General features: G+C 40.4%; 3 protein-coding genes across 10 annotated transcripts; 1 reads left to right on the forward strand and 2 right to left on the reverse strand.

The window, feature by feature from the left end:
• Positions 1-5,775: 5,775 nt before the first annotated feature.
• rpp38 (ribonuclease P/MRP 38 subunit) lies at positions 5,776-15,809 on the reverse strand. Of its 2 annotated transcripts, XM_072252026.1 has the most exons (3): positions 15,704-15,800; positions 8,437-8,603; positions 5,776-7,082 (listed from the first exon to the last, which is right to left on the reverse strand). In XM_072252026.1, exon 3 carries the CDS (start codon positions 7,034-7,036, stop codon positions 6,119-6,121), a length of 918 nt encoding a protein of 305 aa, XP_072108127.1. In that variant the 5' UTR covers positions 7,037-7,082; positions 8,437-8,603; positions 15,704-15,800; the 3' UTR covers positions 5,776-6,118. The 2 variants fall into 2 exon arrangements, with proteins under 2 accessions (XP_072108127.1, XP_072108126.1); XM_072252025.1 differs by lacking the exon at positions 8,437-8,603 and having other exon boundaries at positions 15,704-15,809.
• Positions 15,810-22,101: 6,292 nt separating this feature from the next.
• olah (oleoyl-ACP hydrolase) lies at positions 22,102-59,866 on the reverse strand. 5 transcript variants are annotated; one of them, XM_072253744.1, is made up of 7 exons: positions 59,117-59,866; positions 39,744-39,882; positions 33,502-33,601; positions 32,106-32,232; positions 29,976-30,145; positions 28,831-28,913; positions 22,102-28,187 (listed from the first exon to the last, which is right to left on the reverse strand). In XM_072253744.1, exons 1-7 carry the CDS (start codon positions 59,381-59,383, stop codon positions 28,045-28,047), a joined length of 1,029 nt encoding a protein of 342 aa, XP_072109845.1. In that variant the 5' UTR covers positions 59,384-59,866; the 3' UTR covers positions 22,102-28,044. The 5 variants fall into 5 exon arrangements, with proteins under 5 accessions (XP_072109845.1, XP_072109850.1, XP_072109848.1 ...); XM_072253749.1 differs by lacking the exon at positions 59,117-59,866 and adding an exon at positions 54,534-54,624; XM_072253745.1 differs by lacking the exon at positions 32,106-32,232 and adding an exon at positions 54,534-54,665 and having other exon boundaries at positions 22,104-28,187; positions 59,117-59,685.
• Positions 59,867-60,188: 322 nt separating this feature from the next.
• On the forward strand, positions 60,189-117,513 carry crot (carnitine O-octanoyltransferase). Of its 3 annotated transcripts, none has more exons than XM_072253751.1 (18): positions 60,189-60,320; positions 68,202-68,258; positions 70,190-70,328; positions 74,355-74,479; positions 79,933-80,114; positions 80,813-80,937; positions 86,340-86,448; positions 88,330-88,423; positions 94,850-94,975; positions 95,892-95,993; positions 99,495-99,578; positions 101,415-101,522; positions 105,236-105,366; positions 105,971-106,094; positions 110,279-110,357; positions 110,444-110,537; positions 111,572-111,691; positions 112,393-117,513. In XM_072253751.1, the coding sequence occupies exons 3-18, from the start codon at positions 70,214-70,216 to the stop codon at positions 112,511-112,513; spliced, it is 1,839 nt and encodes a 612-aa protein (XP_072109852.1). In that variant the 5' UTR covers positions 60,189-60,320; positions 68,202-68,258; positions 70,190-70,213; the 3' UTR covers positions 112,514-117,513. The 3 variants fall into 3 exon arrangements, with proteins under 3 accessions (XP_072109852.1, XP_072109853.1, XP_072109851.1); XM_072253752.1 differs by lacking the exon at positions 68,202-68,258 and adding an exon at positions 68,820-68,894; XM_072253750.1 differs by lacking the exon at positions 68,202-68,258.
• The last annotated feature ends 1,069 nt before the right edge of the window (positions 117,514-118,582 follow it).

Raw genomic sequence — 118,582 nt, forward strand, 5'->3', positions numbered from 1 at the left:
AGCATTGAGGCCCTGCCCATGGACTCACAGGTTTATCCCGTTTGCGCAGTGACTCGGCCCATGTCCAGAAAGGCTGCTGAAGCGAATGTAGATTTAGCTGAGACGTTTTTACCAGCCTTGTACCAGGAGGGGTTAGAAAGTGAGAAGAAGGGGCGTAGTGAAACTGAAGTTGAGGTAGACTTATCATTAGCAAGAAAGGAATTTATTCAGGGACAGGAACGAGACAAGGAGCTGATGGTTTTGACAGAGACAGCTCTCTCTGAAGCAGAATTAAAAAGGGAGCCAGTGGGCTATTATGTGAAGGAGGGAGTACTAAGGAGGAAATGGAGACCAAGTACCGTGCCCGCAGATGAGGAATGGGGGGTGGTGCACCAGGTGGTAGTGCCGAAAATTTATGGGGATGATATTTTTAACCTGGCCCACAAGGTACCCCTCGGTGGACATTTTGGGGTGAGGAAGACAGTCGATAGAATTATGAAAGAGTTTTACTGGCCGAGCATGAGGGAGGATATTATTGAGTATTGTAGACGTGAGCCCACACAGTTACAGTCTATTGATATGTTAACAGCTTGCCACAATAAGCGAGCAGACCTAGTCGGTGTTATCACGAAAATTAATGAGGCTAGGGTGCCACCTGATAAGGGGAAAACCCATTTTGAAAAGGTAAGTATGGTGCCAACCAGATGGGAGAACTCTATTGTTTTGCCCAACTTTGCTGATGAGTTCTCTCACTTAACCCCCGAACAGAGCGAGCCACTGATAGAGCTAATTAACCGGCACGCAGACGTATGTCCGGATGTCCCGAGGTGATGCAAAGAGCCGGGACATGGTGTTGTTGTCACATCAGGTCAGCCTAGTAAGCAACACCCCTATGGGATGATTAATTCAGTGACAAAAGGGCTAAAGAACGCAGAAGCGTATATTGACGATTTAGTGGTCTGGAGTGACACGTGGGAGGGGCACATTGTGGCAGTAGAGGATCTGTTTAAAACGCTGTTTGAAGCCAGCCTGACACTGAACCTCGCAAAAAGTGAATTCGGCCACACGAAGGTCACCTATATGGGATTTGGGGTAGGACAGGGGCAGCTGGCTCCGATGCAGGCTAAGGTGCGGGCTATCTCTGAAGTCCCCACCCTGACACACAAGAGAGCCCTGAGAAGGTTCTTGGTGATGGTGGGGCACTATCGGAAGTTTTGCAAAAACTTTGCGGATATTACCCTCCCTCTTACTAAGCTCTTGCCAAAGAATGTAAGTTTGTGTGGGACGACCTTTGTTATATTTGTCCGGCACGGAAACCACTGATAATTTACACTGATCACAACCCATTAGTGTTTTTGGCCACTATGAAGGATAAGAACAAAAGGTGGAGAGTTGGTTAGCAGACAGGAAGCAAAGAGTGGGAATAAACGGGACCTTTTCAGAATGGCAGGCGGTGACTAGTGGGGTACCGCAAGGCTCAGTGCTGGGACCCCAGTTGTTTACAATATATATTAATGACTTGGATGAGGGAATTAAATGCAGCATCTCCAAGTTTGCAGATGACATGAAGCTGGGCGGCAGTGTTAGCTGTGAGGAGGATGCTAAGAGGATGCAGGGTGACTTGGATAGGTTGGGTGAGTGGGCAAATTCATGGCAGATGCAATTTAATGTGGATAAATGTGAAGTTATCCACTTTGGTGGCAAAAATAGGAAAACAGATTATTATCTGAATGGTGGCCGATTAGGAAAAGGGGAGGTGCAACGTGACCTGGGTGTCATTATACACCAGTCATTGAAAGTGGGCATGCAGGTACAGCAGGCGGTGAAAAAGGTGAATGGTATGCTGGCATTTATAGCGAGAGGATTTGAGTACAGGAGCAGGGAGGTACTACTGCAGTTGTACAAGGCCTTGGTGAGACCGCACCTGGAGTATTGTGTGCAGTTTTGGTCCCCTAATCTGAAGAAAGACATCCTTGCCATAGAGGGAATACAGAGAAGGTTCACCAGATTGATTCCTGGGATGGCAGGACTTTCATATGAAGAAAGAATGGATGAACTGGGCTTGTACTCGTTGGAATTTAGAAGATTGAGGGGGGATCTGATTGAAACGTATAAGATCCTAAAGGGATTGGACAGGCTAGATGCAGGAAGATTGTTCCCGATGTTGGGGAAGTCCAGAACGAGGGGTCACAGTTTGAGGATAGAGGGGAAGCCTTTTAGGACTGAGATTAGGAAAAACTTCTTCACACAGAGAGTGGTGAATCTGTGGAATTCTCTGCCACAGGAAACAGTTGAGGCCAGTTCATTGGCTATATTTAAGAGGGAGTTAGATATGGCCCTTGTGGCTACGGGGGTCAGGGGGTATGGAGGGAAGGCTGGGGCGGTGTTCTGAGTTGGATGATCAGCCATGATCATAATAAATGGCGGTGCAGGCTCAAAGGGCCGAATGGCCTACTCCTGCACCTATTTTCTATGTTACTAAGTTGGAGCCTGGTCTTAGAGGAATTTGGTGTTAAAATAACACATATAAAAGGAACGGACAATGCGATTGCTGACTGTCTGTCAAGGTGTTGAAAACTTAATAGCTGATGACCCTGTATATTAGTGTGTATCTAATAATGTATTCATGCTCATAATTTTTACCCCGGTAAAAATCCTTTGAAGGATAGGGGTGTGATGAAAAACCAAGTTATCAGAAGATTGATGCTAATGAGAGAGAGATAAGTGAGACAATGGAGAAACATTCAAAATGCTAATAAGAGAGAAGAAAGAGATTTCAGAATATTGACAGACCGGTTGCTTTGAAGCTGAACTGTTTGAAGTTTGATGGACAGGCGATACCCCAGCAGGGGGATAAAAAGAACAGGTTCGCTAAGGCACGACACACACCACGAGATCACGAGATAACGAGACCCTGGAAGAGCGGTGTGCCCCCACAAGTTCGTGGGAGTTGGAGGTCTGGTTCGAGGAAACTGACCATAGACTGATAGGGTGAAAAGGGACGATCGACGGGAACCTGGGGTGTGTGTCCACCCTTGCCTGGATGCCGGGTTCACCGCGGAAGAACGGTCCTATCCGGAACGGAGGGGTCACAGTTGGTGACCACGGAAGACATAAAAGGGTTTGCCTGAAAGCTAACTGCGAAGAACAAAGGTCTGTTTGAATCAAAATTTGCATTCTCTCTCTCTCCAACGGCACAACAGCGATTACTGCGAACTGTACTAAGCTGAACTGAACTCTGCGTCACTTGAGACTGATCATTTTACCCCTAGACTGCGATAGAGCTTGGTTGATTCCTATTAATGCAAACAACAGGAATTCTGCAGATGCTGGAAATTCAAGCAACACACATCAAAGTTGCTGGTGAACGCAGCAGGACCAACTTTGTTAGTCCTGACGAAGGGTCTCGGCCTGAACCGTCGACTGTACCTCTTCCTAGAGATGCTGCCTGGCCTGCTGCGTTCACCAGCAACCTTGATGTGTGTTGCTTGATTCCTATTACCCTAGTTCTGTGTACATGTGTGTTTTATCATTGCTAACCTGTTGCATTTATATCCTTACGATTAGAGTACTGTGTTACTTTATTTCTTTAATAAGTACATAACAGTACTAAAGAAGCAAAGACTGCAGCAAAGTAGATATGAAATCATTTAGTTATATTAATGTTGAAGGGGATATGATAAATGTGAATGTCCCAGAATTTTAAAATGCAAGGATAGCATAACACAATAAAGTTGGCAAGTTTAACCAGGCACGAGGAATTCTGCAGATGCTGGAAATTCAAGCAACACACATCAAATTTGCTGGTGAACGCAGCAGGCCAGGCAGCATCTCTAGGAAGAGGTACAGTTGTCGTTTCGGGACGAGACCCTTCGTCAGGACTAACGAAGTCTCGGCCTGAAACGTCAACTGTACCTCTTCCTAGAGATGCTGCCTGGCCTGCTGCATTCACCAGCAACTTTGATGTGTGAAGTTTAACCAGGGTGCATTTGCAGTTACGTGATTGGAATCAGACAAGGTTTTTTTATATGGGGAAATGTTGGGAGCATAAAATAGAACTCTGACATGTTACCCAGATTAGGTAAAAGTAAAAAAAAAACCAGTGCTGATGACAACTTTAAAAATATCTCTATTTGTGGTTCAGAAACTACTAATATATTCGTCCATGAGACTACAAATTGTGGGTTAGGCATCACTGGGTAGTGTACATACAGGGAGAAGGCAGAGGCCTCATCCTGAATTCACATGCTGTACTGGGGATGACAATACTGGGTGGTGGTTGAGGAAATTAAAACCTTTTAAAAATGTAATTGCTGTAAAATGAATTTTTCCAAGTTAAAATTTCTGAACTTAGTACATGACCAAATGTCATAAAATGTGATATAAAGTTATTACTGGAAGAGAAAGCTACTCTGAATCAAAATGGGTTCACTTAAAAATAAAAGTCAAATGGAGAAAAATATCATTTGCACAAGCAAGTCTGCAGATGCTGGAAATCCAAAATATCATTTGGCTCCAATTTTCTCTCACTGGGATGTTAATGTAACTGAATATACCTGAAAGTAAATACAAGAATTAAAACAGCAACGTAAAGGAGGAACTTGGGTCAGGCAGCATCTGGAAATTGTATAAACAGTTGACGCTTTGGGCTGAGGCTCTTCTTCAGGACTAAGGAAGGGATAAACTACCAGAATAAGGTGGGAGGAGGGGAAGGAGGAAAAGGTAAGTGGTGATAGGTGAAGCCAGATTGGTGGAGGAGGAGGCATGAAGTAAGAAGCTGGGAGGTGATAGGTGGAAAAGGTAAAGGTTGTTGAAGAAAGAATCTTTGAGGATAGGAGAGTAGATCATGGGAGAAAGGGAAGGAGGAGAGACACTGGGGAGGTGATAGACAGGTGAGGATAAGAGTTAAGAGGCCAGAGTGGGGAAATGAAGAGGAGGCAAGGGGAAAACATTACTAGAATTTGGAGAGATTGACATTTTTTGCCATCAGGTTGGAGGCTACCTAGATGGGATAATAGGTGTTGCTCCTCCAACCTGAGATTGGCCTCATCGTAGCAAAAGAGGAGGCTATGTGCCAACATGTCAGAATGGAAATGGGAATTAAAATCCAAAAAGTTGGCCACAGGAAAATTCCACTGTTTGCAAATGGAGCTCAAGTGCTTAACAAAGTAGTCCTTCAATCCATGTCTACGTAAGATCTCACCAATGTAGAGGTGGTGGCATCGAATACAGTAGATGGCCCCAACAGAAGTGTTGCCTCACCTGCAAGGCCAGTTTGGGGCCCTGAATGGAGGTGAAGGAGATGTACCCCTTTTGCCACTGGCAGGGATAAGTGCCAGTAGGGAGAATAGTGGGAAGGGACAAATGGACATGGGAATCATGGGGGGAATGATGACAAGGATCTTACCTTTTCTCACTTGCCTATCACTTACCCTAGTGTCCCCCTCCCTTTCTCCCATTGCCACTCTTCTCTCCTATCGGATTCATTTTTCTCCAGCCCCTTAGCTTACATACTCATCAGGCTTCACCCATCACCTTCTAGCTTGTCCTCCCCCTCCCACACCTTTTTATTCTGACATGTTCCCCCTACCTATCCTGAAGAAGGATCTTGGCTCCACTACGTTCACTGGTTATTTATTCTTTTCCATAGATGCTCTATGACCCACTAAGTTCCTCCAGCATTTTCTGTGTTGCTCTGGATTTCCAGCACCTGCTGGATCTTGTGTTTTTAAAAATTCCACATATGATTTTTTTTCACAACTATATAGATAGGAAATGGAAACAAATACCACTTCATGTGATTAAAATGAAATTGCACAAAATATTTAATTCAGAAAATTACATGTTTGAGAATGTTTTACCAACCTCTTCCCTCTTCTGTTCCTTTATAAATACAATTTTAATTCAATTTTGTCATAGGGTACATAAATAAATCCATGATTTATCCGAAAGCAACAAGCTACAGATGGTGGAAACCTGAACTCCTAAAAAGAAAGGGAAGTCAGTTATGAAACACTTTTCTCTACACAGATCCTGTCTGATCTGAATATTTCCAGCATTTCTTTACCTGCTGTTCACAAACAATAACTGACTTACTGCCGTTGCCTACATTTTCTAGCTCAAGTCCAGCAGTCAATTGTTATTTCTTTTTCTTTTTTGGCTTCCGAATTTTATTTGGATTTGGAATTACTTTCTTTATTTTTAAAGGCAGCAACATCATTCCTGCTTTTTTCTTTGTCGCACTACAGAATTCCAGAGGACTGTCTTTTGATGCAATTTCACAGAATTTACGCTTCTGACTTTGTGGAAATGCAACATCCATTTCTTCGGTCATTGGCATTTCATTGGTCCCTTCAAACTCTGTCTCTAATTCTTCAGCACTCTCAACTTGCTGACTTTCCTGCATCCATGAAATATTTAAAGGTGGCACCTGTGGGCCAATAGCATTAATCATTTCAATAAAAGTTTCTGAATTCTTTTTAAATCCCAGTGCAAGTGTAGATTTTAAGCCCAATAAAGGTGCCACAGTTTCACTCAGTTGGGGAACTTGACAGGCAGGGACTGTTCTACTAACACTTAGCTGAATGAGATGCTGGGTCATAATAGGAGGTTTCACTGACTTGCACACCAGAACCAAACATAATTTGTCCTTCTCTAAGCCTCGAGTTACTTCATTGATTCCAATAGCCAGCTGTTTCCGAAGTTCCACATTAGTCCATCCTTGCTTGGTCTCTGGGCCCCTAATCACTTTATCATCTTCCTTCAAGTCTTCAATCTTCTGGCCTTCTCTGATTCCTTCAACATTCTCTTCCATATTTCTATTTTCTTGATTTTTTGATGTCTTGGTAGCTCTTGGTTTCCTGGGCTTCTGAATTGATTCCTGTTTGTACAGATTAATCTGTTGAAAGGTTTCCTGCAACTTCTTTAAGATGAATTCCATGCTTCCCTGGTTCAAAGGACACCAATCAAAAGCAAAAGGATTGCTGAAAGAAGTCTTAGCCTTTGGAGGTCGTATTTTCCGTACCCCTTTTTGCACTACTTTGGCTGGGGCTTCCATGTTTAGACTGAAGGTAGCTAAGATACAAATCAGAAAACTTGACAACCTGTTTAAAAAAAACAGATTTATTTGAAAAGCAAGCAAACTAGCAAATTACAGCAAAACTTCAAACATCTGCTATCTGACTGTAAGAAATGCCTGTGACCCAGCCCAGCCTTTATCTCACAGAGTGATGTTTACCACACTTGCTTTCCACACACTGGGGTTCAGGTTAGTTACAGTTATATAATCACAGAAATGCTGACCAAGGTGCTGTCCTGAGGTAGTCCCGTGTGTCTGCATTTAGCCCATAAGCCTCCAGACCTTTCCTATCCACATACCTGCCCAAATAAGTCACATGGAATATACTTTCCTTTATTAATCCATGCAATGAATTCAAGAATCAGCTTTTTGAAACCGATTAAGTCACATCAGGAATATTGTATTCTGGTCGCCAATTGAAGGAAGGAGAGGGTGCAGACGAGGCTTACCATGGTGTTGCCTGGATTAGACAGCAGGTGCTATACTGAGAGGTTAGACAAACTTAGGCTGTTTTCTCTGGAGCTGTGGAGGCTGATGGGAGACCAGATAGAAACTTCTTTAAAGAGTTTTTTCTAAGTTTATAAGACTACGAGAGGCATAGATAAAGCAGATAGCCAGTATCTTTTTCCCAGGATTGAGGCATGTATTTAAGACGAAAGGGGGAAAATTCAAAGGAGATGTTGGGGCAAATATTTTTTTTCCACACAGAATGGTGGTTCCCTGAAATGTACTGCCACGGGCAGTGGTGGAGGCGGATACCATAGATCCATTTAAGATCCATTTATGAATATGCAAAAAATGGAGGGATATGGGCCATGAGCAGGCAGAAGGGCTTGCTGTCACTAGCTTAATTAATTCAGCACAACACCAAGAGTCAAAGAGTTTGGTCCTGTGCCATAATGTTTTACGTTCTGTCTTTAAGTGCTTTAATTCCAACACCTCCACCACTTCTTCTGGCACCTTGTTCCATACACCCACCACCTGCAATGTAAAATACTTGCCTCTCAGGTTCCCTTTAATCTTTTCCCCCTCACCTTAAACCTATACCCTCTAGTTTTAGGTGACCCTACCCTGGAAACTGTGCACAATAACTTTATCTATGCCCTTCATGATTTTACCAAACTCTATAAGTCAGACCTCAATCTCCTTTGCAACAGGGAAAACAGTCCCAGTCTATCCAGTATCTCCTCATAACACAATCCCTTCAGCCCAGGCAGCATCTTTGTTATCTTTCCTGCACCTCTGTAGTTTAAAAAACATCTTTCCTACAGGATGGTGAACAGAACCGCACACGATATTCCAGGTACAGTCTCACCAACGCCCTATACAGGTGAAATCAAAGACCAGACAACATTCAGGCTATTAATCTTCATACTTACTGGGCTCCTCTCAACTACACCAGCTGTACACAGTAAATTACATCTGTAAGAACACACATCATCCAGGCCATGCTCTCTTCTCACTGCTGTCATCAGGAAGAAGGTACAGGAGCCTTAAGTCCCACACCATATTTAGGAACAGTTATTACCCTTCAGCCATCAGCCTCCTGAAACAGGATGGATAACTTCACTCTTCTCAACAATTCTACAACCTATGGACACACTTTCAAGGACTCTACTATTCATGTTCTCAGTATTATTTATTATCAATAGTTGTTGAATTAGTTTGTCTTCATTTGCACATTGGTTGAAGTCATTGTATGCAGTTTTTCATTGATTCAATGTCCCTTTGTATCTATTGTGAATGCTGGCAAGAAAATGAATCTCGAGGTAGCGCATGCTGACATAAACATACTTTGATAATCAATTTACTTTGACTTTGAACTTTGAGGCAGCTACCTTCACACCTCCCCACAGATGTTGCAAAGACGTTTGTTTTTATTTCACTTCTTTCTGCAGTCTTCATAATTTGTTTATTATTAATAAACAATTTAATTTGACTTTCATTTAATATTAAACAATCAGTTTATGAGTCCTGTCCTATTTTAGAGTACGCTTCTAAATTAACCAGTTTCCAATCTTTTGATAATAGTACTGCCCTTAATGGGGAAAGATTGGGTAATGCTGATGTTCAAAAGACCCAAGGATGCTTGTTCACAAGTTGCTGGAGGCTAACAGGCAGGTGTAGAAAGGGATTAATAGGTACATGTTATGTTAGTCTACATTACAAAAGGATTTGATACAAGGGCAAGAAGTTTTATTGTATTGCAGAGGACCCAAGTGAGATCACACCTGGAGCATTGTGCACAGTTTAGGTCTCTATGGGTTTGTCATGGGAGAAGACATTGAGTAGATTGGGACTAAATTCCCTGGAGATCAGATGAATAAGAAAAGATCTTATCAAAACATGGAAAATTCTTAACAGGCTAGCTTCAGGGAAAATGGCTGAGGAGTCCGGCATTGGGGCACCATATCAGAATAACAGCCCAGAAGGATGTTTAACACCAAGATAAGAAGAACTACCTTCATCCAGGAAATGGTAAACTTATGACACTCTCCATTGCAGAGGGCTACAGAGGCTCAGAGATTTTCAATCAATATTTAAGATCTGGTTTCTGGGAAATAATGGAATGAAAAGATATGGAAACAGTGCTGGAAAATTATCCATGTTCTTACTAAATGCTGGAGCAGGCTTGAGGAGCCAGATGGCCTACTCCTGGAGAGCAGTCCTGCCCTGGATGCAGCTGGGGCCTGATGAAAAGGTCTCCACCTGAAATGTCCACTGTTTCCCTCCATAGCTGTTGCTTGACCTATTGAACTCCTCCAGTATATGGTGCATATTGCACAAGATTTCCAACATCATCAGAATTTCTTGTCTTCTGCCTATTCCTGTCGCTATGCTTTACTTTCATTCCCCGAGAACATACATTCAAAGATACTGAGCATGTGCTGTGTTTCAAATAGGAGTAAGTGGGTGGTTCCTGGGCTTCCTAAATAGAGTCTAATTTACAGTACTTCCCCACAGTTAATTCCACGTCCTAGTCTCATTCTGATATGTCTATCCACTGCCTCCTCTACTGTCAAGATGAAGCCACACTCAGGTTGGAGGAACAACACCTTATATTCCGTCTGTGTAGCCTCCAACCTGATGGTATGAACATTGACTTCTCTAACTTCCATTAACGCCCCACCTCCCCTTCGTACCCCACTTTATTTATTCCCCCCCTATTTTTTTCTCTCTTTTTCCTCCCTCTGTCCCTCTCACTATAACTTCTTGCCCATCCTCTGGGCTCCCCTCCCCCTTTCTTTCTCCCTGGCTTCCCGTCCCATGATCCTCTCCCTTCTCCAGTCCAGTATCCCTTTTGCCAATCAACTTTCCAGCTCTTGGCTCCATCCCTCCCCCTCCTGTCTTCTCCTATCATTTCGGATCTCCCCCTCCCCCTTTCAAATCTCTATCCCTTCTTTCAGTTGGTCCTGACGAAGGGTCTCGGCCTGAAACGTCGACTGCACCTCTTCCTACAGATGCTGCTTGGCCTGCTACGTTCACCAGCAATTTTGATGTGTGTTGCTTGAATTTCCAGCATCTGCAGAATTCCTGTTGTTATAGCTATTCCCAACTTATTCTCACCTCTTTCAAAAATACACCACTAATTTCAGCTGAAACAATTTCCCCATATGGGTCATTGATTGGAAATAGTTTTTTTCCCCTCTCTCCACATTTGCTGTTTTCCTGACCTACTGAGTGTTTCCAGCGATTTTTATTTTTGTTTTTGCTAGCAGCAATCATTCTTCTAAAGGTGGTGGGGCAGTGGTAATATTAATGAACTCTGAACCAAAGTCAAAGATCCATGTAATACTAGTTCTCATTCTTCCCTCTTATCCCTTCCAATCTACACACAAATAATTGCAAACTTTCTATCTACCACTCTTGCACCATGCCACTGAAATCATTGAAATTTACTCTAATTAAAGTGGTTATTGCCACGATGATGAATCCATGAACACTTCCTCATTATTTTCAAGGCAAACAACAGGAATTCTGCAGATGCTGGAAATTCAAGCAACACACATCAAAGTTGCTGGTGAATGCAGCAGGCCAAGCAGCATCTGTAGGAAGAGGTATAGTCGACGTTTCAGGCCGAGACTCTTCGTCAGGACTAACTGAAGGAAGAGTGAGTAAGGGATTTGAAAGTTGGAGGGGGAGGGGGAGATCCAAAATGATAGGAGAAGACAGGAGGGGGAGGGATGGAGCCAAGAGCTGGACAGGTGATTGGCAAAAGGGGATACAAGAGGATCATGGGACAGGAGGTCCGGGAAGAAAGACAAGGGGGGGGGGGGACCCAGAGGATGGGCAAGAGGTATATTCAGAGGGACAGTGGGAGAAAAAGGAGAGTGAGAGAAAGAATGTGTGCATAAAAATAAGTAACAGATGGGGTACGAGGGGGAGGTGGGGCCGAGCGGAAGTTAGAGAAGTCGATGTTCATGCCATCAGGTTGGAGGCTACCCAGACGGAATATAAGGTGTTGTTCCTCCAACCTGAGTTTGGCTTCATCTTTACAGTAGAGGAGGCCGTGGATAGACATGTCAGAATGGGAATGGGATGTGGAATTAAAATGTGTGGCCACTGGGAGATCCTGCTTTCTCTGGTGGACAGAGCGTAGATGTTCAGCAAAGCGGTCTCCCAGTCTGCGTCGGGTCTCGCCAATATATAAAAGGCCACATTGGGAGCACCGGACGCAGTATATCACCCCAGTTGACTCACAAGTGAAGTGTTGCCTCACCTGGAAGGACTGTTTGGGGCCCTGAATGGTGGTAAGGGAGGAAGTGTAAGGGCACGTGTAGCACTTGTTCCGCTTACACGGATAAGTGCCAGGAGGGAGATCAGTGGGGAGGGATGGGGGGGACCAATGGACAAGGGAGTTGTGTAGGGAGCGATCCCTGCAGAATGCAGAGAGACGGTGGGAGGGAAAGATGTGCTTAGTGGTGGGATCCCGTTGGAGGTGGCGGAAGTTAGGGAGAATAATATGTTGGACCCGGAGGCTGGTGGGGTGGTAGGTGAGGACCAGGGGAACCCTATTCCTAGTGGGGTGGCGGGAGGATGGAGTGAGAGCAGATGTACGTGAAATGGGGGAGATGCGTTTAAGAGCAGAGTTGATAGTGAAGGAAGGGAAGCCCCTTTCTTTAAAAAATGAAGACATCTCCCTCGTCCTAGAATGAAAAGCCTCATCCTGACAGCAGATGCGGCGGAGGCGGAGGAATTGCGAGAAGGGGATGGCGTTTTTGCAAGAGACAGGGTGAGAAGAGGAATAGTCCAGATAGCTGTGAGAGTCAGTAGGCTTATAGTAGACATCAGTGGATAAGCTGTCTCCAGAGACAGAGACAGAAAGATCTAGAAAGGGGAGGGAGGTGTCGAAAATGGACCAGGTAAACTTGAGGGCAGGGTGAAAATTGGAGGCAAAGTTAATAAAGTCAACGAGTTCTGCATGCATGCAGGAAGCAGCGCCAATGCAGTCGTCGATGTAGCGAAGGAAAAGTGGGGGACAGATACCAGAATAGGCACGGAACATAGATTGTTCCACAAACCCAACAAAAAGGCAGGCATAGCTAGGACCCATTCGGGTGCCCATAGCTACACCTTTAGTTTGGAGGAAGTGGGAGGAGCCAAAGGAGAAATTATTAAGAGTAAGGACTAATTCCGCTAGACGGAGCAGAGTGGTGGTAGAGGGGAACTGATTAGGTCTGGAATCCAAAAAGAAGCGTAGAGCTTTGAGACCTTCCTGAGGACTGAGCGTTCTGCCTCCGACAGTTGAAGGTCGGAGGGGATGGTAAAGACCCGGCACGGATGAGAGCTGGGATCAGAGGGGGGAGGGGGGAGGCTGGGGGTGTCAATGGAGAGGGGAGGGTTGGGGTGAGAGGAAGATGGAGCCTCCGAGGGCCCAGGAGTTGCCCAGGTCCTCAGTAAGGGCCTCACCTTGGTCCCCCTTCGCCCACACCTCAGCGAGTTCCGTGTTCGCCATGATGCGGAACTTTTCTTCCGCCGTCTCCGTCTCCGAGCCTACTTCTTCGGCAAGGACTCTTCCACCCCCACCGATGACCCCTTCTCCCATCTTCAACCCTCCTCTTCTTCATGGACACCCCGCTCTGGTCTTCTGCCTGCTCTGGATCACTTTATCGCTAACTGCCGACGGGACATCAACCGTCTCGACTTTACCGCACCTTGTCCCCATTCCAACCCCACTCCTTCAGAACGCTCTGCTCTCCACTCCCTCTGCACTAATCCTAACCTTATTATTAAACCCGCCGATAAGGGGGGGTGCTGTTGTAGTCTGGCGTACTGACCTCTACCTTGCCGAGGCACAGCGACAACTCGCGGATACCTCCTCTTATTTACCCCTCGATCGTGACCCCACTAAGGAGCACCAGGCCATTGTCTCCCACACCATCACCGACTTTATCCGCTCAGGGGATCTCCCATCCACTGCTACCAACCTTAGAGATCCCATACCCCGCACTTCCCGTTTCTACCTCCTACCCAAGATCCACAAACCTGCCTGTCCTGGCAGACCTATTGTCTCAGCTTGCTCCTGCCCCACCAAACTCATTTCTGCATACCTCGACACTGTTTTATCACCCCTTGTTCAATCCCTTCCGACCTATGTTCCTGACACTTCTCACGCTCTTAAACTTTTCGATGATTTTAAGTTCCCTGGCCCCCACCGCTTTATTTTCACCATGGATGTCCAGCCCTTATATACTTCCATCCCCCAGCAGGAAGGTCTCAAAGCTCTACGCTTCTTTTTGGATTCCAGACCTAATCAGTTCCCCTCTACCACCACTCTGCTCCGTCTAGCGGAATTAGTCCTTACTCTTAATAATTTCTCCTTTGGCTCCTCCCACTTCCTTCAAACTAAAGGTGTAGCTATGGGCACCTGTATGGGTCCTAGCTATGCCTGCCTTTTTGTTGGGTTTGTGGAACAATCTATGTTCCGTGCCTATTCTGGTATCTGTCCCCCACTTTTCCTTCGCTACATCGACGACTGCATTGGCGCTGCTTCCTGCACGCATGCAGAACTCGTTGACTTTATTAACTTTGCCTCCAATTTTCACCCTGCCCTCAAGTTTACCTGGTCCATTTTCGACACCTCCCTCCCCTTTCTAGATCTTTCTGTCTCTGTCTCTGGAGACAGCTTATCCACTGACTCTCACAGCTATCTGGACTATTCCTCTCCTCACCCTGTCTCTTGCAAAAACGCCATCCCCTTCTCGCAATTCCTCCGTCTCCGCCGCATCTGCTGTCAGGATGAGGCTTTTCATTCTAGGACGAGGGAGATGTCTTCATTTTTTAAAGAAAGGGGCTTCCCTTCCTCCACTATCAACTCTGCTCTTAAACGCATCTCCCCCATTTCACGTACATCTGCTCTTATCCGGGTCCAACATATTATTCTCCGTAACTTCCGCCACCTCCAACGGGATCCCACCACTAAGCACATCTTTCCCTCCCCCCCCCCCTGCATTCTGCAGGGATCGCTCCCTACACAACTCCCTTGTCCATTGGTCCCCCCCATCCCTCCCCACTGATCTCCCTCCTGGCACTTATCCGTGTAAGCGGAACAAGTGCTACGCATGCCCTTACACTTCCTCCCTTACCACCATTCAGGGCCCCAAACAGTCCTTCCAGGTGAGGCAACACTTCACTTGTGAGTCGACTGGGGTGATATACTGCGTCCGGTGCTCCCGATGTGGCCTTTTATATATTGGCGAGACCCGACGCAGACTGGGAGACCGCTTTGCTGAACATCTACGCTCTGTCCGCCAGAGAAAGCAGGATCTCCCAGTGGCCACACATTTTAATTCCACATCCCATTCCAATTCTGACATGTCCATCCACGGCCTCCTCTACTGTAAAGATGAAGCCACGCTCAGGTTGGAGGAACAACACCTTATATTCCGTCTGGGTAGCCTCCAACCTGATGGCATGAACATCGACTTCTCTAACTTCCACTAGGCCCCACCTCCCCCTCGTATCCCATCTGTTACTTATTTTTATGCACACATTCTTTCTCTCACTCTCCTTTTTCTCCCTCTGTCCCTGTGAATATACCTCTTGCCCATCCTCTGGGTCCCCACCCCCTCCTTGTCTTTCTTCCCGGACCTCCTGTCCCATGATCCTCTCGTATCCCCTTTTGCCAATCACCTGTCCAGCTCTTGGCTCCATCCCTCCCCCTCCTGTCTTCTCCTATCATTTTGGATCTCCCCCTCCCCCTCCAACTTTCAAATCCCTTCCTCACTCTTCCTTCAGTTAGTCCTGACGAAGGGTCTCGGCCTGAAATGTCGATTATACCTCTTCCTACAGATGCTGCCTGGCCTGCTGCGTTCACCAGCAACTTTGATGTGTGTTCCTCATTATTTTGCTTTTTTGCACTAATTTTATCTATTGTTTAATATATATTTCTTATTGTAATTTAGTTTTTTAATTACGCATTACAATATAATGTGCTACCGCAAAACAGAATTTCACAACATATGCCAGAAATATTAATTCTGATTCTAAAGTAACTTTTTCGAAAAGCAGGTTAGGTTCTCTACAGATATTAAACGCTTCAATAGGGCACATTTTGCTTTCAGGTTAGTTTAATGCCAATTTTACATACTGTGGCCCTAAAAGCTCCAGGGAGCCTGTGCAGTTGCTTGAACAGAGACGACTCACCCACAGCGAGGAACAAAATCACGAGAAACGCCCGGACCTCGGCGTATCCAAGGCCTCACAACATCGCAGCAGTTCCCAACCACGTTACACCACGCACGCTGCGTAGGACGATTGACTTAACGTCACACCACGCACACTGCGCGAGCCGATTAACGTAACGTCACACCACGCACGGTGCGCGAGTCGAATAGTCCTAGGTGGTTTCGAAGCAGAGCGTGTTGGTAACGACGCATGCGCAGTTAGAGATGTCAATGTAGCATGCAGTCGTGCACTCTCAAGGCTTTTTGCCCGGTTTCCTGGCAATCGTTAACAAACCACACTGGTGAAGGGGATGTGGGAAGAATCAAAGGTAAAATACGTATAGGCATTGAAAAAGGCTCTTACATTAAATATGTTGGGATATATCCTGGCCCCTTCCAAGAAAAATGCTGATGCTGGAAACACCCAGGTCAGACAGCACCTGGGAAAAGAAATGAACAGTGAATGAAAATATTATTTTAAAAACTGCAGCTGCTGTAAATCTGAAAAACATTACCGTTAAATGTTAACTGTTTAGCCTTTTACAGATGCTGCCTGACCCCTCATTACAGATGTTTCTGCTCTTTATATTTTTGCATCCATTCCACATCACTTGTTACTGTATTTTGATGACTGTTTCAATGAAGTTTCTTTGGTTCATACAAACTGTATTTTGACTGCCAATTTTCACTTTGTTTCGCCTGATTCCAATTTCACTCTTCCTTTTGTTTTTGTTTTTTGCTTCTTCTGTTTCTGGGGATAAGTGTTGATCGTCAGCGAGAAGGATATGTTATCATCAATCCACACATATTGTGGTCTTCTGGTTAGGAAGTCGAGGATCCAATTGCAGAGGGAGATACAGAGGCCCAGGTTCTGCACATTCCTTTAGACAATTCCCATACAAACGTTGGAAATGCAATAATTGTCCTTTTACCTTTTTCCTTCCCACCAAAGATTCATCCAGGTAAAGCAGCAGTCTATTTCTTCCAATCTAATGTGGTGCATATGATGGTCATAATGTGGTCTACTCTGCACTGGATAAATCAAGTACATATTTGAGACAGCCTGGCACAACATCTCTATTGAAACAAAAAGATGTTCAGACCATGAACCAATGCAAAACAGTTTAGTTCTCCATCCTACTCCCATTCTGACTTCTCAGACTTTGGTCAATATTGTTCCAATGAGAAATGGCACATTCTCTTAGTCTAGTCATGTTCCATACTTAAGGATTCAACAATTTCAGACATTCACTGTTTTTCGTCTGTATAAAGTCTAGCCAGTTCTGTTGCATTGTATTCTGTGTATTCAGGAAGCTTCCATTGAATTGGAAGGTCCCAAATACAGTATAATTGCTTTATTCAAAAGGGGAGACAGAAAGTGTCTCCCCTATAAGGCACTATAAGCTGGAAAAACACAACACATGAAATCAGGAACACTTTGACAGAAATATCAAAATTTATAAAAAAAAATGTTATTTGCTTATCATATAGTGTCTACGTTACAAATTTAACCAATGTCTGACCAAGGAATTTGCCATTTTAGTATAGTATTAGTTAACTATACAGTTAAACAGAAATTGAAAGCAACAACTATTAGGTATGTTAAGGCATATTACTTTTAATTCACACACCTGAAATGACCCAAACTTCCAGCACTTCTATGTTTGATCAGCCCATATCCAGTGGTTGGGCTCATCCTTCACCCTTTGTTTGGGCTCCAGCTGTTTGTGCAGTCCATGTCTTTGACTACATCATTTGTCGTTGAATCTCAACTATTTTGGTTCAGCCTGTTCAAATTTTCCTTTTAATCCCTTCTATCTTGTAATTTTACTTACTATCTTTAATAACTTCATGCTCTTGTTGTGATTTATTTCAATGAAGGATAAATATTTTTGGTTAAAATATTAATTAATCAGATGTTCCATTTATTTTATTTTGTATTTGGCAATCCTGATTTTCCTTTGATTTCTTTATAATTTTTCATTTATAAATTGAAAATTATAAACTGAATCTATAGAATATATAAGTAGGAAATGAAAATAACAGAAAATATGTAGCTCGGGTAGTTGATGGTTGGGTTGAGGTTTTGTCTGATCTTGGCAATCCATTGGCAATCCATTTGCAAACGTACGAGGAGACATCATGAAAGATATAAGTAGGTTTAGATAAGATAGCAGTTCAGTCAATGAGCAGGAAAAGTATATTGTTGTGTATTATTAAGTGTTTTCTACAATATCTGATGTGAGTCTTGCATGATATTTTTTTGGCTGCCTAATACACAATTTCAGGGAAAAGTGGAGAGTATCCTGCAGAGGGATTATCAAGCAAACATGGCCCAAGTTGTTACCAAGTCAGAGAACAAAATGTGTGTTTTTAACCAAAGTAAACTCTATACATAATAAAAGAATTTACAAGAATAGTCCGTGCAACACCACCTCATTCTTACATTCTTAAACAATGTCTTCAATTGCATTTCTTTAAACTAGTATCACTGTTGCCACTTTTGTGGCTCCCTGGGGTGGTGCATTACCACAATAATTGAAGGGCTTCCTCACCCAACACACCCCCTCCCTGTCAAGTAGTGGAAAAACTCAATACTGTGGTTCTTCCCCATCAAGCCCTTGTGGTGGCTGCACCAAGCTTCAGTGCATCCTTCAGCATGTACTCCTGGAGCCTGGAATGTGACAGTCAGTAGCATTCCTCAATGGACATCTCAATTGGCTGACAAACTAACAAGATTTGGGCAGAGCAAATCATCACTGAGTTGATGATTTTCTGGCAGTACTTGATGTTTGTCTCTTTACATGGACCTAGGAACAGCTTGTAAATCAGAGATTCCTCTGTTATACAGCTGCTTGGGATGAACTGTGACACAGGCCCTTCCATCTTTCTCCACCCCCTTTGCAAATCCAGTCAGTAATGAAGGCAACAGCTGATTCATCCCCACTATCGTCCTCTTGGGGATGGCATGTCGTGAATGTGATGTTCTGGGCACGCAGGAAGCAGTCAAGGCAGAAGTTGGTGAATGTGGGATGAGGCATTGTGCCAGATGGTATGGACAGTCTACTCAAGGAAACACCCCACTGTGTCCTTCAACTCATTCTCCTGCAGTTTCTGTAGGATGTTCCATGCTGACCATTGTCTGATGGACTTGAGGTCAAAGGCATTGGTCTGGAAGAACTTTTTCACGGAGGACAGGCACCGTGGCACGTCCAGCTGCCTGGGACATTACACAGCAATGGGGCCAGAGCCATCCTTCTCAACACCAGGGACAGATAGAACTTGGTCATATACCCACGTACTTAGGTTCCACACATAGCCTGCTTCAGCCACAAGCGAAGGTGGTCATCTTGGTAAGGGTGACATTGGACGTGTGTTGAGAAACCTCAGTATTAACTCCAGTGTCTTAAATAAAAAGCCCCTGCTCTCTGATTGTAAGACTACCATTTGAGCTCTCCATTAAATTGATAGTAGCAGTTAAAATATATACACGTGGCCTCCATTTTCCGAACGTTCGCTTTACAACAGCTCGCTGTTACGAAAGACCTACATTAGTTACCTGTTTTTGCTAACTGAAGAGTGTTTTCGCTTTTGCGAAAAAAGGCAGCGCACGCCCCGAGCAGCCAAGCTCCTCCCCCAGAACTGCATTCTAGCCGCCATAACTTAAACACATGACTGTGAGCATCTGTGCTTTAGCTTGATTTATTTTGAGCACCCATTAGCAAGATGAGTTCTAAGGTATTGGAAAAGCCGAAGAGACCTCGTAAGGGTGTTACGCTTAGCGTAAAACTGGACATAATTAAGCGTTTTGATTGTGGTCAACAAAGTAAGGACATTGTTCATGCGTTGAACTTGCCTGCATCCACCATTCGCACTATTTACATGCAGAGAGAAAGAACCTTGAAAGCTGCCGATGTTACTGTTGGCGCAAACACTAGGAATTCTGCAGATGCTGGAAATTCAAGCAACACACATCAAAGTTGCTGGTGAACGCAGCAGGCCAGGCAGCATCTCTAGGAAGAGGTACAGTCCACGTTTTGGGCCGAGACCCTTCGTCAGGACTAACTGAAAGAAGAGCTAGTAAGAGATTTGAAAGTGGGAGGAGGAGGGGGAAATCCAAAATGATAGGAGAAGACAGGAGGGGCAGGGATGGAGCCAAGAGCTGGGTTAGGATTAGTGTGGAGGGAGTGGAGAGCAGAGTGTTCCCATTCCAACCTTACTCCTTCCGAACACCGTGGGCCTGATTTATATTTCAACATAGCTCTACGCCGTAGTGAGCATGCGTTGTGTCTGCATCACTCTGCAATTCACCGCCAAAATGCTAGTTGGCGGTGGAGTTTCTATGCCACTGTGTTGAGATTCTTCGTGAGAGACACGGACGAGGAAATGCATTTCAAATATTTTCGGATGTCGGCAGGTAGATTTGACGATGTGGTTCATCGTCTCCAACCATTTATTTCGCATCAGTGTACAGACATGGCGGAGAAAAGCAACTGGAAATGCGTAGGAGGAAATGTGATGCTAGCAAGCGGAACAATCAGTTGTTGTGGTCTGCATCACTGCGACACGTGAGTTACTTTTTTGGGGAGGTGCACATCACCCTACAGCGTAGATTTAACGCATAAGTATAAATCAGGCTTTACTCGGTGTTATGGGAGCAAGAACATACGGGCTGCTACGAAACCTGTTAACCCCTGAAAAGCCAGCTGACAAAGCGTTCGAGCAAATAGTAGACCCTCTCCAACAGCATTGAAACCCCAAACCAGTGGTCATTGCTGAAAGATTTAAATTTCACAAACGGAATCAGAGTAAAAATGAAAGCATTTCTGAATATTGTGCTGAGTTGCGCAAATTATCAGAACATTGTCAATTTGGAGCTGGTCTACTTGCTGCATTGAGGGACAGGTTAGTGTGTGGCTTGCACTGTGAAACCACTCAGAAGAACCTCCTGTGTGAAAAAGACCTTACATTAGAGAAGGCGCTGAACATTGCAATATCATTGGAAATATCAGCACAGGGTGCTTCAGAGATACAACATAATTCTCTGGAATATGGTACAAATAAAATGTCACTGAACAGAAATGAAGGAAAGAAATATTACCGTTTTAGGAACATGTCACATGACCCTGAGGACTGTTGGTTTAAAGACAAAGAATGCAGAAACTGTGGCAAACAGGGCCACATTGGCAGAATATGCAAAGCTAGTAAACAGCAGAAAAAGGACAAAATACAGAGAAACAAGAAACCCCAGAAAGGAAAATACAACAATGTACACAAAATGAAAGAAAGCAGTTCTGATGAAAATGACTCAAAAGTAAATTGTCTTGTCTGCAACTTCACAGTGTGACAGAGACAGATGATTGAAGAGTAATATGGATAACTCTACAAGTGGCAGGTGTGAGACTGAAAATGGAGTTGGATACAGTCTCAGCTTTAACAGTGATCTCTGTACATGACTACAAACGACTGTTTTCTCGCATAACTCTGAAATGAACTGAACTACTGCTAAAGACTTACACAGGACAGACTGCACCCCAAAGGTAAAATTAAAGTGACAGTGACCTACAGAGACAAAACACTGCGGCTGAACCTCTGTGTACTGAAAAATAGAGGACCACCGTTGCTGGGACGTGAATGGCTCCGAAAAATCCAGTTGGATTGGCACTAGTTGTGTCAGCAAAGGAAGGCAGCAAGGCTACATTTGAGAGACTGTCACAAATACTTGCTGACTCTGAGGAAGTGTTCATGAAAGGAATAGGAACACTTCAGGGCATGAAGGCAAAGATTGAGATTGAGGAAAATGCACGTCCAAAATTTCACAAAGCCAGACCAATGCCATATGCAATCCGTCCTACAGTAGAGGCAGAGCTGAAAAATCTGGAGCAGACTGGGGTCCTGTCAAAGGTGGATTGGAGTGAATGGCCCACGCCTATTCCAGTGATGAAGAAAATCTCCAGCACAAAACCAGGAAAACCAAGCAAGGTGCACATATGTGGAGACTTTAAAGTGACTGTTAACTTATTTCTCTGCACAGTACAGTATCCTCTACTTCGTATTGAGGACATCTTTGCTTCCCTGTCAAGAGGGAAACATTTCACAAAAATTGATTTGGCCCAGGCTTATCTCCAAATGGAAATCGATGAAGCATCCAAGAAATACCTGACAATAAATACATACAAAGGACTTTACCGGTACATCATGTTGGTGTTTGGGATAGCATCAGCTCCTGTAATCTGGCAAAGGGCAATGGACCAGGTTCTGCAGGGGATTCCAGGGACTCAGTGTTACCTGGATGACATCATTGTCACTGGCAAAGATGATGACAGACACCTTTTTTTTTGTAATTTATTTTTTTATTGAAGTTCATCATCAAACAAACCTTTCCATAAGATGTATTTCAGATGTACATATATATCATATAGTCATATTTGTCACAAATCTCCACATAATATTTATCTAAGGTATACACTCGTAGAGAGGAAAGAAAGAACGATCAAAAGAAGTAAGCTATGTACAAAGTAGGGAGTGATCTTTTTTTTACAACATATTCATTGACTTGTGAGAATAAAATCAGGCCTCTGAGGTGTTATGTAGTTAAACCATTTTCCCAGTGTGAATCAAATTGTTCCAACTTATGATTAACAGATGCTGTTATCTTCTCCATTTTGTAAATGTCCATTGCATTCCATCCATACGTTTAAAGTTGGGCTCTCCTGTGATAACCATTTCCTGGTAAGGGTTTTTTTTTAACCAGCCACCAGCAGTATATTCATTAAATATTTATCTCTTTTCAACCATTCTGGAGGTATGTACCCAAAATATATGGTCTTACTCTCTAAGGGTATTTCACATTTAAAGATGCCTTGTAGGGCATTGTGTATCCCACTCCAATAGTCTTTGGTAATGGGCCATTCCCAGAAAATATGATAATGGTTTGTATTTTGATTTCCACAATTTCTGCAGCAGACAGGGAGGTTACCATCTTAATAGAATTTCTGAGAGGGTGTAATAAAATATCTTATCAAGTTTTTCTACTCGAACTCCTTCCATTTCTGTGAACTGGTACACTTCCCATTGATACCTCCATATTATTGTCCATTCTTCCTCAGATATTATTATCCCTCCTTCCTTCTCCCATTTTGTTTTAATGTATGAAGTCGAATGTGTTTTAAGATTTGACAAACCCTTATACACGCTTGAAATGATTCTACTACTGTTGCCTGAATTATATGCTTTTCTAAATAGCTTTATCAGACATGTACTTGCCTTGGTTGCATTTTTAACCCTCCTATTAACATACTATTGCATCTGTAAATACCGATAAAAGTCTTGTTTTTCTAATAAGTGTTTCTCTTTGAGTATTTCAAAACTGAGCAGTGTTCCTTCTTTCATTATATTGCAAATAGCTGTTATTCGTTTAGCTGTCCAGTCCTTAAATCTAGCATCCAGTCTGTTCGGCGTAAAATCAGAGTCATATGCACACCATTTAAGAATTGCAATGTCTCTCTCTAGTTTATATTCTTTTACAATAGTTTTCCATATTTTAAGAGTCCATTTCACCCATGGGTTATCAATAGTATTTATGTAACTTTATAGATTGTTATCAGCCAAAATTGCCTGTATGGGGATGGAAAGTATCCTGTCCTCAATGTTTTTCCATTGAGCGTCATATGATGGATTTCACCAGCATATCACAGTTCTCAACTGTGCTGCAAAATAGTAATCGCTAAGAGAAGGTAGGCCCCATTCCCCCCCTTTTGGCGAACACCTTTCTAACCTTCAACAAGTGCTCACCAGGTTACGAGAATATGGGCTCCGAGCTAATCGACAGAAATGTGAGTTTTTCAAAAAGAAAATCTCATACTGTGGGCATGTGATCAACAAGGATAGCTTACACATGTCTCAAGACAAGATAGAAGCAGTGCTTAAGGCACCACCACCTGAAAATGTGTCTCAGCTGAGAACATATTTTGGACTAGTGAACTGTTACCGCAAGTTCTTGCCTACCCTATCCACAGTTCTACACCCTCTAAATGCACTATTACAGACAGGGACACAATGGAAGTGGACTGAGAGCTGTGAGAAAGCGTTTCAAGAAACTAAAGGACTCATAACTTCAGAAGGGATGCTCACACACTTTGACTCCTCCTTACCAATCTGGCTGGCTTGTGATGCCTCACCCCATGCGATAGGAGCTGTGTTATTGCACAAGTTTCTGGATGGCTCCGAAAGACCAATAGCCTTTGCCTCAAGAACACTAACTTCAGCTGAATGCAACTACGCACAGATTGACAGAGAGGCCCTAATCCTTGTGTGGGGAGTCAAGAAATTCAGTCACTACCTCTATGATCAAAAGTTTACCCTGTTGACTGACCATCAGCCTCTCGTGTTAATCTTCAACCCAAGAAAAGGCATTGCAGTGATGACAGGTCATAACGAGGTAGACTGAGAAGTCGAAAGTCCATCTCATTGTAGTAAGGAACTATTCAATAGGCTTCCAACAGTTTGAGGAGAATTGGTACGTCAGCACAGACATTAGAACATTTCTTCAGCTGTATTATGGAGAGTATTCTAACTGGTTGCAACACTGTCTGGTATGAAGGGGCCACAGCACAGGCTCAGAAAAAGCTGCAGAAGTTGGTAACTCAGCCAGCTCCATCATGGGCACTAGCCTGTCTAGCATCCAGGACATGCCCTTTTCTTATTGCTACCGTCAAGAGTGTGGTACTGGAGCCGGAAGACACACACTTAAGTGTTTCATTTTCTTCCCCTATGCCACCAGATTTCTGAATGGACAATGAACCCATGAACACTATCTCAGTATTTTTTGTGCTGCCTATTTAATTTATATGTATACTTATTGTAATTTATAGTTTTTATTATTATTGCAATGTACTACTACCGCAAAACAACAGATTCCATGACATAATCCAGTGATAAAAAACCTGGTCCTAAATCTGAATGTAATTTAACCTCCTGTATTTAACATAACTTTTATTTGCTTTTTCTCTTATTTAAAATAAAGTGATTCTTATACAATCCAGATGCAAATTATCTGCTTATGCATTCATGTACTTCAGTAAGTTTAAAACCCGATTAATGTTCATTGAAAAAAATATTTACATTTGAAATGACACTTGTCAAAATACAAAGGACATCTCAATTCATTATAAAATATATGATTACGTTAGATGAGGGGTTCCCAACCTTTTTTATGCCATGAACCAATACCATTAAGGAAGGGGCCCAAGGACTCCAGGTTCAGAACCCCTGCTTTAGACACTCTTGTGCCTAGTGTCACTTCATGGATAATCATAGATGAGTGTGTAGCCACAAACTCACTCAAGAGTTTTCCCCAACCAGAAGCCTTGGATCCACAATCTGCTGAGGGCCAGATCAAAGGGATTCAAGTCTGTCGACCAAGAAAGCTATAGAGGGTGCAGGTACAATCTCCGGAAAGCCATCTCACAGCTGAAGTGGCACTTTGGGTCAAAACTTAAACCAATGAAGGATGCTTGATAGCTGTGGTAGGGCTTGAATGCTATCACCTCTTACAAAGTGAAATCAAGCAATATAGATGACAAAAGGGCTTTGCTCACAGATGAGCTCAATGCCTTTTATGCTTACTTTGACTATCAAAATATTGAGGTACCATCACAAAGTCCCACAGCCCCGAATGACCTTATGATTTCAGTCTCTGGAAGCTGACATGAAAGCATCCTTCAGGAGGGTGAACCCACAGAAAGCATCCAGCCAAGATGAGATACCTGGCCGAAAGCTAAAGACCTGTCTTGATCAACTGCCTGGAGTGTTCACTGAGATTTTTAACCTTTCACTTTGACAGTCTGAGGTACCTACCTTCTTCAAACAGATTTCAATTAAATCGATACCTAAGAACGTGGTAACCTGCATCAAAGACTATCCAGTAGTACTTAACATCCACGGTGATGAAGTGTTTTGAGAGGCTGGTGATGAAACACATCAACTCTTGCCTGAGAAGTGACTTTAATCCATTCCAATTTGTTTACTGGCACAACAGTTCCACAAAAGATGCAATTTCATTGACTCTTCACTCAACCCTAGAACTTTTGGACAGAAAAGGTGCACACATTGGGGTGCTCTTTATTGAATACATCTTGGCATTCAAAACTGTCATACCCTCAACACTAATCAATAAGCTTCAATATCTTGGCCTCAACATCTCCTTGTGCAATTGGATCATCAATTTCCTCACTTGCAGACCACAGTCAGTTCAGATTGGAAACACCTCCTCTACAAGATCCCACAGCACAAGTGCACCACAAAGCCGTGTGCTTAGCCTCCTGCTCTACTTGCTTTACACTTATGACTGTGTGGCTAAGCACAGCTCCAATGCCATATTTAAGTTTGCTGACAACACCACTATCGTAGGATGAATCAAAGGTGGTGACGAATCAGCATATAGGGGGGAGATTGAAAATCTGGCTGAGTGGTGCTACAACAGCAATCTTTTACGCAATGTCAGCAAGACCAGGAGCTGATTACTGACTTCAGGAGGAGGAAACCTGGGGTCCATGAGCCAGTCCTCATCAAGTGATCAGTGGTGGAGCGGGTCAGCAACTTTGAATTCTTCGGTGTTATCACTTCAAAGGATTTGTTCTGGGCCTAGCACACAAGTACAATTATGAAGAAAGCATCACAGTACCTCTACTTGCTTAGAAGTTTGCAAAGATTTGGCACGGCGTTTAAAATTCTGACAAATTTCTATAGATGTGTAATGGAGAGTATATTGACTGGCTGCATCACAGCCTGGTACGGAAACACAAATGTCCTTGAATAGAAAATTCCACAAAAAGAAGTTGATACGGTCCAGTCCATCACGAGTAAAGCCCCCTCCACCATTGAGCATATCTACATGCAGCATTATCATAGGAAACTAGCATCTATCATTCCGAATCTCCACCACCCAGGCCTTGCTCTCTTCTTGTTGCTGCCATCAGGAAGAAGGTATGGGAGCTGGTGAACTCACACCACCATGTTCAGGAAGATTTACTACTGCTCAACCATCAGACTCTTGACCAAAAGGGATAACTTCATTCATTTTCACCTGCACCATCACTGAACTTTTCTCACAGTTACAGACTTGCTTTCAAGAACTCTTCATCTTACGTTCTCAATACTTATCACTTTATTTATTTATTTATTATTTCGTATTTGCAGTTTGTTGTCTTCTGCACATTGCCTGTCTGCATTGTTGGACGTGGTCTTTCATTCATTATATTACGGTTATTGGATATACTGAGTATGTCTGCAAGAAAATGAATCTCAGAGTTGTATTTGGTGAACATCTGTACTTTGATAATAAATTTACTTTGAACATACAATCAAGCTATGTATATAAGGTATCTTATGTATTTATATTTAATGTGTTTTTTTATTATTGTGTTCTTATCTTAACTGTGTTTCTTTCGTGCAGCATCCGATCTGGAGTAACAATTATTTAATTCTCCTTTACACTTGTATACCGGAAATGGCATAATACATTTTTAAATCTTGAATTGTGAATCTTTATTTTTGTTGTAAACCAAACTGGTAGTAGTTTATAAATATATTACATTTTAAATGAAAATGTTTAATCTTTGTTGCAAACATGAACAAAGACATTACAAAAGCTTGCAGTGAAAATGCATGACACAAAGCAGCAGAATGGAATGAGTAAAAAAGGTCATCCCTGAAATTTCTGACGGGCAAAATTTGAAGGCAGAATGCAAATCTGGCAGTTTCTACCAAACATATCTTGTAAATTGTAATATGGAATTTGTCTTTAGCTTATGCTTCCAAAAAAACCCATTATAGTATATTTGGGAACATACCTACCATATTGAAAATTCTGACCTGCTTACAACTTAAATGTTGTTTGTGGTAAAAGAGCAAAGGAGGGATTTTTTTTGCCGGTAATGAAAATTCACATCCGGCCTAATTTGACACCCATGGAACAGGTTCCACAAGTGGAAACACTAAATCTTTGTTACTCCTTTTACTATATAACATAAATTACTAATGACCAAACTGCAATTATTTTATGCTGTTTGTGTTTAGATATACTGACTATTTACAATTTTAAAAGCATGGCACTTGGTTAAAACATTGTCAGTTTAACAATTAATAAGTTTCATATTTCAAAATGCCTTCTAATTATTTTAATGTGTCGTATTTCAGATTCTTTAAAAAATATTAAGAAAAATCATGGCATTAATGAAACATTCAAGTTCTAATTAAAAGCTTGTCCACTCTTGGACAATGTGGTGATTGTGAGGTTCGCACACCAAAACTGAAACACTTTTAAAGGTAGTCCACCTCTGCAGTTTCTAAGTGTTTTGTGATGTGGTCTATTAAAAACTTTTCATTATCCGGCTCCTTGAGGTAAAAATGGCCTCCAGAAAGCTTTATGATGGTAAATTCTCCCCTTGTTAAGTCTTTCCATGCTGTGGGGTTTAAACAAAATATAATTATAATCCTCTGCAAATGTTTAATTGCAACCACAAAGTATACTTAATTACCAATTTTTTTTACCAAACACTTTCCTAAATATTTCTCAGGAAGAAAAGGTACAGATTTACTTGATATAACCTCTGCATGTTTGATCCTTAAACTGTCCCTTTAATCTCTTGGAGTAGATTTGGGTTGGATGGGAAACATTTGTTTTTTTAAAATGTCGAACGTAATTCAGACCCTTCTCCTCTGTTTTTAACCATGACTGAGGCCCAATTGTTATTCACTCTCATTTGCATCCTCTCATCCTTCCACGAAAAATGGAGGCCTTTATTACTAACTCCCCAGAAAGGGATTGAGTTCTGAAAATATATAAATTTATTTACAAATTGAAATAAGCGGACTGACAGTCAGTGGTCTATGCCTACCAAGTTGGGGGGGGTGGTGGTGATGGAGAAATGGTATGGATGCAGGTGATGTTCCCTTAATCTGCCTTTCAATGGTGGGCAGGTGGGGACCATCTTATTTGACCAACGCTGGACAAACCAGCCATCTTGATCTGAGAAGCAAACAAAAAACTATTATGTGATTGTTAATTTATGCCTATCCTGGAACACTGACAAAAATCAGTCTCACCCTCAAGGTCATGTGGTACATCCTGTTTTCCATCAAAGCTGCTGATAGAACAGGAGAAAAGCTTCATCTGTGGTTTTTCATATCTGCAACAGAAATATCATTCAAAATTCATCAACTCCACAATACACAATAACATGCATTTTGTGGTAATCTGTCCATGTTTTCAAAAAAATAAGCAATTAAATGTATTTTGTGTTGTGTAATTAAATACTACTTTGCAAATATATATCATAATTATAATAAAATAGCCAAGGATGATTCAAATTTCACAAACAGATAATAGTATTCTCCTGTATTAGTAAAGCACACCAGAAGTGTTAACATTTTATTTTGCTCTTAAACAGGAAGTTATTCACTCTATTTTTACTTCTTCTTTATACCTAATATGGTAAAGGCACCAAGCAATGGAATCATGGAGACTTCACTGACTGCATCCAGAAAGTGCACAAGGATAGTTTGCTCTGGTCAGCTATTGAGCTCTTCTTCAAAAAAAAATGATCAGTCTCAATTCAGTGTTTCTTTGAGGATAAAATTAAGTTTAAGAATGGGCCAAATGGAAATCAGACAAAAGCCTTCATCTCTGTTGTCCAGAGGATAAATTGTGTCCTCATATAGATCTACAGACAAAATAAGTTAGAGGCCAGTACCTGAAATTTTAAAAGCAAATGGAAAATTTGATAAGAAAACCAGCTGAGTCTTTATTTTCTATTGTTTGTGTAAAGGACCACAATAGCTTTTTGTACAATGCAATAATTCCATTGTTTTGCAAAAAACATATCTTTTGTTACAAATGGTTTTGTTATAAATAAGTCCATTCAGCAGTTTTATAAATCGATACTCATTTGTATAAATATGTTAACAATGAATCTTTCCTTAGATGTACGTGGACTGAGCACAATGACAGTGGTCAACAACTTTAAAGACTCTTATTCTGTGGTTTTAAATTTTGACTTTTTGTAGAGTACCAATGAACTGTACATCCAACTATATTCATTCTTGTACACAAGACAATTTACAAAACTAACAATAGAGCCATGCAACCATCGTAAAAAAAATTGCTATTATATCTTATATATACCTCCTTTTACAACATGATTTATGTTTATTTTCTTTTCCTGATCACACTATACATTCTGTAGGTTTACCTAATTAATTCCAAAAGTCTAAGATCTGCTTTTAAAACTGGAACAAACAGTTGCAGAATGTCTTTATTTGTAAGAATTTCAGATGGGGTACCACCGATGGACGTCATCCATTTCAAGAATTCATCATCTGGGAGCTCTGACTTCTTCTGGCCAGAGGATCGAGCTGCAGACTAAATTATTGTGAAAGGTGAAATAATTATTCAGTGTCATCTTAAACAGATAAACTTTATTTAAAAAAAAATCCCAATAAAACCAGACAAATCACTGCAAATCTATTTGTATGTTTTGCATTTCTAATTGTCATTAAGATGAGGGATCAGTGTTACAGTGTCAACTTTAATCACCAAACCTTGAATTTTTCTTATCAGTCATTATGTGTAAATAACATGCCAGTGCAAAATTAAAAAGAGTTTTGTTCACTTGTGTTATCACAAACATCATGACTGAGATGCTACATAAATGCACATAAATTAAGACTCTTCCATCACCAGTGAGACAATCATTCAATCAAGCTTGCTTCCAAAGATAACTGCTAACTTGATGTGTAATAGTCCCCTAATTACTTGGTCCACATGCAAGGCAAAATTAACACCCAACTTCTAAATATATATTTCCATCTCACATATAATCTTATTTCACATACTAACTGAAAAGTTTGAAGGAACTGTTAAAACAAAATCTTTATATCTGTTTGTTTGTGCTCTTCTCGGTTTACCAATGACACGATGAGCTTTTTTCATTAAGGTAATATAAAACAAGTATACAGAGTCTAGACCGAACTTAATTGTCACAACCAAAATCTTTTGGTCTTCAGAAAATAGAAAGAGACAGAAACATCAAGCAGTTGCTAATCTCTTGCCAGGTTGGTAAGCTAAATATGCTCTCATAATTTAAGAACATTGACCTGCAACATCATTACAGTGCCAAAGAAATTCAGCTGCCATGCGTTGGTCATGCATGCTTGGTTTACAGGATTATTTTTCACAGCTACTATTACAGTTGTAATTGTTCATGAAATATGGAACAATAAGCAGAAAGCATGCTGTCCACACAACTGTTCTGCCCATGGCCGCAAGAAACAGCAAAGAGTTGTGGCCACGGCTCAGCACTTCCCAGAAACCAGCCACCCAACACGGACTCTGTTTATATTCCTCACTGCCTCAGTAAAACAGCCAGCATAATCAAAGACCCCACCCACCTAAGACATTCTCTCTCCTTCCCTATTCTGTTGGGCTGAAGATACAAAAGCCTGAAAGCACATAACATAATACCATAACACCAGGCTCAAGGACAACTTCTACCCCACTGTTATTTATAAGACTGCTGAATGGTTTCCTAGGACGATAAAATGGATTCTTGGCCTCACAATCTGCTTCGTTTAGGATCTTGCACCTTATTGTTTACCTGCACTGCACTTCCTCTGTAGCTGTTTCACTGTACCTTTGTGCATTTGACAATAATAAACCAATATGTAAGGAGGCAATCCATTAAGATGGCTGTAATCTGTCATGCACATTATCTTGTGAACAGCTGATTTCAACATCACACTGTTCCTTCAGGAACTGCCAGGATATATAGAAGTGGCCAACAGATGGGGTATATGAAGCTCTAACCACTGCCACATTAAAAGGAGAAGCTGTAGAAAAGGCAGGAGTATGTGAAGGGCCAGCCAGAGGTCTCTCAAAGCAGCGTCATCTCTTTTTTTTTTATGCCCAATCTTTGCTCATTGTCTTGATATAAAACTTTGATTTTGAAATATTTTTAAAAACAAGGATTCCAAAACACTTGTTTCCTCCAGGGATGCAAAAGACTGCAGTACTGGAAGCTAGAGCAACATACTGAAAGTTTTTGGAACTCAGTAGGTCAGGCAGCATATATGGAGGGAAATTGACAGTCAAAGTTTGGGGTCAAGACCCTTCATTAGACAGTCCAGATGAAGGGTATCAAACCAAAATGTCGACTGTCCATTTTCCTCTGCAGATGCTGTCTGACCCACTGAGTCCCATCAGCTTTTTGTGTGTTGTTTTTCCTTCTGGTTCTTGGGTATGTACAATGTAACAGTTCACAGTAGCTTTAATAAGGAGAAATTAGTTCTATGAAGAAAGCTGATATGAGCTGACCCAATAATACCTTTAAACACAGCTGGCAGATAATGAACTGATGGAGTGACAGATGCATCATGTATATAACAGGAGGAGCAAACACATGTGGAAATGAAAGAGATCCAGTTTGCTGGCTGCAAGTCAGTTCAGGAGCTCTATCAAAAATAAAAGTATTACTATTCTTAATATGCTAAGCTTGCTGTCAAATTTGATGGCTCAAAAAAGAACTTACTTTAATATTGGAGCCATTCATGAACTCAGAATGTACCATACACTTCAAAGCTACTTTAATAATGTATAATGTCTATAATATTTGATTTGTGTGTGATAAGGACCACATAAATAATGACTATGACAGTTCATTTTTGTTCCCAAATATCTGCCCAAGATTCAAATGTAATCTTGTTTAAAAGTATCCTGTGAAAGAAATCATCTATGTCTGTCAGTATTACCTCTTTATTCCACCAAAACATCAGAATGGATTTTGTGCTCTGAACACACAGCCTTCTAACTTGTATACAGATAATAACACTGAAGATAGTTTATTCAGCCAGGAGGTAATATGTGCAACTAGATGTCCAAGTTGCATTTCATAAAGGTGTAAATACACATTCATGCTGGGAAACTCTACACAGATGCACCTTTACTGCAAACCTATTTTTATCTTTGACAATCTGTGCCTCAAACTACAGCACTCCTGTTTTCTCTAAATTCACCATGTTTGTGAATCAAATTGAAGCAACCTACTAACACATTGAATATGTTGAGAAATGTCAAAGAAAGAAGCTTGGATCTCAGAGAACTGATGGGTTTGTCATCAGATTGATGGCACATTCATAACATCCACTCATCTGTTACTTAGCAGATAAACTTAAGCAGCCACTTTCACTGCAGATCCTTCTACAGAGATAACAGAAGTTGGACCTTCCACTTCAAATGGTAAGCACTGAAATTCCACTAAGTTTGTAATTACTACCTGTCCCCATTCCTCTCTTTGTTCATTTACCATTCTGGTTGCCCTCTTATCCTTCCTCTTCTCACCTGCCCATCACGTTGCTCTTGTTCCCTTCCTGTTCACTTCCTTCCTCTCCTATTAGGTTTCTTCCTCTTCAGTCTTTTACCTCTTCCACTCATCTCTTCCCAGTTCCCTACTTCACCCCCCCCCCCAACCCTACCCACCCACCTTCCCCGTCACCTGGTCTTACCCATCACCTGGAGGCTTGCAGTCCTTTCCCTCCCTCAACCTTCTTATTCTGGTTTCTTTCCCCTTGCAGTTAGATTTGCAGAAAGTTATACAGATCTATTCCAAGATACAAAAATAAGTCTGCAGATCAAATTGCTCTTCCACCCAATTCATAATTTAGGTAATAAACAGCATGCATACTGACAAAAAGAGGTTAAAGGTTGCAATTGTTTTTACTTACATGTGGTGCTGAAGCACCAGATACAAATAGATGGACAGGCTCCAAACTGTGCTTTCGTTTAATGTACTCCGCTGTAGCAAAACTGAGGTATGCCCCAAGACTGTCGAGGAAAACACATGGTTTGAGCCATTTGAGTTTTGGCCCAGATTTTAAATCAAGGATGAACACAATGAAATACTACTATGTCCTCAGTATTCATTGATTGACTGGCAAACAGAGTGTTAAGAGGTAAAGTGCGAGCTTATGCACTTTAATAAATCAAAAGGCAGATTATCTAAATTAAGAGAAAGTGAAAGTGAATTAACTACAAGAGATTTAGATGTTTTAGTACATGAATCAAGGCACTGAAAAGGCAAACTGCATTTTGCCTTTCAATGCAAAGGGAACAGAATTTAAAAATTGGGAGGTTTTGTTGCTGACCCAAGAGAAACTCACTTGCTAGAATCTAGTGTAAAAGTGTAAACGGGAGATTAGTGTGCAAACTTAAAGCACATGGTATTGGGGGTAAGGTATTGATGTGGATGGAGAATTGGTTAGCAGACAGGAAGCAAAGAGTGGGAATAAACGGGACCTTTTCAGAATGGCAGGCGGTGACTAGTGGGGTACCGCAAGGCTCAGTGCTGGGACCCCAGTTGTTTACAATATATATTAATGACTTGGATGAGGGAATTAAATGCAGCATCTCCAAGTTTGCGGATGAGACGAAGCTGGGTGGCAGTGTTAGCTGTGAGGAGGATGCTAAGAGGATGCAGAGTGACTTGGATAGGTTGGGTGAGTGGGCAAATTCATAGCAGATGCAGTTTAATGTGGATAAATGTGAAGTTATCCACTTTGGTAGCAAAAATAGGAAAACAGATTATTATCTGAATGGTGGCCGATTAGGAAAAGGGGAGGTGCAACGAGACCTGGGTGTCATTATACACCAGTCATTGAAAGTGGGCATGCAGGTACAGCAGGTGGTGAAAAAGGCGAATGGTATGCTGGCATGTATATCGAGAGGATTTGAGTACAGGAGTAGGGAGGTACTACTGCAGTTGTACAAGGCCTTGGTGAGACCACACCTGGAGTATTGTGTGCAGTTTTGGTCCCCTAATCTGAGGAAAGACGTCCTTGCCATAGAGGGAGTACAAAGAAGGTTCACCAGATTGATTCCTGGGATGGCAGGACTTTCATATGAAGAAAGACTGGATGAACTGGGCTTGTACTCGTTGGAATTTAGAAGATTGAGGGGGGATCTGATTGAAACGTATAAAATCCTAAAGGGATTGGACAGGCTAGATGCAGGAAAATTGTTCCCGATGTTGGGGAAGTCCAGAACGAGGGGTCACAGTTTGAGGATAAAGGGGAAGCCTTTTAGGACCGAGATTAGGAAAAACTTCTTCACTCAGAGAGTGATGAATCTGTGGAATTCTCTGCCACAGGAAACAGTTGAGGCCAGTTCATTGGCTATATTTAAGAGGGAGTTAGATATGGCCCTTGTGGCTATGGGGATCAGGGGGTATGGAGGGAAGGCTGGGGCGGGGTTCTGAGTTGGATGATCAGCCAAGATCATAATAAATGGCGGTGCAGGCTCGAAGGGCCGAATGGCCTACTCCTGCACCTATTTTCTATGTTTCTAAACTGTTGGAGGAATTCCAGAGTGACACATACAAAATGCGGGAGGAACTCAGTGTGTCAAGCAGCATCTATGGAAGCAAGGGGATGGTTGATGTTTTGGGTCATCAGGACAAGAAGATTTGTTGCATTTATGCATGGTATTTATGATGCTTCACTTGGAATATGCTGTATTCAGTACCCTGACACAAAAAAAAAGACACAGTAACATTGCAGGCAGTACAAAGAGATTTACCAGACTAATTCCTGGGATGAGAGAGCTGCTCTACCAAGAGAGACTAACTAATCTGGGCCTATATTTCTTCAGATTCAGAAGAATAAGTGATGACTTTAGTCAAATGTAAGTTCCTAAGGGGGCTTGACAGACCAGTTATTGGGATGTTTTCACCAGTAACAATACAGTTTCAAACAAGGGGACATAACTACATGGTAAAAGGTCAATCATTTAAAGCTGAGGTACACAGAAATTTACTTTTGTAGAGGGTGGTAAATCTCTGCATTGCGGTGTGATGGGACATAGATTATTATTAGTATTTAGAGTGAAAGTAGATGAATAGTTGATAGATTGATTAATAGAGAGCTATGGCAAAATGGCACAAAAGAGACCTCAAGGGCCTGATAGCCTTTTACTCATACTTCCTTGAGTAATACAACCCATTGGCATAGTTACTTATATTTGGTAGTGTAAGCATTTTCTGGACACCCTACATGTACTGTACATTTTGTTTACTCCTGTTCCAACTATTATAAGTTAGCATTTACTGATCAAGCATATTGTCTACAGTTTAACAAGAAAACTACGAAAAAGGTAATTTAAAAAAAAATTGTGGGTCATTTTCAAGTAAACCCTTGAGATATTGATCTTTCCATACACATTTAGAAGAACACTGCAGCACAATACCCTTTGGCCCACAATGTTTTGCCGACCTTTTATCCTATTCTAAGATCAATCAACTTTCCACCCTAAAAGCCGTCCATTTTTCTATCATCCGTGGCTAAGAGTCTCTGAAATGTCCCTAATGTCCTTCTTGCTGAAATTGTTGTCCATCACCTGGGTAGCATGAATTTTACTCACTAGTTTAAACCCGAATCATTGTCCAGAGTATACTATATACAGACACAGGCAGCTTCATTACCTGTAAAGCTGAAGACAGAATTGAACACAGTAGAAAAATAACATCATGCTGAAGCAACTGAACATGTATGGACTCGGGACACTGCATGAGGAATTCCTGTAGCAATGTCTTAGGAAAAACTGAGATGACTGACCTGCAAGAACAACAACTATTTTTCATGGTTGAAACTCAAACTTGACATCAAGGATAGTTATTCTCTCTTCAGCTCTGGAATTTGCTTCTTTTCCCCATGTATGGAACAAGGCAATAATGATGTTGAGAGCAAAGCCATCCTGGCAGAACTGAGCATCGGTCAGCAAGTTACACAGTCAAAGTTGAGTGTATTGTTAAATGCATAGCTGTGATGAACCCAGTTACAGGTGACTTCTGTTTAAAAGGACTATTCAGCCTCTTCAATCCAGACTGGAATTTTCATACTTAACCTAGACAGAGTTAAGTCAGGCAATTTTCTATTTTCTTCAAGTAAATGCAAATACTGTGCTATACAATAATATATCTAGAGGCAAGTGAGTAAAGGGGGAATTATACTTGTAAAAATAATATATTGGAGAAATTAACTTGTATTTCTCAAGTTGCAATATGTTGCTTAAAATTCAATTAGCTCTGAATGCTTTGGCCATACCAATCACTACTAGGGCCACAAATTAATGGACTAAACAAAAGCATCTGAGTATATCATAGATAAGGGTGAAAGGTGAAATATTTAAGGGGAACATGAGGGGAAACTTCTTCATTCAGAGGGTGGTGAGAGTGTGGAACCACCTGCCAGCACAAGTGGTGGACGCAGGTTTGATTTCAACTTTTAAGAGAAATTTGGTTAGGTACATGGATGGGAGAGGTATGAAGGGCTTATGGTCCAGGTGTAGGTCAATGGGACTAGGCAGATTAATGGTTCGGCATGGACTAGATGGGCCGAAGGTCTTGTCTTACTGTAGAGTTATAAAACACTACAGCATAGAAACATGTCTTCAATGTATTTATTAGACTGCATTAACTATGTAGAATTATCTTCACAGGGATGAAATTATAAAACCGGAGGGGGCTTGCACATCTCTCCAAGCCACTAGAGTTATCTGACACATCATGATGTCTGCGCTCCATGTGCACATTGGGGAAATGATAACTGATATGTCTGCAATGACAACATCTTCAAGTTTTATTCTGGAAAGAAACTAGTGACAATCAACATTACTGCAATCATAAAGTGTTTCATTTCTTCCTAACTAAAACGAACACCAGGACATAAGACAAAGGAGGAGGAGGATACTCAGCCCTCAAGCTTGCCCCATCATTCAGTTACATCGTGACAGATCTAGGTCAATGTCATTTTCCTGCCCTCCCCATATATTACTGCACTCCTTTAATGCTCAGTTATTTATCACTTTCAGTTTTGAATAAAATCAACGGCCAAGCCTCCATAATCCTCTAGGGCAGAGAATTCCAAAGATTTGACAATCTGAGTTAAGAAATTTCTCATTTTTGAATGGTCCACTGTGGTTCCTAGTTCTTGACTCCTCCTCACATCTACCCTGAAAAGCCTTCTAATAATTTTGTCTGTTTTCAAAGAAGCCACCTCTCATTCTTCTGAAATCTAAATATAGGCCCAGCTGATTTAGTATGTCCTATTATAACAGATCACAATCCACCAACCAGGAACAATTCTGGTGAATCTTTGCTGTACTCTCTGGATGGCCTTTATATCCTTCCTCAGCAAAGTGTACAAAGCTCCAGCAGAGGTCTCAACAAGGTCTTACATAATTGTAACAACTTATGTACTTAAATCCTCTTGCAATAAAAGCCAATGTACCATCTACCATCCTAATAATCTGTAGCACTTGCCTCATTAGCATCCCCTTTCATAATGGATCATCCAGATTGCTAATGCCTTTTGCCAGGGCAAATGATGTAATTGTTTTCTACAATGATGTATGGAAGAAAAGGGCCCTATATTCAAGTGTTCATAAAATAATGTAAGTTTCTTTTTCAAAATGCATTGAAAACCATTATTAGGTTTCACATGATAAAACCATTAAGAATTGTTGATGTTTACCTCCACCCATTAATGTCAGAGAATCTTATCTGCTTGTCAGTCCTATTCAGTCCCTTCTCCTCACTTCTTTTTCTTGCAGGAAGTTTTAAAGTTATCAATCTCCCTTCATCTCCCTGGACCACACTTCCATCTCCAGCAACATCCACTCCTATTCCCATGCAATGGTAGGAAGTGGAATCTCTGCCCTTCTACCTCACCCCTTCCTGCTACCGAGGAATCCAAACACTACTTCCAAGTGAAGCAGTGGTTCATTTGGATTCTTCTAGTTTACTGTTCTGTAGTCAATGTTCACAACTTGGTTTCCCTACAACGGAGAATCCAGATGCACGTGTGTGGCCGCTGTGCACAATACCTCCACTCAGTCTGCAGAAAGATTCTAAACTTATGAATGTTTGTCATTTTAATGCTCCCCCGCACTCCTACCTCTTTCCTCTCTTCTTTGGCTTCCTTTATTCTTCTAATGAAATCCAAAAGAAGATCAAGGACCAGTAGCTCATCTTACTGCTTAGCATATTACTCCCTTCAAGACTTAACAGCTAGTTAAGCAATTTCCAATAACCAGACTTTCCAGCTTGTATCGGAACTGATTGGTTCTGATAAACAGTCATTAACCTGCTTCTCTCTTTCCTTCCCCTTGCACCCTACCTCCCTCATCCATTTCCCACCAAAGTAATTTTCCTATCACCCTCCTACCTGGTTCCTCACCACCTTTTACTAATTCCGTCTAGCACAACTGTCTTCTTGAAACAAAACAACAGCTAAGTTATTTGATGTCACTTTCAAGAAATTCATTTGTTGTCTGGCCTACTGAGAATTTCCAGCAGTCTGTTTTTGATTCAGATTTCCAGCCACTGCAGATCCTTGCCTTCAGATAATTGTAATTTGCATTATACCACCCTCATTGTACAGCCAATCCATTGAGAACATTTCCTTTCTACAACACAGAGCTAGCTTTAAGAAATAATCACACAACATAAATTTTTTTGAGCACCTCCACCTATCTTTCTTAACTACTTTGCATCTTCCCCAGTTTCCTCTTTCCACCTCTCCATTTCTCTTTCTCTCTTTTTAACCTCATCTACCTGCAACCATGTTCTTTTCCCTAACTTCCTACTTGATACCTATAATCGCTTCCTTTGAATTACTTGTTCTAAAACTGTTAATTTTTTTTGCCACATTAGTGTAAATAAGCTGAAAGAAAATAACTTCTAAAACTGACATTTCATCATATGCCGTGCACCTGTTAAACAAGAAATAACATTGAAGTTAATACCAATCGCATTTATCAGTTACTAAAGCTGATACTGCAATGAGTGAAGTCTAATTGATAACACATTAACATTTTAAAATTGCTTTATAAGCCATTTAACGAAAAACTATTTTTGATGGAAATGGCCTTCTTATTTATAGCCAAGCATGCTAAATTGATTTATCTTTCATACCTGTGACCAAAAAATGCAAAAGGCTTCTCCTTAAGACTAGGCAGTAAGATGGTGGCAATTTCATCAATGAGCTGCTGAATGTTCTGCATAAAAGGTTCCTTAGAACGAGTTTCTCTTCCAGGAAGACGTATAGAATAAACTGAAATTTAAAACATTATTCTGGGCATTAATTTAAACTATTATACTATAAAGGGAGATCCAATTTACAATAAAGTCTGTGCATTTTATATTGATAAGGGGTTGTGGAAGAGCTGAAACAGGGACATAGTGGTAAGCTTCAACACTGATATTCTTGCTACTTTAACAACTGAATTGGAGAAGGATATAATGGTAGAAAGTCTTAGGGCAAATTTTCAGTCACTGTTGTGATGGATATTACACAATCACATGAAAGATCCTTCATTAGAACCTACAGGTTCCACATACTGAAAAACCAAGTATTTCTATTACCACAGATGCTACCTGATCTGCCAAGAGTTTATAGCATTTTCTACCTTATTTAAGACATACAGCATTTTTTTAAGTGATCATTTACCATGAAAACAATATTTTTTGTCATGTTAGACCATGACATAGGAGCAGAAACAAGCCATTTCAGCCTGTTGAGTGTGCTCCACCATTCCATCATGGCTGATCTATTTTTCTCTTAACCCCATTCTTCTGCCTTCTCCCCATAACTTTTCACACCTTCACTAGGCAAGAACCAATCAACCTCCGCCTTAAATACACCCAATGACCTGGCCTCCACAGCCAACTGTGGCAACAAATTCCACAGGTTCACCCTGTCTGGCAAAATAAATTCTTCCTCATCTCTGTTTTAAATGGACACCCTCTAAGGCTGTACACTCTCGTCCTTAACTCCTCCATCACAGGAAACATCCTCTCCATATACACTCAACCTAGGCCTTTCAACATTCAACAGGGTTCAATGAGATTCCCCACCATTTTTCTAAATCCAGCGAGTAAAGGCCCAGAGCCATCAATCACTCCTCATATGATAACCCTTTCATTCCCTGAATTATTCTCATCAACCTCCTCTGAACCCTCTCCAGTGTCAGCACATCCTTTCTTAAGGACCCAAAACTGTTCACGATACTCCAAGTGAGGTCTCACCACTGCCTTATAAAGCCTCAGCGTTACATCCTTGGTTTTATATTCTCAAAATGAATGCTAATATTTCATTTGCCTTTGTTACCACTGACTCAACCTGCAAATTAACCTTTAGGGAATTCTATACGAAGACTCTCAAGTCCCTTTGCACCTCAGATTTTTGAATTTTCTGCCCGTTAAGAAAATAGTCCAAGCTTTTATTCCTTCTACCAAAGTGCATGACTGTATACTTCGCGACACCGTATTCCATCTGAAACTTCTTTGCCTGTTCTCCTAAACTGTCCAAGTCCTGCTGCAGCCTCCCTGCTTCCTCAACACTGCCTGCCCCCTCAACACTACCTGCCCCCTCCATGTATCTTCACATCATCCAAAAATTTGGCCACAAAACCATCAATTCCATCATCCAAATCATTGGCATACAACATAAGAAGTAGTGGTACCAACACGGACCCCTGTGGAACACCACTGGTCACTGGCAGCCAAACAAAAATGGTACCATTTATACCCACTCTTTGCCCCCTGCCAATCACTCAATGCTCTATCCATGCTAGTTTCTTTCCTGTAATAGCATAGGCTCTTACCTTGCTAAGTAGCCTCATATGCAGCACCTTGTCAAAATCCTTCTGAAAATCCAAGTACACATCATCCACAGGTTCTCCATTGTCAGTCAAGAATTTTACTGCAGGAAAACCTGCTCACTTTGAGCACATGCCTCCAAATACCCTGAAACCTCTTTCTTAACAGTCAACTTCAACAACTTCCCAACTACTAAGGTGAGGCTAACTGGTCTATAATTTCCTTTCTTTGGCCTCCCTCCCGTCTTGAAGCATGAAGTGATATTTGTAATTTTCAAGACTTTCAGAACAATACCAGAATCTATTGATTCTTGAAAGATCATTACTAATGGCTTCAGTTGCCTCTTTCAGAACCCTGAGGTGTCTTTGGTCCAAATGACTTATCTACCTCAGGGTCTTTCAGTTTCCCAAGCATCTTCTCTCTAGTAATAGCATCTACACACACTTCTATCCCCTGATATGCTCAAACTTCCGGCATACTGCTAGTGTCTTCCACAGTGAAGACTGACACAAAATCCTTATTCAGTTTGCCCGCCATTTCCTTGTCCTCTATTTCTATCTCTGCAGTGTCATTTTCCAGTGATCTGATATTTACTCTCACCTCTCTTTTACTACTTATATCCCTGAAAAAACTTTTTGTATCCTCTTTGATATCATTTGGTAACTTAACTTCATATTTCATCATAAAAAGCAGTCCCAGCACGCAACCCTGCGAAACACCACTGGTCATCGGCAGCCAATCAGAAAAGGCACCTTTAATTCTCACTCTTTGCCCCCAGCCAATCAACCAATGCCCTATCCATGCTAGTTTCTTTCCTGTAATACCATGGGCTCTTGTTAAGCAGCTTCATGTACTACACCTTGTAAAGGCTTTCTGAAATCCAAGTACACAACATTCACCGATTCTCTCGTCTATCCTGCTGGTTTTTTCCTCAAACAATTCTAACAGATTTGCCAGGCAAGATTTCCCCTTAAGAAACTATGCTGACTTTTGGCCCAGTTTATCATGTGATAGAGGTATTTAAAATTATGAGGAGGATAGATAGAATTGACGTGGATAGGCTTTTTCCATTGAGAGTAGGGGAGATTCAAGCAAGAGGACATGAGTTGAGAGTTAAAGGGCAAAAGATTAGGGGTAACATGAGGGAGAACTTCTTTACTCAGAGGGTGGTAGCTGTGTGGAACGGGCTTCCAGCAGAAGTGGTTGAGTCAGGTTCGATGTTGTCATTTAAAGTTAAATTAGACAGCTATATGGACAGGAAAAGAATGGAGGGTTATGGGCTGAGTGCAGGTCAGTGGGACTAGGTGAGAGTAAGAGTTCAGCATGGACTAGAAGGGCCGAGATGGCCTGTTTCCATGCTGTAATTGTTATATGGTTATATGTGCCTCCAAGTATCCAAGCACCTCCTACATTTCAGTATCCTCTTTGATATCGCTGGCTAGCTTACCTTCACATTTCATCTTTTCCTCTCCTTATGGCCTTTTACTTGCCTTCTGTTGGTTTTTAAAAGTTTCCCAATCCTTTAACCTCCCACTAAGTTTTGAGCTATTATATGCCCTCTTATTGGCTTTCATGTTTGCCTTGACTTCCCTTGTCAGCCTCAGATGCATCATTCTGCCTTTGGAATACTTCTTTGTGCTTATCCTTCTAAGTTGCTTCCAGAAATCAGAGCCATTGCTGCTCTGTGGTCATTCCTGTTGGTGACCCCTTCCAATCAAATTTGGACAGCTGAACATGTTGCAACAGATTCGGTTGTCTTGTTATCCTGATATTGTAAACTCCAATGTTTATTAATCGTGTTCCTTTAAGTTTCTTGTTTAAGATTGGCAGTGGCCTTGGATTGACCAGATTATTGACAGCTGTTTGAATTTCAAGTTTCCAGCATCTGCAATATTTTGCTTTTGTAATTATATTTACAAATGGATTCCACATAGGAACGGAATTGGTAAACTACAATTGTCTTAAGTTTCCTCCTGTGCTAAGAGTAGATAAAAGTTTGCACAAGTTCAAGTTTCTTAATGCTAGCAAATGTCCCAAGTCCAGAAGTATTTGTCTATGGATATTGATTAAAGACAGATATGAGTACAGCTTCAAGACTTTACGTTCATGGTCATAGTCATAATTTATTGATCCCGGGGGAAATAGGTTTTCGTTACAGTTGCACCATAAATAATAAATAGTAATAGAACCATAAATAGTTAAATAGCCTAAAATAGAATAGAACCATAAATAGTTCAAATAGCCTAATAACATTAAATTTATAAAGTGGTATCAGAGTACTAGCAGGACTAACCGACTAAAAGGGTAATTACGTGACAGACCCTACGGTGTAGCAGCTCTGACTTCATACTGTCCTAAATGCACAGGATTACTCCTACTCTAGCATGAATCACTACCTTCAAATGTTTGAAGAAAATTATATAATTAAATGTAAGAGTTAACTGCTGAAAATATTATATTCAGCAATTGTCATGTCCTTTTTTATATACACATGGATATGTATAGGCATATAGAAATAGATGCAAACTATTTAAGAGCAGGGAGGTTATGTTGCAACTGTATAGGGTACTGGTGAGGCCACACCTGGAGTACTGTGTGTAGTTCTGGTCTTAGAAACATAGAAAACCTGCAACACAATACAGGCCCTTCGGCCCACAATGCTGTGCCAAATATGTACTTACTTTAGAAATTACCTAGGGTAATAGCCCTCTATTTTTCTAACCTCCATGTACCTATCCAGGAGTCTCTTAAAAGACCCCATTGTATCTGCCTCTACCACCGTTGCCAGCAGCCCACTCCACACTCTCTCCACTCTCTGTGTAAAAAACTTTCCCCTGACATCTCCTCTGTACCTACTTCCAAGCACCTTAAAACTGTGTCCTCTCGTGTTAGCCATTTCAGCACTGGGAAAAAGCCTCTTACTATCCACACGATCAATGCCTCTCATCATCTTATACACCTCTATCAGGTCACCTCTCATCCTCTGTCGCTCCAAGGAGAAAAGGCCGAGTTCACTCAACCTATTCTCATAAGGCATGCTCCCCAATCCAGGCAACATCCTTGTATATCTCCTCTGCACACTTTCTATAGTTTCCACATCCTTCCTGTAGTGAGGCGACCGGAACTGAGCGCAGTACTCCAAGTGGAGTCTGACCAGGATCCAAAATAGCTATAACATTACCTCTCGGCTCTTGAACTCAATCCCACAGATGATGAAGGCCAATGCACCGTATGCCTTCTTAACCACAGAGTCAACCTGTGTAGCAGCTTTCAGTGTCCTATGGACTTGGAGCCCAAAATCGCTCTGATCCTCACTCGGACCCCAAGATCCCTCTTCTTACTTGAGGAATGATATACTGGCTTTGGAGGCGGTGCAGAGGAGGTTCACCAGGTTGATTCCAGTGATGAGGGTGTTAAGACTATGAGGTGAGATTGAGTTGCCTGGGACTGTACTCGCTGGAATTCAGAAGAATGAGAGGAGATCTTATAGAAACATACAAAATTATGAAATGGATAGATAAGAAAGAGCCAGAAAAGTTGTTTCCATTGGTAGGTAAGACTAGAACTATGGGACATAGCCTCAAGATTTGGGGGAGTAGATTTAGGACAGAGATGGGGAGGAACTGCTTCTTCCAGAGAGGGGTGAATCTGTGGAATTCTCTTCCCTGTGAAGCAGTGGAGGCTACCTCAGTAAATATATTTAAGACAAGGTTGGATATCAAATGGAACTTGTCTTACTGCTGGAGGGTGAAACTAAGCCGAAATACTTATCTAACAGCTAAGTTTTGCATTCTTAACGCAAGATAGTTTTGTATGGAAGCTATACTCTTCTCCAATATTTAACTTCAAATCCTTGGCTCTGAATTTAGACTTTGTGGATCATTATAAGAATGGGAAATATTTTGTAAATTTCCTTTCCTATATTGCACTATTGTTTTTTCTACGCCGTCCGTCTTTCCAATATGGCACTTAGCTGCTTATGATGTTAATTGGCACCGGAAAGGCTCAGGTCTCTGGACACCATAGGTCCCAATGTTCCGTGTTCTTGATTCTAAAAACCTTAGAAGCGAGTGATCACAATATAATCAAATCCACCCTGAATTTTGAGAAGGAGAAGCTAAAGTCAGGTGTATCAGTATTACAGAGGAGTAAAGGGGATTACAGAGGCATAACAGAGGAAACTGACCAAAATTGATTGGAACAGAACACTGGCAGGGATGATGATGGAACAGCAATTGCTGAAATTTCTGGAAGCAATTCAGAAGGTACAGGATAAATACATCCCAAAGAGGAAGAAGTATTCTAAAAGTAAGATGACATAACCGTGGCGAACAAGAGAAGTCAAAGAAAACATGAAAGCCAATGAGAGGCTCTGTAATAGAGCAAAAATGAGTGGGAAGTATTGAAATACCAACCGAAGGCAACTAAAAAGTCATTAAGAAGGTAAAGATGGAATACGAAAGTAAGCTAGCCCTATTAAAGCAGATACCAGAAGTTTCTTCTGATACAAAAAGTGTGAAAGAGACATGAGAATGTATATCGGAACACTGGACAACAATGCTGGAGAGGTAGTAATGGTGGATAATGAAATGGCAGACAAAAGGAATTAGTATTTTTCATCAATCTTCGCTGTCGAAGACACTAGTAGTATGGTAGAAGTTCCAGGCGTCGGGGGTCATGAAGTGAAACATGGAAAACCTACAGCACAATACAGGCCCTTCGGCCCACAGTGTTATGCTGAACATGTACTTACTTTAGAAATTATCTAGGGTTACCCATAGCCCTCTATTTTTCTGAGCTCCATGTACCTATCCAAAAGTCTCTTAAAAGACCCTATTGTATTTGCCTCTACCACTGTCGCTGGCAGCCCATTTCACGCACTCACCACTCTCTGTGTAAAAAACCTACCCCTGACACCTCCTCTGAACCTACTTGCCCTCTTGTGTTAGCCATTTCAGCCCTGGGAAAAAACCTCTGAATATACACACAATCAATGCCTCTCATCATCTTATACATCTCTGTCAAGTCACCTCTCATCCACCATTGCTCCAAGGAGAAAAGGCCAAGTTCACCCAACCTATTCTTATAAGGCATGCTCCCCAATCCAGGCAACATCTTTGTAAAACTCCTCTGCACCCTTTCTATAGTTTCCACATCCTTCTTGTGGTGAGGTGACCAGAACTGAGCACAGTACTCCAAATGGGGTCTGATCAGGGTCCTATATAGCTGTAACATTACGTCTCGGCTCTTGAACTCAGTCCCATTGTTGATGAAGGCCAATACACCGTATGCCTTCTTAACTCCACGGTCAACCTGCACAGGAAGAGTGTGAAGTTACCACTACTAAGGTGAAGCTCTTGAGAAACTGCAAAGTCTGAAGGTAGATTAGTCACCTGGACCAGATGGTGTACATGCCAGGGTTCTGAAAGATGTGGCTGAAGAGATTGTGAATGCACTAATAAAGATCTTTCAATAATCACTATATTCTGGAAGACTGGAAAATTGCAAACGTCACTCCACTCTTCAAGAAGGGAGAGGGGCAGAGGAAAGGAAACTATAGGCCAGTTACTCTGGCCTCAGTGGTTGGGAAGATGTTGTAGTCAATCGTTAAGGATGTGGTTTCGGGGTACTTGGTGGCATGGCCAAAGTCAGCATAGTTTCCTCAAGGGAAAATCTTGCCTGACAAATCTGTTGGAATTCTTTGGAGAAATAGCAAGCAGGATGCACAAAGGAAAATTGGTGAAGTTGTGTACTTAAATTTTCAGTAGGCCTTTGATAAGGTGCCACATGAGGCTGCTTAATAAGCCATGGTGTTACAGGAAAGATTCTAGATGGATAAAGCAGTGACAGACTGGCAGGAGGCAAAGAGTGGGAATAAAGGGAGCCTTTTCTGGTTGTCTGCCAGTGACGAGTGGTGTTCCACAGGGGCCTGCGTTGGGACTGATTCTTTTTACGTCATATTTTAATAATTTGGATTATGGAATTGCTGGTTTTGTTGCAAAGTTTGCAGATAATATAAAGATAGGGGCAAGTAGTTTTGAGGAAGTAGGCTACAGAGGAATGTTAGATTAGAATAGCAGAATTAGAAGAATAGAAGATTAGGAGAATGAACAAAGAAATGGCAGATGGAATACAGTGTCAGGAAGTGTATCGTCATGCACTTTGGTAGAAAAAATGAAAGGGCTGACTATTTTCTAAATGGATGGAAAATACAAAAATCTCAGGCACAAAGGTACTTGGGAGCCCTTATGCAGGATTCCCTAAGGGTTAATTTGCAGGTTGAATCTGTGGTGAGGAAGGCAAATGCAATGTTAGCCTTCACTTCAAGACAACTAGAATATAAAAGCGAGGATGTAATGTTAAGACTTTATAAAGCACTGGTGAGGCCTCACTTGGGAGTATTCTGAGTAGTACTGGGCCGCTTATCTTAGAAAGGATGTACTAAAACTGGAGAGGGTTCAAAAGAGGTTCACGAAAATGATACAGATTTGAATGGATTGTCATAGGAAGAGCATTTGATGGTTCTGGGTCCGTATTCACTGGAATTTCAAAGAATAGGCAGTGGGGGCGTCACGTGATGACGTGGGATTGAGACGTGTAAATCCAGCTCTCCCGCAGCAAATCAGTAAAGTACCGTTTAAATAAAACAAAGTTGGTAAATATTTTCTCAAAACTATTTATAAACTTTGTAAGACTACTTTACGATATGCCTCCTCAACTGCAACAAAAGAAGTCTGCTGTTGCGAAGCAGCCGCGAGACGGGAAAAAAAAGGGCCTACTGCAACGATGGAGCCTCGGACTCAGGTTGGATCTCCTTCGGTAGAACAGGGAGCAATGGCGGTGGCAACGGTTTCTCCGAAGAAGATACCGGAGATGCGCATGCGCAAAGAAGAGCGCATGCACAAATCGACACAACGCAAACTACAAGGACCCACACCCACTGCAATTGAAAATGACTCAGAGTCAGAATTGGACTCTGCAGAGAACACAGATGAAGAAGAGGAGGAAGAATTGGAAGCGAGTGGAAGTAAAGGAGATGATAGAGACATAAGAGAGGCTCTATTGCAATCAACGGCTGAATTAAGAAAAGTAAGAGAAGAGCTTAGAAATACGAAGAGGTGCTATAATAAAGTTATGGAAAGACAGGACAAAATGGAAAAGAGGCTTCAGAAGATGGAAAGAGAAATGGGGCTTATGAATAATAGAGTGGAAAAAACAGAAAATGATTTGCTTGTTTGGAACTCGGAAAGAAACCGACTCTTGGAGAAAGTGGATATGTTGGAAAATTTCAGTAGACGTAATAACATTAAAATTGTTGGTCTTACAGAAGGTATGGAGGGAGAAAAGCCAATAGAATTTTTTCAAAGATGGATCCCGGATGTTTTGCAAATGGGAGAGGAGGCTCGACCAATTGAAATTGAGCGGGCACATAGAGCTCTAAGACCAAAACCAAAAGATGTCCAATATCCACAATCGATTTTAATAAAATTCTTAAGATTTCAAGACAAGGAAAGGATTCTACAGGCAGCTGCTCGAGCTGCCAAAGATAGAAAAGGGCCATTGATAATTAAAGGGAACAAAGTTTTTTTTCTACCCTGATATAAGTTACGAACTTTTGAAGAAAAGGAAGAAGTTTAATCCAGTGAAAAAAACCCTATGGGATCATGGTTATCAATTTATACTGCGTTATCCTGCAACTTTGAAGATTTTTTTGCCTGGTGGAGAAAAAAGATTTTTTGATGACTACCAGAAAGCAGAGCAGTTTGTGCAAGATTTTCTTAATATTCACCAGATACAAGAACAAACTCAGGAGAGAGAGATAGATTGAAGATGAAGATTGGGTTAAAGAATGGACTTGCTGGATTTTTGAAGCTGGATGAATGTATAAATATATTATTAATTATATGAGGGGGGTAAGAAAGGTTAACACTGGAGGAAATTAGTTGGGAATAGTAATACTAATTTTGTCTATATATATATATAACTTTTTTTGTTGCGGGGGAGCTGGAAGAAGCACTGATCGATTGCTACGTTAATCATGTGTGCAAGCGTGGCTTTTGGCGTGACCCGTAAAATGGAGGGGGGTAGTGTTGTGTATCCTTTCATTCACAACATTAGTGGGGGGGGGATTTTGTTTTTTCTTTTTTTTTCTATCTTTTTTTCTTTTTGCCTGGAAGGTTGGGGGGGGGGGGGAAACACATAGCAACGTGGTGAAGTTTAAAGAAATTCCCCAAGGAACTATGAGAGTTGAGAAGATAAGTAATGTTTTAGATTGGAGTAACTTTGTTAAGAATAATGACTAATTTATTGAATTTTTTGAGTTTTAATGTTAATGGGCTTAATGGACCAGTGAAAAGAAAAAGAATCTTAACATATATTAAAAAAATGAAGATAGATTTAGCTTTTTTACAGGAAACGCACCTAACAGAAATAGAACATCAGAAACTAAAGAGAGATTGGGTGGGTAGTGTTATTGCGGCTTCATTTAATTCAAAAGCGAGGGGAGTAGCAATTTTGATCAATAAAACATTACCAATTAGAATACAAAATGTAATAACTGATTCTGCGGGGAGATATGTGATTATACATTGTCAACTTTTTTCCGAACTATGGACTTTTATGAATATTTATGCACCAAACGAAAATGATGCAAAATTCAGACAAGAAGCTTTTTTAAATTTGGCGGATGCACATGAAAAAATATTAATTGGAGGAGACTTTAATTTTTGCTTAGACCCAGTCTTAGATAGATCAACCAAGGCTGTCATAAAATCGAAGGTAGTAAATTTAACTTTATCATTGATGAAAGATTTAAATTTGATTGATATATGGAGAAGAATCAATCCTAAAGAAAGAGACTATTCGTTCTATTCCCATAGACATAAAACCTACTCAAGGATGGATTTTTTTCTATTATCAATGCATATTCAACACAGTGAAAAATATGGAATATAAAGCAAGAATATTATCAGATCATTCTCCTTTATTAATGACAATAATAATGGCTGACAAGGAAGAAGTGGCTTATAGATGGAGATTTAATTCAACATTATTAAAGCGTCAAGATTTTTGTGATTTTATGAAAAAGCAGATTCATTTTTTTTGGATACAAATTTTCATTCAGTGGAGGATGAATTTATATTATGGGATGCGATGAAAGCATATCTTAGGGGCCAGATAATAAGCTGTATGTCTAAAATTAAGAAAGAATATATGGCAGAACTAGATCAATTGGAAAAAGAGATTACAAGAATAGAAAAAGAATCTCAAAGATATATGTCAGAAGAAAAACGAAGACAACTTCTCAATAAGAAGTTACAATATAATACGCTTCAGACATATAGAACGGAAAAAGCAATTATAAGAACTAAACAAAGGTATTATGAGTTAGGTGAGAGAGCACATAAAATTCTTGCCTGGCAGTTGAAAACAGAACAAGCTTCCAAAACAATAAATGCAATTAGAACAAGGGCAAATAAAATAACTTATAAACCTCTTGAAATAAATGAAACCTTTAAAAATTTTTATTCTGAATTATATCAATCAGAATCCCAAAATGATGTTAATGAGATAGAAAGGTTTTTATCACAAGTTTCTCTTCCAAAATTGAATTTGGAAGAACAGAGGGGATTAGATATGCCTTTTACATTAAAAGAAATTGAAGAAGCTTTAGGATCACTCCAAAGTAATAAATTTCCAGGAGAAGATGGTTTTCCACCTGAATTTTATAAAAAATTTAAAGATTTATTATTTCCTCTATTTATGGAACTAATACGTCAAGCAGAAAAAATACATAAACTTCCAGAATCTTTTTCAACAGCGATTGTAATAGTATTGCCAAAAAAGGACAGAGATCCTATGAAACCAACATCATACAGGCCTATTTCTTTATTGAATATGGATTATAAAATAATAGCAAAACTTTTATCGAATAGTTTATCTAAATATTTACCAAAATTAATACATATGGATCAAACAGGATTTATTAAAAATAGACAATTGGCAGATAATGTAACTCGGCTACTTAGTATAATTCATTTGGCACAAAAGAGGGATGAGAAGAGTATAGTAGTAGCTTTGGATGCAGAAAAAGCATCTGATAGATTAGAATGGGATTTTTTATTTAAAGTATTAGAAAAATATGGGTTAGGAACATCTTTTATAAATTGGATTAAAACTTTAAATTCTAACCCTAAAGCTAAAGTAGTGACAAACTCTCAAATTTCAACACCATTCCAGTTAAAAAGGTCAACTAGACAAGGTTGTCCACTATCACCTGCTTTATTTGTATTGGCGATAGAGCCATTAGCAGAACTAATTAGAATTGATCCAGATATTATGGGTTTTAGAGTTAACCAAGAGGAATATAAAATTAATCTTTTTGCCGATGATGTTTTGATATATTTAACAAACCCACAACATTCGTTACATAAATTATCTTCTAGATTGGATGAATATGGGAAGGTATCAGGTTACAAAATAAACTGGGATAAAAGTGAAATTTTACCTCTTACTAAAGGAGACTATAGTCAATGTCGATTAGTAACCCAATTTAGATGGCCGGTAAATGGTATAAAGTATTTAGGTATAAGACTTGATAATGATGTAAAGAATTTATATAAATTTAATTATTTGCCACCGTTGAAAAAAATTCAAGAAGATCTTGACAAATGGATGATACTACCAATAACATTAGTAGGTAGAGTCAATGTTGTAAAAATGAATATATTTCCTAGATTACAGTATTTGTTTCAAACATTACCAATACAATTGCCACAGAAATTTTTTCAAGAGTTAAATAAATGTGTGAGAAAATTTCTTTGGAAAGGTAAAATGTCAAGAATATCATTGGAAAAACTGACATGTAAATTTGGGTTAGGAGAATTACAACTTCCAAACTTTAAAAATTACTATAAAGCAAATCAACTTAGATTTATTGCATCTTTTTTCAATGATCAAAAACCAGCATGGATTAAAATAGAACTAGAGAAGATAGGAGAAAATAAACCTGAAGATTTTATATATCAATGGGAATCTAAATGGATACGGGAAAAGAAAGAATCTCCTATATTAACACATTTGATTGATCTATGGAATAAGATAAATGTTGATAAGGAAACACAGAAATCTCTATTAGCAACCAAGTAGACCTTTGTTCCAAAACAGACTTATTCCTTTTACAATGGATAATCAACTTTTATATAATTGGTACCAAAAAGGGATTAAATTTATAGGAGACTGTTTTGAGCGAGGTATATTGATGTCATTTGAACAATTAAAGGATAAATATAAAATATCTAATAATACTTTCTTTTGTTACTTTCAATTAAGGGCTTACTTAATAGGTAAGCTGGGTCAAACAATGTTTTTGCCAAAGCCTAATGAAATTGAAATTTTAATTCAAAAAGGGAAAATTAAAAAATTTATTTCTTATATGTATAATTTGATTCAAGAACAGACAATTAAACAAGGAATCCATAAGTCAAAGCAAAAATGGGAAACAGATCTGAATATTAATATTGATGAAACAAATTGGTCAAGACTTTGTCTTGACAGTATGACAAATACAATAAATGTTCGACTTAGATTAGTACAATATAATTTTTTACACCAATTATATATTACACCACAAAAAATAAATAGATTAAATTCAAATCTCTCTGATAAATGTTTTCGGTGTAATCAAGAAATTGGTACTTTTTTACATTCTACTTGGTCTTGTTTTAAAATTCAACCCTTTTGGATAAATTTAAGAGTCTTATTGGAACAAATTACTGGAATTCAATTTCCACATAACCCTGTATTATTTCTATTAGGTGATATTGAAGGGATAAAACCGAAACTTAAATTGAATAAATATCAGAAAGAATTTATAAAAATTGCATTGGCAGTAGCTAAGACTATAGCAGTTACTTGGAAATCTGATTCGTATTTAAGTATGGATCGTTGGAATAATGAAATGGTTAGTTCTATTCCACTTGAAAAAATTACTTATAATTTAAGAGATAAATATGTAACATTTTTGAATATTTGGCGCCCTTATTTACAAAAGATAGGATGGCATACTTAAGTGCTCCGATAAAGATTTTGGTTACTTGGGGAAAGTAACGAATAATTGTACCAAATTTATTTTGAATCCCATGGAGCATGTGGAAACCTTCCAATAACCAGGCGGTTCTTTTCTTTTTTTTCTTTCTTTCTTTTTAGGTAGGACTATATATGGGGGGGGGGGGGGGGGGGAGGGGAGATTTTATCTTTTCATGTATTCTTTTTGAAAATTTAATAAAAATTATATTAAAAAAAAAGAATAAGCAGTAACCTCATTGAAACCTATTGAATGGTAAAAGGCCTTGATAGAGTAGATGTGGAGAGGATGCTTCCTATGTTGGGAGAAACTAAGAACTAAGATCACAGCCTCAGAATAGAGGGACATCCTTTTAAAAAAGATGAGGAGTAATTTATTTAGCCAGAGAGCTGTGAATCTGTGGAATTCGTTGCCACAGGCAACTGTGAAGGCCAAGTCCGTATGTATATTTAAGGCAGAGGTTGATAGACTCTTGCTTCGACAGGGCATGAAATGATATGGGGAGAAGGCAGGAGATTGGGGCTGAGAGGGAAAATGGATCAGCCACGATGAAACGGTGGAGCAGACTCAGTGGGCCAAAGGCCTAATTCTGCTCCTATGTCTTTTCTCCCCATGGTTGGTAAAATTGTTAACATATGTTCTAAATTAGAACAAAATCCAGAGAATTAATAAACATTTATAAACTGGGGGAAATTAAATGCATCATGAGTTAGCAATCTCTCTCTTGAATCAACGAGGTGACTAGACAATGAGGTAAGGCTATAACTAAATGTCACAGCTTTTCATTTCACTTGTATATGTTTAACACAGGAGAATATTTGCAGCATAGGTATATGGAGAAATCCACAATATACCTAAGGAATAAGAATTTAACACGGAAAGGAAAAGAGAGAGACTGGATAAAAAAAGGATTGTGAACATGATAAATAACATGCAAGGCTATGACATATCATACAGTATTAAGCATTATTTTGCATATTTTTCTGTGTAAATATTTCTAAAGATTCACACAGTTTTACCTTCTATAGAATTATTGAAGTGTTTTCCCCACTGAGCATAAGATATTGATCCACCTCCAGCCCAGGGAAAGCAGATAAGTCTGAAGAGAGCTTCAGGTTTTCTATACATACAGTTCACTAGTTTATCCATTTCTGTAATATAATGCACAAGCTTTAAAATAAAGATTATCTCACATAACATAATCCTGCAAATTTACATATGATGTTCAGATATTCGTGCAATAAAGTTAATTCTACATTTGATATTCAAGTTCCAATCCAACACTCTAAAAATTCAAAAGTGACAGCTGATGGAAATGGTGAGGAAAAGAAAGGCAATGGGGACCACTGTCCTGATGTAATCATAAACTGAAGGGAAAAATATTCAAACATCATAGCAAATAATGTTAGTTTTCTATCACTGTTTACATTCTTTCCACAGCTAGCACCTTCGAATAAAGTTAATTGGCTGTCCATTGTTAATAGCATTTTGCTATTTCAGAAGGACATGCAAAGTGAAAGAAAACCAGATTTCAAACTAATTAATTGTACACGATAAGCATTGGAATCTTTCTGGTAAATGACATATTTCACTGTATTCTACCATGTACATGTGATAAATAAATGAATCTGAATCTGATAAGCTGCTTTTTAAACATCTGATTTTCAAATACTCAACTTAGCCTGTAACATTTCGGCATCCGAATGACACTTTAGTAGTGGACACAGAAAGAAGTGTTTGATGCAAGCATCAAGTTATGTAAGCATGTAAGTTTAACACATTTAATAGGTAATCTTCAATTACCTTACTTGGTAGATTATTTGATAGGTTTTCCATAATAATTTTTTTAATTCTCTGATCTAATTCCTATGGTCTTACCAATGACATATTTTGAATAATGTTCAGATTTGTCATTTAATTATTCACTTGTCAGTAAGTGAATGCTCAAGAAACTTTCTCAGGTTTCTGCACAGTTCATCCATCTGCCATCTCCCTTGCAAACTTCCCACGCTATCCTCAGGTCAAGAATGAGTTGTCTCTACTCCATATTCTAAAGTGGCTGAAGAGTCCTGTTTGGATCTGCTGACATTGCTACACGTTAGGCAGGTGAGGACAGTCAGGGACAAGGAAAATCTAAAGTAAGCAGCATTAGTGGAGAGAGAAAAAGAGTTGATATTACAGATAAAGAATATACCGCTAAAGTGCATCATCTGTAAATGTTGAATTGAGTCTGCAAGGCTGCTCAGACAGATGAAGTGCTGTTTATTAATCAGTCAGGAGGCCATATACACATTGTTCAGAGTTGGTGCAGGATGGAGAATTAATAGTGGAAGGCAACAGGAAGCTCTGGGTCACCCTTGTGCATTGAGTGCAGGTGCTCCACAAGTGGCCATCCATCTGCATTTGATTTCTCAACATAAAGGGGATCACAGTACCCCACAACTGTGTACTGAGTCTAGTACACCACAACAGTAGAAAAAAAATTGTTTCATTTGGAAGTATTGTTTGGGTCCCTGGATAGTGGAAAGAGGTAAAAGAATAAGTACTGAATTTTCTGTGGTTCATAGAAAAGTGGTGGAACGAGGAGAGCAGTGATAGAGATGGGAGAGCAGACCAGAGAATAGTGTAGGGTACAATCACATTAGAGTGCTGAAAGGATAAGGGAGCGATAGATTGACAGGTCGTGAAATGTTCTTGAAGCCAGTAGAAATTACAATGGATAATCCATTGAAAACAAAAGCTGGTGGGTGGAAAATGAAGAACAGGAGAACTTTATCCTTGTTCTGTCAGAGAATTTAAGGGCTGAAAACAGTGATGTAGGAAAGAGATGCAATACAGTCTGGTGCCTATCATGGTAAAGGGAGCGCAGTGGTTCAGGAAGAACAAAAGCAATTGTGTCAAAAGTCTTGTTATCAATGAAGATACATGGCACAGATGAACTGGGAAAACAGAATGAATTTGTTACTTTGAGTGGTAGATTTAAGATGACTGTGGAATCATCCATCTAGACCAAGATGAAGATAGAGAAATTTTAAAAAATGAAGAAAAAAGGACTATGTGAAGGCAAAAGCAGGATGAAAATTTTCAGAAGTTCAAAGAAAGTTTATTATAAAATATTTATATGTAACCATGTACTACCTAGAAATTCATTTTCTTGCTGGTGTTTACAGGAGAAATGAAGGTATACAATAGAATTTACAAAACAAAGACTGACAAATAACCAATGTGTAAAAAACACAAACGGGGCAAATATATTACAAAAAATTGAGAGCATGGTAAACACGAGATTCTGCGGACGCTGGAGATCCAGGGTAACAGGCACAAAAAATGCTGGAGGAACTCAGCAGGTCAGGTAACATGTATGGAAATGAATAACAGTCAACAATTTGGGCCGAGACCCTTCATCAGGACTCATGTCCTCAATACTTCATGGGTACACCTGCCCAATGGTAATAGCAAGAAGAAAACACGGTGAGTGCATTTGATGATGGCTGCTCTTTTCGTGTGACGGCACTCCATGTAAATGCACTAAATGTTGAGGTGGGCTTTACTTTGTGTTGGACAGGAGAGCATCCATCACTTTCTGTCGTCTTTTCCAACCTTGGGCATTGGTGTTTCCATACCAGGCTGCGATGCATTGAGTTAGGATATTCTCCACTGTGCATCTATAGAAGGTTGTCAAAGTTTTGGTGACGTGCTGATTCAATGCAAACTTCAAAGAAAGTAGAGGTACTAGCGTGCCTTCCTTGTGATGGCACTTGCACACTTGTCCTGGGACATTTCGTCTGATAATGTTGATATTATGGAATTTAAAGCTATTGACACTCTCCACCTCCAGTCTCCTAATGACAACTGGCTAATGGAACTCCAGATTCTTCCTCCTGTAGTTGATAATCAGTTCTTTGGTTTTGCTGATGTTCAGACAAAGTTGTTGTGGCACCACTCAACTAGATTTTAAATCTCCCTCCCATATGCCAATTTGTCACCACCTTTGTCTCGGCCAATGACAGTGTTGTCACCAAACTTAAATACGGCACTGGAGCTAGAGACGTACTTATGCAATCATAAATACAATGGATTACAGTTATTTGGGCCATCAGTTATTCGGGGCAGCCACTTATGTGGGACAACACTTAAGGAACAAAAACCAATCAAAAAAATAGCCAGGATTGCCTTCGTTTATTTGGGACACTATGCCAATTAATTGGGACAGGGATGATTACCGGCCAGTTTCTAACTAGCGTCAGATGCAAGCATTTGTGTGGCCATTCAACATTACACTGTGCTTAGAGAGAACAGTTTTCAAATAGCATCAGTTGTGTGTGTTAGTGTTCAAGAAGCAGTGATTTTTTGTGACTGAAAGTTGGCGAGAAACAAGCAGAAAGACAATTCTGAACTGTTTTACTCACTGTGGTTTCCAGCATTCCACAACCTAGGGATTCACTTTCAAGGTCTTTTAATCTCATGTTCTTGATATTTCTTGTTTATTTATTTATTTTTCTTTTTGGATTTGCACAGTTTGTTGTCTCTTGCGCATTGATTGTTTGTCAGTTCTGTTTGTCATTGATTATTCTACCACTTTTTTTTAATTGTACTTGTATTTTCGGTTTAATGCCCACAAGGAAATGGATCTCAAAATAGTATATGGTATCATATACGTTCTTTGAAAATATATTTACTTTGAACTTTGAAACGTTAAGTCTGTCGCTCTCTGTTAATTACTCCACTAAACGATTGAATTGAATCGACTTTATTTCTTACATCCTTCACATACACTAGTGAAAATATTTACTTTACGTCTCCGTCTAAACGTGCAATGTGCGATAATAGTAATTAATAATAAATAGAACAGTCAATGTAATATAGAAATGCACTCAAATCAGCGTGAGTTAATCAGTTTGACGGCCTGGTGAAAGAAGCTGTCCCGGAGCCTGTTCGTCCTGGCTTTGAAACTGCGGTACCGTTTCCCAGATGGTAGTAGCTGGAATAAACCGTGGTTGGGGTGACTCAGGTCCCCAATGATCCTTCAGGCCCTTTTTTCACACCTGTCTTTGTAACTGTCCTGAATAGTGGGAAGTTCACTACTACAGATGCACTGGGCTGTCCGCACCACTCTCTGCAGAATCCTGCGATTAAGGGAGGTACAGTTCCCATACCAGGCAGTAATGCAGCCAGTCAGGATGTTCTCAATTATTTCTGCGCAACACACACAAAATGCTGGAGGAACTCAGCAAGCCAGGCAGCATCCGTGGGAAAAAAAATACAGCCGATGTTTCAGGCCGAAACACTTCGGCAGGACTTTTTTTTCCGGGTACTTTCTGTTTTTGTTTCCATTTTCCAGCATCCACCGTACTTTTATTTTAAATAGACCAGTTAACATTTGAGACAATTCTAATAAACACCATTGTCAACAGCATTTATTCCACACACCGAATAAAAAAAATTATACCAGAATGAGAGTTTATTACAGTACGGACTTGAACTTTTCATTGTAACGTCGTACGAACCCCTGGGAAACCGATTAAAAAACAAAGCAGAAAACAACCCAATGATCGGACTTCAAAACCGAACCGAGCACGAGGTTAAGTTAAGGGTAACTGACCTGAACTGGCTGCCTTGTCCTTGTATTCGCTCGCCTTGCAGCTCCCTCTGTACATGTACAACACGGAAGCTGAGGCGCCTGCGCGTCATGAAGACGACAGATGGGCCAATCTGGAGACATTGCAAAGAACAGGGAATACAGTACGGTATTCAATACAACGGTAACCGGGGGAGCTAAATAATTAGAGGGAAATACATTTTTTAAAGAAAACAAACAGAAATTATCCTCTTTATTTAGATATTTTGAACGGTATGAACCTATTGGCATCTACAATGTTTTCCGTATCATCAAAGATTGCAATTTTCTTTTTAAACCAGTCCTTAGGGATCAAGGGTGACTTGCTTTCATTCTGGGTGTAAGTGTCCAAGAATGCCCACGTAGGAAGTACTGCCAGTTTGAAGGTTTTCCAAACTGTTGTACGTGGGAGGGGAAGAGAATGTGGTTTGCCAGGGACAGGACCTAAAATCGGAAGTGACTAGAGTAAAACAAAATCGAACAAACTTTAGAAAGGCAAATGCAAAACGGGAAGATACGTGGCAAAAGACATTTAATCGAGCCTTATAAAACAATGGAAAATAAAATGGCAGGTGCTGGAATCTGAAAACAAAAACGTAAATACTGCAAAAAAATCAGCCAGTCAAGCAACATCTGTGGAAAGGGAAGCCAGTTACTACTTTGGGTCAGGCACCCTACTTCTGAATCTGGGGTGGGTGAAGTGATGTACTTTGGTGAGAAAAAACAGTCACGAAAAATTATGGAAGAAAGAGGTAACCATTCAGCCTATTGTGTGCATGCGGCCAATAAAACAGCTATTGACATTGATCTCACTCCCCAAGTCTTGCTCTGTATATTATTAATTTCGCTCTTTTTTGCACAAGAAAGGTGGTACTGTCTCGGTCTTTAAATTTTGCCCCAATTTCTCCACAACCATTTGCTTCTTGCGCTGTTCAAATGATTTGCAGCCGTCGTCATAGCATTGTGACCAAAGCGAAGGAGTTGAGCGAGGCGGAAACACGATGCCGCGGGCGGAAACACGATGCTGCGGGGCGGAAATACGATGCTGCGGGGCGGAAGAGGGGTGTGAGAGCTGGGGTCGTTCGCGGTCTTTGGGAGGGAACGACGAAAGATACAGGCACCGAAACAAATCGGGGTCGTGGAAACGAGAGAAAATAGTTGTTTTTCGAAATCAGCACAGGGAAACAGAGTAAGTCACTGATGAGAAGACTCGGGCAAAATCAATTATTGAGGGTTTTAGTTCTACCTTGTTCCGACAGAAGGGAATATCAATTTAAAGACATTCGTTATAGTTTCCAGATAATATTATCATTCCGAGTTGGTGGGTTGTATTATATCTTCGTTTGACTTTTTTTCTGTGCAACTTCTTATTCCAGCATATAGCCTACGTACACACAGTATGCTTCATTTAAAACTCCTGTTATTCACGTAAATGTCATCCCACTTCTCATATTGATATTTCTTTATTTACTTTATTCCCTCAGTCGCGGTTTTGAACGACTTCTTGAACTTGGTGATTTAAACTCCCTCCTTTGCTTTCTTTTTTTTATTGCTCTCCCAAAGTATAAACTCGTTCATCCTGTCGTTTCACAGTCTTCGTTTTTGTACAGTACTTGTAACCTGGTGTTGGTTTATTATTGTCACATGTGCTAAGATACAGTGAAAAGCTTATCTTGCATACAAATCAAATCGTTACATAGTGGATTGAGGTAGAACACGGTAAAACAATTATAATGGAAATAATGAGTGGATCTGCAGGCAACAGCTTGCAACGAGTAGCTACTATGAATAACAGGCATTTTCTGATCAATTTCTTGTTTCATTCTCCTTTTTAGTCAAATATTTGTAGGAGGAGGGGAGGTGGGATGAAAAAGTTTAAAGATCCTTGATTCATTCTCTCAAGTTCCAACTAGCTTCGGGCTCATTAGTGATTATCTACTGACAGGTTTAATCAAATATTCTCTAAATCCTGCAGTTCTGATGCTTCCAAAGAAAGTCATCACTCCCTACTTCACTATAGTAATTCTCCATGCTGTTTTTCTAATCTTATGAACTGTGGAGCAAAGGACACTGATGCAGTTTGTTTTGTGTAAAAGCTGTTTTAATAATCCACCAACACACATAAGAATTGCTGATGAACGCAGCAGGCCAGGCAGCATCTATAGGAAGAGGTACAGTCGACATATCCACCAACGTATTTGACTAGACCTTATCAAGCATTTCAAAGATTCAAAAAACTTTATTGTCATTCTAACCGTACATCAGCTCTGCCGGGCAGAATGAGACAGCGTTTCTCAGGGGCAGTGCAATCATAACATAACAAACGCAACACTAAATAATAAACATAACAATAAATAGTAAAACACAACAGCCACATGTCAGTTAAAATCAATTATAAGTGCCCAGTGCAAGTTAAAAGTGTCCAAAGCAGAGTCAGGTGGAGCAGCTATTTAGCAGTCTGACTGCCTGTGGGAGGAAGCTGTTCAGTAGCCTTGTGGCTTTAGTTTTGATGCTCCTGTAACATTTGCCTGATGGCAGAAGAACAAACAGTTCATGGAGAGGGTGTGAGGGGTCTTTAATGATGTACCGTGTCTTCTGGAGGCATCGACTCTGCAAGAGGTCTTGGACAGAAGGTAGGGAGACCCCAATAACCTTCTCTGCTCCCCTAACCACCCTCTGCAAGGCTTTTTTGTCGACAGCACTGCAGCTGGAGTACCATGTTGTGATGCAAAAGATCAGCACACTCTCAACCACCCCTCTGTAGAATGTAGTTAAGATGTTAGTGGGGAGTAATGCTTGTTTAAGCTTCCTCAGAAAGTGCAATCTCTGCTGGACCCGTTTCACAATCCCAGTGGTGTTCTTGGACCAGGTGAGATTGTCTGAGATCTGCACCCCAAGGAACTTGATGTTTTCCACTCTCTCCACTGTGGAGCTGCTGATGCTGAGGGGTGCGTGCTCAGGCTGAGACTGTCTGAAATCGACGATCATCTCCTTGGTTTCGGTGACATTAAGCATCAAGTTGTTATCCCCGCACCAGCTCTCTAGGTGTTTGACCTCCTCCCTGTACATTGTTTCATCATTTTTGCTGATGAGCCCCACCACTGTGGTATCTTCTGCAAATTTAATGATCAGGTTCTCCTTGAATCTGGCTGCACAGTCATGTGTTAGCAGTGTAAGCAGAAATGGGCTTAGCACACAGCCTTGTGGGGATCCAGTGCTCAGCGTGATGGAGTCAGAGATGTTCCTGCCAACATGGACTGACTGTGGTCTCTCTATCAAGAAATCCAGAATCCAGCGACACATGGCAGTGCTAAGGCCAAACAGCGACAATTTCTCCACTAGTCTCTGCGGGATGATGGTATTGAACGCTGAACTGAAATCAATGTACAGGATTCTGGCATAAGTGTCTTTGTTGTCCAAGTGAGAGAGAACTGTGTGCAGTGTGGTGGATATTGTGTCCTCCTTAGAGCAATTTGGACGATAAGCAAACTGTTGCATTTCAAGCACCATTGCTAAAACAGATCATTATTCATACTTAATCCAGGTATATAAAGAAAACCCCTGACTTCGTTCCTCCATGAAAGGCATCTTAAGTCATATCCTCTTATTATCACATCCAACAACATTTTTTTCTCAAAGATCATAACATTACATTCAGCTGATTATGTTGCCTTCTTTGCCCACTCACCAAACATTTTCAAATATTCTATACAATCCTAATTCTGAAATCCCCTACCTTAGTTTACCTGATTATCCCTTTGATATCAACTTCCAGTTCACTACATCCTACCCTGACTAAACTGTTAGTTACCCAGCTTTCCTTGCTGAACCATAAGTGACATGATAATTCTTAATGGATCCCATTCCATGGGTGTTGTTTTCTCTGCTTTCAATTGTGCTATAGTCAAAATGAAACCTACCCTCAACACCAGCATCCTTGCAAGCTTCCACCTAATCAATAACCCCTACTTCATAGCCAGAGTTTTTGATGATGATCCTCCAACTCCTTCCCACATTCTGTCTGAGTCGTTTTTTTTAACCTGCTGTGGTTTTCATCCTATTGCCACACTATTACATCAGGTTTACAGATGATCTCTTCTTGGTCCCCATGCATATTTTGTACAAATGTTCCTCCTTAGCATTGGACTATTATGCTGTCTCAACTTTGTCATACTATTGACATTCAGTATCAAATAGAAATATTCTGCAGAAATTACTAGAAAGACTGAAGCCTTTGTCTTTGGTCCCTGTTAGCAATTTGCGCCCCCCCTCCCCCAGCTGTCTAGAACATTGACTAAAACTGATCTATATAATTTGTAATGTCATTCTTTTAGGAAATTCACTTTTGTGTTTATCCATTTTGAAATTGAAACTGCACATTTCTGCCTTTGTAATGATGCCTATGTCTGTTTTCAAATCAACTCATCTTCTGCCAAAATCTCAGTCTATCCTGATTGGGCTCTCATCTTCTACCTTGTATTTGCATTTTTTATCCAAAGCCCTGTACCTGGATCTTAATTTGCTCTGAGTGGTCACTCTATTATTTCCCTGCATGCAAAGGCTCCCATTCACATAAAACCTCAATTTTAAAGTCATCCTTACTCTGTAGTCTCACCTCTTGATTGTGTCATTACCCCCAACCACCATCCCCACCATTGAGCACATGCACAAGAAGTGCTATCACAGAAAAGCAGCATCCATCATCAAGCGCACACATCATCTAGCCCATGCTCCCTTCTTGCTGTCCCCCTTTGGAAGAAAGTACAGGAACCTCATGTCCCACACTACCAGGTTCAAGAACAGTTATTACCTCTCAACTAGCAGGCTTCTGAACCAGAAGGGATAATTTCATTCACCCCAACACTGAACTTGTGTTCTCGATATTTATGGTTGGTTGGTTTGTTTGTTTATTTATTTATTTGTATTTGCACACACTTGTTTTTTTGCACATTGGTTGTTTGTCCATTTTTGTTATGTGTGGTTTTTCATTAATTCTATTGTGTTTCTTTGTATCTACCATGAATACCCACAAGAAAACAAATCTTAGCATTGTATTTGGTGATTTATATGTACTCTGCTAGTACATTTACTTTGATGGCTAAACCTTAAACTTCTCTGCACATTTTTACAGCCCTACAGTCCTACTAGATCCCAGCTGTTTCCCAATTCTGGACCCTTGCACATTCTTAATTTTTGTCTGCCTGTCATTGGTAGTAGCACATTCATTGCCTACACCATAATCCCTGGAATGCCTTCACTTAAAGCATGATGCCACTCCCTTTTTCTTCTTCAAGATTTTTTTAGAATCCCTCTTTTCAATCAAGCTGGTGGTCTTTCTTGGTCTCAACTTTTTTTATATAATTTGTAAGATGCCTTGATACACCCTGTTATATTAAATATGTTTGAATGCCATTTAGAATTGGCATAAATTCAACTGCCAAAGAATGAATCCAGAAATAACTTAGTTGATATATATTGTTCTGAAACATCTGTTTGTTTACTGCCATTGTAACAGTTCATCCTCTTAGTTGCATTCTTCTTGTGATTAAATATTAATTTTAAGAAGGTGAAATATCTCCTCTAAGTCCCTTGACAATGTGGTGAGATTTGCCGCATTGCTATGTTATTCTGGCCTGCTATTTTAATTGGTTTTCTCCCTGTGTGTATGATCTGAAAATTGGTTATCATCTAATGTTGAAATTTGACCCACTCATCTTCAAGTCAAGTCATCACTTTTTATTGTCATTTTGACCATAACTGCTGGTACAGTACACAGTAAAAATGAGACAACGTTTTTCAGTGCCATGGTGCTACATGAACAATACAAAAACTACACTGAACTACGTAAAACAACACAAAAGTACACCAGACTACAGACCGACCCAGGACTGCGAAAAGTGCACAAAACAGTGCAGGCATTACAATAAATAATAAACAAGACAATATGCACAGTAGAGGGCAGTAGGTTGGTATCAGTTCAGGCTCTGGGTATTGAGGAGTCCGATGATTTATCCAAACTTATTCCAATTGCCAGTTCTCTTTCTCTAATCTTGATTCAGAGCAATATGAGCTTCATGTCCCAAGTTGTACTGAAATGCTAATTAGGTGAATGAAGAAAATATCAAACATGTTTATGTTTGAAAGAAGAAAACGAAGGGTCTCGGCCCGAAACGTCGACTGTACCTCTTCCTAGAGATGCTGCCTGGCCTGCTGCGTTCACCAGCAACTTTGATGTGTGTTACTTGAATTTCCAGCATCTGCAGAATTCCTCGTGTTTAAGCCACAATATTTGTTGTGATTTCTTTGTATCTACCTTGTGCATCTAATCCTGGATCGCCAACAGGTTGAACTTGTCTAGGTGATTAACAGAAAATGGAACTCAAAAACAAACCAGTTAATTGGTTATCTATTTAAAAAGTTAATTGGTAATTTATGTTCCAATAGAGAATACACTTTAAAAGGTTGACATTAGCTTTAAAGTGCTTCGGGATACTTGAAATTGTGAATGGCTATGATTGGCTGTTCATATGCTCTTTTCAAGTAAAATCTCAGATTTAAGCTCAAAATAAACTGAAGCTGGAAAACTAAAATTAAAAACAGAAAAGGCTGGAAATACTCAGAAGGTCAGACCACATCGATTGGATATGTTAATATTTGGATAGACAGAACTTGATTAGAGATGGTCAACATGGCTTTGTCATGTCAAACCAATATTTCAGAGTGTTTCGAGGAAGTTACCAAGAACGTTGATAAAGAAAATCAATAGATGTTATATATGTGGATCTTAGCAAGGCCTTTGACAAAGTCCTGCATGGTAGGCTGGTCATGTAGTTTCAGTCACTTGGCATTCATGATGAAGTAGTAATTTGGATTCAACAGTGGCTCTGCAGGAAAAGCCAGAGAGTAGTAGTAGATCATTGCCTCGCTGGAGGCCTGTGACTAGTGGAATGCCACAGGGATCACTGCTGCGCCCGGTGTTGTTTGTCATCTTTATTAATAACCTGGCGGATAATGTGACAAACTGGGTCAGTAAATTTGCTGATGACACCAAGGAGGGCACTCTAGGGTAGAGCTTATATATTGAATGATAGGGCACTGAAGTGTGTAGTAGAACAAAGGGTTTTGGAAATGCAGGTCCATAATTCTTTGAAAGTGGTGTCATAGGTAGACATAGTCGGAAAGAGAGCTTTGATACATTGGCCTTCATAAATCAGAGCATTAAGTACAGGATTTGAAATGTTATGTTGAAGTTGTATAAGACATTGCTGAGTCTGAATTTGGAGTACTGTGCACCATTCTGTTCATCAACCTATAGGAAAAATATTAATAAGCTTGAAAGAGTGCAGAGAAAATTTACAACGATGTTGCTGGGACTTGAGGACCTGAATTATAGAGAAAGTACTAACCTATTCATATCCTTGTGAATGGGTGAGGACTTCATTCTGTGGAGCATAGGAGAATGTGGGGAGATTTGATAGAAACATGTAAAATTATGAAGGATATTAGGTAAATGCAAGCATGCTTTTTTCCACTGAGACTAGAACTAGAGGTCATAGGTGAAGGGTGAAAGGTGATATAGTTAAAGGGAACCTGAGGAGGAACAACTTCACTCAGAGAGTGATGAGAGTATGGAACCAGCTGCCAGCACATGTGGTGGACACGGTTTCAGCTTCAACATTCATGAGAAGTTTGGATAAGTACACAAATGAAAGGGAATTGGAGGGCTGTGGTCTATGTCAGATCAATGGGATCAGGAAGGCACTGACTGGATGGGCCAAGGGACCTGTTTCTATGCTGTAGTGCTCTGATTCTATGACTCTATAATCTGCATTAAACATATCCAATATAGAGAAGACCACATAATGAGTATCAAACACACAGTACACTGTGCAACTCGATTGCTGCTTATAAGGGAAGATGACATGAGCTAGATGTAGGTTGGTGGCAAACCAGGGAACTGAGGGGGAAACTTTCCCTTCAGAATCCTGAAGGGGATTGGAGGAGAAGATGTGTCTGGTGCTGGAATCGTATTAGAGGTGGTGGAGATGATGGGGTCTGGTGCTGGAATCTTTTTGGAGGTGGTGGAGAAGATGGAGGCTGGTGAAGATGGGAATACACTGTATGTGATAGGAGAAGCGATTGAGAGCAGGTAAAGAAAATAGGCAAGAACCTCTTTAGAGTCCATTCGTCTATGCTAGAGGGAAAGCTATGTTCAAGGAAGAGGGAAGACACCTTAAAGGTACTAGTGTAGAAAGAGTCATCAGAAAGACAGAGGAGATGGAGAAACTGGGTGAATGGAATGAAATACTCACAAAAAGCAGATTGGGAGAAGATGTTGTTAAGACAGCTATGGAGGAGTGTTGGGTACTGCCAGCAAACCTGTCACCTGAGGTAGAGATAGAAATGTTAAGAAAAAGGGAAAGAGTTAGAAAGGAATTCTGTAAAAGTGAGAACAGGATAGAGATTGAAGTCAAAAGTGGAGGAGGTTTCATTTTTTTTAAATGAGTGCATGTGCAACACGGATACAGTCACTATTTTAACAGAAACTGAGTTGAGGGAGGGGATCTATCCACTGATTTACTATGTGTGGTAGAGGAGGCGGCCAGCTCAGAGTGATTGGGCTTTCTTTTAATTTTTCCCTGAAATTTCAAGCTTGTTTGACATTACTTCAGCTTGTCTGGAAGATGCAAAACCAGTGATTCACTAACAAAGGGATGGGAATAGATAGTACAGTTTGTAAATACATGCATGCAATTATTTTTTAAATTCAAAGTATATTTGTTATCAAAGAATGGTATAAATTATACAACCTTGAGATTTCTTTACTTATAGTAGCCACAAAGCAAAAAACCTGAAAGAACCCAGTTTAAAAAAAATAAAGACTAACTCCCAATGCACACAAAGAAAGAAGAAAACACAAATCATGCAAACAATGAAAGCGAATGACAATATTCCGAACTAAACTGAGTCCTTAGATCAAAAACGGGAGGAGCCCAAAGCCTCTGTATTAGCGATGTCTATTACAACATCTTGATCTCTCTTAATTTGCAGACATTTTCTTTGCTTTCAGTTCAACAACAAGAAGGAATCTCAGGAGAATCGTGTGATTAAAGTGAAAAGTCATGAGGCATGTTCAGGTTTAGCATTTATTTTATGTTGCATGGGAATGCTGATCCATGTTTGTCAACATTTTAAAAAAACAGAGGCCAAAGCATTAAATTCAATCAGTGAATAAAATATTTATCCTATTTTACTCTTCAATAATTGAGTCTGCCAAAATTTACTCGCAATATCCTTTCCAACTTATTCTAGCTTTCATTATGATCCTTCTCCTAACTAATGATTTTATTGCTTTTATTATCCTGTAAATGAGGAAATTCTATTTGTGCATTTTCTCAACATAAGCTTGACCCCTAATTCTTTCAAGTTGTTACTAATAACACTTTAAATTTGGCTATGCCTTTCACTGAACATCCTAAGTACTCCTAGTTTCTCCTTGTAAGACAGGTGCCCTTTCTGAATAACTTATATTTTTGGATTGTTTCAAAAGTTGAATAATTACTTCAACCTGCAATTTTTAGTACATTGAAACATTCACTGTTCTTTAAGTATGAATAAATTGCTGCTTTGGGTAAACTAAGCACTATTTTTAGGGCTTGAGCAATATGTTAAAAAATGTTTTTTTCAGGTCCTAAGGAGAATACAATCCAATGAGACTTAATAAACTGGATCATGAAAATGTAATGTGTAGACCAATTTAAAAGTAAGCATGACTCTAATATTTTGTATTACTTTCCAATATAATTATTACATTTTTAAATTTCATATCAATTTATTCTTTTTGAAAACTGAAATTTGCTGTAGCATTGCAATTGGTGTATACGGTACAGTGTTTTATAAAAAAAACTACCCTGTGTATTGCGGCTCAATGTAGTATTCTGCCATTTATAAAGTTGGAAATTGATCCCTGACATTTTGTTTTAGTTCAAAAGTCCAACTCTGTTAGTTCAGCTGTTTAGTCTTATGAAACTGATCAAATCATTCACCAAGCACATTCAACCTTAGGACCTGAAAAAACATTTTTTAACAGATGAAATATTTGAGTTACATTTCATTCATAATGTTGTGTTCTTTTTTGTTTTATCCAGCAGTCTTTTTCATAATAGCTAGAGTTTGAAGCTATGTAACCCAATATCAATAGCTGCCTTCCAGTCACCAGAGAACTATACTTAAAAGCAATGACATTAATATTGATTAACATATACAGATCTTTAACAATTTGTGATAAATGGAACATCCTATTAAACAATGAGAAAATAATGATCATGTAGATGTGGGTCAGTGGTGAGTTTTTGCACATAAATATGCATTGGTTTTATGGATGAAAATAAAAGGAATAGAGTGAATTAATCTGAATCATTCAAGAAGTAACTTTCACTCTGTTATAGATTGAAGCTCATTTTCAAACTCTTTCTCACTGGTTGTCATGTCAGTCTGCAATTATGTTGCATATTTAATGTAGACGAATATTCTTCAATGCTTTATGGGGAGCTTTCACTCACGTATCTGCCACAAAGCCACAGTTCTTTCATTTCTTAATTTTGTTTAATTACAAACCTCTGTTACTGTCTGTCTTGGAAAACTGTATCCATGTCTCAATAATCTTGAGATCACTTTCCCTAATCTTTTTAAGGCCTTACTTATCATCATCACCTTGTTTTCACTGGCACCCTAATGTATTTGAATATCATCTTCGGCTTCAACCTGTTTGTAATCTCTCATCCAACCATAAATTCCAGCTTACTTCTCAGTTCAGTCTTCTGCATTTGGATCTCTACTTTCCTTCCAGACCTAGTCTGCCAATTAATGATTTTCAACTTCTCTTTTGACCTTTCTTTCAAGCCTTTTATTTGCTTGCAATTTCACTTTGTCAGTTAACTTCCTTCATTTAATATAATGCATTACAGTATATGTGTTACAGCATATTGTACTGTAAAGTCTGCGTAAGGAAATGCCTATGCAATGAATAACTTTTCAATTCCTTTGTGTTCTTATTAGAAATCGGCTAAAACGTTGAAAAAAATGGAAAATCAGATATTTGAATCTGATGAAGTGTGTACATTCCAGTACCAAGATTCTTTACCTTCTTTACCTGTTCCACTTCTTGAGGAGTCCTTGGCAAAATATTTAGACGCAGGTACAATATTATTATTATAGTTTACGAAAAGTTTTGTTGAAGTCCATGTTATAGTTGACTCCCACTGGTGACATAAAAAGCGCAGTCATTTCAGAGTTGCACTCAAAAGACAAAATCAAAAACATAATTAAATGTTACCTGTCAAAAACTACAGGGGAATATCATTAATTTTGATGAAAACAAAATCTGGGCATTTGTTCCTTGCACTGAAGCCAACATTCTTGTCCTATCATGGGGAGGCATCTTGTTCCACAGATGTCAGTGATTCCTAGATGAACCACTCTAATTGAATATTCTTTTATTTGTGTGGAAAGTAAATGTCTTTGAGCTGTTTAACAGTATTCACTATCTTGCTTGATTGTCTTTCTCGATTAATTCAAATGGTGTATTTTAAAAGAAGTTATTACTCTTCACAGTTGACAGAACTGTTCATTACCTTTAAACTGGAGTTATTTCATTGGCATTCCAATCTATCTTGCAGGATTTTAAAGATCTGCCTCTCTCCCTCTGTCTGACATTCTGCACCACAGGTTTAAAGGATACATTATTCTCCACAACATCTGCCATATTCAATGGGATCTTTACCTCCCATTTCCCCCCCCCCATCTCCACTCACCACTTTTTTGCAGGATTTACTCCCTCTGTGATTCCTTTGTCCATTTGTCACTCCCCACTAATCTCCCTCCTGGTGCATATCCTTGCAAGCAAGAGAAATGCTACACCTCCCCATTCACCTTCTCTCTTACCTCCATTCAGGGCTCCAAACAGTCACTCCAGACTTCACCTGTGTCTCTGTTGAGGTTGTCTATTGTATCTGGTGCTCTGATTGTGGCCACCTCCATATTGGTGAGACCTGACATAAATTGGGGGATCACTTTGTCGGGCACCTCTGCCTCATCTGCCAAAAGCGGCCAACCATTAAATCCTATCCCCATTCCTGTTCCAACACGTCGGGCCATGGCCTCTTCTTTTGCCACGATGAGGCCACCCTCAGGGTCTCATATTCCTCATATTCTGCCCAGGTAGCCTCAGACCTGATTACATGAACGTCAATTTCTCCTTCTGGTAGATTTCTTCCTTCACCCTTCCCTCTTCTCTATTCTCCATTCTCATCTTTTCCCTCCTTCCCTTTCCCTCAGGGATCAGTCTCCTCTATTATCATATTCCTCCTTCTCCAGCCCTTTGCCTCCCCCCCCCCCCCAGGCTTTACCTATCATGTTCCAGCTATTTCTCCTTTTCTCCCCCCATCTTTTTATTCTGGAGTCCTCCCCCTTTTTTCCTCAGTCCTGAAGAAGAGTCTCAGCCTGAAACATCAACTGTCTAGATTATGAGAACACTCAGTCCTCTTTTATTGTCATTTAGAAATGCATACATACATTATGAAATGATACAATGTTTCTCCAGCATGATATCACAGAAAACAGGACAAACCAAAGACTAACACTGACAAAACCACATAATTATAATATATAGTTACAGCAGTGCAAAGCAATACCATAATTTGATGAAGAACAGTCCATAGGCACAGTAAAAAAAAAAGTCTCAATGTCCAGAGTCGATCGAATCCCGAGTCCCCAATAGCAGCGGCAAAAGGGAGAAACTCCCTGCCATAAACCTCCAGGCACCGTCAACTTGCCGGTACTTTGGAAGCAGCTGATCTCAGCCGACCCTGAGTCCATCCATCTGAAAACTCCAAGCTTCCGAGCAGCCTCTCCGATACAGCCTCCCGAGTGCCATCCTCTGCCGAGCGCCTTCGACCTCTCCCCGGCTGCTGAAACACGCACATCCGAGGATTTCGAGGCTTTCAGCTCCAGAGATTCTGGTTACCACACAGTAGCAGCGGTAGCAAAGCAGACATTTCAGAAGTTTTCCAGATGTTCCGCTGTGTGCTCACATCTGTCTCCATCAAATCAGGATTGTGCACGGTCCCTTACTTGACAGATAACAGATATTCATCACCGGAGAGGCCGCGCGCACTGTCGTTGCGCCGCCATCTTCTCCCCTGTTTAATGATTTCCATAGATGTTGCCGTACCTGTTGTGTTCCTCCAGGATTTGTATATGTTGCACTTGAATTATGTATTTCTTTAAATGTCTTTTAATAGCAAATATTGATTAGAAATGCATTGAAAATTGATTCAAATTTAGGCCTTAAGCCAGAGTTATAGTGGGAATAACTTTTGTTCATTGGTTTTAAAATGCTTATGTATTATACACATGGTTTCAATGTTTCTTTTCAGTCTAACCAAAGGAAGCCACTAGGCACTATTGTTGCTAATATACATTCATTTACGTATGATGCAACACTTGTTAAGTTTTTCTAAATGACTTTGACTTTAGATTTTTGGTTTTTGGCACCTGGCATTTGTATGTAGCATACTTTGGAGTGTGTTATGCCCTACTTAATTGTATAGACTGGCTGGACATACTGAGTTGGAAATTGACAGTACCTGTGGAACAATTAGTTCTATTGACTCATTTCATTTCTTAAAACTATTTTGATTTGATTGTAGAACTTATATGTGGCTGTCTTTAAGATTTGACTCTTGTTTTAACGTTTGTTTGCCTCAACTAGATATACTAGCAACCCTAAGAGATTTTATCCTACCTCCTTCAGGTATCTTCCGTAATTCATATTGGGTCATAGTTGATCAATGGTATCTTCGGTATAAAAAAAAGCTTCTTTAAGTACAAGCCTCTATTTACAATGGAAGTGGTCCCATTTTTATGAAATGATTATATATTCATATTATTAAATCAGTGAAAGTACACTCAGTGGGGACTTTATTGGGTACACCTTTCTAGTACTACGGAAGACCCTCCCCCCACCTTTGCCCCCAGAACAGCCTGAGTTCTTTGTGTCAAGGATTCTACAAGGTGCTGGAAACATTCCATAGAGATTGTGATCCATGTTGACATGATAACATCATACAGTTGCTGCCGATTTGTCAACTTTGCATTCATGCTGCGAATCCCCTGGTACACAACATCCCAAAGGTGCTCCATCAGATTGAGATCTGATGGCTGAACTGGTGAATCGGACTGCACTGAACTCATCGGCATGTTTGTTGAACCAGATGGAGAATATGTGTGCTTTGTGACATAGCACGTTATCCTGCTGGAAGTAGTCATTAGAAGTTGTGTAGACTGCTGCAATAAAGCGATGTACATGGTCAACAACAATATTAAAGTAGGCTATGGCATTTAAATTCGGCTGTATTGGAATTAAGGGGTCTAATGTGTGCCAAGTAAAAATACCCCACACCATTACACCACCACCACCAGCCTGAACTGTTAACACAGGGTAGACTGGATCCATAGATTCAAACTCTGACCCTACCATCTGCATGTCGAAGTCAAACTTAAGATTCGTCAGACCAAGTGATGTTTTCCCAATGTTCAGCTGACTGGTTTTGAAAGTATATCCTCAGTTTGCTGTTCTTAGCTGACAGGAGTGGAACCTCTTGTGGCCTTCTGCTGCTGTAACCCATCCAATTCAAGGCTGGATGTGTTGTGCTTTTGGAGGTGCTCTACTGAATACCACTGTTGTAACGTGTGATTATTTGAGTTACTGTTGCATTCCTGTGAGCGTGAACCAGTCTCACCATTCTCCTCTGACTCCTCTCATTGTCAAAACATTTTTGCCTACAGAACTGCTGTTCCCTAGATGTTTCTTGTTTTCCACATGATTCTCTAAACGCTAGAGTCTACTGTGCATGATCAACAGTTTCTGAGAAATTCAAACTACCCCATCTGGCACCAATAATCATTCCATGGTCAAAATCACTTCGATCAGATTTCTTTCCCATTCTGATGTTTTGACTGAACATCAGACGAACCCCTTGATTAAATCTGCATGCCTTTATGCATGGAGTTGCAGTACCTGCGTGGCTGATTAGATATTTGCATTAACAAGCAGGTATATGGGTGTACCTAATAAAGTGGCCATTAAGTATATGTTAAATCCATGTAGGCTTATCAGTGTTGTTTATCTGCAATTATACAGTTGAATTTTTTTTTGTTTTAGTGAAGCCATTTTTGAATGAAGAAGAACTTCAAAGGAGTACAGAAATTGTTAATGCATTTGGACAAGGGATTGGTAAACAGTTACATCAAAAACTTCTGGAGAGGGCTAAAGTTAGGAGAAACTGGGTAAGCAGGAGCATAGATATCCTTTGGTATTAATACAAGAATGAATTACTATTGCAGTGAGGATGGTTACTTAATATGTGCTGTATGCAGATTTTTAACTACCTGACGATTTGTGCCTATGAAGTCTTCCCTTTTACTCACACAGTTCTGCAAGAATCTTTTAAGTTAGCTGAAACAAAATTAAAAATACTGTGGATGCTGGAAATCAAAAGCTCAAAGCTCAAAATACATTTATTATTGAAGTATGTGTACTTTGTGTGGGCACGTGGCCAAGTGGTTAAGGCGTTCGACTAGCAATCTGAAGGTCGTGAGTTCAAGCCCCAGCTGAGGCAACTTGTTGTGTCCTTGAGCAAGGCACTTAATCACACATTGCTCTGCGACGACACTGGTGCCAAGCTGTATGGGTCCTAATGCCCTTCCTTTGGACAACAATCAGTGTCGTGGAGAGGCGCAACTGCCAGTCTTCCATACAACCTTGCCCAGGCCTGCGCCCTGGAGAGTGAAGACTTTCCAGGCGCAGATCCATGGTCTTGCAAGACTAACGGATGTGTACTTTATACAACCTTGGTATTCGTCTCCTTACAGGCAGAATAGAATCCATTAAAAACAAAAGAAGACCGTCAAACACCCAGTGTGCAGAGGGAGAGAGAAAAAAAAACAAATCATCCAAACAACAAAAGCAAGCAAACAAACAGCATTCAAAGTGAAATTCACAGGCATCACTGCAGCTGATCCAGAAGTCCACTAGTTGCAGGCCACAGCCTCAGTCCAGCACGGAGATGACCAATCTGGGCCACAAAGCCAGGCATCACTGCAGCCAATTTAGAAGTCCACTAGTTGCAGGCCACAGCTTCAGTCCAGCACAGAGATGAGCAAACCCCGCAGAGCATTGAGCTGACTGGAACGTGATTCACCTCCGACCCCAACACCCTAACCATTTTAATCTGTCCCGGTGCTTAAATTATCTAACCATTAGGTCGTTCTTCACTCCCTGCCACTTCGATACCCCCTCAGGATCTGCCACCTCAATTCAGCCAGTATCCAACCTTCCCAATTCAGCTTGGCTCTTAAATTGATCTTTCCTCGATTTCACTTTGCCTTGGCTGGCTCCGCCAAATCGAATTGACTCCAAGTCTGCTCCGGCAACTCCGGCCCGGATACACTGTAACTGTGCTGCCTCTCTAAAACCCCAGTCCACACTGCAAAATTGTGAGGTTATACTGGCATTTCAGCTCAACTGAAATAAAACAAAAAATACTAGAAATACTTCAATCGTCTAACCCACTCCAACTCCACCTCTGTTTTCAATCTTTTACTCTGCTTCAACAAATTCAGCATTGGCACAGGAACAATGGAAAAACTCTAACCAGGCTTTAGAACTTTGAGTTTTTTGAAGTTGTTAATGCTAATTAGCAACTCCAGCATCCAATGTTTTCCTCTCTTCTTTTATTGCTGGTCATTTATTCACTAGTATTTATATTATCCTCATTTACCTGGCTCCTTCATCCCATTCATTGTTTGATCTTTATTGCTCTTCATCTTGTCACAGAGCTTCTCCTTCATTCTCTCTTTCCCGCACTCCCATCTTTTTGTCTTCAAACCTTTCATAGTTTTGATGAGAAAACTTTGACCAAAATCATTAACTCTGTTATTAATCTCTGTTTACCAGAGCTCCATTTCATATGCTATCACTGCCTGACCCAAGTATTTGTAACATTTTGTTTTAAGCCACTTGCCTTATTTTTTATTAGCCTGCTAGATAATAAATGAAATCAGCAAGAATGGGCCTCACTGCCCTATGCTTTTCTGCTAAGTGATAGGTTGACATAATGGACTCTATTCCATCTATGATCTTGACCTGTACCATTGCAGTTTTGTCCAGATTTTGCCTAATCTGTGGCTTTCTTCATCCTTAACAAATTATCCCTTCTATCGCATGTACCAACTGTGACACAAGTTAGTGAAAGTACAAGTTGACAGAGGCCTGTCCTGCTTTTCCATCCAACTTCAAAATTTAAGGATAATGTTGTTCAAGGATTTGACCACAAGGAGCCTCTATCACAGCAACTAATTTTTATTTCGGCTTTTTCTTTTATATAGCATCAGCTCAATTTTCTTTGGTATTGTGGAATCGTAGAACCCTCACCTTTCACTCTTACCCAGAAATAAGACCTGAGAAGAGAACCGAATTTATCTGAATCAGAATTGGCTTTTTTACCACTGTCTTTTATGACATGAAATTATTTTTTTTGTGGCAGCAGTATAGTGCAAATGCATAAATTTCTATAAATTACAAGATAAGTAAATAGGTATTTTATTGATCCCAAAGGAAATTACAGTGTCACAGTAGCATTACAATTGCACAGCTATACAAATATTAGAAGAGAAGTAAGAAAAAATAAAATAAGTTACCTTAAAAATAAGATGTTATCTTTGACCTGTAAATTTTATACAAGATTTCCAAATTCACACTGATAAGATGTTAGTGCAAGAATTACTGTAATATAATACTTTAATAGGTGCACATTCACACCGTCCAGTTAAGAAATGATGGTAGTATTCCACAGGGTGATCGTGATAGCAGGATATGGTTAACAGAACTTAAATGGAGCTCTGGTAAACAGAGGTTAATAACAGTCTAACAGGAGGGGGGGTGGAGGGGGTCATCACTTCCCCAGCTATAGGTTGACTCATTATAGAGCCTAACGGCCGAGGGTAAGAATGACCTCATATAGCACAGTTGTCTTAGTCTGTTGCTGAAAGTGCTCCTCTGTTTCTCACCCTCTGCATGCCACCTTGGCTGAACATTGTCCAGAATTGCCTGGATTTTCCAGAGGGTCCTTTGTTCTACCATTGCCTCCAATGTGACAAGTTTGACTCCTATAACAGAGCCAGTCTTTCTATTCAATTTATTGAGCCTATTGGCTCAATTTATTGATGCCATTGTCTCTGCACATCAAGTAGAAGAATGTACTGGCAACAACAGACATGTGAAGGAGAGGCCTGCATACTCCAAAGGATCTCAGTCTCCTCAGGAAGTAGAGGCGACTCTGACCCGAGTTGTATACAGCTTCTGTGTTGATACTCCACTCAAATCTATCATCCTGGTGCACCCCCAGGTACTTGTAGGTCCTCACCACATTCACGGCCTCACCATCAATAGTAACAGGGAGCAGTACAGGTTTGAGCTTTCTAAAATCCATCACCATCTCCTTTGTCTTACGGATGTTGAGCTGCAGATGATTCAGTTTGCACCATTTAACAAAGTCCTCCACCTGGGCCCTGTATTCATCCTCCTGTCCTCCCTCTTTTGGTTGTCTACCCAACTATTGCTGAGTCATCAGAGAACTTCTGCAGATAGCTTGACTCAATGTTAAAAGAAGGGAGGAAAGTATTAGCATTAACAACTTCAAAAAACTCGAAGTTCTAAAGGCCTGGTTAGAGTTTTTCTATTGTTCCTTGTGCTAATGCTGAATTTTGTTGAAGCAGAGTAAGAGATTGAAAGAGGTGGAGAAGGAGTGGGTTAGACGATTGAAATATTTCTCAAAGTCCAAGGTATACAGGGTAAACGGGAAGGGAGCAAATACAGTCCCCTGTGGCGCCCCAGTGCTTTATAGCCATGTCTGCCATACAGCTCTGAAGCTACCTGTCTGGCAGACCTCTATCCAGGAGACAATGAAAGTGCCAACCTACATTGAACAGAGCTTTGCCCCCAGCAATGAGGGCTGTCTGGTGTTGAGGGCGCTGGAGAAATCAGATCACATGATCCTCACAGTGCTGCCCTGCTTATCCAAGTGGGAGTAGGCTCTGTTCATCAGATAGTGGACAGCATCATCAACTCCACTATGCTCCTGGGAGGCAAACTGCCGGGGATCAAGGGCTGTTCTGACCAGGGGTCAGAGGTGAGCTTGGACCAGCCTCTCTAGGGTCTTCATGAAGTGTGGGGTCAGGGCCGCTGGACAGTAGTCATTCAAGACTTTTGGTTGGCCTTTCTTGGGCACTGGGACCACACATGATGCTTTCCACACAGCTGGGACCCTTTCCAGGCTGATACTCAGATTGAAAGTGCACTGGAGAACTCCACACAGCAGCTCAGCACACTCTTTCAGGGCCTTGGGGTTCACCCCATCCGGTCCCAGTGCTTTGCCATGCCTGAGCTTCCCCAGAGTCCTCCTCACCTGTGCAGTAGTGAAGGTGAGTTCTTGATGACTGGGGAGTTGGTGGAAGGTGGAGACTCGGGTAGGTGAAGTTCAGGACAGTAGCAGTTGGTATGTGGAGGTGTGGTTGGTAGGTGCAGGGGAAGTAGGGGGTGTAGTCAATGGTACCTGTAGTCTGTGTTCATCCACATACTGAATTAGAGGGGAGGCACTGGTGCTGAGGGAGCATTGGGTGCCTCGGCACCTGGACTGGTGTGCTGAGGGTGGTGTGAACAAGATGGCGATTGTCAAACCTGTTGAAGAATTGGTTTAATTCATTAGCCCATTCATGGCTGCATTCCAGGGCTCTGCAGCCAGGCTGATTGAAGCCAGTGATGTTCTTCATGCCGCTCCACCCCTCCCATGTGCTACTCTGCCCAAGCTTGTGCTCCAGCTCTCTCCTGTATTTCTCTTTAGCCACCTTGATCTTCTTCTTTAGCAATAGTGCAAATAGTGCAAAAAAAGGAATGGAGGTCGTGTTCATGGACCATTCAGAAATCTGATGACAGAGAGAAAGAAGCTGTTCCTGACCACTGAGTGTGGGTTTCAGGCTTTTTTACCTCCTCCCTGACAGTAGTAACAAGAAGAAGACACGTCCAGGATGGTGAGGGTCCTTAATGATGGATACCACCTTCTCGAGACATCGCTTCTTGAAGACATCCTCAATGGTATTCAACCCTGTGCAGACTCTCGCAATCCTGTGTATTGGAACCTCCATACAAGCAGTCATCATGCATCTATAGAAATTTGCAAGTCTTTGATGAATACCAAATCTTCTCAGATTACTAATGAAGTAGAGCCACTAGCTTCCTTTATGATTACATCGTGATCCTTCAAGATAATGATGCCCAGGAACTTAAAGTTCCTCAAACATACTACCGATGACCCCTCAATAAGGACTGTTGTGTGTTTCCCTGACTTACCCTTCCAGGAGTCCACAATCATTTTTTTTTTTTTGGTTCTTACTGCTATCGAGTGCAAAGTTGTTGTCACGCCATCTTGCCAGTGTCTGACACATTTTTATTAATTATTCATATTTGCCTGTTATGTAATTTGAAAGGTAAAACTGATTGTCTTGTACAGTATATTGAATCTACAAGTAAAATAAATCTCAATAGTGTGGTATTCCTTCAGGTTCCTGTATGTTTTAGAAAAAGTCAACTGCAAACTGTAGTTGATTTTACCAGTCTGTGTGAGTGCATTACAGTTTGGTGAATTTTAATGAATGACCATTCACTTTCCATGTCTTTTGATCAGCTTGAGGAATGGTGGCTAATCACTGGCTATTTGGAGGTCCGAATGCCATCAATGTTGAACGTAAACTTTGGAGGTCCTGCTCCTTACCTAGAACACTTCTGGATACCGAAAGAAGGGACTCAGCTTGAACGCACTGCAATAGTTGTTTATTACACGCTGCAGTTTTGGAATCTACTTCGGAAGTAAGATACACAGTAGAAAAATTAAAACATGTATTATATTGAGAAGTTCAGAAGTGTCCTGTACAACCTTATTTTCTGTGGTGTGATTTAGGATACTGGAAAGTTCATTACAGTTTTAGGGTGGGTGAAAGAAAAATAAAGATAATTTTACGGGTGTAAAATTATACTTTTTGAAATCATGTTCTATATAGAATATTTTGGAGTTTGGTTAGATTAAATTCAGACTTGCAAGTCCTGTTCTGGAGCTTATTGATTTTACTTTGTAGCTGGATCACTTAGTACATATTGATTAACTTTATTAGATTTTGTTCATCTAGTTTATTTAGTTTTGGCTATCACTCAATATAATACTCGGGTCATCAAGTTTACAGAAATTATCAATGGATATTTTATGTTACATTGGAAAAAAAAACACAATTCCAAAATAGCTTATTTTGTTACAAGAGATGTTATCTTTTATTGAATATATATCCTTGGCTGAAATATGATGAACAATATTGCATATTTATAATATCAAATTGATGTATATGAAAATTATTGTGTTACCATATGACACTTATGAAATACATGGTTGTGGGGAGGTTATTTTGCACTGGTAGTGCTGCTAACACGACCCTCAAAGCAGGTTTTTTGTCATTGCAGTTGTTTATGTACATTTTGTATAAGCTGACTATGCTTTATTCTTTCTTATTCCTAAGGGAGTGCCTGGCTGTGCATAAAGCTGGTGGTGTGCCACTAGATATGGACCAATTTCGTATGTTATTCAATACCTGCAAAATTCCTGGAGTAACCAGAGATTCCCTTGTCAGCTATTTTAAAACAGGTACTTATTATGTTCAAAAACAAATGCAAAAACAGATATTTGGGTTCCTTACTAGTGTTTGTATGAGTCTGGTTTTCATGCATCTGGAGTCAGAAATTACATTCCAAGGCTTGGTGACATCTGGGCTTCGGATGCTTTCCCCCTGGAGCACACTGTACTTTTCCATGGTCTGTACCATAATGGACCATGAAGAAGGGAAAGCAGAGGAATAGGGTTGCCTATTCAGAGATGTTTAGAAAGTACCATTACTGATCTTCTAAAAACTCATTAAAAGTACTTTAATTTAAAAGTGTTTTAATTTTTGAAAAAACTATACTAATATAATTTAATTAAAAATAATAACGTGGGCCTTCGCTATCAAAAGTCACCTTCAGGATAATTCAGCTCATTAAAGTAGCAACTGGTGTCATGATTTCAAGGAATTTTAGGTGTTATTGTATTGTAATGTGACAAACTGAGAACAATAATTTGCCTAACATTCAATGGCACACTCAAAAATGAATCTTTAGTAATTGCTCAGGTACTCTTATCAAGTTGAAGTTCAGGTTCAGATTATTGTTATTCAACTGTACACAGGTATACCACCATGCAAAAAAAACGTTCTTCCAGACCAAGGTGAACAACGCAGGTCTTTTAACCTGCACACATAATGTATAAGGTAATATTGCCACAAATGTTATCAAATAATAAGGTTCGTATACAACACAAGTTAAAAAGTAAACAGTATAACGCTACTGTGCTTCATATGTGATGGGACCATGGTGGTGGCAGGGAGTTCAGTAGTCTTACAGCCTGGGAGAAGAAGGAAAGAAGCGGTTTCTCATCCTAACAATTCTTGTCCTAATGCTGTGATTCGTCCTGCCTGATGGTAGGGGTCAAAGTGATTGTTGGATGGATCATTGACAATGTTTATTACAAAAATATGCACATTCCATTAATTCCATAACTTCCATCCAAGTTCAAAGTAAATTTATTGTCAAAGTAATGTTATCATGTCCTTTCTTGAAATTCATTTTCTTGCAGGCATTTACCGAGAAAAAGAAATATAATAGAATTTATGAGAAATTATACATAAACAAAGACTGTCAAACAACCAGTGTGCAAAGAAAGACAAACTATGCAAATAAGAACAATATAATACTGAGCAAAGGAACACACACAAAATGCTGGTGGAACGCAGCAGGCTAGGCAACTTCTATAGGAAGAAGTACAGTCAACATTTCGGGTCAAGACCCTTCGTCAGGACTAATGGAAAAAAGAGATAGTAAGAGATTTGAAAGTGGGAGGGGGAGGGGTAGACCTGAAATGATAGGAAAGGACAGGAGGGGGAGGGATGAAGCCAAGAGCTGGAAAATTGATTGGCAAAAGGGATACAAGGCTAGAGAAGGGGGAGGATCATGGGACGGAAGGCCTTGGAAGAAAGAAAGGGGGAGGGGAACACCAGAGGAAGATGGAGAACAGATGAAGAGTTGTTGAGTGAGGGAGGGAGGGAGAGAGAGAGAAAGAGAGAAATAAATAAATAAGGGATGGGGTAAGAACGGGAGGAGAGCCGTTAACAGAAGTTAGAGAAAGTAATGTTCATGCCATCAGGTTGGAGGCTACCCAGAAGGAATATAAAGTGTTGTTCCTCCAGCCTAAGTGTGGCTTCATCTCTACAGTAGAGGAGGCCATAGATTGACATATGGGAATGGGACATGCAATTAAAATGTGCGGCCACTGGGAGATCCTGCTTCTTCTGGCGGATAGAGCGTAGGTGTTGAAGCGGTCTCCCAGTCTGCGTCGGGTCTCGCCAATATATAGAAGGCCATACCGGGAGCACCGGACGCAGTATATCACACCAGCAGACTCACAGGTGAAATGTTGCCTCATCTGGAAGGACTGTCTGTGGCCCTGAATTGTGGTGAGGGAGGAAGTGTAAGGGCAGGTGTAGCACTTGTTCCGCTTACAAGGATAAGTGCCAGGAGGGAGATCGGTGGGAAGGGATGGGGGGGACGAATGGACAAGGAAGTCGCGTAGGGAGCGATCCCTGCAGAAAGCAGAAAGAGAGGGGGAGGGAAAGATGGTGGTGGGATCCTGTTGGAGATGGCAGAAGTTACGGAGAATTACATGTTGGACACGGAGGCTGGTGGGGTGATAGGTGAGGACAAGAGGAACCCTATTCCTCGTGGGGTGGTCAGAGGATGGGGTGAGAGCAGATGTGCATGAAACGGGAGAGATGCGATTGAGGGCGGAGTTGATGCTGGAGGAAGAGAAATCCCTTTCTTTAAAAAAGGAAGACATCTCCTTCATCCTGGAATGAAAAACCTCATCCTGAGAGCAGATGCGGTGGAGACGGAGGAATTGAGAGAAGGAAATGGCATTTTCACAAGTAACAGGGTGAGAAGAGGAATAGTCCATGTAGCTGTGAGAGTCTGTGGGCTTATACTAGACCTCAGTAGATAAACTTTCTCCAGAGATAGAGACAGAGAGATCAAGGAAGGGGCGGGAGGTGTCGGAAATGGACCAAGTAAATTTGAGGGCAGAGTGGAAGTTGGAGGGAAAGTTGATGAAGTCAGCGAGCTCAGCATGCGTGCGGGAAGCAGCGCCAATGCAGTCGTCAATGTAGCGAAGGAAAAGTGGGGATGGATACCAGTATAGGCAATCGCCTCTGATCTGGGCTGACATTTACGTGCCGGGCAGCACCTAATTAATTAGCTTGTTTATTTCGGCTTTTTTTCTTAAAGATGTGCTGGGTGCCTCCCGGCTACTGCTGCATTCTCCGCAACCTGGCTACCGCTGCATTCTTTGTGAATCGATATCTGTCTGTGGCCCAGGGGTTGGGGTGGTGGGACACTGGAGTGTCACCTGTTTCCATCAGGGCAGGCAGGTCATCTTCTATGTCTGCCTGCCTCGATGTCAAAGGTCGAGATTCGTCCTCTGCTGTGGCTGATGTGGAAGGCTTGCTTGACTACTTAGCCTCGCGCATTTTTAGATCATGCAGTTCTTTGTAAGGACTCAAACCATCCTGCAAATATGCCCTAAACCGACGTACCCTTCCAAAATTAAAGTTGTACTTTATCATTGCAGCGAAAATCTCACACAGTTGCTTCACATTCAGTTCCTGGACAACTTCACTTTCGGTCCGTTCGCTACTGTATTCGGTTTTGATTGTTATCCTTTCCTCTTACAATTGCATCAGCTCTTCATCTATCAGTTCTTGGTCATGGGAGACCAAAACCTCTTCAACATCATCTTCGTCAACTTCCACAAGCCAAACTCACTTTATCCTTAGTTCGTTCACCACGATCGAAATGTTTAATTATGTCTAGTTTTACGCTAAGTGTAACATCCTTACGAGCTCTTTCAGGCTTTTCCAATACCTTAGCAATTATCTTGCTAACGGCTGCTCACAGGCACGTGTTTAAGCTGTTACGTACCCTGTAACTGGGTTGCCAAACCAGCAGAAATGGACCACTTAGTTGGAGTCTGGATTACTGGAACTAAGAAAGTTTTATTAAAGAAATAAGTAACACAGTACTCTAATCGTAAGGATATAAATGCAACAGGTTAGCAATGATAAAACACACATGTACACAGAACTAGGATAATAGGAATCAATCAAGCTCTATCGCAGTCTAGGGGTAAAATGATCAGTCTCAAGTGACGCAGAGTTCAGTTCAGCTGAGTACAGTTCACAGTAATCGCTGTTGTGCCGTTGGAGAGAGAGAGAGAGATAATATGCAAATTCTGATTCACACAGACCTTCGTTCTTCACAGTTAGCTTTCGGGCAAACCCTTTTATGTCTTCTGTGGTCACCAACTGTGACCCCTCCGTTCCGGATACGACCGTTCTTCCGCAGTGAACCCGGCACCCAGGCAAGGGCGGACACACACACCAGGTTCCCGCCGATCGTACCTTTTCACCCTGTGCGTCTATGGTCGGTTCCCGTGACCAGACCTCCAAACTCCCACCAACTTGTGGGGGCACACCGCTTTTCCAGGGTCTCGTTATCTCGTGATCTCGTGGTGTGTGTCTTGCTTTAGCGAACCTGTTCTTTTTATCCCCCTGCTGGGGTATCGCCTGTCCATCAAACTTCAAACAGTTCAGGTTCAAAGCAACCGGTCTGTCAATACTCTTAATTGTGTTTCTTTTCCGTTACCCCTCTCTCGTCTCTCATTAACATTTTGAACGCTTCTCCATTGTCTCCCTTATCTCCCTCATCAGTAGCAATCTTCTGATAACTTGGTTTTTCGTCACAAAGCAATGCCGGCTAGAATGCCGTTCCGAATCTGGGGGAGAGTGGCTGCTCGGGGCGCGCGCTGTCTTTTTTTTGTAACAGTTGAAACGCCTTCTGTTAGCGAAAACGGGTAACTAATGTAGGTCTTTCGTAACAGTGAGGTTTCGTAAAGCGAATGTTCGAAAAGCGGGGGACACCTGTACTGAGAACGTGAGTTATAAAGAATCCTTGAGACTGAGTCTAGTTTATAGAATCAAATCAGAGTAGTGTTGATTAAAGTTATGCACGCCAATTCAGGAGCCTGATAATTGTAGGGTAATAACTATTTCTAAACCTGGTGGTGTGGGGCTGAAAGCTTCTGTATCTACTGCCTAAAGATAGTTGCAAGAAGAAGGGATGGCCTGGATAGTGGAGTTCTTTGATGATGGATGCTGCTTTCTTGTGGCAGCGCTCCATGTAAATGTATTTAATGGTGGGGAGAGCCTGGGCTATGTAGCAAAAGTAAATTCAATAAAGCAAGTAAAGGCTTACAGATTTTCTTGGAATTTTGCAAGGACTGTTACAAGTTCAGTCCATGAAGCTACAGAACAATATACAGACAAACTAGTTATGTCTCATTAAAACATAAGAAAAGGAAAATAAATGGTGAAAGTATGGTAGCTAGACCAGAATCCAGCTTGAAATCTTTAGCACTAGCTATGGATGTAATAACATTTACTCTAGGTTCTAAGAAAAGTTTCTATGGTATATTAAATCTCATATTTTTACTTCTCAGTAGTGTTAGAATATTAGATGGTGTTCCAGAAGCAGAAATGAAAGCAAATTCCTTAATAGTCTTTTAAAAGGTTGTGGATCAATAGTTAAAAATATATAAACATATTAAACAGGAGTGGAGGGGGGAACATTAGGATTAAATGGATACTTTCAGAGAAATAAAGATTGATTGGTGGTTTGATGTACTAAAAAATTGAATGATTAGCATTAGCATTGCAAAAAAAAGTATTTTTAACAAAAATACTGAAGAATCTATCTACTTCTAAGCTCTTTGCACACTCAGCTCTTGTCCCCTGTTGTAATATGCTGGTTGTAAACCATAACACTGCGGATTATGCTCTTATGAATACAGCAATGTTTATTTTGTTGGTACTTTTTAGTGCTTAAACTGGTTCTTTTATCTCCATGTAGAAGCTGAAGGTCCATGCCCCTCCCATTTAGTGGTCCTTTGTCATGGTCGAGCCTTTGTCTTTGATACCCTGTTTGACCATCAAATCCTTACACCGCCAGAGTTTTTCAGGTAGTTATTTACTTTTCTTATTAACCCATAGGTGTTTAACCATTATATTATAGATTTTCCTTCAACCTTTGTAATGGAAAGAAAGTTAGTTATTTGAAAAATCCATTGTATTTCTTCTTGGTCTGTGGTATGGCATTTAATACATGCTTAGATCAAACTACTTATATGATTAATTCAATTGCAACACACACAAAATGTTAATCACTCTTAGAGTTGGAACACTCTAAACTAAACTAAATTCAAACTAAAGCCCAGACTAAATTCATGGTCAAATATTAATTCATGTTTGTATAATTCAATGTTTGTAGTTAGTTGATTATTAATTTAGGTAACTGAGTGCTGAGGGCTCCATTTGGTAACTAGACTGTTTATTTGTATCATTTGCTCATTTTCGTCTGTTCATATAGGCAGTAAGTAGAAGCTATTGCTTCAAAGCTGTTAGGTAGTTTACAGCAGGGTTGTTGCGTATTTACAAATTCCAAATTTTTAAATGCGAGGAGCCAATGGATCCAGTGATGTTCATCTTTACGTGAATGAACAGAGTGAAATATTCTGCCCTCTGTTGCATATTATGTATTCTCCCTATCCTGCTATCAGCTTTGCATTTGTGGTGCCACCATCACCAGCAATCATTCTTCTCCTTGTCTAATAGGACACAGTTGAAAGTAGCTTATTGTAAACCAGTCATTATTATCTTGCTGTTCTTCCTCCCATCACAAAGAAATACTTTTACACTCAACATGTCCTGGTGATAGTGCAGATAAAATATGCTGCGCAGAATGGGCACTACATTTTTCCCGAAATTTAATGCCACAATATTAATCTGTCGTCTACAGTGCTTCACAATTTTTACTTCATGATTATTGCATTGACAGATTGTATCATTTAAAATGATTGGTGGAGGGTCAGGTATTGGGGAAACAGGTAGGATGCAGAAGGACTTATTCAGATTAGTAGAATGGGCAAGAAGGTGGCAAATGAAATACAATGTTGGAAAATGCTTGGTCATGCACTTTGGTAGTAGAAATAAATGTGCGGACTGATTTCTAAATGGGGAGATTTCTAAATTTGAGATGCAGAGGGACTTGGGAGCCCTTGTGCAGAACACCCTGAAGGTTAACTTGCAGGTTGATTCGGTGGTGAGGAAGGCAAATGCCATGTTAGCATTCAGTTCAAGAGGTCTAGAATACAAGAGCAAGGATGTGATGCTGAGGCTTTATAAGGTACTGCTGAGGCCTCACCTTGAGTATTGCAAGCAGTTTTGGGCCCCTCATCTTAGAAGAGATGGGCTAGCATTGGAGAGGGTCCAGAGGAGGTTCACAATGATGATTTCAGGAATGAAAGGGGTATCATGCAAGGAACGTTTGATGGCTCTGGGCCTGTACTCACTGGAATTCAGAAGGATGAGGGGGCACCTCATTGAAACCTTTTGAATGTTGAAAGGCCTAGACAGTAGATTTGGAAGGATGTTTTCCATGGTGGGAGAGTCTAGGACAGGAAGGCAGAGCCTCAGGATAGAGGGGCGCCCTTTCAAAACAGAGATGCGTAGAAATTTCTTTAGCCAAAGGGTGATGAATTTGTGGAATTTGTTGCCATATGCAGCTGTGGAGTCCAGGTCGTTGAGTGTATTTAAGGCAGAGATTGATAGGTTCTTGATTGGATGTGGCATCAAAGGTCAGGAATTGGGGTTGAGGAGAAGATTTAAAAAAAAATATATCAACCGTGATTGAGTGGTGGAGCAGACTCAATGGGCCAGATGGCCTAATTCTGCTCCTATGTCTTATGGTCTTAAAATATTTAATTGAACTGAATATTGATGGTTCCATGTGGTAACTAAACTGCTTATAAGTATTTCTTGCTCATTTTTGTCTGTTCATGTAGACAACTCACTTATATCAGGGAACGATGCAACAGCGAACCAGAAGGGCCAGGCGTATCTGCATTAACTGCTGAGGACAGAACACGGTGGGCAAAGGTATGTAGTTAGAGCTGATCTCTGCTACTGTTGTGAAAGCTACTAAGACTAATTTTGTTCAGAGAATACTGTACTGTGCGACGGTTTTAGGTCCATGTAGAAAAATTCTGTAAAATGATGATTTCAAAAATAATGAAAAGTTTCTGGTGTAAGTATGAAAAAAATTACTGTAAAGAGCAGTAGACAGTAAAACACTAAATCTAATCAATATTTGGTGTGAATCCTCTTTGCCTTTAAATCTGCATCACTTCTCCCTTGGGTATACTGTTGTGTAGCTTTATAAGGAACTGGCTAGTTGATTGTTCCAAGTACCATGGAGAACTTGCCACTGTTCTTCTGCAGACTTTGGCGGCCTTACTTGTAACCTCAGATAGTCATGTGGAGATGTGGAGACCATACCATCTGAAACCATATTAAAAATCTAGGGTGCCTAGGACTTTTGCACAGTGTTGTAAATGGATCAGGCCATTCAGTACTTAATTTTCAATCCAAATTCCTGACAAATGGTGCCAGAGAGGGGTGACAGCTTGTGTGCAGCTCCCAATAGAATCAACAAATACTGTGTTTTGAAACTGCTACAGCTGAGATCTACAGTCACAGACACTGCAGTAAGTAAAATTGTTTCAAACTGTTTGAAAGAACGAATGATCTCCAGACCTGACAGATTCAAGATATCCAATGTCTTAGGAAGCAACTGCCTGAGAGGACTCCAGGTTAGGCTGAAATTCAGGGCTCTAAGCCTCCCCCCTACTCCATCAATACAGCTCAAACACCGTGTATAAGTTCACAGATGACACACAGTTGTTGGCAAATTCTCAGATGGCGACAGGAAGGCATACAAGACTAACGTGGTTTGACTGGTTGAGTGGTGTCGCAACAACACCTTGCACTCAATGTCAACAAGACAAAGAAATCGATTGTGGACTTAAGGAAGAGGAAATCAGGCGAACACATACTAATCCTCATTGAGAGGTGAACGGTGGAAAGAATAAGCAGTTTTAAGTTCCTAAGCATCAATATCTCGGAGACTGTTGGAAATTTCAAAAGATGTACGGTGAAGAGCATTCTGACTTGTTGCATGACAGCTTAGTTAGGAGGCTCCAATGCAGAGGATCACAAGAGGCTGCAGGGGGATGTAGAGTCAGCCAGTTCCATTATGTAACTCAGCGGTCCCCAACCACCGGGCCACAAAGCATGTGCTACCAGGCCGCGAGGAAACGATACGAGTCAGCTGCACCTTTCCTCATTCCCTGTCACGCACTGTTGAACTTGAACATAGGGTTGCCAATTGTCCCATATTTGCCGGGACATCCCGTATATTGGGCTAAATTGGTTTGTCCCATACGGGACCGCCCTCGTCCCGTATTTCCCCAGCTAAGGTAGAGTGTTCCTATGAAACATTTCGTGCCGAAATGGTGTGAAGCAAAGAAGCAATTACCATTAATTTATATGGGAAAAGTTTTTGAGCATTCCCAGACCCAAAAAATAACCTACAGAGGCCCAGGTTCTGTAACTTATCAATCAGGATTGTGGGAATGATGGTGTTAAATGCTGAGCTATAGTCAATGAACAGCATCCTGTATTGTATTGTCCAGGTTGTCTAAGGCCACGTGAAGAGCCGTTGAGATTGCGACTGTCATAGACCAATTGTGGCGATGGGCAAACTGCAGTGGGTCCAGGTCCTTCCTGAGGCAGGAGTTCAATCTAGTCATGACCAACTTCTCAAAGCATTTCATCACTGTCTATGTGAGTGCTACCGGGTGATAGTCGTTAAGGCAGCCCACATTATTCTTCTTTGGCAATGGTGTAATTGTTGCCTTTTTGAAGCAAGTGGGAACTTCCGCCTGTAGCAGTGAGGGGTTGAAAATGTCCTTGAATACTCCCGCCAGTTGGTTGGCACAAGTTTTCAGAGCCTTACCTGGTACTCCGTCAGGACCTTCCACCTTGCAAGGGTTCACCATCTTAATTTCACTTTTTAGTTTTAGTTTATATTTTGGGTGAGCCTGGTAAAGCTGCTTTAATTTCTCGGTTTTGGGTTGGCCAAATTCAGAAACTGAGTCAAGGATCGATGGCCATTTCTGCTCCCTGAAAAACAGTGGAGTTCTAGGTGGGTCTTGAACGCACAAAAAAGGACAGCTATGCTACTCGTTTCTCCAATGGTAGCTCACAAGTTGGCTCTAGGTTGTTAGTACAGTGTTACTGTAGCCATCCTGTAAATATACTTTCACTTTGTATCCTCCATTTCCTATAAAGTACATAATTTAATCACAAAGATGAATCAGCTCTTAAGGTAAATAATGAAATTTGCATCAGACTCATCTGTGTTTTATCACTTTTCTGCATTTGTACTGAAAGTTTTGGTTCTTTGCAGTTACTGGTCTTTACTTTGAATTTTCACTGTTTGAAAAGGAAGCGCAAGTATTAACAAATAGTTTTAAGTGATAGAATCAAATTCTATTGTACTTCATTTTTTCCCTCCGAAATGCCTGCAAGAAAATGAATCCCAGGGTGGTATATGGTGACATACATACTTTGATAATCAGTTGACTTCGAACTTTGAAATCACAGGCAAAATTAATTGTATTTTTATTTCCTTTACGTAGAGTCATTGAACGATACAGCATGGGTACAGACCCTTTGGCCCAACAAGCTCTTGTTGCCCACACAGCTTGTCCCAATTTCCTGCGTTTAGCCCATATCTCTCCAAGCCCAGCCCCTCCATGTACCTATCCAAGTGCTTCTGAATTGATATTATTGTACCTGCCTCTGCCACTTCTTGCAGCTTATTGCATAAACTCAGCTCCCACTGTATAAAAATGTTGCTTCTCAGGTGCTGCTTAAATGGGCAGCACAGTAGCACAGCAGCTAGTGTAATGCAGTTTTCAGTGCCAAGGACCCAGGTTCAGTTCCACTGCTGTCTGACATCAGTGCAGCAAATTTGAACTGGTAATTTAATTGGTAGTTGGTGCCTGTTTTAAGTACCTTCATGGCCAAACGTAACTTAAATAAATCTGATTTTTATAAATGTACTTTACCTTCAGTTTTGTGAAATCAATAGTTTTGCTATCTCTATGTGATGTTATTTTATACTCTATTCTTGTTTGGTGCAACTGTAACGAAACCCAATTTCCCTCAGGATCAATAAAGTATGACTATGACTATTTCGTGACAAATTTAGGAGACCTTTAGTTGCTCCTTGTTTTCTGTGAACTAGAAACATAGAAAACATACAGCACAATATAGGCCCTTCGGCCCACAAAGCTGTGCCAAACATGTCCTTACCTTAGAACTGCCTAGGCTTTACCCATAGCCCTCTATTTTTCTAAGCTTCATGTACCCACCCAAGAGTCTCTTAAAAAACCTTGTCACTTCCGCCTCCACCACTGCCGCCGGCAGCCCATTCCACACACTCACCACTCTCTGCGTAAAAAAAACTTACCCCTGACGTCTTCTCTGTGCCTACTTCCAAGCTCCTTAAAACTATGCCCTCTTGTGCTAGCCATTTCAGCCCTGGGGAAAAGCCTCTGACTATCCACACGATCAATGCCTCTCATTATCTTGTACACCTCTATCAAGTCACCTCTCATCCTCCGTCGCTCCAAGGAGGAAAGACCGAGTTCACTCAACCTATTCTCATAAGGCATGCTCCCCAATCCAGGCAACATCCTTGTAAATCTCCTCTGCACCCTTTCTATAGTTTCCACATCCTTCCTATAGTGAGGCGACCAGAACTGAGCACAGTACTCCAAGTGGGGTCTGACCAGGGTCCTATATAGCTGCAACAATACCTCTCAGCTCCTAAACTCAATCCCACACTGATGAAGGCCAACGCACCGTATGCCTTCTTAACCACAGAGTCAACCTGCGTAGCAGCTTTGAGTGTCCTATGGACTTAGACCCCAAGATCCCTCTGATCCTCCACACTGCCAAGAGTCTTACCACTAATACTATATTCTGCCATCATATTTGACCAACCAAAATGAACCACCTCACACTTATCTGGGTTGAACTTCAGCTGCCACTTCTCAGCCCAGTTTTGCATCCTATCAATGTCCCATTGTAACCTCTGATAGTCCTCCACACTATCCACAACACCCCCAACCTTTGTGTCATCAGCAAATTTACTAATCCATCCTCCACTTCCTCATCCAGGTCATTTATAAAAATCATGAAGAGTAGGGGTCCCGGAACAGATCCCTGAGGCACACCACTGGTCACCAGCCTCCATTCTGAATATGACCCGTCTGCAACCGCTCTTTGCCTTCTGTGGTCAAGCCAGTTCAGGATCCACAAAGCAACATCCCCTTGGATCCCATACCTCCTTAGTTTCTCAATAAGCCTTGCATGGGGTACCTTATCAAATGCCTTGCTAAAATCCATATACACTACATCTGCGGCTCTACCTTCATCAATGTGCTTAGTCACATCCTCAAAAAATTCAATCAGACTCATAAGGCACGACCTGCCTTTCACAAAGCCAGGCTGACTATTCCTAATCATATTATGCCTCTCCAAATGTTCATAAATCCTGCCTTTCAGGATCTTCTCCATCAACACCAACCACTGAAGTAAGACTCACTGGCCTATAATTTCCTGGGCTATCCCTACTCTCTTTCTTGAATAAGGGAACAACATCCGCAACCCTTCAATCCTCCAGAACCTCTCCTGTCCTCATTGATGATGCAAAGATGATTGCCAGAAGCTCGGCAATCTCATTCGCTTCCCACAGTAGCCTGGGTTACATCCCGTCGGGTTCCATTGACTTATCCAACTTGATGCTTTCCAAAATCTCCAGCACATCCTCTTTCTTAATATCTACATTCTTAAGCTTTTCAGTCCACTGCAAGTCATCCCTACAATCGCGAAGATCCTTTTCCGTAGTGAATACTGAAGCAAAGTATTCATTGACTACCTCTGCTATCTCCTCCGGTTCCATACACACTTTTCCATTGTCACACTTGATTGGTCCTATACTCTCACATCTTATCTTCTTGCTCTTTACATACTTGTAGAATGCCTTGGGGTTTTCCTTAATCCTGTCTGCCAAGGCCTTCTCATGGCTCCTTCTGGCTCTCCTAATTTCATTCTTAAACTCCTTCCTGCTAGCCTTATAATCTTCTAGATTCATATCATTACCTAGTTTTTTGAACCTTTCGTAAGCTCTTCTTTTCTTCTTGACTAGATTTACAACAGCCTTTGTGCACCACGGATCTTGTACCCTACCATCCTTTCCGTGTCTCATTGGAACGTACCTACTCAGAACCCCTTGCAAATATCCCCTGAACATTTGCCACATTTCTTCGGTACGTTTCTCTGAGAACATCTGTTTCCAATTTATGCTTCCAAGTTCCTGTCTGATAGCCTCATAGTTCCCCTTACACCAATTAAATGTTTCCTGAACTTGTGTGTTCCTATCCCTCTCCAATGCTATAGTAAAGGAGATAGAGTTGTAATCACTATCTTCAAAATGCTGTCCTACTGAGAGACCTGACACCTGACCAGGTTCATTTCCTGATACCAGATCAAGTACAGCCTCTCCTCTTGTAGACTTATCTACATATTGTGTTAACTGCTTGATTCTTCCTTCCATATATTTTTTGGATTCAATAGCCTAGGTCTTTGCTGGTGACTGAGCTTTATTTACTATGATCAAGATTATGGCTTTACCTGCCAGCATGTAATGGGCACTGTGGGAAGGTTGACCATAAACCACTCCACATTTACCACTGTATCTGATCAAATATCTATGTTGCAGCCAGACCACATCCTTGGAAGTGATTTTCTTATTTATTTAAGAATTTGTAAAGTTCATTGGAGCAGCATACCCAGGGTTGAAACATTAATAAAATCCTGTGTCTGGTCCCCAGGGTTGCATTGTAATTTGGGCCACAGAAATTACATTCCATGAACTAGTTTTGTTGATGCTCCAGTGTGGCTGCCTTCAGATTGATTCCTCATTTTTTTTAATAGAACAGAAACATTTTTTCACTCCAATCATTATGTTTTAAATGAACACAATAATTCAATCAACAAAAATTACGTATAAACAGAGTAAGTTTTTAAAGTGGAGGCACAGAGACGGCAGATGCTGGAATATTAAGCAACAATTTGCTAGAGGAACTCAGCGTCTGTGGGAAGAAAGAAATTTTCTTTTCCCCTGCAGGGTTTTGACCCAAAATGCCAACAATTCCTTTCCTCCCACAGATGCTGCATGACCTTTCCAAGTTCTTCCAGCATATTGTTTGTTGCTTATGTCTTTAAAGTAATTGGTTTGCAATGTATGTACCTGAGTGTACATTAGTCAAAATAACAAGCAGACAATACCAATACAACATAGAAATGAATGCTTACTTTCTGAGATGGAAGGATGTTGCAAACATAAAAATTTCTGAATCTGATGGTTTTTGTTTTAACATTTTCTTACAGACACGGGAACATCTAATTAGCTTGGATCCCAATAATGGGACTATCCTGGAACAAATTCAGAGCTCCTTGTTTATACTCTCGTTGGATGATGCTAGTCCCCATGCAACAGCCAACAATTACTCTGAAGTGAGAAATATTAATTATTGATAAATAGCAATGTTTGTTTTGGAAATTTGTTGATTAAAGCTTCAAATATAAGATGAAAAAAACTGCAGAAAATTCTGGAATCACTTAGCAGTTCAGACAGCAAAAGTGGGAAATTATTTCTATGAGAGATTTGAGACCTTCTGTGAGAAGTGAGAAAGAGAGAAAATTTGTTTGAGGTAGCAATAAAGGCTGAGTAAAGGATGAATAAGATAAAGGGATAATGTGACAGCAAATGAGTTAATATAGCAGCCCAATTGCTTCCTTACCTATGTTATGTAAGTTGTGCATTATAGCAAGCTGTGGGTTATGCCCAGCACACCAAGCTGTAGAGTCATACAGCACAGAAACAGGCTCCTTGGCCCACTTTCTCTGTGCCAACCAACATGTTTACTTCACCTTTTCCCATTTGCCCATATTTGGCCCATTTTCCTCTGATCCTTTCCTATCCAAGTACCTCTTTAAATATGTTTTAAATACTGGTAATTGAGTCAGTGGGGTCTGTTGGGCAAGCCAGGTTGTTTGCTTGGCTGATTCCAAACCTCCAAACGCCATTTAAGGAGACTCTAATGGAGAAAGACCCACAATAACAGAAGGATAAATTATAGAAATGACCTGATACAAGCAGGAAGAAAGAGTATGTGACCCGATGTTGCAAAATTCAGTATCGGGTCCAGAAGACATCGTTCCACAAGCTTGTGCTGGGCCTTGTTGTAACAGTATTAGAGGTCACAGAGTGGGAGTGAGTTGGAATGTTAGAACCGATGGCTTATTCTGGCTAATCCGTCTGTGGCCTCCTGATTACTCTGTCTTTCTGACTTGGTAGGTGATATTTGAAAATTATACGTAATCATAACCAAGCAGTCTTTAATACAGTTTGATTCTTTACCTCTTTCAGATATGTCTATCAGTCCTAACTGGAAATCTAACTATACGATGGGGTGACAAGTCCTACAATTGTCTTAGTTACTCTAACGGAACATTTGGTTCAAACTGTGATGTAAGTGAGTGGAAGAAAAGGGTATCTTTCCAGAGAATTTTACATGGCCAAAAATAGTGGACTGTCTGCACAGAGGATAATCTCTTAATGCATGAACTGAATGATAAGTTGGTGAATTGTCTCAGAGCATAATTTTGAACAGGACTGGAAGGAGATCACTTCCACTCTTTCAATGTTTAGGTACTATAAGACCATAAAACCATAAGACATAGGAACAGAATTAGGCCATTGGCCCATTGAGTCTGCTCTGCCATTCAATCAAGGCTAATCCTTGTTTCCCCTCAGCCCCACTCCCCGGCCTTCTCCTGTAACCTTTGGTGCCATGTCCAATCAAGAACTCATTCAGTTCTGCCTTAAATACACCCAGCAACCTGGCCTCCACAGCTGCCTGTGGTAATAAATTCCACAAATTCACCACCCTCTGGCTAAAGAAATTTCTCTGCATCTCTGTGCTAAATGGACACTCCTCTATTCTGAGGCTGTGCCCTCTTGTCCTAGACTCCCCATTTATTGGAAACATCCTTTCCACATCTATTCTATCTATGCCTTGCAACATTCAAAAGGTTTCAATGAGATCCATGCCCACCATCCTTCCAAACTTCCAGAGAGTACAGACCCAGAGCCATCAAACGTTCCTCATATGATAACCCTTTCATTCCCAGAATCATCCTCGTAAATCTCCTCTGAACCCTCTCCAATGCCAGCACATCTTTTCTTTGATGAGGAGCCCAAAACTGTTCACAATACTCAAGATGAGGCCTCGCCAGTGCCTTATCAAGCCTCAGCATCACATCCCTGCTCTTGTACTCTAGGCTTCTTGAAATGAATGTTAACATTGCATTTGCCTTGCTCACCACCGACCCTTACCTGCAAGTTAACCTTCAGGGTGTTCTGCACAAGGCCTCCCAAGTTGCTTTGCATGTTAGATTTTTGGATTTTTTCCCTGTTTAGAAAATAATCTACACATTTATTTCTACTACCAAAGTACGTGACCATGCATTTTCTAACATTGTACTTCATTTGCCACTCTCTTGCCCATTCTCCTAATCTGTTTAAGTCTTTCTGCAGCCTACTTGTTTCCTCAACACTAGCTGCCCCTCCACCAATCTTCGTATTGTCAGCAAGCTTGGCAACAAAACCATCTGCCCCATCATCTAAATCATTGATATACAGCATAAAAAGAAGTGGTTCTAACACCGATCCCAATGGCATGCCACTAGTCACTGGCAGCCAACCAGAAAAGGATCCTTTTATTCACACTCATTGTCTCCTACCAATCAGCCAATGCCCTCACCGTGCCAGTAATTTTCCTGTAATACCATGGGCTCTTAACTTGGTAAGTAGCCTCATGTGTTGCACTTTGTCAAAGGCCTTCTGAAAGTCCAAATATACAACATCCACTGCATCATCTTTATCTATCCTACTTGTAATCTCCTCAAAGAATCCCAACAGATTCGTCAGGCAAGATTTTCCCTGAAGGAAACCATGCTGACTTTGTCCTGTACTCCATAACCTCATCCTTAACAACTGACTCCAACATCTTCCCGACCACTGAGGTCAGGCTAACTAGTCTATAATTTCCTTTCTCCTGTCTTCCTACTTTCTTAAAGAATGGAGTGATATTTGCCATTTTCCAGTCCTCTGGCACCATGCCAGAGTCCAATGATTTTTGAAAGATCATTACTAATGCCACCACAGTCTCTACCGCTACCTCTTTCAGAACCCTAGGGTGCAGATCTTCTAGTCTGGGTGACTTATGTACCCTTGGGTCTTTCAGCTTTTTGAAATAGTAATTGCACTCACTTCTCTTCCCTCACATCCTTCAACATATGGCACATTGCTAGTGTCTTCCTCAGTGAAAACTGATGCAAAATACTCATTTATTTCACCTGTCATCTCCTATCCCCCATTATTATTTCTCCAACCTCATTTTCTAGCAGTTCCATAACCTCTCTCAGCTCTTTTATTTTTTACATACTTGAACAAGCTTTTACTATCCACATTGATATTGTTTGTTGTCTTGCTTTCATATTTCGTCTTTTCCCTCCGAATGTTTCTTTTAGTTGCTTTCTGTAGGGTTTTACAAGCCTCTTCTTCCCACTAATTTTTGCTTTGTTGTGTGCCCTTTCTTTTGATTTTACATTAGCTTTGATTTCCCTTGTCAGCCACAGTTGTACTATTTTGTCATTTGAGTATTTCTTCATTTTTGGAATACATCTATCCTGCATCATCTTCATTTTTCCCAGAAACCCACGCCATTGCTGCTCTGCTGTTATCCCTGCTGGCATCTCCTTATAATTTACTTTGGCCAACTTCCCTCTCGTACCAGTGTAATTTCCTGTACTCCCCTGAAATACTGCTACGTCAGACTTTACTTTCCTCCATATCAAATTTCAAGCTGAACTCAATCATATTGTGATCACCTTCTCCGAGGGGTTCTTTTACTAATCACCTCTGGTTCATTACATAATACCCAATCCAGTATAATTGATCCCCTAGTAGTAGTAGTAGTGACAAACTGGTTCAAAAAGCCATCTCGTAGGCATTCAACAAACTCACTCTCTTGAGATCCATTTCCAACCTGATTTTCTCAATTGACCTGCATGTTAAAATCTCCCATGACTCCCATTGCTCTTTTGACACACCTTTTCTATTTCCTGTTGTAATCTGTGGTCCACATCCCAGCTACTGTTGGGAGGCCTGTCATCAGGGTCCTTTTACCTTTACAGTTTCTTAACTCAATCCACAAGGAATCAACATCTTCCGATCCAACATCACGTCCTTCTACTGGTTTGATGCCTTTTTTTTACCAGCAGAGCTATACCACCCCCTCTGCTTACCTTTCCATCCCTCTGATACAACGTGTAATCTTGGACATTCAGTCCCAACTACAACCATCCTTCAACCACGATTCAGTGATGGCCACAACACTATTCCTGACAATCTGTAATAGTGCAACAAGATCATCCACCTTATTTCTAATACTCCATGCATTGAGATATCACAGCTTGAGTATGGTACTTCCTACACTTTTTGATTCTGCATCCCTAATGCACTGATACTCACCCTGCCTGCTGCAATTTTATCCTATCATCTGCCTGCCCTTCCTGACGGTCTGACTGCATGCTGTCTTTGCTTTTTTATCATCTGTCCTAAGTTGAGTCCCTTCACTCTAGTTCCTACCCCCCACCAACTTATTTTAAATTACTGGTCGAACTTGGTTTAGTGTGTTAACTAAATTTTGCGCCCTCTGATAATGCAGTACTCTCCTCAGTTAATTGGCTATTTGTGAATGCGTTCTTACTAAAAGTATTTGTTATAAATTTTGTCACATTGAATTTCTTTTCAAGTCATCTTTCCCATAATATCTAGGACTGTTTATCCATCAGATAACCACAATATAATGCAAATAAATAACAAATAACTAGTTATTATTTTAGGTTGTACATTATTAATGCAATTAATTTTAACATATGATTTATTGATTCTGTTTTGATCCAGCACTCTCCATATGATGCAATGGTCATGGTTTCTGTGTGTTATTACACTGATCAAACTTTGAAGTTGGTAGAAGGTAAATGGAAGGTATGTGAAGATTTTAGTGTTAAATGTTTGCAAAGGAACAGTTAATTACGCTCACCTCCATACTTCCATTGAAGTGAATTGCAGGGGTGTCTGGGGCGTGCCCTTAACTTTTAACCTCCAAAGATAAAAGGTAGTGTAGCGGTTACCGTAATGCTACTACGGCACCAGTGAGGCAGATTCAGTACTGCTGCTGTCTGTAAGGAGTTTGCATGTTCTCCCCACGACAGAGTGAATTTCCTCCGGATGCTCCAGTTTTCTCCCACATTCCAAGACTTGTGGATTAGTAGATGAATTGGTCACATGGGTGTAATTGGGTGACACAGGTTCTGTGAGCCAGAAAGACCTGTTACCATGCTGTATCTCTAAATTAAAAAGTAAAATAATTTTATTTTTGTTTTTAATTTTGTCAGGATACAGTTGATGTTATAAAATTAAGTTCAATTATCATTGTAGAATTGTGCTTCTACGATGATTCAACTCAACTCACTTGTTACCCATTTTGATCCTTGAACTCTATTTTATAAGATGCAAATTATTCCTTTGAGGATTTTTTTCAGCATTTCTCTGATTTGAGATCCTTTATTCATGTGACAGAAATTACTTCCCTACATCAGGGGCACAATTTTCTGTCAAGTTAGTATCAGATATTTTATTATAGTTTAAACAAACAGAAACTCTGTTGTTAACAATAATGCAGCCTTGGGAATCCCACTCAACCTAAATTGACATTGTGGTGAGATACCAGTGACCAGTTTACTATTGGTCATCAGCTAACTAGGAACAACTGGCAGGGCATGTGTTCAGCCATGGACTTCTGTCCAAGCTTATTTCTTCGAATCAGTGGTCACAGGCTTCGTCAGGCTTCTGCTGAGTTATGGTGGAGGAGGAGTCAGACCAGTGGTGAGAACCGGGGTAAGAAAAGACTTGCTCTGTTCAATGTTTTGGATTTTCTAGTTGGAGGTTTAGGATAAAGAAGTACCAGGAGGCCTCAACTGAGAGCTTCGGAGTTGCCATGGTGATTGGGAGATAGTGACCTAGGATCAGAAGTTTGGGCAGCCTTCCTAAAGGAATAAACTAATAAATATTAGAGTCAGAACTTAGAAAGTTAAGTTACATTTTTTTTAGGAACTTGTAGAAGTAATTTCTAATTGAGGCATATGTCAAGTTCATTAGCTTAAAATAAATTGCCAGTGATTGCCTTTGCATTATTGAACAAACACTTAACACATAATGATGTTCTAGCTGTTCATTTGAAACAGGTTTACTTACTTATTTTATATTTCAACATATTTGATAACGATGGGTGGAGAGCACAGGAAATCACTTCTAATGTGTTTTTTTTAAAGGATATTTTCTCCATAGGAAAATATATCGTCAGTCTGACTCGCAACGATAGTCAAAAACAGATCCTTCAGTTAGGTGAGTCTGTACTGACCAATCCTACATTAATATCAACTTTTTCTTCTCTTCATATTCCCATCAACTTCCCCCCAGATTCTGCCGTTCACTGGCATACAATGGGCAATTTATAGTGGCCAATTCACTGACAAATATACACATTTCTGGGATGTGGGAAGAAACCAGATTGCCTGGGAGAAACCTACGTGGTCACAGGGTGAATGCGCAAACTCCAAACAGACAGCCGCTGGGGTCAGGAGTTAACCTGGGTCTCTGGCATTGTGAAGCTGCCTCTACCAGCCAGACTACCATGCTACCTAATGTTGATTGGTGTCATATTTGTCAATTGTTAACCAGTTATGGTTCACACCTCTGCTTGTAAACTAATTGCTTTCTAATTAAGAAATAACATATGATATTACAAAATTTTTTTCTCAGGGATCAACTGCAGTGCGTGACCTCCCTTTGCCAGAGGAGCTGGTATTTGTGCTGGATCAAAGGATTCTAAATGACATAGAACATGCTAAACAACAATACTACAAGCAGGTATAATTCAGATATAATTCATAATTAGCACAGAGCTACTTTTAAGATATACAAGTGGCAATATGCATTGTTACCTGGTATAACTTGTATAACCATCCTCATTATGAAGAAAAGTTTAGCCTACATTAATACAATAAACCACCTCATTGGTATTCAGCAGTAATGTCAATTCATCCCTTCCTATCTTCTCACTTCTCTGTCACTATGACTTCCTAGAAGCTAGGATTTTACCATTCCTTTTGGTAGAAATAATGGTGCTGTGTATTTTCTAAACTAGAAGAAAATTCAAATATTAGAGGTTCAAAGGGACTTGGGAGTCCTAGTGCAAGATTCCCTAAAGGTTAGCTTGGAGGTTGAATTGGTGATAAGGAAGACAAATGCAATGTTAGCATTCACTTTGAGAGGACTAGAATAAAAGCAAGGATGTAATGCTGAGGCTTTATAAGGCATTGGTTAGACTGCACTTGGAGTATTGCAAGCAACTTTTGCTCCCTTATCTAAGAAAAGATGCTGGCATTGGAGAATGTCCAGAGAAGTTCCACGAAAATGATTCCGGGAATGAAAGGGATAACCCCTGAGGAGAGTTTGATGGCTCTGGGCCTGTAGTTGCTGAAGCTTGGAAGAGTTTAGAGGGTCTCATTGAAACCTATAGAATATTGACAGTCCTAGATAGAGTGGATGTGGTGAGGATATTTCCTATAGTGGGGGAATCTAGGACCAGAGGGCACAGCCTCAGAATATGAGGGTGTCCTTTTAGAAAAGAGATAAGGAATTTCTTTAGCTAACGGGGTGGTGAATCTGGAATTCATTGCCAGACGGCAGCGGAGGCCATCATTGTCTGTATTTAATGCGGAAGTTGATAGATTCTTGATTAGGCACAGCATCAAATATTACAGGGAAATGGGGTTGAGAGGGACAGTGGATTGGCCATGATGGAGTGGTGGAGTAGACTAGATGGGCTGAATGGCCTGATTCTGCTCCTATGACTTATGGTCTTATGATCTACGGCCTTATTCTCTACCAGCATCTCTGCAGTCCTTAAATTACGGTCTTTGCAGAGTTCCATTTTCAATGTTCCATGATTTTCAGCTGTACTTGCAACCTTAAACTCTGGAAGTCTTTCTCTTAATATTCATCATTTTCTGACCTCTCGCTTTGCTTTTAAGTCACCTGGCAAATGATGCCACTGACCTCAAAGAATACTATCCGCAAATTTCTGCACATGGACTTATGCATTTCTGAGGTTATTTTAAACAGGTTCAAAGGACTTAGGCACTTTTGTGATTTTTTTTTGACATTGCCAGAACTGCCAGTTGCATTGAAGAATTCACTCGCGTAGCAAATTGAGAAGGAAAAAGTACCAGTATAATTAACTAATATTCCAAGATTCTTACTGAATGCAAAATAAAAGTATTTTGGTAAATAGTGAAAGCTCATAAATAAAATTGTAGAAATAAAATATATTTAAAATACACCATACTTGAAAATTTACGAGGAAATAACAATCCATATATGTACTATTCTCTAGTGATGAAGAATTTGATGAGCACTAATTATGATTCATAATAAAAAAAATTCATTTGTTCATTATAGAACAAGCCAAAATATTTTTCTTATATTTTACTGTAGTTTGTAAAGATATTAAATGTTCATCAATTGACCACACAGAAGAAGGGTATGAAATGATAAAGACTTTGGAAATGCACAGAGTCATTGATGGCATCTTTGAAACTAATGAAAATTTGCTTTAACATTCTGATGTTTCTATGTTTCATTATTCAGTCACCAAATACTGATAATTTGTTCTTTGTGTAAAATTTAGGCCAAAATCTTTGGCTGTGTCAAATTTTTCTGAAAATCCTTTTATGAAGGAAATCTAGATTTTTTGCACTATATTGAAGATTGTCATTATTGTTCACCTGAGGAAGAAAATTTTCTTGGTATAATGGGAGTTATTTGGTGCTACAGCTATTTTCTTCAATTGACCTTGCTTGGAGAAAACTGGTAATTTTTGTAAAATATAGAACATTCCATTAATAGGTGGAAGATGTGCTAGGTTAACTTTAAATTACAGAACATAGATGCTACACTCTTAGCCCATTATTTAATAAAATATTTTAACAGTTTAGTGACAGGAGAGCTATTAAATTTGCAGCTGAGTAAAATGCTTAACTTGCAGTTGTAGAATTTCATTACTGACAGAATTTAATGGAAGCTGATGTTTTCACATTGGAATATTTATTTCTGGCTGTTAGGTTGTATTTTGAATTAACAAATAATCGCAATGATTGAAAATACACTTGATTTTATCCATTCATTCTGGGATGTGTGCTGACTTTGTGAAATATATTTGGGAAGTCTTCACCAAATTCTACATTGCTATGAATTACATTGAGCATTACTGTGAGCTAGGTGAGCCCCATCTCGCCTGAGAGTGATGTTTTGTGCTTTATTAAACGCCTAAGGTTGAGAGATATCTCAAGCACTATTCTTGTCAAGGTCCCGACTGTTAATTCCCAATTTTCTCCTAATTTCCTTTGATGGTGGCACACCTGGTTCTCATCAAGACCTGCAGCATAAAAACCCCAGCTTTGCATCCACTCGTTGCCAGATCATTGTTTAGCCAGTGTGGTAATTAACGTTCCCAGCCACTTAAGATTGTGTATTCTAAGTTTTACTTCAGTACTGAGGTTTACCTGGGTAACCCTGTCTCTCTGTGTCAAGATAAGGATTCTAAGTTTTACTTCAGTACCGAGGATTACCTGTGTAACCCTGTCCATCCGGGACAAGATAAGTATTGTCTACCCCTTGCCTTTCTACACTGCGTGTCAAGATAAGGGTTGCCTGCTGCCTTTCTCCTGGTTGCCGTTCAGCACCAGCAATGCCCTGTGTCAAGATAAGTTCTGCCTGCCTCCTGCTTCCCTGTTCACCCTCCTGTTTGCCATTCAGCTCCAGCCACTCTCACACCCTCGTCTGCATCCTAACTCAATGTTCATGCCAGTGTCCTGTATTTAGGTTCGCCCTGTTCCTTGCAACAATTCTCCTGAATTGAGAAAAATGCAGCTTGGGCTTGTGGTTGTTTCTTGGTGTGATTGCTCAGGAAGTATTACAATGCTGGATTATTGTTCCAGACATGTGTTTTGAATCCCGTGATGGCATGCAGGGGAGTTTTAATACAAATAAATAAACTAAGAGTTTAAAACAATGCTTGCATTAGTCTTGATAATCATGAAAAATACTTGCCAATTAAGATCCATCTGTTTTTACTGAAATCAGGGAAGAAAATATGCTATTGACTACTTTATCTGGTCTTTACAAGATTTCAAGTGCACCGATATACTTAATTCTTAACTGTGCCCTGAAATTAACAAGCAGATAATCAGAAATGAATATTAAATTCACCAGTATTTTCTTCCTATGAATAAGGTATAAATCATTATGTTCTGATGCCCTGCTAAATTAAGTAATAGTGCGGAGGCAAATTTGCGGAGTTATTGTGGTGGTGCTGATGGAAGAAGAATTTACACATGCACTCCACATTAAACTTGCTGTCTAAGCATGAATTTGTTTTACCAGTATGAAGTTAGATAACTTTGATGTGTATTGCTTGAATTTCCAGCATCTGCAGTATTCCTGTTGTTTAGATAATGTTGCTTGGCTTGGATAGAAGTCTATTTTTACATGAATTTAGCAACTTCTATTTAATTTTACAGGCATCAGATGTCCAAGTTGTTAGTTATGCCTTCACTGCTTTTGGCAAATCTCTGATCAAAGAGCGAAGGCTTCATCCAGACATTTTTGTACAGCTTGCCCTTCAGTTGGCCTACTATAGGTTTCATGGACGGTAAGCATTATGATCTTTCAAATCATTCAATTTTGTAGAAGCTTTTCACCCAGCACATCGATTTTTATTCTAATCTTCTTGCTTCTTAATCTATTTCAAATACCTTTTCAAGAGAAAATTATAAATATCACTTCAGTTCATTGAAGCATTGGCATCTGCATACTAATACAAACCATAATCAAGGTGATTGTTTTGCATCAGTTCCAAAAAGCAACCATTGTTATTAAAATAACAGCAGGCTGTATTCTAAAGTTTCTTGCCTCTTTCTACTCTCTACTAATTTATTTCTTGTTATTTTTTTTTTAATTGGGAATGAGTGGATAACAAATATGTAAAATGTAATGTTGATAACTGAAAATATCAAGTTTCAAAAATTGGGTAATGCTACATTAACTTTCTATATTTACATACCTGCCGTTTCACTTGCATGATTTAGCCTGAAAGTGCTGGAGTTTTTATTAATGAAATGGGGAGTGTGAGTGCTTCAGAGACTTACTAGACAATTGAACCTTTTTATCCAGAGATATTCATTGAACTAAGAACAGCTTAACTGCAGATAATGCCTAGATACCATAACATACCTTTACATAACATTTCTTCACAGGCCGGGCTCCTGTTATGAAACAGCAACAACAAGACGATTTTATCATGGCCGAACTGAGACGATGAGGCCCTGTACTGTTGAGGCAGTGAAATGGTGCCAAGCGATGCTGGATCCAGCAGTTTCTGTGGGTGCTCTATTTAGCCATGTTATCTACTTTGTATTGTGTTCATAAACTTTGCTTGCAAATTCAGAAAAGTGCTTTGCATTGTTAGATTAACTATTCAAACTGTTAAGTCACTGCAGTATTTGACTTGTAATGCAAAGTCGATTGTATTAAGCATATACATATGTGAACTTACTGCTTTATGCAATGCCATCTTTTGGGCCATATCATTTAACTGGGCGTGCACTCGTGACTTCAACAATTTACAGCACATGTGTACTGCTCACTATCCAACAAACAGCAGGCCAAACACACTCCATACCATTCGGCATTTAGCAGTCTGTCGGAGAAGTCACATGGCTGGCCCTCTCACACTTGTGCTCATGCTCGCACTTCCTTTGTTTTACATATGAATGTCATGGGGACCTTGGTGATGATTCTTCTCTTCCTGGGGTGAGGAGCAGTTATGTAACCACGCTCACCCTGGTAAATTGTGTATAGCTGAAAAACATGGGATTTCCATGACAATTATAATAACATAAGACTGGTCCCCGAAGCTGACTTTATAATTCAATAAGATCATAGTTGATCCAGTATTGACCTCAACACCACTTTCATGGTCTTTTCTCATGGCCTATTAACTCTGTTGTAGTTCAGAAATCTTTAAGTCTCTGCCCGAAATATGTTTAATGATTTGGGCTCTACAGTTCTTTGGAATAGAGTATTAGTAACCTCCTAAAAGAAAATTATAGGCCAGTTAGTCTGACCTCAGTGCTTAGGAGAATGTTGGAGTTGATTGTTAGGAATGTAGTTTTGGGGTACTTGAAGGCACATGATAAAATAGGCCATAGCCAGCATGGTTTCTTTAAGGGAAAATGTTGCCTAGCAAATCTGTTGGAACTCTTTGAATAAATAACAAACAGGATAGACAACAGAGAATCAGTTGATGTTGTGTACTTGGATTTTCAGAAGACCTTTGACAACCTACGAGCCCATGGTATTACAGTATAGATTCTATCCTGGATAAAGCAGTGGCTGGTTGGCAGGATTCAAAGAGCTGGAATAAAGGGAGCCTTTTCTGATCGGCTGCCAGTGACTAGTGGTGATCCACAGGGGTCTGTGTTGGGACCGCTTCTTTTTACATTTTATGTCAATGCTTTGGATGATGGAATTGATGGCTTTGTTGCAAAGTTTGCAGACGATATGAAGCTAGGTAGCGGAGCAGGTAGTTTTGAGGAAGTAGAGAGGCTACAGAAGGACTTACACAGATTAGGAGAATGGGCAAAGAAATGGCAAATGGAATACAGTGTCCAGAATGTATGGTCATGCACCTTGGTAGAAGAAATTAAAGGGTGGACTATTTTTAAATGGAGATGGAGAGAAAATACAAAAAAAAAACAGATGCAAAGGGACTTGGGAGTCCTTGTTCAGGATTCCCTAAAGGTTAATTTGCAGGTTGAGTCTGTGGCAAGGAAGGCAAATGTGATGTTGGCGTTCATTTTAAGAGGACTAGAATATAAAAGCAAGGACATAATGTTATAAAGCACTGATGAGGCCTCACTTGGAGTACTGTGAGCAGTTTTGGCCCCTTTATCTAAGAAAGGATGTGCTGAAACTGGAGAGGGTTCAAAGGAGTTTCATGGAAATGATTCCAGGATTAAACAGCCTTGTCATATGAAGAGTATTTGATAGCTCTGGGCTTGCATTCACTGGAATTCTGAAAAATGAGGGGTTCCTCATTGAAACCCATTGAATGATAAAAGGCCTTGATAGTGTGGATACAGAGAGGATGTTTCCTATGGTGGCAGAGCCTAAGACCAGAGAACACAGCCTCAGAATAGAGGGGTGTCCTTTTAGAACGGAGAAGAGGAGGAATTTCTTTAGCTAGAGAGTGGCGAATCTGTGGAATTCATTGCCACAGGCAGCTGTGGAGGCCAAGTTTTTATATGTACTTAAGGCAAAAATTAATAGGTTCTTGATTGGCCAGGGCACGAAGGGATATGGGGAGAAGGCAAGAGATTGGGACTGAGGAAAGTTGGATCAGCCATGATGAAATAGTGAAGCAGACTCAATGGGCTAAATGGCCCAATTCTGCTCCTATAGCTTATGGTCTGTGGTCTTATTCTGAAAACATGGCCCTTGAATATGTGTCCCCACTCCAAAAAACATCCTCTCAACATTCAATCTGTCAATCCCCCTTAGAATCTATTATGTTTCAATAAGATCTCTTCTTGTTTCTTCTAAACTCCAATGAATATATGCCAAACTACTCAACCCTTCTTTATTTATTGATCCATTCATCCCAAATCGGGAAGATGGGGCTCATTAGCCATAATTGGCAGCTCATCTAGGAGAAGGAAAATTCTGATTTCAAACCTCCACTGCCTTGCAGCTATACCCACTCTTAGGGAAGTATTCGGTAGTAAAACCGGAAGTAAAATCCAGAGCTGGTGTCCTTACGTTGAGTTCCAGACTGACTGGCAACTCATACAATGCCGCTGTATTGGTCTCTGCTGTTCATTTCGATTCACAGCCCCATGGAGAGGGGGAGTCTGCTGCATGGGCAACAGCTTACTCTCCATATATTGCTCCGGCTTGTGTATCATGTAGACAGCTAGTACACTATGTCTGTAGTTGCCCCTGACCATCGCAGGGCATCATTCGTCTCAAGAATTGATCTTATGAAACTTCTCTGCTCTTCTTTCAATACAAGCATGTTCTTCCTTAAATATGGAAGTCAAACCTGTATGCAGTACTTCAGGTGCATTTTCAGTAGTGCTCTAAAGTTGCATTGAATCTTCCACACTTCCCTACTTTTATACTCCATATCCTTGCCAACATTCCATTAGTCTTTCCACAGCTGTTCAGCTGTCAACAGATGTACAATAAAACTGCTTTATCCAACTAATCGGAAATCCAACGTTCTTGTTTCTGGCTCACCAACATTCAGCTTTCAGTACTCCTTTTCACTCACTGGGGTCCTACTCCCAACTCACCCTTGCACTCATCAAGGCCCCTTTCCTATCCACCTTGTTCTGTTTCCCATAGTCCCTTGAAAATTTATTATTCTACTTTTAGATTAGATTAGATTCAACTTTATTGTCATTGTGCCGAGTACAGATACAAAGCCAATGAAGTGCAGTTAGCATCTAACCAGAAATGCAAAGAATAGTATTATTTACAAAATAACTGCAAATAAAAAATAAGTGCTACAGCACACAAATATAAAAGTACTGAGACAGTACAATATGGGTGCAATACTGCTTAGCGCTGTGATGTGAGGTTCAGCAGGGTCACAGCCTCAGGGAAGAAGCCCTTCCTGTGCCTGCTGGTGCAGGAGCGGAGGCTTCTGTAGCGCCTACCGGATGGGAGGAGAGTAAAAAGTCCATGGTTAGGGTGAGATGCATCCTTGATAATGCTTTTTGCCCTGCCCAGGCAGCATTTATGGTAGATGTTCTCAATGGTAGGCAATGGGGTGTCAATAATCCGCTGGGCAGTTTTCACCACTCGCTGGAGTGCTTTGCAATCTGATACGGGACAATAGCCATACCACACTGAGATGTAGTTGGTGAGTATTCCCTCAGTGGTACAGCGGTAAAAGTCCGTCAGTATCCTGGGACAGAGGTGAGCTTTCTTGATGCTCCACAGGAAATAAAGGCCCTGTTGTGCCTTTTTATCAGGATGGAGGAATTCAGGGACCAGGTGAGATCCTCAAAAATGTGGACACCAAGGAATTTGAAGCTTGATACACGCTGCACTACAGCTCCGTTGATGTAGGTGGGGACGTGAGTGTGGCTCCTAGCATGCCTGAAGTCCATAATGATCTCCTTGGTCTTCTGGGTGTTAAGGGCCAGGTTGTTGTTGGCACACCACACGGTCAGGTGCTGGACCTTGTCCCTACAGGCCATCAAACCTTGTAATGTTTTTTAAAAACAGGACAGATTAAAATGTGTTGGACTGTTAATTGGAATAATATTCAATAGAGCAGAAAATCTGCCAGTCTGGCACCATCAAATTTCTAACTGTGCCAGATTAACAGTGTTTTACAGTAAATTACTAAACAGTATAACCAGGATAACATATTACATGGAATAAATATATTTTAAATTGTACTAAATTTGGCTCCATTTAAAAACCTTTTTTGGTATATCTAGTTCCAACTGTTGATATTGATTCTTTTTTCCATTAACTACCTAAAATTCTAGAAGATGGAACGTCATCAGATGATGAAGAAATCCTTTATGAAGCATCACAAATTGATGACCGAATGTCAGAATGGTAAAGGTAAATAACTTGTTGATTGATCCTAATTGAATTTCAAAGTTATTGTAGATTTTACGTATAATTTTGTTACTAAATTTATGCTTCAGGGTTTGATCGTCACCTCCTGGGTCTGCTTCTTATTGCTAAGGAGGAAGGTCTTCCTGTGCCAGAGATCTTTTCCGATCCTGCCTTTACTAAAAGGTAACCCATTCTTTCCCAGACAGACAATAGTGCCATGACTTGCATTATCTGAAACATACTCATAACCAGCAAGGACAGACAGCATAACACCGCCAGTACACATTGGGAGACACAGAAATGTTTTAAGTCATTATTTCACTTCAGTATTTACCAGCAAGGTGGAAGAGGTGGACGTGACATAAGATGATGAGATGGACAATGAGAGAAGTCCATTTCAAACAGAACAAGGGCAGGTATTAAATTATCAAACAGAGGAAAGAACCTTTGACCTGAAAAAGCGACGAAACGGACTTTTAAGATTGTAAACCAGCAGGTTGTTGTTATGTCTCCTGCCCGCTGTAAAAGTGGGGGCACCTCCCTCTCCCTTGCTAGGGAGAGAGAGAACCTGTGGGTTGTCAAATTTGGATGAAATGCCAAGCTTATGGGGTAACTGCAGGGTCTGTGTCTTTGCTATTGCTTAGCACATGGTTGGGTTCGGTGATGGTAACCGATGGTTGCTTTCTTTTTGCCGGTGGGGATGGGGGGGAATCATTGCTCACTGCTGCTTATGCGTGGGAGGGGGGAGCTGGGGGGGATTTTCTCACACTTGACTGTCATTCATTCTTTGGGGCACTTCTCCGTTTTCGTGGATGTTTCGTGAAGAAAAAGCACTTCGGGATGTATATTGTATACATTTCTCTGACATTAAACTTGACCTTTGAACCTGATGGTTGAACATGAAAATCACCTAGGAAGGAGAGAGCAGAGGTATGTGCCCAAATTTAATAATTCAAGAAAAAAAGACATATATTGTCAGAGAACTGGTGGATAACTAACATAACACCTGTATTTATGAAGGGGAATAATACTACACTTTCTAGGACTTGTAGACCAGATTGATTACTTTGCTAAATCAATGACTGTTTGGTATTATCCTACCCCAAAATAAGACATCAAGAAGTCCAATAGGGTATTTGGCAACTTAAAACATTTTGCTCGCTACTTCCATGCCAGTTTTAATTTGCAATAAAGCTATTTTTCTTTCATTCTAACAGTGGTGGTGGAGGCAATTTTGTTCTTTCAACTAGCCTTGTTGGATATACTACAGTCCTGGGTGCTGTTCTTCCTATGGTTTACAATGGCTATGGATTTTTCTATAGTATTCGTGAAGATAGGCAAGTGTCACTTTTCTGATTTAGATCATCTGTATTACATGAGCAATGCTACAGTTGAATGTACATGACAGATTTTTATTCAACAGATTAGACTGCTGTGGTCTGGAGTTTACTTATTTTGGCTGTAATTTTAGACAAATGCAATAACTAAAGATATAAACAATGTAGTAAAATCAATGAGTTAAAATGTTATTGTTAACTTGCACAAACTGCTCAGTGAAAGGGATTTAAACTCCTGATAGGTAGAAATCTCATCTGTTACAAAAAAAATGATATTGCATAGTAGATTAGAAAGAATAATGATACATTTTTGATGTGCTGTGTATTATTCAGATTCTAATTTAAGTTTTTACAGCTAAAAATTGCAAGTGCAAACTGCAAATGGAATAATTGGATGTTTGAATGTTGGCCCCTGTACTGTAAAATTTCTCAGGAGCTTACCATAGCCTGATAATAGCATGTTCTTTGCTGTTCCTGAAGAAGACATTCTCAAAATATGTTACCATACAATTTTAAATAAATAATTGTGCAAGCACCTAATTTTAATTTACAGATGGGTATGGCATCAAAATATGGTATACTTTTTCTGCGAGATTTTCAAGCTGAAGATAATAATCTGTGTAAAATAATGAAGCATTTTCAACACCTGGAGACAAAGCTGCTTTAATAGTAAAATATCTTTTATTTTTCTCCCCACATAGGATTGTTATAGTTTGTTCTGCCTGGAAGTCATACCCAGAGACCGATGCAGAAGAACTGTACAAAGGGCTAGTTCAGTCCCTTCATGAAATGCTTGACTTGACAACAACAGCCCAGCTTTAAGTGGTGACTGAAAAAAAAATTGCAAAAAAAATACTAAAGTGCTAACCCTTAACAAGATACATTAGGCTTCTGGTAATTATTCCCTGTGCATCTGTAAAGTTGATGCCTCAAAACACAACAGGATATTGATATTGAAAAGTAGTAATTCAAAACAAAATCAATGCAACACTTTTGAAACCATGCAAAATTCAATGCAAAAAGTGCAGCAACAATGCAGATTCTCACATACAGGGCAGTTTTGTATTTTATTTTTAACCATGTTTAATCAGCAAATAAATACCAATATTAATAATTTTAACTATATCTTGATGGACCTAACTTGATTAATTCTTAGAGACATTTTATAGATCTGAAACTACGAAGTAGGCACACTGTCTAGGATAGGAAATAGTGTATTTACAATTTGTAAGTATAATTTTAGAGATAATCAAATATTTAATGTGTAAAGTAGAACATCAGATATAAAAATTCTGTTAGGTAGAGCTGACAATAGAACATTGTTTGACTCACAACTGTGTCTTGCAGTTGCATTGTTGATCGTAGTCTATTAATGTGTGCATGAAGCATGGAGTAACCAAAATGACCACAGACTGTTAAGCAAATCTGAATTCCGTTTGTCATTTGTCATTGTTCCTTTCCACACCTTGTGGCACATCGGGCAGCAACCTAGCTGTTTCTTTAGCATTTTTGTTTGTTTCTTTTTAAAATGAGCCAAGTTGCTAGCTCGATGCTCAACCCAGCATGGATGGAAAGCATGCAAGGTGCCGGCCATATTCAAACCCAGGGCTACTTGCCTTGAAGTCCAGTGTGGATGCCACTACACCATTGACTGGCTCTTTTGTTATTTGTGTCACATACCCTGTGACAGGAATAAAGAACCAGCAGAGATGGAAAACACTTTGGAGTCTCGTATTGCTATCAACTACTAATATTTATTAGTAACTACGCAATACAGTAGTATAAATGTACATAAATCAAACAGGTTAGCAATGATTATATACAAAAGTAAGTGTGGAATAGATATGTATGAAAACCCAAGCTTCTTTAAGTCTAGGGCTAAAAAGATACAGTCTTACAAGGTTGAGTAAAGTTCAGTTAGTGGTATTGAATTGAGTAGTGATGTGTGTGTGTGTGTGTGTGTGTGAGAGAGAGAGAGAAATATATAAATATATTCATTCAGGTGAGCTGATACCATCGATCTTCTCATCGTCCTTCGAATTCCTTTACAAGTCACCGACTGTGACTTTAACCGGGGAACCGGTTTTCCTGTGGTAGAACCATCACCCCGGCAAGGGTGGACACATAGACACTCCCCACCAGTCAACCCCTTCTCCTACGTTGGAATTGCAATTTGGAATCGATCCGCCTGATCGATCCTCCAAAACCCACTTCCTCTGCGGGCACAACAGTGCTCATTCAGTGTCCAGATCATGTGTCTGAGGTCTGTGTTATCTGACCTCCCATTTATTTCACCAGACTGAGCATCAGTCCCCTCCTTCCTCAAAGAGTCCCTCCTTCCTCTATCTGTAAAGAAATGCAAGCAGGCAACCTGCCCTTGAAGAAATATCAACAACCTGCTGAAAATCATAACATCGAGTGTCCATTAAATAACACCGCCTTTGGTCACCATAGCAACTTATGAACTGTTCGGTGCTGTCTCCAACTCCAAACTCAGTAAAAATCCAAAGTTACTTCCAAGGCCTTAAAATGACAGTCCAACCGTCACTCTTTGTCTCTCTCTCTCTCTCTCTTCCAAAAGCAACATATCGGTGGTAAATAACTCTGTCTCTCTCTCTCTCCTTTCCAAACAAACCATCAATGATGAATGTCTCTCTGTGTCTTTCTAAAAAAACAGTTAATAGGGGCAGTCCTGGATCCCCTCACATTTGAAGGAAGTTAAAATCTATTTACTGACAAGCAATAGTTTTAACTTCTGGTAATATCAGGCTCTTGATGACATTGCCTACCTGGTGAATTATGTAGTGAATGTTTTTTTCGTTGTTACTATTTGTTTTCTACCTGTTCTAGCTCATTGCCCATGTCCATCAGAAGAGGAAAAATGAATTTAGAAAGGATTTTGTGGCCAGTGAAAAGCCCCAGTTTCTGCTGATGAACTCGGTTGGCAGTGTATCACAATGAGTGACTCATCTGTTGATTATTAGCCTGCTGCATAGATTACCCCGACTTCAGCATCCCTGTCACAGGGTCACATTTACACAGCTTTTCCGCTTTTCCCTGCTTGAGTCAGTTTTAGTTTCCTTGATTTTCTTAATATATTTCAGCTGAATTATTTTCAATTGTTACTGAATGTGCTTCTGCCGGTCCCTTCTCTGCATGCTTTAAATTCATTTACTTTCCCCAATTCTTCTGTGCTTATTTTAAATAGCATCTCATATCCATCTTGACTGTTTATTAGCCTGTAGCTGAAAATTCCCATTGTTTACAAAGCTGATGCATACCTCTTAAACATACAGCACCCCTTCAGCCACTTTCATGCTTCATTGTCTAATTTATGTGGTAATGTGAATTCTAACCTCTGAAAGACTCCTTTTCCAGTCTTTTATTTCACATAATGAATTTCCTTGTTGATCACAATACCTGCTGATCTTCTTTTCATAGACTTCCACAAAATTTGTGAAATCTTGTTTCCTTGGCACTTATGAGACAATGCATCTGCAACATACTGTCTATATGGTGAAGTGTGGCATTGAACTCTTCAAATACATGAATTTGAGCCAGAGTATTTTTAAATAAAATCCCATCTGCCTTTTATAGCTACATTTCTCTAAACTGAAAGTATGCTTTGGTACAGAAGCACTGTATATTAATGGACAATGAAGAGCAAATTGACCATAAATGAAAAGAGAAATTTTTGAAGTCAATCAGTAGGTCAGCAATTGTGCAAAATGAAACAAGTCAATATTTCAGGTCAGAGGCCCTTCATCAGAACTGGAAAAAGAGTGTGGGGGGGGGAACAAGTTATTTTTAAGTTGCGGAGAAGATTGGGAAAGGATGGATAAGACAGAATATTTGTCATGGGGTGAGGCCAAGATCACAATGGAGATAAGTTGTAGAGATCTTTGACTGGGTGACAACCGCGAAAAGAGTGGTGACAACTGGAGAGTCGGTGACAGCCCGGAGAGACAGCAACTGGGGCAGAACAGGCTGGCAACCCAATCTGTCCTCTGAGAGGAGGACCCCCACAAAAGCTACAAAGAATCTAAGGAAAAGATACCCCCAGGGGTGCCCGAGGGGAGGGGGGGGGGAGGATGAGCACCCCAGTCGGATGGACACAACGACATCAGACCCAGGCAATGAACAAACGACGATGAGGAAGCAGTGTGCATGTGGCAAAATCTGCAAGAACGATCGCGGCTTGAAGATCCACCAAGCGAGGATGAAGTGTTTGGCGGGAGCATGAGCAGCACAATGCACAGGTGTCCAACCTGATGAGACGAAGGAGGGGCCAGGCCTGGAGTCACCCAATTGTACCCGGAACCTCCAAGTGTTGCAAACTAATCCCTCTAACATGAAGTCTGACAGGAGGCAGATCAAATGGCCTGCAGCTAACATGACTTCACTGTGGAAGCAGTTTGATGAAGATGTTAACCAAATTCTGGAGGCAACGGCGAAGGGAGGGGTTGATAGGAAGCTGCAAGCCATGACAACAATTATTGTCAGTATCGCAGCGGAACAGTTAGGAGAAGGGAGGCTCCAAAACATCTTACTCAAAGAACCAAAGAGCATTGAGGATCCACAACATCAGGCAGGAGATGAAAGTACTGAAGTCCCAATACAAGAGGCAGGAGAAGAGGAGCGCATTGGCTTGGCCCAGCTGATGTGCATACTACGAAAGAAGATCAGAGTCCTCCATCGGGCAGAGTGGCATCGGAGGTGGCGTCGTGAAAGGCCCATTCTTTAGTTAGAGCCTTCAGTATTTTGGGCATCGAGGGAGAGAGGAAGAGGAGAGCTATCCGCAGTACCACCGATGCGGCAGAGAGGGCCTCAAGATGGCTGTGGCTCAAAAGAGGGGAGCCATGGAGTCGTAAGTAGCTAGCCATCTGGACACAAGCTGGGGTCTGATCAGCCGCGGCTGGGTCACCTGGAGGAGGTTGTATGATGTTGAAAGACCTGAAATACCCGATGATTCCAGGAGCATCACTGAAGATATGTCCAGAAGCATCAATAGATGTATGTCCACAGTGAATTGAGGGGTTAATGAGGCAGTTAGTGAGTGAGAATCTAAACAAAGGAGTTTAAAAAAAAGTAATGATGTGCCCAGTTGTAGGACTTGTACAGCTGTGCTAACGGGATGAGAAAACTAAGCCAATTTCACAGATGATTCGCATCAAAATGGCAACTCCTGATACCAACAGAGAAAAAGTTAGTTGATATTGTAGAATTCAGGTCCTGAAGGATGCAGTTTGCTCAAGCAAAATGTGGGGCACTGTTTGTCAAATTTTAGATAGCCTGTAGCAATTGTTTACATAATCTCTGTTACCTGAAGAAAAATCACTACCGAATGAAAATAGAAAATAGTTACGTGAACTGTGAAATACATAATACAAGAGTCTTTTATTTAAAAGAAATAGAGCTATCACAGACATGCAATGACTACTAAATAAGAATAGCCAATGATAGTTGGTAAAATGAAAACAAAAGAAATGACCTAGCTTGACCCAAAATCTGTGCTTATTTCACAATCAGTTTAAATGTACCCAAAGTGTTATAAAGAAAGATGCAAACATTTGATGGTAAATATGTGATAATTCTGGATTTTTTCTCTTGTAACTAATTTCACAGATACTATATCCTACATTATTGTGTGTGATTTGGTTGCTTGATTTGAAAGATGTAAATGATAGGATCAGCAACTATTGAATGTGGATTTCTTTCCATTCAATCTTCTCTGATTTAGGAATTCTTTGGAGTTTATTGTTTATAGTAATGTTTTTGCTAATTTCTACATGACTCACACACCCATGAAAGAAATATTAAATAAAGGTTCCTTGATTTAATCACAGTTGCTTTGTGTCAGCTCATTTTTAGATGAAGCAGAAGACTGTGGGTTCATATACCACACCAGTCCTTTAGACACCGTATCAGACACACACTGATATGGTGTCAATTATGGAGTAATCACTCAAAAGAATGAAAGCTGACATCATATCGGTGAAGAGATTAAATTGAAGCCTTGCATGTGTTTATTTCAAAATACAAGGAAGACCTCCCTGGATTTCTGATTGATTTTTAATCCTCAATAAGTATCTAAGGTCACTTCTGTTTATACAAACGTAACCACTCTATGTTCCTGTTTGTTAAAGGTGCAGTCTTGGATTGCAAAAATATCAAAAATGACAAGCATACTTCATTTGCCTTGAACCATCTTCAAACATACCGAAGACATGAAACCATTCTTTATATAGTCAAGCTGATTCTTAATTTTGAGAAGATTAAAAATAACATATATAATTTTATTGACAGGTAGAAATCTTTATGAAACATCAATCATGGCCTTCGGTTGAGTTAATTGGGGCTTTGCAGAATCTGGATGTGAGTGTGCCTGCAACTTTCAACCTAAAGATGAATGAGTGAACTCGAGTGGCTTTGTGAATCTCTTGAAGTATATTTATCAAGCTTGCCTCCTCAGTTTTAGAATTGTCTTGGGGTTCTTCTCAAGCACTTCAGGAGAATGAGGAGGGATCTCATGGAAACATTTCAAATGTTAAAAGCCCTGAACAGATTAGATATGGCAGTTATTTCCCATGGTAGGGGATTCTAGGACAAGAGGGCACGACTTTAGGAATAAAGGATGTCCTTTTAGAACTGAGATATGGAGAAATTACTTTAGTCAGAGGGTGGTAAATCTGTGGAATTTGTTGCCACAAGTGGCTGTGGAGGCCAAGTCATTGGGTGCATTTAAGGCAGAGATAGATAGGTTCTTGATTAGCCAGGGCATCAAAGGGTATGGGGAGAAGGCAGGGGAGTGGGGATGACTGGAAGAATTGGATGAGCCCATGATTGAATGGTGGAGAAGACTCAATGGGCTGAATGGCCTACTTCTGCTCC

This window comes from Mobula birostris, chromosome 3 (assembly GCF_030028105.1).
Source record: "Mobula birostris isolate sMobBir1 chromosome 3, sMobBir1.hap1, whole genome shotgun sequence".
Taxonomy (NCBI): domain Eukaryota; kingdom Metazoa; phylum Chordata; class Chondrichthyes; order Myliobatiformes; family Myliobatidae; genus Mobula; species Mobula birostris.

What these genes read in the sequence shown, in the direction of transcription:
- rpp38 (XM_072252025.1), bottom strand. Translation starts at nt 7,036, where the DNA reads ATGGAAGCCCCAGCCAAAGTAGTGCAAAAAGGGGTACGGAAAATACGA.
- olah (XM_072253744.1), bottom strand. Translation starts at nt 59,383, where the DNA reads ATGCCAATAGGTTCATACCGTTCAAAATATCTAAATAAAGAGGATAAT. An exon ending in CTGGTGCTTCAGCACCACAT is followed by an intron (nt 32,233 to 33,501) that starts GTAAGTAAAAAC and finishes TATTTTTGATAG; the next exon opens with AGCTCCTGAACTGACTTGCA. An exon ending in TGTACCACATGACCTTGAGG is followed by an intron (nt 28,188 to 28,830) that starts GTGAGACTGATT and finishes TAAACCCCACAG; the next exon opens with CATGGAAAGACTTAACAAGG.
- crot (XM_072253751.1), top strand. Translation starts at nt 70,214, where the DNA reads ATGGAAAATCAGATATTTGAATCTGATGAAGTGTGTACATTCCAGTAC. An exon ending in TGGTAGAAGGTAAATGGAAG is followed by an intron (nt 99,579 to 101,414) that starts GTATGTGAAGAT and finishes TTTTTTTCTCAG; the next exon opens with GGATCAACTGCAGTGCGTGA. An exon ending in TACTATAGGTTTCATGGACG is followed by an intron (nt 105,367 to 105,970) that starts GTAAGCATTATG and finishes ATTTCTTCACAG; the next exon opens with GCCGGGCTCCTGTTATGAAA.